A 144,179-nucleotide genomic window follows, 5' to 3' on the forward strand; every position below is an offset into this window, starting at 1 on the left:
TTCCAATTACTCCTTTTTTTTTTTTTTTTTTTTTTTTTTTGAGATACAGTCTCACTCTGTCACCCAGGCTGGATTGAAGTGGCATGACCTCAGCTCACTCCAACCTCTGCCTCCAGGTTCTAGTGATTCTTATGTTTCAGCCTCCTGAGTAGCTGGGATTACAGTCATGCACCACCATAGCCGGCTCATTTTTCACTGTTGTTGTTTTGTATCTTTAGCAGGAATGGGGTTTCACCATTTTGGCCAGGCTGATCTCAAACTTCTGACCTCAAAAGATCCACCCACCTTGGCCTCCCACAGTACTGGGATTATAGGCATGAGTCACCGTGCCTGGCCTCCAACTACTTTATTTATATGCATGTAGGATTTTCCTGGTGGTTACTATGATTTAATTTTTGTGATAACTTAATGAAATGTATGCTGTTTTCCATAAAGCACTCACAGAATTTTCATTGTACAGGAGGCCCAATGCACAACCTACTGTGATCAATAAACAGAGAAATATTTTTCCTAAGCTAAATTTTACAAAACCGTTTAATTTCTGGTTTAATGGTCAAAAGAAAAGACTCATAAGCTAGAATACCCAAGTTCTAATCTATTGTGTTATTTACTCTCTGTGTAACTTTGGGCAAGTTACTGAACCTAAATAAGCCTCAGTTTTTTCATTTGTAAAATGTAAATAATAATAATAAATACTTCAGTAAAATACTGAATGAAAAACATGAGCACCACTTACATCAGTGAAAATTTATCAGGAGTTTAAAAATTAAGTTCATTAGGAGTAAAAAAATCAGCATAAAATCTTTCAGAAAAGAAAAAAATGCAGTACAAATACAAATGATTAGACATCAGAATAATTTTGAGCTTTTCAGTAATGACACTGGAAACTAGAATGCAAATGAAACATTGCCTTAAAAATTTTGAGATAAAAGAATTTTCAAGTTGGAATTCTAAACCTGCTTCAACCATAAACCGTATGTGGGAGAATAAACAAAGACATTTTCAGAGATGCAAAGTCTCAAAAATTCCATACCAATTACCCCTTTTTGCAAGAAGCTACAGGAAGATCTGCTTACCAAAATGAGACCATAAAGCCAGAAAAAAAAAGGAATAAGATTCAGTAAACAAGAGTTTTACCTTGGAAGAGAAAGAGAGAAAATTTCTAGAAAGAAGGTAAAAGAAAACCCTAAGCAAGTGTCTCTGAAGCTATTCTATTACAGAGCAAACAGTCCAGAGTGGTAGAGAATGTCAGCGATATCAGGAAGTTTATTTTTTTTTTTTTGGTGGTGGGGAAGTGTACCTGTAGATTATTGCAGGTGTTTTATCCCATCAGGAAAGCCTTCCTTTCTTCAGGAAGCCACCTATTCAGACAGCTTTTTAACCAATTAGTGATAGTTATAAGAAAAACCTCCTCAATTAAAAAATTACAGCCATCAAAAAAATTACAGCTAACTATAAAATAATTTAAAAAAATATTGGGATTACAAACATGAGTCACAGTGCCTGACTGCAAATACTGGGAAATTTTTAAATAATGCTTTATCCACAATTCTCTTTTCAATATAATAATTTTTTAAACTGATGCATGAAGACTTCATTAGTGGCCATTAGCACATTAGCACTGTCTTACTGAACAAGAAAAAGAAATTTTTTGTGCTTCCACTTGCATTTTTATTCCTCAGAATAATTACTGATTTTGGTTGTTATGGTCCTGAGAATAAAAAGTTAAATGATCAGTTTATTATATCAGACTCTACACATTAGTATAGACACAATTATAAAAGCTATTTATGAATAATAATTTAAGAACATATACATGTTTAAAATATATATTTTTACATATTATACATAATATATTTATGTCTATATATATATGTATTTGTCTCAATAATGTACTAATCCAATCCCTCTTGAGCATACTTATACAAAGCTGATTTATTGTTTTTTTTTTCTGGTTTTAGTAAGATAATTCTTGCTCCTTTTATGGAATAACAAATGGGATGGCTGAAACTTCAAGGTACAGGAAGAGTAAAGACAGATACAATTAACATTCTTATATATTTCACCATAGAGTAAATGGAAAATTGCCTCAGAGTGTTCATACACAATGATCACAATATATGCAAATGATTGGCATTTGGAATATAGTAGTCAACTCAAAACAACAAAACCCAAATAATTCATCAACTGTAGAATTACCTACAATTACCTGTAAGACTCCATGGGATGTGTTTCTAATGAAATACATCTATTTCCCCGAGTAAACCAAACCACCAGCAAAAAACAGATTGCTTAATTACATTGGTATTCCAAACAACAGTCCTCTACATGTCTCCTTTTTCTCACATAGCCAAACAGCTGAATTTTAACTAAGCTTATTTAAATGTTTCTTTGCAAGACAAAAGGAAAAAAGAAAATGTAACTTCAGATTTTAGAAAAAAAGACTCTATTCTTGACACTTAATCATTACTCATCTCAGGTCAGCATTTGACCACCAAATATTATTGATATAAACAGTGGTTTAAAAAATCCCAAAGACAAATAGGGATTTTGTGAGAGGGGTATTTAATTTGGAAATCCACTCTTCATTAGAACTGATAGTTGTTTGGACATTTCTACTGGTATCTGACCTTTATTAGCTCTCTCCTGAGTGAAGAGTGGACCAGTGACTACCCATTGCATGCATAAAACATGTGGAGCCAGGATTATTATAGATCAGAAGCTAGATCTAGAGAAATAAATGACTTTACCAGGCTTACATTGTAGCTGTCTTGACCCGACTCAGAAAAATTTTTAAGCAGTCAGTTGAGTCCAGTGACAATCATTTCCTGTAAGACTTTACATACACTTAGAACAGCAGGTCTTGACCCTGGCTGTGCATTAGAATCATATGAACTATAGAGATGCCCTAGGCTCTGGCCCAGCCTAATCGATCAGAATCTCTGGGGGTGAAGCTCTGGGCCCTTTTTAAAAGATTAACTCCCCATGTTAGTCGCATGAGCAGCCAGTTTGAGAATGCTGATTTAGAAAAAAATGTTTAATTAATAATGATATTTTGAATAGAATGTATTAATTTAAGGCAAGATGTTATATTTTCACAGAGTTAGTAAAGGATTTTAATTTTAACTAAATTTATATTTTCACATTTGTTATAGGAGTATTTTAGCAAAATAAAATAGCTTAGATTTGTAAAACTTGCCATTAAAAACCAGGGAAAGGACATTGAATTTTTAGAATCCTGGCCCTAACCTACCTGTATCCATCAAGATAAACTAGATTTTGTGGAGGTAACAGATAATCCAACATTCCAGTGACTTACAACAGCAGTTTATTTCTTACCGAGGCTACCTGTTTATTGTTGGTTAGCAAGGGGCTTCTTTTCAATAGGTCACTCAGTGACCAGGGTTGACAGAGGATCATTGAAACAAGCGTCCTATGATCACAGAAGCTGAGAAAAGAGTGTGGCTTCAGTGGCTCTCAAGTAATTGACAGGAAGTGACCAACGTATCTTACATTTCCTTAGGCATTCTTACATTACACTGGACAAAGCAAGTTACTGGGTTGCAGTTGGTTTAAAGCAGATGAAGGATTGAAGTCCCACCACTAATCAGAATGAGAGAATTGACATTTACGAACAGTCCTGATGATTACCACACTAGTCTGACTAGTCCTACAACCCCAAGAGGGTAGCTACCGGAAATGGAGAGTACAACTTTCAGAGGGAATACCATTTAAGACATAGTCAATAAGCAGCTCCTGTGCACCAGTCATAGAGGATAGAAATGCATGGGAGCCCAGGGGATATAAAACAGAAGGTATGGTAAGTGTAAAAGCCCTTGGGAGATGTACACTATATTGAGGAGTTACCTTATTCAGGGACAATGAATAAGATGGAGAGGTTGTCAGAGGCCCAGGACTTTGTAAGTTATTTTAGGGATTTGTATTTCATAATTATCATAGTTAATATGTATTGAGCACATACCAGGTACCACTAAGAATTTTATGTTTAACTTATATAATTCTAACAATGATCCTATGAGGTGTGTGTAATTGTCATTTCCTTTTTTATAGACAATGATACTGAGATATTGTGGCAAAATATCTTCTCAACATAGTGATCTCATAAATGGCAAAGGTGGGAATGATCCCAAGTGGTCTGGGCCCTGAGTCCTAATGTTTAACCATAGACTGTGTGCTAAATAATGGTAGGATGCCAGATATGGAAATGGCCTAAGAGTTACTCAATTCAAGATTTTCTCATCACAAGTTGACACTATTAAGTAAAAACTAAGCTGGACACAGAACCAAAGGCAACTGACATTTACCCCAATGTTTATTCATTGCATATTCAGCTCCCTTACCAGTGAAGTAATAGTACTTCTTTGAAGCTATTGAAAAACGAATATCTGTCTACAATAAATCTAGCGTGCACGAGGGCAATAAGAGTCAGGCTCAGTGCACTTCTACAAGGCTGCCAGTTGTGCCCCATACCTGTGTGGTTAAACATGTGTGTTGAAACAAAACCCAGCCTGGACTCTCCTTGTCAAGACCTGTGGCCTGGGTTATTAAAGACATAGGAAGGAGTGGTTTTTTTTTTCTAATTTTAACAGAACAGGTTTTTAAAACTCAGTACTATTAACATTTTAAGCCTGATTATTATTTTTTATAGATGGCTACCCTACATATTAATAGCATCTCTGAACTCTATCTACTAGCTCTTGGTAACATTGCCCTCCTCTTGCCCTCTTCCCGGTAGCAACAAGAAAAATGTCTCCAGGCATTGCCAGATGTCCCTGAAGTGAAGGTGATAGGAAGGCAAAAATAGCCCAGTTGAAATCCACTCTAATAGAGGCTTGTTCTGCACAAAAATCTGTGTGCCCCTGGGGCTATCTCTCTCTGCAGAAATGGTCCCTATTTCTGAATCATGTGAGGTTTAAATGTTGGCAGAGAAATTAAATTCCTTTGAGTTTCTGTTGGCTTCTTCTGAACCCTATTAGCAGCAGCATTACCAATATTTATCTCCTCAAAAAAAGGTGTTTAGAAGATTAAATAAGTTCAAAGAGAACACTCTCTTAATCCAAATGATGAATGTTAAAAGATACAGCATATCATTCCTTAAGAATACTAGCACAGATACAGGTATATGTGCATCTGAGAGCTTCACCAAACGGTCCTCCCCCATGACAATGCTCCTGCTCATTCCTCTCATTCAACAAGAGCTATTTTGTGAAAGTTTTGATGGCAAATCCTTAGCAGCCACCTTTCAATCCTGGTTGGGCTCCTTCTGACTTCTCTTTGTTTCCTAATCTTAAAAAAATGTGTGAAAGGCACCCATTTCTCTTCACTTAATAATGTATAAAAGACTTCATTAACATGGTTAAATTCTCACAGCTCTCAGTTCTTTAAGGATGGACAAAGTGTCTTATATCATGGCTTACAAAAGTATCTCAAAATTGACCTATCTTATGTTAAAAAAGAAAGTTTATATTTTTTATTTTTATCTTTTAATTCCATCTTTCCACATTTTTTGAAGTTCTTTCATATGTAATCTGATTCCATTTACATTTGAAATTTTCTTTATGCTAATGAACATTGGAATACAGAGGGAACATTCTGTGAAGGGAAGCGAGATTGGGAGAGAATGAAAGGGTGTGTGTGTGCGTGTGTGTGTGTGTGTGTGTGTAGACACATTAGATTGCTCAATTTTTATATTTAAAAGTAATACAATAACAAACTTCATTAAACATGGTAAATGACATATTTGTGGGCTAGAATGCAAATGGATCTGTAGGTGATTTAGAAGGGTCCTATTTGGATGTATGGAATTATTATTTAAGTCTAATAAAAGAAAAGAATTAAACTTTTTCCACTTCTTAAAGTAAATGGACATTCAATCATTACAAATAAGCAAAGGCTGTTTATTAGAGTTCTAGTTTTCAAAAACAATCTTTCACAGAGTGATATTTCTCTTTTCTTTTGATAATAAAAATGTACTTTTCTTGCCAATATTTTAGAAAATAAGAATTTGTATTTTATTTTATTTCAATTCCAGATGTTTTAAAATATCATCCAGACAAATATAGGAGGTTGGGTTTCTCAGTGAAAAGATGATTAAAGTGACCAGTATAGTGTACATGGTCTTCAATACTAGACAAAGAAGATTTGAATTAGGTTTAAAAATATAATTGAGAGGGGACTCAAGATGGCGCTGTGAGAACAACCCAGGATTGGAGCCCGTGTTGAATTCGCAAACGGTGAGTCAGTGCTGCATTTCCAGACTGATCTTTGTTGCCCACAGAACGGGGAAACTCCCAAGTATAAAAAGACACGGGACGCCAGGCAGTAGGTCTGCCTGGCGAAGCCGGCAGCCGGGGCGGCGGCGGCCGGCCCTACCCAGCAATCCCCACAGGGCGCGCTTGTCCGGGTGCCTTGTTGAACCGGCAACCTGAGACTTGAGAGGGCTGGACTTGAGACTGAACGAGACTTGCACAGTAGCCCAGCCCAGGGGATTGCAGGGACAGATCGTTTGGGATACCTAGTGGGACGAACAAAACCGCGATTTCAAACTATCCCGGGCAGACGGTCCTAGACGCTCTGTGGGGGAGGGGCGTCCACCACTACGGAGGCAACCTGCCCCAACTGAGATACACGCCCACTGCTGACGCAGCCAGCCGTTGCCGAGGCAACCTGCCCCAACTGAGATACACGCCCACTGCTGACGCAGCCAGCCGTTGCCAAGGCAACCCGTCCCTACTGAGATACATGCCCACTGCTGACGCAGCCAGCCGTTGCCAAGGCAACCCGTCCCTACTGAGATACACGCCCACTGCTGACGCAGCCTGCCGTTGCTGAGGCAACACGCTACAACGAAGAGACTCCGCCGCAGGGTGTGGCGGAGACCACAGCAGAGCCAGCAGGAACAGCGCGAATCACACAACAGCAGGGCGGAGCCTCGGCAGCCAAACAGTGGCTAGTCTGCCTTTGAGCTGGGCAGGACACCTGATCCGACATCCAAAAATAAAGCCCAAACCCCTCAACACAGAGCATTTGAGAAAAAAAAAAGGGTTGTTTAATGAGCTGTGTTGCAGCAGAATCAAACATAGCAGCCTAACAGCCCTGAATGAACAACAGAGTGCACAGCTCAGCAATTAAACCCCTATAAAGTACAAACTGTCTCCTCAAGCAGCGCCCTGACACCTCTATATCCAAAAGACTGTCATTAGGCAGGCAACATCCTGGGACAAAGAGAGCAGAAAAAGAAACTGGTAGCATCCCTCGCTGTGCCACGGCTACTAGAGGTGCACCCCAGACAAGCAGGGTCTGGAGCGGACCTCAACAGTCGTACAGCGAAGGGGCTAGACTGGTAGAAGGAAAACCAAGCAACAGAAATACTTCATCATCAACATTCTGGGTGTCCACTCAGAGACCCAAACGAAAAGTCAGCAACTACGCAGACGACCAGCGGACAAATCCACAATGATGGGAAGAAACCAGCGCAAAAAGGAGGAAAACACCCGAAACCAGAACACATCGCCTCCTAGAAAGGACCAAGACTCCTCACCAGCAAGGGAACAAAGCTGGACGGAGAATGACTGTGACGAAATGACGGAATTAGACTTCAGAAGATGGATAATGAGAAACTTTTGTGAGCTAAAAGATCATGTATTAAATCAATGCAAAGAAACTAAGAACCTTGAAAAAAGATTTGAAAAAAGATTCGAGGAAATGATAACAAGAATGGATACCTTAGAGAGGAATATGAATGAATTAAAGGAGCTGAAAAACACAATATGAGAACTTCGCGAAGCAAACGCAAGTTTCAATAGCCGAATTGACCAAGCAGAAGAAAGAATATCTGAAGTCGAAGACCAACTCAATGAAATAAAACGAGAAACCAAGATCAGAGAAAAAAAGCGCAAAAAGGAATGAACAAAGTCTCCAAGAAATGTGGGACTATGTGAAAAGACCTAACCTACGTTTAATAGGGGTACCAGAAGGGGACGAAGAGAATGAATCCCAGCTGGAAAATACTCTTCAGGACATCATCCAGGAAAATTTCCCCCACCTAGCAAGACAAGCCAACACTCAATTGCAGGAAATACAGAGAACACCACAAAGATATTCCGCAAGAAGAGCAACCCCAAGGCACATAATAGTCAGATTCAACAGGGTTGAAATAAAGGAGAGAATACTAAGGGCAGCCAGAGAGAAAGGTCGGGTCACCCACAAAGGGAAGCCCATCAGACTCACAGCAGATCTCTCGGCAGAAACACTACAAGCCAGAAGAGAGTGGGGGCCAATATTCAACATTCTTAAAGAAAAGAACTTTCAACCCAGAATTTCATATCCAGCCAAACTGAGCTTCAGAAGTGAAGAAAGAATAAAATCCTTTGCGAACAAGCAAGTACTCAGAGATTTTGTCACCACCAGGTCTGCTTTACAAGAGCTCCTAAAAGAGGCACTACACATAGAAAGGATCAACCAATACCAGCCATTCCAAAATCACACTGAATGCTAAAGAGCTTCAACATAATGAAGAATCTACAACAACTAACAGGCAAAACAGCCACTTAACATCAAAATGGCAGTATCAAATTCACACATAACAATATTAACCCTAAATGTAAATGGACTAAATGCACCAATCAAAAGACACAGACTGGCAAATTGGATAAAAATCCAAAACCCATCAGTGTGCTGTATCCAGGAAACCCATCTCACATGCAAGGATACACAAAGGCTCAAAATAAAGGGATGGAGGAAGATTTACCAAGCTAATGGAAAGCAAAAAAAAGCAGGAGTTGCAATTCTCATCTCTGATAAAATAGACTTTAAAGCAACAAAGATCAAAAGAGACAAAGAAGGCCATTACATAATGGTAAAAGGATCGATACAACAAGAAGAGCTAACGATCCTAAACATATATGGACCCAACACAGGAGCACCCAGATACATAAGGCAAGTTCTTAATGACTTACAGAAGGACTTAGACTCCCACACAATAATAGTGGGAGACTTTAACACTCCACTGTCAATACTAGACAGATCAACCAGACAGAAAATCAACAAGGATACCCAGGGCTTGAACTCAGACCTGGAGCAAGCAAACCTGGTGGACATTTACAGAACTCTCCACCCCAAATCCACAGAATACACATTCTTCTCAGCACCACATCACACCTACTCAAAAATTGACCACATAATTGGAAGTAAAGCACTGCTCAACAAATGCAAAACAACTGAAATCATAACAAACAGCCTCTCAGACCATAGTGCAATCAAGTTAGAACTCAGAATTCAGAAACAGACCCAGAACCGCACAGCTTCATGGAAACTGAACAACTGGCTCTTGAATGTTGACTGGGTAAACAACGAAATGAAGGCAGAAATAAAGAAGTTCTTCAAAACCAATGAGAATGGAGACACAACGTGCCAGAACCTCTGGGACACATTTAAAGCAGTCTCTAGAGGAAAGTATATAGCAATAAGTGCCCATATGAGGAGAATGGAGAGATCCAAAATTGACACCCTATCATCAAAATTGAAAGAGCTAGAGGAGCAAGATCAAAAGAACTCAAAACCCAGCAGAAGACAAGAAATTACTAAGATCAGAGCTGAGCTGAAGGAGATTGAGACACGAAAAACCCTTCAAAAAATCAATAAATCCAAGAGCTGGTTTTTTGAAAAGATCAACAAAATAGACAGACCACTAGCCAGATTGATTAAAAAGAAAAGAGAGAACAACCAAATAGATGCAATAAAAAATGATAAAGGGGAAATCACCACAGATTCCACAGAAATTCAAACCATCATCAGAGAATATTACAAACAACTCTATGCACATAAACTAGTAAACCTGGAAGAAATGGATAAATTCCTGGACTCCTGTGTCCTCCCAAGCCTAAACCAGGAGGAAGCTGAAACTATGAATAGACCAATAACAAGGTCTGAAGTTGAGGCAGCAATTAAGAGCCTACCTCACAAAAAAAGCCCAGGTCCAGATGGGTTCACAGCCGAATTCTACCAGACACACAAGGAGGAGCTGGTACCATTCCTTCTAAAACTATTTCAAACAATCCAAAAAGAGGGAATCCTTCCCAAATCATTTTATGAGACCAACATCATCCTGATACCAAAACCCGGCAGAGACTCAACGAGAAAAGAAAACTTCAGGCCAATATCCATGATGAACATAGATGCAAAAATCTTCAATAAAATATTGGCAAGCCGATTGCAACACCAAATCAAAAAACTTATTCATCATGATCAAGTAGGATTCATCCCAGGGATGCAAGGCTGGTTCAACATACGCAAGTCTATCAACGTAATTCACCACATAAACAGAACCAAAAACAAAAACCACATGATTATCTCAATTGACGCAGAGAAGGCATTTGACAAAATTCAACAGCCCTTTATGCTAAAAACCCTCAATAAACTCGGTATCGATGGAACGTATCTCAAAGTGATAAAAGCTATTTATGACAAACCAACAGCCAATATCATACTGAATGGGCAAAAACTGGAAGCATTCCCTTTGAAATCTGGTACTAGACAAGGATGCCCTCTCTCACCACTCCTATTCAATATAGTACTGGAAGTTCTAGCCAGAGCAATCAGGTAAGAAAAAGAAATAAAGGGTATTCAAATAGGAAAGGAGGAAGCCAAATTGTCTCTATTTGCAGACGACATGATAGTATACCTAGAAGACCCCATCGCCTCAGCCCAAAAACTCCTGAAACTGATAAACAACTTCAGCAAAGTCTCAGGATATAAAATCAATGTGCAAAAATCACAAGCATTCGTCTACACCAATAAAAGACTTAAAGAAAGCCAAATCAAGAGCGAACTGCCATTCGCAATTGCTACAAAAAGAATAAAATACCTTGGAATACAACTCACAAGGAACGTAAGGGACCTCTTCAAGGAGAACTACAAACCACTGCTCAACGAAATCAGAGAGGACACAAACAGATGGAGAAACATTCCATGTTCATGGTTAGGAAGAATTAATATCGTGAAAATGGCTATACTGCCCAAAGTAATTTACAGAATCAACGCTATCCCCATCAAGCTACCATTGACTTTCTTCACAGAACTGAAAAAAACTACCATGAACTTCATATGGAACCAAAGGGAGCCCGCATAGCCAAGTCAATTCTAAGCAAAAAGAACACAGCGGGGGGCATCACACTACCGGATTTCAAACTATACTACAAGGCTACAGTAATCAAAACAGCATGGTACTGGTACCAAAACAGAGATATAGACCAATGGAACAAAACAGAGGCACCGGAGGCAACACAACATACATACAACTATACAATCTTTGATAAACCTGACAAAAACAAGCAATGGGGCAAGGATTCCATGTTTAACAAATGGTGTTGGGAAAACTGGCTAGCCATGTGCAGAAAGCAGAAACTGGACCCCTTCCTGACACCTTACACTAAAATGAACTCCAGATGGATTAAAGACTTAAACATAAGACCTGGCACCATAAAAACCCTAGAAGGAAATCTAGGCAAAACTATCCAGGACATAGGAGTAGGCAAGGACTTCATGAACAAAACACCAAGAGCATTGGCAACAAAAGCCAAAATAGACAAATGGGACCTAATGAAACTCCACAGCTTCTGCACGGCAAAAGAAACAGTCACTAGAGTGGATCGGCAACCAACAGAATGGGAAAAAATTTTCACAGTCTACCCATCTGACAAAGGGCTGATATCCAGAATTTACAAACAACTCAAGCAGATTTACAGGAAAAAAACAAACAAGCCCATTCAAAAGTGGGCAAAGGATATGAACAGATACTTTACGAAAGAAGACATACATGAGGCCAACAATCATATGAAAAAGTGCTCATCGTCACTGGTCATCAGAGAGATGCAAATCAAAACCACATTGAGATACCATCTCACGCCAGTTAGAATGGCGATCATTAAAAAATCTGGAGACAACAGATGCTGGAGAGGATGTGGAGAAAAAGGAACACTTTTACACTGTTGGTGGGAGTGTAAATTAGTTCAACCATTGTGGAAGACAGTGTGGCGATTCCTCAAGGCCTTAGAAATAGAAATTCCATTTGACCCAGCAATCCCATTACTGGGTATATATCCAAAAGACTATAAATCGTTCTACTATAAGGACACATGTACACGAATGTTCATTGCAGCACTGTTTACAATAGCAAAGACCTGGAATCAACCCAAATGCCCATTGATAATAGACTGGATTGGAAAAATGTGGCACATATACACCATGGAATATTATGCAGCAATCAGAAATGATGAGTTCGTGTCGTTTGTAGGGACATGGATGAATCTGGAAAACATCATCCTCAGCAAACTGACACAAGAACAGAAAATGAAACACCGCATATTCTCACTCATAGGTGGGTGATGAAAAATGAGAACACATGGACACAGAAAGGGGAGTACTAAACACTGGGGTCTATTGGGGGGAAAAGGGGAGGGCCAGTGGGAGGGGGAGGTGGGGAGGGATAGCCTGGGGAGAAATGCCAAATGTGGGTGAAGGGGAGAAGAAAAGCAAAGCACACTGCCATGTGTGTACCTACGCAACTGTCTTGCATGCTCTGCTCATGTACCCCAAAACCTATAATCCAATAAAAAATTAAAAAAAATATATATAATTAAAAATATTTATTAAACAAAATGGATATATAATTTAGATTTTAATAAACTATCATTGCCTAGGAACAGGGTATTAATAAACTATAAAAATGTCTTCTAATTCTGTTATTATAATTTTTAAAGCTTTAGAATAATTGATTCCACAATGCTTAGATGAATGAGTATTTTTAAAATAATAAGGAATCTCAATAGTAAAACTCTTTCAAGGTTAAATTTTTGAAAGCCGAGGAAAAACACTTCTTTTTTTGTGTATGTTTGAGTTTAAACTTGAACAAACCAGCTAATCATTTTCTATTCCAACATCTTTACATTGGATGGGCACAGAATGGTTTTATTCACCTGGGCTTTCTCTGCACTTGGTAGTCTGCTGAGTCATTTCGCTTCTTCCTACTCATGGAAGGCTGGTTTCTCTTGTTAGCTTTATTCACCTTGAAAATGCAGTGCAACTATGGCTACGCCTATGTTGGTCTTCCCGGATAACTCAAGCATACAAAGCATACAATTGGGAAAACAAAAAGTTCACACATTCTATTTCTACTTCAATTAATAACTATATTATAAACTGACAGATAACTAATGAAATATAATGGTTATGGAAACATAATAGCTCCATTGAATGGATTGCAATTAAAAGCTTATCAACGCCCACTTTTGTTATTCTGTGGTGCTCTGAAACCTCTAGAATGTAATTAATATTTCATACAATTCATAGCTTCTAAATGAATTTTTACATTACATCAATGGGCCAAAATTAATTAACAATCATCAACAGACTGCATAGGAATGTCTTGTTTACACAAAGATTATTGTCCAACTCAACTTTAGACAAATAATTACCTGCTACACACTAGGGAGAATTTGCATTATTATGGAGACCTCCACATGGATGACTTTTTGAGTGAATTATTGTTAAACAAACTGTTAGAGAGTTGAAAACCCTTGTCCTACATGCAATAGCAGTTAGAAGAGTTAATAAATAGTCTATGTAGAATACTGGTGAGGGATATAGTATACAAGGTACTACCTCTGCTATGAAAGATGTGTAGAAGTATGCCATAGCCCAGTATATCATCACTGTCTTTAGTCAAAAGTAGGATTTCCTTCTAGAATCTAGAATTAAGATCAAAAATTCATTATTACTATTTATTGTTTTTAAACCTCTTAATCACTCAATATTATGCAACCTGGTGTTTTTTTCTTTTCTTTTTTTTCTTTCTTTCTTTTTTTTTTTTTTTACAAAAACTTATTACCTCCTTAAATTGGAACTATTTTTATGATAGGCAGATATAACTCAATGCACATTTATAGGCTGCTGGATTTTGTATAATATTTTTCTAATATGCATCAAAGAACCAAGATAAATCCTTTCTGAAATATGGCAGGGAGTAGATGGATGGATAGGAAGATAGATGAATAGCTGATAGATGACAGATTATTAGGATACTGGCTAGGTAGTTGATAGCCACTTTCTACTTGCTTCAAGAAAGCATTCCAGACTGGAGAAGCAGAACTGAAGATGCAATCACAGAAAAAAAAATCATAGGTTTCTAATTGTACAATTATATAACTCCTTCTGCTATACATAGAGAAATAAAATTTATTAAGCATTGTGACATCGGCATTTGCATGAAAAAGAACATACTATATGGCACTAAATCCTTTAGTAATTTTAATACTTTTAATCTGGTTCTTAAACATTTGGCAATTGAATCTCTCTGAATTTATGAACTTAATCTGCTATGGCTAATATCCCCAGTAGAAACTTTAAAACTGAAAAACAATACCTACATTTTTTGTAAGCATTGATCTTTGAAATAGTTAAGTGTAAACCTGATCCCCCTGTGAATTTGCTGTATGGTATGCTAGGGACTTAGAATAACTCAACAGTGTATGTGCTCTTTTTTGAACATCATTATAGAATCCTCTAAGACTTTACCTTTGAACTTGCAAGATTTGTGTTCGATGTGTATCTCACAAATGACTCCCAGAGTTCTAGTCAGAGTTAGTAAAGTCTATCCCCTGAGCCTTGGCATATGTGGAAATAGTTGTATAGGGCCAACAACATCATTCAAACCTTGTCTAGACCCTCTACAGCAGAAACATTAGAAAATAATTCTGACCTTCAGTCCAACCAGCCACAGCTAATTTACATGACAGTGTAATTATAGGCATGTAGAAGAATTAGTTGTTTCAATTACAATACCATGTAGATGAGTCAAGGCTGACTAGTTTGATCAAAAAATAGAGAAAAATATTGGAAAATTTCTCCTCTAACCAGAAGACTCAGCTTCAGTCACATAACTACCCTTTAGCTGTTTGTCCTAAACTGAATTCTCACACCTAATATGTAATTTTATCACAGATAATATGATCAAGACCTTTGTTAAAGAAAACAAAAAATGTAGCTAGCACTTTTTTTCTTTTTTCTTTATATATCTATTATTGCATTTTAGGTATTGGGGTACATGTGAAGAACATGCAAGATTGTTGCATAGGTACATACATGGCAATGTGGTTTGCTGCCTTCCTCCCCAACACCTATATCTGGCATTTCTCCCCATGTTATTCCTCCCCAACTCCCAACCCCACACTGTGCCTCTCCTAGTTTCCCCCCACAGATCCCAGTGACTGATGCTCCCCTCTCTGTGTCCATGTGTTCTCATTGTTTAACACCCACCTATGAGTGAGAACATGTAGTGTTTTATTTTCTCTTCTTGTGTCAGTTTGCTGAGAATGATGGTTTCCAGGTTCATCCATGTCCCTAAAAAGGATACAAACTCATCGTTTTTTATGACAGCATCGTATTCCATGGTGTATATGTACCACATTTTCCCTGTCCAGTCTATCATCAATGGATCATTTGGGTTGGTTCCAGGTCTTTGCTATTGTAAACAGTGCTGCAATGAACATTCGTGTGCATGTGTCCTTATAATAGAACAATTTATAATTCTTTGGGTATATATCCAGTAATGGGATTTCTGGGTCAAATGGAATTTCTATTTCTATGTCCTCGAGGAATTGCCACACGTCTTCCACAGTAGTTGAACTAATTTACACTCCCACCAACAGTGTAAAAGTGTTCCTATTTCTCCACATCCTCTCCAGCATCTGTTGTCTCCAGATTTTTTAATGATCACCATTCTAACTGGTGTGAGATGGTATCTCAATGAAGTTTTGATTTGCATTTCTCTAATGACCAATGATGATGAGCATTTTTTCATATGTTTGTTGGCCTCATATATGTCTTCTTTTGTAAAGTATCTGTTCATATCCTTCACCCACTTTTGAATGGGCTTGTTTGTTTTTTTTCTTGTAAATAGGTTTTAGTTCTTTGTAGATTCTGGATATTAGCCCCTTGTCAGATGGATAGATTACAAAAATATTTTCCTATTTTGTTGGTTGTGGCTCACTATAATGATTGTTTCTTTTGCTCTGCAGAAGCTCTGGAGTTTCATTAGGTCCCATTTGTCTATTTTGGCTTTTGTTGCCAGTGCTTTTGGTGTTTTAGTTATGAAGTCCTTGCCTACTCCTATGTCCTGAATGGTTTTACCTAGATTTTCTTTTAGGGTTTTTACAGTGTTAGGTCTTATGTTTAAGTCTTTAATCCATCTGGAGTTAATTTTAGTGTAAGGTGTCAGGAAAGGGTCCAGATTCTGTTTTCTGCACATGGCTATCCACTTTTCCCAATACCATTTATTAAACAGGGACTCCTTTCCCCATTGCTTGTTTTTGTGAGGTTTGTCAAAGATCAGATGGTTGTAGATGTGTGGCAAGATTGACTCTGTTCTCTAAAAAATCATGCTCATTTTAACCAGGAGCTTACATCGTCAAGATATTCCTCAATGGATTTTATAATGTATTGCTCCCATTTGTTCTTGTTTTCATGGTGAGTTGAGCCCACAGACCTCTCTGTCTCTCTAGTTGTATTCTTTTCTCTCTCTCTCTTTCTTTATCTCTCTTAAATTATATCCTTCTGTGTCTTTCAAAATAGGCCATTTAGTTATAACAAATGATGAATATGGTCAAATCCATTTCTAGGTATAGATTTAACTGTAATATATATTAAGGCCTTGTTTATCCCTAATTGAAACTAGAAAAATTCTCATTTGGCAAGAATCTAGAGGTTTAACTTTCACCATTAACAACAACCAAGTGTTTATTGAGCATTTACTGAGTAATGATTATATACAAGAAACAGGTTAACAAAGTTTTCTTGAGGGACTTACAATCTAGACAGAAAAATTGTACAAACTTGCTTGGAACAATTAGTACATAATATGGCCATATTTAAAAGTAATTCAAAAAATAAATTTTAAAACATCTGTAGGCCACTATAGAAATTTTCTGCTTTCCAGAAAATTAATTCTAACTTTATTTTAATCTGAATCCTCTCTGTCATTTGGTACCAACAGTAACAGCCTTCTAGAGGCATCAGATAATGGCTGGGGTGGTAGAGAACATAGATTTTGTACCTTGTTCGTAATTATAAGGAGACCAACAAATCTAACTTTCTCTAGGTACCATAGCCATGGAACTATAAGAACTATATTTTTTCATGTGGTTTTTGTAAACAGAAGTTCTATATTGCGACATTTCTGCCGAGTTGTCCTTAAGGGACTCATATGTTTCATTGGTTGAATTCTTATTTTTTGATGTGGAGATTTTCAAACCTCAGAGTATATACACATCCTTGAACAGTTTGTTAAATGTGGTAATTGACAGCCTTTACCCATAAAGATTGAACTATAAGTTGAGGGAGCAGGAATATGCATTTTAAACAAGTAGTTCCTAGGATTCTTATGTAGGTGACTTTCAGACCATGTTCTGAAATTCCGGGCTTTAGTAACTTTGATACTGCATTTTAAATGTGATGTTTCTAATTAGAGGAGCCATCTTTGACTGACTGCCTCTGCATCCATGGCTTCTACAAGCCGCACCTCAAATCCCATTACATGCTTGTGTAACTGCATTTATCTGTGCTGTCAGATTAGGAACTCAAGTGGCACTTAGACTGAATGACCAGGGGTGCAGAGGACCCAAGGATCTACCAGAGATGAGGAGGACAAATCCATAAAGATGGACTCAATGGCAAGTGCTGAGAGATAATGTGGATATTCAAACAGAGTCCAGGAGACTAGAAGGTGAATGCACCCATCTCCACAGGGAGAGGTCAGCACCTGTGACATTAACATAATTACAAAGAGTGACATGGAGGCTTTCAATGGGAAAAGAACCTCCTACTTTCTATTTCTTCCTATTATATATTCCTTATTGTTAATCTGTATTCACCCACTCCTTCCAAACAGGGTAACCTTCAAGGGAGCCTCTACTTTCTTGTTTACTGCTGTAGCTCTCAATGCTCAAAAGTGCATGCAGCATCTAGTGTTTGATTAAAAGGAAATTGGTCAATGGAATAATATTTAAAAGTAGTAAGGACTTTGGAATGCTTGTCAAAATGACAGGTGCTTAGTATTCTAGTGGATGTTATAACCACTTACTAGAGCTATACACCCACAATTGAGTCATCTTCTACCAATCCCTTTTCCTATTGACATTTCTCCAAAGACAATGGCTCTAAGAGCCATTATTTGCTGGTGAAGTGTGTTTCATATTTGGAGCTTCTCACTATTAGTTAGGTCTTTCTTCTAGTTACTAAAAACCTACCTCCCTGTCCCTTGTGTACTTTGGCCCTAGATCTGCCTCTCAGATCAGCATTCTCACACCAGACCTCTCTTCTATGTGGTATCTGTTCATGTCTTGACACCTGGGTCACTCTTATCCAAAAGCTTCTTCTCAAAATTGAACCTCCTCAGTTATTTTGATCATTCTTTGTAAAACATGACTAACATTATATAATCATTTTTGTGACTTGCCTTTAGAGCTTCTCCTTTGTCAACATTTGTCTAAAATCTAGACAGTTAGAATTTAAATCAATGATGCTGGCATGATCTGAGAAATATGCTGAGAGGAATAGTTCTTGAACAACTGACTTAAGCAATTCTCCTTCTGTTAATTCATCTTACAGTAGCATCAGCTTTAGTTACTTATTTTTCTCCATCCAAGTTATAGTATAGAATCATACTGAGCTAATTGTTAATTAAAGGCTATTTACTCTCCCACTGCATTGATGGTTACTCTAAGCACTTGTGAGAAAATACACAATATATATTTAAAATATATAAATCTCTGTCTGCAAAAGCTATCAACATTTTTAAGAAAAACAATACTTAAAATATTTTTGTAAAGGCTATTCACCTCATCCATTATTTCAGATACTCAAAAGGCTATCCCCAGATTGCTGCTGGTCTTCAGTAAGCTGCATACATGAACTGCAATGAACTCGGTCCACATGTATTTTTTTTCAGGTTTTATGAATTTATTTTTTGTTTAATGTGGCTTAAACATGTATTTTTTAAAAGAATGGGGGTCAGCTCTGGCTGATACTCAGCTATAGGGCTAATATAGCTAAATAGATTGTTGATAGCCAGCATCCTTTCTCCTTGCTCAGTGCCCAGACAGAATCAGCTGAAGTAGTGCAAATAGCATATTTAGGGCATATAGTAAAGTTATACTTGCTTTATTTGATATAATATTTACTGCAACATGTTTTGGTCACAGATATAAGAGTAGCACACTTCAGTTTCACATGATGCATTATTTACTTCAGATAGAAAAAATGGTGCTTGCTTTTTTTAACTTTTATTGTAAGCTCAGGGGTACATGTACAGATTTGTTACCTAAGTTAACCTGTGTTATAGGGGTTTATTATATAGATTATTCCATCACTCAGGTATCAAGCCTAGTACCCATTAGTTATTTTTCCTAATCCTCTTCCTCCCTCCCATGCTCTATCCTCTGATAGGCACCAGTGTGTGATGTTTCCCTCTGTGTCTATGTGTTCTCATCATTTAGCCCCCACTTAGAAGTGAGAACATGGTTCCACATAGACTTCTTATCCTGAGCTGAATGTTAGTGCAGTGCTGTTGTCTAGTGCAAGAAACACTGTATGTAACCTACGAACTGATTTTTAAAAACATTTATTACATTGCAGAGCCCTCTTTTTTAAGATAGATTTTGAGTTTATTTGGCCACAAGGGCAGGTTAATATATAGAATAGTTATTCTTTTAATTAATTGTCCTTATTTTACCTTATGATTGATTTCTGGTCATTGTAGAACTGATAATGTTTCCATTTTCCCATTTGTTGTTAAAAAACTTATGAACAAATTTATAGCTCACTTTTAGCAAATGAAGAAAAATTTCATGATATGCATTTGTGATGTTGGCCTAATTCCTGGTTTCATTTCCTGTTATTATAAATTTTCCCCAATTCTCTTCCATTATTTATAAAACCTTTCTTTGAAAGCTCTGTCCCATCACCTCTGCCAACCTCTGGTTTTAGCTGAAGCTTCATAGGAACACAGAATCTCTTGGTGCTACACATTTTTCTTGCTGCTTTGGAGCCTTCCTGAACCTTGGGAAACAGAGATTGATTCAGAGGTATATATAATTGACCCAAAGTCAGTTCAATCAAAGAGAATTTCAGGTGAATCCTAATAAATATATTGTCTTACAGAGTTCTGTAATTTTATCACTACAGTGTGTAGCCCAGAGTAAGTACTCAATGAATATCAATTATCTAAATTAGTATCAAATAGTCTCATTACTTGAAACATTTTGTATGGATTCATAATATTCAAACTGACCTCAGTCCAAGATTCTTTTCTGAATTGCTGATATACATATTTAACTAGTTCGTATTTCTACTTAGAGAAAAATTACAAGATGTTAAACTTAAGCTGTCTAAAACCACTAAGTTTCCCCCACCTTTATAATTAGCTATCTCAGTAAAAAAACACCAATGTATATCCATTTGCCAGAGACAAAAGTTTAGTAGGATCATCATTTCCTCACCAACATCCAAATGTATAGCAGATTCTTATAGTTCTACAACCCAAATCTACCTCAATATTCACTTTTATTCATCTTCCTAGCCATTTTCCTACACCAAGTGACCATAATATTGCACCCAGATTTTGGCAATAGCAACCTATATGGTCTTTTCAAGCAGCTAAGATCAAGGAATCTAAGAATGCGATCTCATGGCACCAACTGCTTAAAATGCTGTCAAAAGCTTTCTACAAGTGGAAGTTCAAACAGTTTACCAGGACAAACAGCCTCCATTATCTGATTCAACTTAATCTTTCCCCAAAGTTAGCAATGCTCACTAAGACCTAGCACATTGGCTCACTAGAGAATCCTAGGACAATTCATTTTATTTTCTAGAAAATCTGCATAAAACTTCCTTTTCCAGGCTCTATAAATGCATGCCTTTACGTTTTATAGATGTAATTAATGTTACCTGCCCCTTCTCTTCTTCTTGTTATATATGCCTACAGAGCAGTATAAACTTCCTCTATAGCACTTATTTTATATAATATAATTTTATTTATTTGTTTTCAAATTGTTAGTCTTCTCGCTGTAAATTTAAGGTTCATGGAGGGACCATGATATCCCTAGTGACAAGCCTAGTGGCTGTTTCACAATAAACCTTCAATAAATTTTACGTGAATAAATAAATAATCTGCTCATTGACCATTTTCCACAAAGATAGTTTCACATAAATTAAACATATTTAATTTTACATACTATATACTTTATTCAACTAACCTTGAAGAAGATAGATAACCTGCTTTTCACAGAATTATTAATATCTCAATTATATTATATAGCTTTTGCTTTGTATATGAGAAGGAAAAGTTCATTAGTCCTACAAAGGTCTAGAGATAAACTTCAGTTTGCAATTTCATGTGGCAGATAAAATTCCAAAGCATACGCCTAGCATTTTTAAGTAACAAATTCTATAAAGTAGATAACATTAATGACATTTAAGGAAAAGAAGAGGTCATTGTTGCTAAAGATCTCAGAAAAAATGTTCTATTATTAAAAAAAGGTTAAACAAGCTTGTAACAGAACTAGAATTTAGATAGATGGAAGAAAAAATAAAGGTTTTCACAGGCTAGGGAAGCACTATAAAAATAGTCATGATGAGTATTGTATTTTCTGTTGAAAATTGATTCCTACTAAATATACATCATAAATAAAAATAAAATACATTTCATATTGATTCATTATGTATATCAAGTAAAATATAGTTTTTGGTTCATACAGTGTTATCTCATCTTTCAAAAGCTGTATGAGCATAGTACATGGTACTATTCAATTTTTCACTTGATGAAAGTTAACTTTATTTTAAAATGTTTCTCCTTATAAGCCATATTTTTACATGCAATAACTGAACTTACCAAGTCTGATAGTTTTCTTCAGTAGAGACTTTAATTATAAGAAAAAATAAAGCAACATGCCAAACAAAGGCATTTTAAAAAAATAAGAACAGACTAAGATGTGATATTACAAAATTATATAAGAAATCAAAATAAATGGAAAGAGAACTGTTGTTCACTTATTCTGTTATAAAATCTCTTGCTTTCACATTTTCTTATACGAAATCAGATCTCCCTATTAGAGGATGGATAGTATTTTATTCTGAGTCCTATGTATACTAACATAAGGAAATAAAACATTTTTTGCTATTCACAGTAAATCACAGGGGGGAATATTTTCCTTTTGAATATATTACCTTAAAAACAATTTTATGTGTATATGTGTGGGGGTGAGTTTGAGTGGGTGGGTATGATTTAGGAAACAGTTTGCCAATTAATTTTAATATTAAGGAGCAAAATGACAATTTCGTATAAGGCAAAGTTTCTTCTACTCATCTCATAAGTCTTAAAGTTTAGTTATAGAGTTGTATGTGTATTGAATTGCATTGCATGTGTATATATTTATATATCCCATAATATATCATACCTTATTTGGAGGCAGTGTAACTGAAACACAGGTTCAGTCACACACTGCTTGCAGAGTCCAATTAATAAGAGTAAGGTTTGATATAAAGAAAATGACTTTTCATTTCAAAGCTGTTTAGGGAAAGTACTGGGTTCCTGCCTTAATGGTACCACTTTGCTTTTGGAGCAAAAAGTGAAAGCTATTAAAAGGGGGCCTGGCATGAATGACACATGGGAAGAATTGAGCAATGAGGGTATGCCTAACTTGCTTCAGTGCCTTAACTATTGGGTGGTTCAGTTGGTGACTACGGGTGCTTTTGTAGTCAGGACTAGGTTATAAAAATGGCTGGGAAAGAGTTTTGTAGTGGGCATACTTTGGGTTGAGGCCCTCCTGGTGGGAGAGAGTTTTACCCTGGAGCTTCTAAGCACATAGTTAGATGAACACGCCCTATAGGTAGTACCCAGTGAATGGGAGGTAAAAAGTTATAATTGCATTTTACACTTTATTTTAACCAAAAGGCAAAGAAATTATATAATTGCATGTCTAAAGAGCTAAGTAGAAAGTAGGGAAACGGAGGAAAGAGAAGAGAGAAAAAAGTAATTAAACCACCTCTTAGACCATGGATTCAGCAGGGTGCTGAAAGCATAATTAGTTAATATGAGGTCACACAGGATTGGAGTGGGTGGGTCACAGTCCAATAACTGAAGTCTATAAGAAGAGAACCCAGAGACACAAGTATACACAGAGGAGAAGGCCATGTGTAAACAAAGGTAGAAATTACAGTGATTTGTCTAAAAGTAACCACCAAGGATTGCCAAAAACGACTGAACAATATGGCTTTAATATTCCCCTCACCTTGACTTAATGTTAAATTTCTTTCTAAGTATAGGGCCCTGACATCATTTTTCTTAGAGCATTTACTTTAGAAAACTTGCAGTTGAAAGTTATTTCTTTGACCCTTTGAGATATAAATCTTCTTCCAGCTTAAGGCCAGTTTTACGACTCAGGGATATCTTTCTCAAGGAACTGGAAACTATCCCTTTGTAATGTAATTTGATAATGTCCCTATATACTAGTCTTCCTGGGAGGGTCGGAGCCTAACTTTGATAAGCACCAATTAGCAACATAGATGGGGCCTAATCACATTGACCATCTTCCCACCTAATATCCTTTAGAACTATTCTACCACCTCACCCCAGGGCTTAAAAATTCTTAGGCTTTTTGTTTCGGCAGAATTGAGTTCAATCTTTTTTTTCCCATTGCAATTTTTGACTCCTATTCCATAGTACTGAATAAGATATTCCTTGCTTGTTTAACTGGTTCCAGTGCAATTTTTCTTTGCACACCACCAGAAGGTAGAAAGAGACAAAAGTATCCTCACTTTGTGCCTTTAGAGAGAATGTGACCCTGATAACTTCTTGATTTCAGACTTCTAGCTTCCAGAATCATGGACAGTACATCTCTGTTGTTTTAAGCAATCCATTTTTTGCTACTTTCTTATGACAGCCCTACGTGACAAATACATGTAAATCAGTAGATCTTTTCAAACAATAAGGTAATTTCAAGTTATTTATATGAAGCTTCATACCACCTTATACTGATGAAATAAATATTTCCTGTTTTCATCAATTTCAAATACATAACATTTAAAATTTCAAAGAATGTGTGTTAAGTAAACTTTATGCTTCTATTTGAAATGATACATAAAAATACATTAAAAATTCAAGAGAACATCTGAATACTTGACAGTTTTCTCTTGGTTTTAGAGATGGGGTCTTGCTCTGTAATCCATGCTATATATGACTCACTGCAACCTTGAACTCCTAGACTCAAGTAATCCTCTTGCCTCAGCCTTTGTAAATCTGGGACTACAGGTGTGCACCACTACATCTGACTGCTTTTTTAAAATTATTTATAGAGATAGGGTTGTGCTATGTTGCCCAGGCTGGTCCTGAATTCCTGGCCTCAAGCAATTCTCCTGCCTCAGCCTCCCAAATTTTTGGAATTACAGGCATGAAACACTGCACCCAGAACTGATGCTTTTTAAATTCTGAAATGAGAGTGTCCTCACCAGCTTTCTACAAAAACAAAATTTCTTTTAATGAAAACTATTCATTAAAGTTCACTGATGATTAATGGCAGAGATAAATTTGAATTGTGCATTAATTGAAGCCCAAACTGAAGTCCATGAGAAACATCCCACTTTCGATTTTTTTCAATAAATAAGTTATAATATATTATGCAATCATTGGGGGATATTGTTCATTTATCTTGCTCACAGCCTAGAATCTAAGATACTATACCCAAAGGACAAATCACTCTGTTATAAATACACATTAACATAGTTTATTGTGGCACTGTTCACAATGGCAAAGACTTGGAACCAACCCAAATGCCCATCAATGATAGACTGGATAAAGAAAATGTGGCACATATATACCATAGAATACTATGCAGCCATAAAAATGGATGACTTCATGTCCTTTGCAGAGACATAGATGAAACTGGAAACCATCATTCTCAGCAAACTGACACAATAACAGAAAACCAAGAACCACACTGCATGTTCTCACTCATAAGTGGGTGTTGAACAATGAGAACACATGGACGCAGCAAAGGAAATATCACATACTGGGGCCTGGTGGGTGGGGGGATTAGGGAGAAATAGCATTAGGAGAAATACCTACTGTAGATGACGTGGCAGTGGATGCTGCAAACCACCACCATGGCACTTGTATACCTATGTAACAAACCTGCACGATCTACACACGTACCCCAGAACTTAAAGCATAATAAATAAATTTAAATATAAAAATAATAATATAAATAAACATTTTTTTAATTGTTGTGATTTCCATTGGAAAAGTGGTAAATTGGCCTCTAATTATCATTACTTCATAGATGACCTTGACATCTTCATGGTACAAGCTTAAAATATTCTCTTCCCCTGTAGTGTTTGTCTACATCTCTGCAACAAATGATATGTCCTCTGCCTTTTCCTTTGATACTATCACAAACTCTTTCATAGGTCATAACATAGTCCCTGACAAGCTTAAGACCTTTCACCCTCTTTCCAGTTTCTCAGAATCACTTCTTTCTCATTCCGTTGAAATGTACCCTTCTCTCACTTTCTTTTCTTAAACATTGTAATGTTGTATTTTTAGTTTCTTTATGCTTTAGAAAGCAAAAAGCCAAGAAAGGAAAGGTCTATATACAAATTTTTACTTTGGCCTTACATGGAAGAAAAATTTCCCAAAAGTCCTGGCTACCATCTTAAAGTGGGAGAGGTAATGAGAAAAAAGAGACAGAGAGATAGAAATTATAATGTCATAATAATTATACTACTTCAAAGTTCCAATGAGGAGTAACACATCCAAGGATAGAATGAAGAAAGGACAACATATGATAAGAGCCTTTGGAAAAGAGAAAACAATGTTATAGTGAATAAAAAAAGATTATGGACCAAAACCTCATAATGTCCTCCATATTCTTGATATATGTCATAGATATTTACTGCGTTTAGATGTTGATATGGTTAGGCTTTGTGTCCCCAACAAAATCCCATCTAGAATTGTAATCTCCATAATCCTCACATGTCATAAGAGAGACCAGGTGGAGGTATTAGATCATGGGGACAGTTTCCCCCATGTTGTTATCAAGATAGTGAGTTCTCATGAGATCTAATGGTTTTACAAGGGGATCTTCTCCCTTTGCTCGGCAATCCTCCTTCCTGCTGTCTTGTGAAGGTGCCTTGCTTCCGCTTCCACCGTGATTGTTGGTATCCTGAGGCCTCACAAGCTATACTGAACTGTGACTCAATTAAACTTCTTTCGTTTATAAATTACCATTCTTGGGCAGTTTTTTATAGCAGTATCAAAACCAATTAATACAGTACATTGGTACTGCAGAGAGTGGGGTGCTGCTATAAAGATACCTGAAAATGTGAAAGCAATTTTGGAACTGGGTAATAGGCAAAAGATGGAATAGTTTGGAGGGGTTAGAAGAAGATAAATGTGGGAAAGTTTGGAACTTCCTCAAAACTTGTTGAATGGCTTGAGCAAAATGCTGATAGTTATATGGACAGTGAAGTTCAGGCTGAGGTGGTCTCAGATAGAATGAGGAGGAATTTGTTGGGAACTGGAACAAAGGCAACTCTTGCTATGTTTTAACAAAGAGACTGACAGCATTTTACCCCTGCCCCAGAGATTTGTGGAACTTTGAACTTGAGTGTAATGATGTAGGGTATTGGGCTGAAGAAATTTCTAAGCAGCAAGGGATTCAAGATGTGACTTAGGTGCTCTCAAAAGCATTCAATTTTATACAGTCACAAATGGATAATTTGGAATTGGAGAGTATGTTTAAAAGGAAAGCAGAGAATAAAAGTTTAGAAAATTTACAGTTAGACAATGCAATAGAAAAGAAAACTCATTGTCTGAGAAGAAATTCAAGCCAGCCACAAAAATTTGCATAAATAAAGAGGAACCAAATGTTAGTTGCAAAGACAATGGGGAAAATGTCTTTAGGGCATATCAGAGATCTTTAATCACAGGCCTTCCATCACAGGTGGAGAGGCTTAGAAGGTTTTGTGGCTGGGCCCAAGGCCTTTCTGCTTTGTGCAGTCTCAGGACTTGGTGCCCTGCTTCCCAGCCAGGACTAAAAGGAGCCAACATACAGCTCAGGTCATTGGTTCAGTGGGTGCAAGCCCCAAGGCTTAGTGGCTTACACAGACTGTTGGGCCTCTGGGTGCACAGAAGGCAAGAATTGAGGTTTTGGAACCTCTGCATAGATTTCAGAGGATATATGGAAATACCTGGATGTTCAGGCAGAAGCTTGATGCAGGGTGGGGTCCTCATATAGAATCTCTGCTATGGCGGTGTGGAAGGGAAATGTGGGTTTGGAGCCCCATGCAGGGTCTCCACTGGGACACCACCACTGGAGCTGTGAGAAGAGGGCTACCATCCTCCAGGCCCCAGAACGATAGATCCACTGACAGCTTGCACTGACAGCATGTGCCTGGAAAAGCCACAGACTCTCAATGCCAGGCCATGAAGGCAGCAGGAGGAGGGCTGCACCCTGCAAAGTAATAGAGGTAGAACTTTCCAAGGACATGGGAGCCTACCTGTTGTATCAGCACAACCTGGATATTAGACATGGAGTCAAAGGAGATCATTTTGAAACTTTAAGGATACGAACAGACACTTTACAAAAGAAGACATACATGAGGCCAACTAACATATGAAAAAATGCTCATCATCACTGGTCATTAGAGAGATGCAAATCAAAACCACATTGAGATACCATCTCACGCCAGTGAGAATGGTGATCATTAAAAATCTGTAGACAACAGATGCTGGAGAGGATGTGGAGAAATAGGAACACTTTTACACTGTTGGTGGGAGTGTAAATTAGTTCAACCATTGTGAAAGACAGTGTGACGATTCCTCAAGGCCTTAGAAATAGAAATTCCATTTGACCCAGCAATCCCATTACTGGGTATATATCCAAAGGACTATAAATCGTTCTACTATAAGAACACATGCACATGAATGTTCATTGCAGCACTGTTTACAATAGCAAAGACCTGGAACCAACCCAAATGCCCATCGATGATAGACTGGATTGGGAAAATGTGGCACATATACACCGTGGAATATTATGCAGCAATCAAAAATGATGAGTTCGTGTCCTTTGTAGGGACATGGATGAATCTGAAGAACATCATTCTCAGCAAACTGACACAAGAACAGAAAGTGAAATACCGCATATTCTCACTCATAGGCAGGTGAGAAAAAATGAGACCACATGGACACAGGGAAGGGAGTACTACACACTGGGGTCTATTGGGGGGAATAGGGGAGGGACAGCAGGGGGGAAGCTGGGGAGGGATAGCCTGGGAAGAAATACCAAATGTCGGTGAAGGGGAGGAAGGCAGCAAAACACACTGCCATCTGTGTACCTATGCAACTATCTTGCATGTTCTGCACATGTACCCCAAAACCTAAAATTTAATAAATAAAAAAAAGATTTGACTGCCCTGCTGAATTTCAGAATTGCATGGGGCCTGTAGGCCCTTCATTCTGGCCAATTCCTCCTATTTGAAATGGGTGTATTTACCCAATGCCTGTACTTTCATTTTATCTAGGAAGTAACTAACTTGCTTTTCATTTTACAGGCTCATAGATGAAAAGGACTTGCCTTGTCTCAAATGAGACTTTGGATTTGAACTTTCGGGTTAATTCTGTAATACACTGAGACTTTGGAGTATTGTTGGAAAGAAATGATTTGTTTTGAAATGTGAAAGAGAGATGAGATTTGGGAAGGGCCACGGGCAGAATAATATGGTTAGGATTTGTGTCCCCACCCAAATCTCATCTTAAATTGTAATACCCATAATCTCCATAATTCCTACATGTCAAGGAAGAGACAGGGTGAAGGTAATTGAATCATATTGGTAGTTTCTCGCATGCTATTCTCATAATAGTAATTGAGTTTTCATGTGATTTGGTGGTTTTATAAGGGGCTCTTCCTCTTTTGCTTGGCAATTCTAATTCCTGCAACCTTATGAAGAAGGTGCCTTGCTTCCCCTTCGCTTTCCGCCATAATTGTAAGTTTCCTTGCAATGTAGGGCTGTGAGTCAATTAAATCTCTTTCCTTCACAAATTACACAGTCTTGGGCAGTTCTTTACATCAATGTGAAAATGGACTAATGTAGATGCTTAGAATAGATAGTGTTAAAAGACCTGATAATTGAGACACCTATATATGTATGCATGAGCATATACACAGAACAGACAGGTATGCACACTCCATTAAATCTTATTTTCATTATTTGTATAATTGGAGAATAATTTTATAATAAACATTTTTAAAAGTTATGTTTGGCTGGAGATTGTAGATCTGACTGTTCTAAACTATAATAGCAAACTTACCCTAAGCTAATTTTCAAACACTCATGTTTTTATTCAACCAATATTCCACTTTAATTTGACTATCTTCAAAACACTATAAGTTGTACAGATTTTTTTCTAATCAAAAGAGCTTATAAATATTATGTTGTTTCATTTGCTCCAAGATGGCAATATTATATGGACTAATTTTCTTTGATTTGATAAAGCATATTATCTAATTTTGTCAAAAATTTTACTAGTATAATTACTATGATTAGAAGATTTCTGGAGGTTATTAACTCTTGAGCACAAAATGTAGAAAGTAGGAAATGAGCTTGACCAGGTCAAGGGATTTATAACTCAGAAACTATCACTTTATAATGAGCAATGAGACAGTTTGGTTTTATAGATAGAGTATTAGATATAAAGGGAGTCAAGAGTGATAATTCTGGCTGCTGTTTTACACACCATAATAATTTAATAAGTTCACAATTTTATAGTCACTGCCTTTGAGTGGCAATTGCTTTAAATTCTTTGGGGACTGGGATTTTGACACAAACACATGTAGATAATAGTTGTTACCTAAGTTTTCTGTAACATGAACATATCACTAAGTATAAAAGTCTACCCCTCAATAGTTTTTTCACCCCCTTTAACTCCTGCTACTGAATGTGGATCCATTTAAGCTGTCTCTAGAGCAGGATCCTGGAGAACAGAGAAGTGTTACTTTGCTAAGTTAATGGCACTTGATTTTTTCTAAATGACTTTTTTCTCTGAAAGGTAAATGGATAGTAGATTACATCCCAGCTAGCCAATAACTAATACCTTAGTGGGGATGCCTCCTACCACACCTCAGAGTTTTCCAGAAAAATGCTGCCAGGGCCTTAATGCTTATGTTTTGGAAGTATTGTGAGGCTTTGGATTTAAAGAGCAAAATAAAATCAAAATATAAAGATCTTTCAGGTGTGCCAGCCAAATGTGGCAGCTCCATGGCTTTATGTAGGCAATTCTCACCTCTCTAGGGTGTAGGGAAATAGTGTCAAGGTAAATCTTTAGGTCACAGTATTTGATCTTCATTCTTCCCAAATCCACACTTCCAGTGTTGTAAAAGTCTTTCCCTCAGCAAGGGCTAAACTACAGAGCAATATCCTGCCCTGTGTGCATTTGCGAATTTCCATTCTGCTATATTTTTGCGTTTGAGTGTTGAGAATAAAAATCATGGTCTGAATGGAACTCTGAGTTCAAGGTCCCACTTTATGAAGGTTTCTACCAGAATCCATTAAATCCCCCAATGTTCCAGGGTAGAGCAAAATTGTTTTTAAGTTTCCTCTAGTTTTTCCCTGCCAGTGGCCCTGCCTTTCAGTTATTTAAGTAACAAAATCTGGGCCATTTCTTATCCCTAAAAATGGTCACTAATTATATACACTCATCTATAATATCTAACGCTCTCAACTGTTTAGGGCATTACCAGAAAAAGTTCAGTAATTTCTGAGTTAATTTTTGGTACATTCTGTTATACTGATCCCATTATCACAAGGCACGTTATGAGTCTTGAAATATATTTTAGAAATTTATTGTTGTCATATAGGCATTTTTTTTGTCTGCATTATCTGTTAAAGGGAAGTCAGGGATACTAGCAAAAACAAGAAATGCAGATTAAGAGAAGTTACAGGACAGAAGTCTATTCTAGTATGTATACAAATTTAATATGATCCAGGAATTACCAATCATAGGTAGGATTACTGAAGTAGAAATGATAAAATTGTTTTTTAACAAAGAAAACAATAGAATTCTCACCTCATATTAAAGAAGGAAACACACACTGTCTAACTAAAAAAGACAAATGTTATATCTCAAATTATGAAGGTATATGGCAATATACACAAACATTAATTGTTACATAAGAAAAAACTTCTATTAGATTTCTGAAGGCAAAATCAATAGCTTAAATTTGTTACAAATTTAAATTTTCTGCATATGCAAACAACAAAAAGGCAGCCAACATGTTGGAAATATCTATTGTCCCTGACTATGTGATTAGGTGCTAATAATACTTGCTTTGAACTTTGACCATTTTAATGAAGTTTATTAAATTTTGTCAGTATCTGGCTCTTCCTCTGATATTTAAGGAATTCCTCACTCTAATGAGTCATGCTGTGGAAGCCAAATACTTAATTTTTCCCTTTCTACCAACTAGTTCACAATACAACTCAGGCTTGTCCCTTGTCCTATCATTCACACCCATGTGAGATACTGATTTAGGAGTTGATTACTCAGCAAAGTGAGGAAGAATATTACTTAGTGGATTATGGTAACCCCAATCTTGAAAGGGTGTTCCTATTTCCATCATGTAGGTGAATGTTGTTCAACTCAATAAACCATCAGTCATACTTACTTGTCATATCAACAGAGTCTCTTTGGGCTGCTCACTGCTCTCTCAGACAATGACCACACTTCTTTTACTCACCACTGTGAGTCATAATCTAACCTTCTTCCCTTTCTAAGATTCAATTTTATTTTACAGGGTTCAATATGCACCTTCTGCTTGAGTTTAGTTCCTTTTATTAATATAAATAGACTAAAAATATAATGCATCTTATCTACCAAGTACCCTTAATGATTTGTTGGCCAAACCTATCAAGAAGTCAAATGACAAATGAGTCTGAAAAATGTAGGTTTTAGAGTCCCAGCACCATGATCATAGAGTATAGAGGAGAAGAGAAATTGATAAGCAATGGGAAAAATAATCACATTACCTCATGCATTTGTTTTGATGATTCAGTTAGTCCTTAGAAGATTCTTACAAAATAAGTGCTAAATAATGCTTTTCTTTCTTAGGAGTAGCATCTCTGGGGGTGTTATGTGTTGAACTGTGTGTCCCTAAACTTGCCACATTCATATTTTGAATCTAAACTTCTGGTACCTTTGAATGTGACTTCGTTTGGAAAAAGGCTGTTACGGATGAAATTAGTAAACAGATCATACTACAGTGGATAGATCAGTAATCCACTATATAGCTGTGTCTTTATAAAAAGAGGAAACTTGGATGCAGACAGACACACAGAGATAGCTCTGTGTGAAATTAAAGGTGGAGATTGGGGTGATGTTCTTACAAACCAAAGAATTCCAATGACTATCAGAAAACTATTAGAAGCTAGAGGAAAGTCATAAAAGAGATCCTTCCTCAAAGCCTTCTTAAGAAATAACCACTGACACCTTGATCTGGGACTTCTAGCCTCCAGAACTGTGAGAAAATACATTTTTGTTGTTTAAGTCACCCAGTGTGTGATACTTTATTAAGAAAGATCTAGCAAAATAATACAAATGAGAGTCATCCTGACTATTGAGCTCAGAGATGTGTACCTGATATGAAATTAGATTGGCTATAATATGTCCAATATTCAGTTATTAAGAACCTGAAAATCAGTTCCTATGACAATTGATCACAGGGATATTTGAATGAAAGACAGTGATATGGAACAACTAATTGGTGGTTAGATCCAAAGCTAAGAGATGCTAATAAAGAAGGCTGTGGACAGAAATTGTGAATAAGTGAAAATCACATATTAGAAGGGAAATTACAAAGTAGTTTGTAGTAAGGACAAAAATAAACTAAAGACAGAGATTTTACAGTAGTAATCAAAATGACAAAGGAATGAAGTTGTATGATGCAGCTAAAGCAGAATATAGAGGACAATTTATATTCTTAATTCAGGTATTGGAAAAGGAGAAAAGTTGAAAATGAGTCATTTGAGTTTCAATATCAAGAATATAGAAAGAAGAACATCTGATTAAACTCAAAATTAATTTGATGTATCTAATCAAATTAGATACATAATCAAAATAAAACAAAAATAAGTTAAATAGAAAACATATCTATAAAAGAGAAAAAATCCATAAAGGCAGAGGCTGGTTCTTTACAAAATTAATAAAATATATTATACCTTAGTAAGGCATAGGAAAAAAGAAAACACAAATAATCAATTAACAAAATTAAAAACAAAAAAGGGTTATTAGTTCTGATTTTTCAGACATAAAATTTTAGCAATTGTATGCCAATACATTTAAAGGCTAAGATCAAACTTGTCCAACCTGCAGTCCATGGCCAGCATGTGGCCCAGCTTTGAATGTAGTACAATACAAATTTATAAACTTCCTTAAAACATTATGAGTTTTTATTTTTTTAAGCTCATCAGCTATGATTAGTGTTAGTGTATTTTATGTGTGGCCAAGAGAATTCTTCTTCTTCCAAATGTAGCCCAGAGAAGCTGAAAGATTGAACAACCTGCCTTAGACAAAATAGATATATGAAAATACAATATAACTAACACAAGAAAAAAATGACTATTTCTCTATATATTAGAGAAATTTAATAAACACAAAGTATTTTTTTCTTGAAACCAATATTGTGTACATTTTTTAGAGACTAGTAAAAGAATGATTTTTCAATTTGATTCATGAGATCAAATAACCTTGATACAAAAACCTGACAAGTACATTAGAAGAAAAGAAATTATAGAACAATATTTATTAACCTAAACACAAAATTCTAACAAACAGAAATCAATGATATATGAAAAGTATAATATATCATAACCAAATGAGATCAATTTCAAAAATTTAAATTTGATGTAATATCCAAAATTTATCAATGTAATTCAATATATTAATTAAAATTAAATTATTATTTTTAATGAATAATAATAATTAGAATTAATACCCATTCATGATTAAAGCTATGGGCAAATTAGAAATAGAAAAGAATTTCTTTACCTGGCATAAGATATCTACAAAAAATCCTAAAAGATATATAGCTAATTGTGAAATATTTAACACACACAGAGATGGAGAACAAATCAAGAATATTCACTGTTAGCACTATATTTGTCATTCCATTAGAGGCCCCAAGCAGTACTGTAGTTAGAAAAAAGTAATAAAAAATACAAATATTTGAAAAAATAAGTTTTTACTACATCCTCTTGACATATGGAGAAAATCCAAAATAACTTATAAGAATTAATATGTAAATTTATTAACACTATCAAATACATAATTTAGTAAAAATTCCTCCTAATAAAAAGATAAAAATAAATCATTATTACAAATTACCAAAAACCATTCCATTCTTGAGAGTAAACCTAATGAAAAATGTACCAGAACTCCGCACTGAAAACTGCAAAATATTAAAGAAAGAAATTAAATAAAATTGAGAGATATGGCATACTAATGGATTAGAACACTAAATATCACTAAGTCATTAATCCTATCTAAAGTGTTCTAATGATTCAACATGTTGTCTATAAAAATCTTGATAGTTTTTCTGTTTGTTTACTGTTTTGTGTTTTATTTTTCGTTATACTTTAAGTTCTGAGGTACATGTGCAGATCTTGCAGGATTGTTACAGAGGTGTACACATACCATGGTGATTTGCTGCCTCCACCCCACAAACACCTAGGTATTTCTCCTAATGTTATCCCTCCCCAATCTCCCCATCCCCTGCTATCCCTCCTCTAGCACCCCACCCACCAACAGACCCCAGTGTGTGATGTTTCTTTCCCTGTATCCACGTGTTCTCATTTTCAACACATACTTCTGAGTGAGAACATGTATTTGCTCTTCTTTTCCTGTGTCACTTTGCTGAGAATGATGGTTTCCAGATTCATCATGTCCCTGCAAAGGACATAAACTCATCATTTTTTATGGCTGCATAGTATTCCATGGTGTACATGTGCCACATTTTCTTTATCCAGTCTATCATTGATGGAAATTTGGGTTGGTTCCAAGTCTTTGCTATTGTAAGCAGTGTCACAATGAACATATGTGTACATGTATCTTTATAACAGAACAATTTGTAATCCTTTGGGTATATACCTAGCAATGGGATAGCTGGGTCAAATGGTGTTTCTATTCTAGATCCTTGAGGAATTGCCACACTGTCTTCCACAATGGTTGCACCAATTTATACTCCCACCAACAGTGTAAAAACGTTCCTATTTCTCCACATCCTCTTCTGCATCTGTTGTCTCCAGATTTTTTAATGATCGCCACTCTAACTGGCCTGAGATGGTATCTCAATGTGGTTTGATTTGTATTTCTCTAATGATCAGTGATGATGAGCTGTTTTTCATATGAAGACATAAATGTCTTCTTTTGAAAAGTGTCTGTTCATATCCTTTGCCCACTTTTTGATGGGGTTATTTTTTTTTTTCTTGTAAACTTGTTTTAGTTCATTATAGATTCTGGATGTTAGCCCTTTGTCAGATGGATAGATTGCTAAAAATTTTCCAATTCTGATAGTTGCTGGTTAACTCTAATGATTGTTTCTTTGGCTGTGCAGAATCTCTTTAGTTTTATTAGATCCCATTTTTCTATTTTGGCTTTTGTTGCCATTGCTTTCGGTGTTTTAGTCATGAAGTCCTTGCCTATGCCTATGTCCTGAATGGTATTGCCTAGATTTTCTTCTAGGGTTTTTACAATGTTAGGTCTTATGTTTAAATCTTTAATCCATTTGTAGTTAATTTTTGTATAAGGTATAAGGAATGGGTCCAGTTTTAGCTTTCTGCACATGGCTAGCCAGCTTTTCCAACACCATTTATTACACAGGGAATCCTTTCAGCATTGCTTGTTTTTGTCAAGTTTGTCAAAGATCAGACAGTTGTAGATGTGTGGCATTGCTTCTGAGGTCTCTGTTCTGTTCCTTTGGTCTATATCTCTGTTTTGGTACCAGTACTATGCTGTTTTGATTACTGTAGCCTTGTAGTATAGGTTGAAGTCAGGTAGCGTGATGCCTTAATCTTTGTTCTTTTTTGCTCAGAATTGTATTGGCTATGCAGGCTCTTTTTTGGTTCCATATGAAGTTTAAGGTGGTTTTTTTCCAGTTCTGTGAAGAAGGTCCATGGTAGCTTGATGGTGATAGCATTGAATCTATAAATTACTTTGGGCATTATGGCCATTTTCACGATATTAATTCTTTCTAACCATAAGCATGGAATGTTTTTCCATCTATTTGTGTCATCTCTTATTTTCTTGAGCAGTGATTTATAGTCCTCCTTGAAGAGGTTCTTCATGTCCTTTGTTAGTTGTATTCCTAGGTATTTTATTCTGTCTGTAGCAATTGCAAATGGGAATTCACTCATGGTTTGCTCTCTGTTTGTCTGTTATTGGTGTATAGGAATGCTTATGATTTTTGCATATTGATTTTATATCCTGAGACTCTGCTGAAGTTGTTTATCATCTTAAGGAGATTTGGGGCTGAGATGATGGGGTCTTCTAGATATACAATCATGTCATTTACAAATAGAGACAATTTGACTTCGTTGTCTCCTAATTGAATACCCTTTATTTCTTTTTCTTGCCTGATTGCTCTGGCTAGAACTTCCAATACTATGTTGAATAGGAATGGTGAGACAGCCACCCTTCTTTAGAGTGAGTTTTCAAAGGGAATCCTTTCAGTTTTTGCCCATATTGTCTGAGGGTTTATTGTAAATAACTTCTATTATTTTGAGATACATTCCATCAATACCTAGTTTATTGAGAGTTTTTAGCATAAAGAACTGTTGAATGTTTTTTCTAATTGTACTTTAGGTTCTGGGGTACATGTGCAGATCATGCAGGATTGTTGCATAGGTACATACATGGCAATGCAGTTTGCTGCCTCCATTTCCCTGTCACCTACATCTGGCATTTCTCCCCATGTTATCCCTCCCCAACCACCCCACCCTGCCCCCCACTGTCCCTCCCTTTCTACCCCAACAGACCCCAGTATGTGATGTTCCCCTCCCCATGTCCATGTGTTCTCATTGTTCAACACCCACCTGTGAGTGAGAACATGCAGTGTTTCTTTTTCTGTTCTTTTGTCAGTTTGCTGAGAATGATGGCATCCAGTTTCATCCATGTCCCTACAAAGGACACAAACTCATCATTTTTTACGGCTGCATAGTATTCCATGGTGTATATGTACCACATTTTCCTTGTCCAGTCTATCGTTGATGGGCATTTGTGTTGGTTCCAGGTTTTGCTATTGTAAATAGTGCCACTATGAACATACGTGTCCATGCATCTTTATAATATTTTCAAAGAACTTCTCTGCATCTTTGAGATAATCATGTGGTTTTTGTCTTTGGTTCTGTTTGTGTGATGGATTATGTTTATAGATTTGCATATGTTGAACCAGCTTTGCATCGCCAGGATGAAATCTACTTGATCGTGATGAGTAAGCTTTTTGATGTGCTGTTGCATTTAGTTTGCCAGTATTTTATTGAAGATTTTTGCATTGATGTTCATTATAGATACTGGCTGAAATTTTTCTTTTTTAGTTGTGTCTCTGCCAGGTTTTGGTATAAGAATAATGTTGGTCTCATAAAATTAGTTAGGGAGGATTCCCTATTTTTGGATTGTTTAGAATAGTTTCAGAGGAATGGTACTGGTTCCTCTTTGTATGTCTGGTAGAATTCAGCTGTGAACCCATCTGGACCTGGACTATTTTTGGATGGTAGGCTGTCAATTGTTGCCTCAACCTCAGACCTTGTTATTGGTCTATTCAGGGATTCAACTTCTTTCTGGTTTAGTATTGTGAGGGTGTAAGTGCCCAGGAATTTATCCATTTCTTCTAGATTTACTGGTTTATGTGCGTAGAGTTGTTTGTAGTAATCTCTGATAGTAGTTTATATTTCTGTGGAATTGGTGGTGATATCCCCTTTATCATTTTTTATTGCATCTATTTGATTCTTCTCTCTTTTCTTTGTTATTAGTCTGGCCAGTGGTCTATTTATTTTGTTGATCTTTTCAAAAAAAAAAAAAAAAAACAGCTCTTGGATTTGTTGATTTTTCTTTTTGAAGAGTTTTTTTTTTTTATGTGTCTCTATCTTCTTTAGTTCTGCTCTGATTTTAGTTATTTCTTATCTTCTGCTAGTTTTTAAATTTGTTTGATCTTGCTCCTCTAGTTCTTTTAACTGTGATGATAGGGTGTTGATTTTAGATCTTTTCTCACTTCATGTGGGCATTTAGTGCTATAAATTTCCCTCTAGAAACTGTTTTAAATGTGTCCCAGAGATTCAGGTACATTGTGTCTTCTTTCTCATTGGTTTAAAAAAACATTTTTATTTCTGCTTTTATTTCATTATTTATCCAGTAGTCATTCAGGAGCAGGTTGTTCAGTTTTCAGGTAGTTGTGCAGTTTTGAGTGTGTTTCTTTATCCTGAGATATAATTTGATTGCTCGGTGGTCTGAGAGACTGTTATGATTTCCATTCTTTGGCATTTGCTGAGTAGTTATTTACTGCCAGTTATGTGATCAATTTTAGAGTAAGTGTGATGTGCTTAGAAGAATGTATATTCTGTTGATTTGGAGTGGAGAGTTCTGTAGATATCTATTGGGTTCACTTGGTCAAGATCTGAGTTCAAGTCCTGAATATTCTTGTTAATTTTCTGTCTCATTGATCTGTCTAATATTGACAGTGGAGTGTTAAAGTCTCCCAGTATTATTGTGTGGGAGTCCAAGTCTCTTTGTAGGTCATTAAGAGCTTGCTTTATGTATCTGGGTGCTTCTGTATTCAGTGTATACATATTTGGGACAGTTTAGATCTTCCTGTTGCATTGATTCTTTTACCATTATGTAATGCCCTTCTTTGTCTGTTTTGATCTTTTCAAATTGAAGTTAATTTTATCAGAGACAAGGGTTACAAACCCTGCTTTCTGTTTGCTCTCCATTTGCTTGGTGAATCTTCCTCCATCCCTTAATTTTGAGTCTGTGTGTGTCTTTGCACATGAAATGGGTCTCCTGGAATACAGCAAACTGATGGTTCTTGACTTTTTATCCAATTTGCCAGTCTATGTCTTTTGACAGCGGCATTTAGCCCATTTACATTGAAGGTTAATATTGTTATGTGTGAATTTGATCCTGCCATTTTGATAGTAGGTTCTCCTGGATAATATCCTGAAGAGTGCTTTCCAACTTGGATTCATCTCACCACATCACATTAAGGTATACCAACCAAGTATAGATTAGGTCTTTTGACATAATCCCATATTTCTGAAAGGCTTTGTTCATTTTTCACTTTTTCTCTAATCTTGCCTTCTCATTTTATTTCATTGAGTTGATCTTCAATCTTTGATGTCCTTTCTTCTGCTTGATCAATACAGCTATTCAAACTTGTGTACACTTTGTGAAGTTCTCGTGCTATGTTTTTCAGCTCCATCAAGTTGTTTATGTTCTCTAAGCTGGTTATTCTAGTTAACATTTTATCTAACCTTGTTTTCAACATCTTAGTTTCTTTGCATTGGTTTAGAACATGTTTCTTTAGCACAGAGAAGTTTGTTATTACCCACCTTCTGAATCCTGCTTCTGTCAATTCATCCAAGTCATTCTCCATCCAGCTTTGTTCCTTTTTGGTAAGGAGTTGTGATCCCTTGGAGGAGGAGAGGTGTTCTGGTTTTTGGTGATTTCATCATTTTGTGCTATTTTTTTTCTTTCTTTGTGGATCTACCTTTGGTCTTTGAAGTTGGTGGCTTTCGGATGGGGTCTCTGAGTGGACATTCTTTCTGTTGATGCTAAAGCTATTTCTTTCTGTTTTTTAGTTTTCCTTCTAACAGTCAGGCACCTCTGCTGCAGGACTGCTGGAGGTCCACTCCAGACCCTGCTTGCCTGATTCTAAAATTTATGTGAAAATTCCAAGGAACTAGAATAGCTGAGGCATTTAAAAAAAACATAGCTGTAGGATTTTAAATACTGGCTACAAAGCCTTGATGTAAAGCTACAGTTTTGGCAAAAAGTATTAGATTAAGAGAAAAAAAATAGAGAGACCAGAAACAAACCTTGACCAATAGTGTCACCTGGTCTATGACAATGCCATCCCTCTAATTTGTTTTTTACAAAAGTTGTTTGGTTTGGGATTAATTTGACTTCCATATTGAAAAATGTACCTTAAATCTTATCTCACCCCACACACAAATGTGAAATTCAAGATGGATTGTAACAATAAAATATAAAAGCTGAAACCACAAAACTTTTAGAAGGAAATGAGAGAATATCTTTGTGGCCTTGAGATCAATAAATATTTCTTAAACAGGAAAAAAAAATATTAACCATAGAAGAAAAGATAAAAAACTAAACATCATTTAAATTGAGAATTTCAACTTGTTCTGTCAAAGTAGCCATAGTCATAATATAAAAGTAATCCTTATAAGTTAAAAAGAAAAATCCATACACCCTAGTAAAGGAATAACTAAAGACCCAAGCAGGCACTCCGCAAAAGAAGATATCAAAATAATTGTTAAATATATGCGAAGGTGCTCAGCATTAGTTTTCATCAGAGGAACACAAACTAAAACCACAGTGAGATACCAGTACAGACTCAACAGAATCACTAAAATTAAATAGATGTACAATATGGAGAAAGTGTAATAGTTGGAGGGAGGTTTTGGTAGGAGGTTACATTTATACAACCATCTTGGAAAACTAGCAATATCTACTAAAACCAAATAATTGTTAAACGTTTGATCCCTATTTCCATTCCTTGGCATATGTTCAACAGAATTTACAGTTTATGTTTGTCAAGACTTGGATGAGGATGTTCATCATAGCATATCTATAATAAACTAAACTTTGATACAATCCAAATGATTTTTTATAATAAATGGTATAAACTGTTATATTTTTGCAATGGAACAGTGTATAGCACTAAAAGTACAAAATAAAATAAAAATATAGGACAACAGGACAAATCCTACATACATTATGCTGTACAAAACAAACAGACTCTGAAGAGTATATATTGCACGGTTGCATTTATACAGACTTTCAGAACAGGCAAAGTGGCTTAATTTGGGATATAATGTGGATCAGTATAAATTAGGAGAAACATGATAGAGCTTTGGGTGATGCTGGAAATATTCTACAGCCTGATTTGAATAGTGATGTTATAGAAGTGTACATAAATAAACATTTACTAAGCTGTACACTTTGAAATTTTTATATTTCAAAAAAATAGCATAGCATTGGAGGGAGCAGAGATCCAAAAAATATTCAGCATTGAAGAGGGACAAGTAAGCTATGTTATATGATTCCTACCTGTTCCACTCTCCTTGAATTCTTGTCACTTAGCTGTTACTGCTTTCTCACCAAGTGAGCCTGAGGCTCCACTCTTCCTCCTCTACTCATTCTATGCGTTTTTGGTCTGTAGCTAGGCTTCTTATCAATTAGTTTTCCTTGTATAATTTTACCAATTCCATGATCACTGAGGGAACCTCTGTGGAGACTAAGCTTACATCTCACCCAATGAAGCTTATCCAGTGAAGCTTACCTAATGAAGTTTACATCTCCCTCTAGATTTCTCTAGGTTTGTTCTTTTTTTTTTTTTAGGCTTTAGAATATTTTTTTTTATTGCATTTTAGGTTTTGGGGTACATGTGCGGAACATGCAAGACATTTGCATAGGTACACACATGGCAGTGTGTTTTGCTGCCTTCCTCCCCTTCACCCACATTTGGCATTTCTCCCCAGGCTATCCCTCCCCAGCTCCCCCCCCCGCTGTCCCTCCCCTCTTCCCCCCAATAGACTCCAGTGTTTGGTACTCCCTTCCCTGTGTCCATGTGTTCTCATTTTTCATCACCCACCTATGAGTGAGAATATGCAGTATTTCATTTTCTGTTCTTGGGTTTGTTCTTCTTATCTGAAAAGTTAGCTCTTTTCCTCTTCATTTTTCTATCACTTATTACTTGTAGCATCCTCTGAAATATCACTGTTCAAAGGGTACTCTTACAACTCTCATATCTGTTGCAACATATTCATACCGTATAATAAATTTGATATCCCAGACATTCCTTTGACTTTCTTTCATCTTATTCAAATTTTTACTCACTTGTTGGCCCTTTCCTAAAATCTTACTTAAAATTTGTGACACTAAACTTCTGTTCTTACATTGCTTTATTTTTCTCTCTAGCATCTTGCACCATGCATTTTCCCAAACAAACAAAAATATTCCTCTAAACCAAAGATAATACCAAGTACCTAATAATTATTCAGAAAACATTTAATAAATGAATGAATGAATATTAAAAATTCTTGATTTTGTGCACTGCAAAACATAATTTACCATTTGTGTGTTTTCATTGCTAATGTTTTTATTTGTGTATGTGTTATAGTTAAACTATTATTAATTCATTTATTGGGTGTGTTTCTGTGTTATTTGACTATTTCCACATATTGCTGTTTTTGGTCATCTTTTCTTCAAAGTATATTTAATAATACATCTATGAATTATATGCTAGTAATTATATAATCTATAATTTACTTTTTTTCAATTTGTTAAATACAGTGAAGACTATAACAATGAAAAGCATTCTTTGCCTACATGGGAATAAAGGTGATTTGAAGAAAATCCAAAAACAATGATATGCTTAAAATCATAAGGGCAAAATAATTCAGAAAAAGCTAACATTAATGTAATATATAATTATATAATCAGGGGTGGAATATTAGAGAACTTACAGATGGTCTACAAGGGAAGATATATGTGATATAATGTTGAAAATAATAAAACCATAATCACATAATTTTCCCATGAGCTATTTTTTAGCCTCATTGTTATTTTTTGTTTCTCTTCCTCAAATTTTGCTGGAAAATTTACTTTTGTTGTTTCACTAAGTGTCTTCTTGATTATATATTTACTGCCTAAAACCATTTAAATAATGCTCTTTATGACATAATTAAAATTCCTACTTTTCAATGGAAAGGAAGATTAAACTTTAAGAATTCCAAACAGTATAATTCAGACAACTTGGGGTGTGTCTAGTCACACAAATGCTGGAAAAAAAATAGTTGAAATTTAAGAATTGCTTAGTTTATTAGAGATCTCAAAATTCTTATATAAATAAACAGTTTAGTGTAGAAAAAATAGAGTTAAAATTCTCAGCATGATCACAAGTATTTCTATAGGCTTCCTGAAAGAAAAGTATGCATTGATATATGCTATCATGGCAAATACTCTTAGTAGCACTGGTATCTTTAAATTGCACTGATAGTTTTAATTTAAATTAAACTCATTGTTATCAGTCCCGGCAGATGTGTGAAAAGTTTACTAAGTGTCATCATAAAGTGAAACTGAATAATACAACAATAAAAATGAAGGCAGGTTAATTAAAATGAAAGCCACGAACGTTTCTCTAGGAAAGACATCTTATTTCATATTGTAAGTCAAATCCTCCCCTTTCCTTCTTTCTTTACATGTCCAAATTCTAATGCTTACAATTTGAAGTAAAATTTTACAATAAATTAAGTAAAGACTTGTATGTCAAAACATACGAATGTATGTGGGAATTAATAAATACGCTTTCTATCTTTTCTTGGTCTGTTTTAAGAAAGTGCATTTAAATCATTTCGAATAGTACATTATGAAGACAAGCAATCAGCCCAGCCAAGCTGTAAGGAGGAATGCATTTGCCTGAAAATAAAAGAAGAATAACAGATAAAATAAAATATTTTGGGCTATTTAAATTGCAAATGCCGTTGTATTTTGTCAATGTCTCCAATGCCATTTTGGCAGCTTCAAATAAGTGATGAACATGGCATCTTTTTCTCCTCACTGTTATCAATAGTTTAGACAGTACAATTAATTTCTCTTTGGTATATGAAGAATTTTTTTTCTCTTCAAAATTTTGGCAGTTTTTGTTGTTGTTGTTGTTCTTCAGAGTTTCTATATAATTGGCGATAAATCTGATAATTTCATAAAACCATAATCCATAGGGGAAAAAAGGGGAGATTAGGACCATAATAATTATTTTTGTAGAGAATTCATAAACATTTTTTCTTTTTTTTCCTACCGTTTCCTTCATTTTATGCTGTAAAGTTTGAGCTTGTATTTAGAATTTTAGCTTCTTGAAAAACGATTTGAAAACACCATTTTTTTAAAATGACCTCTAATTCAGTTATTCTGAAGCATAATATGTCATAATTATGTCCTGTGTTGTAATTTGAACTTACGAACCGGTATATTCCTGGAGAGAGTTTCGCCAAACCTATTTCTAGATGTCCACTAGGTAAATAAAATTATTATTAATGTCTTGGCCACATAAGAGGCTGATACTTTTCATTGTTGCTTCACTGTCTGTCGTCTTGGTAGAGCAAGATACTCCTTGGAGAAAGCCCCTCTACTCCATCCCCTCCACTTCACAGTCCCTTGGGAGAAATCCCAACAAGCACTGCTCAATCCCTAGAACTCTGTTGGCCCTGGTGTCTGGGGAAACGTTTTCAGGGAGAGAAAGACTTCTATTTCCTTCCATAAAATTGCAACATTACAAACGTATACTAGAAGATAACTTTCTTTCTCCTTGTGACTCCCCATATAGGAGCAGCTGGAGCTGGATTACTGAGGTCTAAGAAAGCCCACAGCAAGCGGCTTGTGCTGGTTAATCCACAGATGGCAGAATAGATGTTTTCTGTCTGGCTCTGACTGAGAGGCCTTTGTCCTCTAGCTCTGGAGGACTGTGACCTCCAAGATTTAAGATGGGGCTTCTGAGCAAAAAGTGCAATTTAATAGATTCCACTAATAATGAAGTGTCACCTTGTTTTCCTTTGTCTCTGTGTGTGTCCCTAAGAGAACTTCTGGGGTGGCTGGGTGGCAGACCCCTACCAAGAATCTAATATGTGTAGGGGCTCCACAGGAAATGCCTCCCAACATTAGATACTCCATGGAAAAAATTACAATTGACTTATTTTGTAAAAGCTTATCAAGAATATTTGTCTAGGGTGTATTTTCACTGCTCTTTTGATATATGCTCCTTTCTACACATATAATTGTCCCAATATTTTTGGGACAAGGCAAAATATAAGCTAAAATATAATTATAAACAATCAAATGTTTTTCAGAAATTTTTAACTGAAGACGAGATCAGCACTTTTTACTAATTTTGCAAGCCTCAGTCAAAATTTATCTTCTTCATGAAAATCTTCTATGACTGCCTTGCCTTGGGTAGTCTCTATTCTCTATTCTTTTATAATAATATTTAAAAGATCAACTCCTTTGGCAATGAATCATGTGTGCCTTGTGACAGTTCTTCATTTTATGTGTTAACTCTTGTTTTGAAATTATCATTTTCCATGTGTTTCTTAAATTTACCAATATATTGTGAGACTTTAGAGGGCACAGATTTTAAAAAGTTTCACAATAGTAATAATAATAAAGTATATTATACTCTGACTACATGATAGATACTGCTTTGACTGTTTTAAACATGGGTCCTTACCACAAATTTGAGGTTAGTACCATTATTTTCACCTTTTCATGGATGTGAAACTAGTAAATTTTTGAGCTGTATTAGCCTCAGCCTCTAGTATTTTGCCCAGAAAAAAATAAGCATTTTTATACAAAGGAAGTAATAAATTTGAACCCTTTGAAAAAATGATGACTCCCACCATCTCCCCAAAACATAACATTATTTAGTTTGCAATCCAAAGAAAAATAAAACCATGTGTGTCTAAACCAGACATAAATACCAGAACTTGAGAGCTGAAAGAAATAGTCATTTTCTAGTTATTAGCTCCATTTCATTTTCCCCACATCACAGAACCATTGGAAGGAGAGGCAGGATGCTGGTCCAGAACCGTTTCAATTTAGTCTAAGTTGAATTCCCAAGAAATATTTTTATTGTGTTTTCCTACTAGGACAGGTCGTTAGTAAATGAATTTGTGGAAAAAAGTTTCCCTCACAATACACTTAGTAGCAAGGCTTTAACAAGAGTTGCTGAGTACTCCATGTAAAATAGATGTAAGAAGGTCAAAATAACAGACTTTTTATTGCGTACTATGCAGTATGCTATTTTATCAATTCTTTGGTCTCCATGTGGCAACCTTTCTAAAACTTTTTACAGCAATTTCTTTACACCATTTATTGAATTTAGAGTCAATGGAATCTCACGGAGCCTTGTACTATTTTTTCTTTATGATGAAATCCAAGATCCTCTCCGGTTAGCATGGTTTTCTAAAGCATAATTCAAATAAAGGTAGGGTATGGAGTTCTTGACATTTTAGTATTTTTTTCTTCATTTTCCTGTCATTTATCAAAAATACTTTCAATTTTAATTATATTCTTTCAATATACATTTGATTTTGTGATTACACATACTGATGAGTCTAAAAGTAAACTGTTTTCAGGCACTATTGAGTATACATTGAACTCTTTTTTTGACCCTATTACCTCTAACTGGCCATTCATTCATTCATTCATTCATTTAATTGGCAAATATTCATTACAAGAATCTTATAAAATCTTATATAATCATAGTACCAGGATGTAAAGATACTTTGCTGAGTAAAACAAACAAGTACCTTGCTGTAAGTCTAGTGAGCATGCCAGACATTAATGGAGAAATTACAATAGATAAAGCAAATAAACCAAAATATCTGGGTAATTATAAATTCTCATAGAAGGTGTGCATCACCTTTCTGTTGGCATATCTAATAGGAATTTAGAAATACCACATTATTCAAGTATTAAAAATGGATATAAAATGAATTTGATTATTGCCATTTTAGATGTTTATTCAGATAAATTAATATCAAGGAGCTAATGTCATGTATGACTTTCCTCAGAATTTTGCATGAACATCAACTCATTAATCTGTTTAGGGTTTAAAAAATGTCTTTAAAATACCTTTACTGAATTCACTTGTATGAATATACCATAAAAATGCATTTGAATGCTGTTAACTTTCTAAAATAAATGTACCTATTTTTAAATTAAGATGGCAAAAATATCTGAACACTAAATTTCACTATAATATTGCAATGAAGTTAAATTTACATAATATTAAATTATGTTTATAGAAAGAAGACAATGATCAAATAATTTAGAATATTTTCTGTAATACTATATAAAACATTTCTTGAATATTCAAAAATGTGTTTAATGTTATCAACAAATTAAGAAATAGTCAATTACATAAATAAAAGTGAGAAAATTGAAATAATTTATTTTACAAACTCAAATATAAAGGTTGCTTATAATATTTATATTTTCAGAATATTTATGAATGTGTAACTGAAAACCAGCTAATAGCCAGGTTAATCACATCACATTGTTTTAGTATATTTTTCTCAAGCAGGAGTGATGTTAAAAAGAATGACAGGCTGGGCACGGTGGCTCAAGCCTGTAATCCCAGCACTTTGGGAGGCCGAGGCGGGTGGATCACGAGGTCAACAGATCGAGACCATCCTGGTCAACATGGTGAAACCCCATCTCTACTAAAAATACAAAAAATTGGCTGGGCATGGTGGCGTGTGCCTGTAATCCCAGCTACTCGGGAGGCTGAGGCAGGAGAATTGCCTGAACCCAGGAGGCGGAGGTTGCAGTGAGCCGAGATCGCACCATTGCACTCCAGCCTGGGGAACAAGAGCGAAATTCCGTCGCAAAAAAAAAAAAAAAAGAAAAAATTAGTGTAGAGTCCACTGTTCAAACACAAATAATACAGAGCTATTCAAATTGTAGGAAATGTTCAATGTAGATTTGAATTAGAAAATTGAAGTGGATGTCTTTTTACAAAAGTCCATTAATGCTAATAAGGAAAGAAGCACAGAGTACTGGGTCCTCACTATTCAGACATTGTCAATGTTGGGTCAAAAGAACTAAGTGATAAAGGCAAATTTTATACACTTAGTAATAAGTAGGAGATTATTATGTATGATTTTATCTTAATTGGTTTTGAGAATTAATTGGGTGGTAACAAAAGCTGGCATTTTCATTTGCTTTTCATTTGAGTAGAACAATTAAAAATCCCAAAAGGCTTGGAGTTGATGATAACCACTCTACTGGATTAACTCCTAGCTATAAAATCAGAAGAGATTTATTATTTATCTGAAAACTGAGTTAATGTTAATGATTAATGTATATTAGTTGAGTACCTTTCAACTTTTAAAAGCATGTTTCTTTGCATAAGGTCAAGTCTGTATAAGTAACTGATATAATAGTATGCAATTTCTATGACTACATTTTTCTCATTTAAATCAAAATTGGAAAATACATAATTAAAGTAACAAGACATAGTATTTATTACCCTCTAAGAGCTAAACTGGTGTTTTGTTGTGTTTTTTTTTTTGGTTTTTATTTTTGAATTTCTGTTGTTTTTGTTTCTGTTTGGTTTATTGGTCTGATTTCCCACGCTAAAAATAATACTGGGCTCAATTTACAAATAAGGAAAAAATACCAGCCAGATGCAATAACATGAATGAACCTGGAGGACATTATGTTACATGAAATAAGCCAGGCACAGAAAGACAAATACTGCATAGTCTCACTCACATGTGGGATCTAAAAATATAAAACACAAAAATGGAGGATAGAATGGTGATACCCAAGAACTGGAGGAGTAGCAAAGTAGGGAGGACAGAGGAGACATTAGTCAAAGTATACAAAATTTCAGTTAGGAGGAAAAAGTTCAAGAGCTCTAGCATACAATATGGTGACTATCATTAATAATTCATACTTGAAAACTGCTAAAAGATTATGTGTTCTCATTGCAAATAAATCTATGAGGCAATGCATATATTAATTAGCTTTATTTAGCCATTTCCACACTGTGTACATCATGTTGTACACCATAAATACATACTTTTTTGTCAATAAGAAAGGAAAAAAGAAAGAGAAGCAGGGAGGGAGAAAGAGAGGAAGGCAAGGAAAGAAAAGTCATCATTTCTAGATTTCTGTGTCTTCATAAGGTCAAAATTATCTCAACCTTTCTTAAGATTAATTTTTTAAAATTTCAACTTATCTTTTAGTGTAGTGGTTAAAACTAAGAAAGATGAATCTAGCTTTGATATCTATTGTAAGTAAATATTTTGAAATAAACCCTAGTTTTTAGCAGCTAAGGGGATTGAGTTCACTGTCAAGCAAATATACATTAACACTTATCATTTATTTTTAGAATCCTAGAATGCTAAATTAAATTACGGCTGAAGAAAAATATTTAGTCACAAATGACACACATGTATTTTTAATACTCCTGTGATGATATTATTTCCTAGTGTTATGCTTAATTGGTTAATATTCATCAGGAACCATTTATTTTTCTCCTAGTTTTTATTAACTAATTTCTTATTAGATATCACAAATTCAATTTGCCTACATTTTATCTTCATATGTTTAAAAAGGAGTGGCAGTGTTTTTGTATGACACCAGATTGTTAAGCAGATTATTTAGAACAAATGTCAAGTACTTTGGGTACATATGTAAATTAAATGAGAGATTAGTCCACAATTTTTTGTTAATACCCAATGTGGATTCCATTTCCTATAAAGATATGGAATAAAAGCAATAAGATATTTTAAAGTGAAAAATGTATGCTTTAAATTGAATGTAGACTTGTCCCCTTTAAAATAGGTTTCCAAAATTGTTTTATACATGATTAACATCCTTAATTATATTTGTAACAAAGTAATTATTCAGGTAAGTAAACTTATACCCACACTAACCATATGTTAAGATCCAATGAAAATTTAGAGTATATCTAACCAGATGGAAATAAAGGCAGAGAAAAAGTGAATAGAATAAAATGGCAGAAAGTATATTATCTCAATAAGAATTGCTGGGTTTTGTGTTTTGAAACCTGTTCCAAAATGGTTATTTTTCTTTGTATTCACCAAGCATGTTTGTTTTCACATTTTCATAGTTGTTCAGCAGTCTTTGACAAGCTCTTTGTGGCTAAGGAAATTTAAAACTACTGCGTTGAAATGCTCTGAACAACTCACAGATACTATCAAAATATACTGCTTTAGTATCAAGCAATGCTGAAGAATTATGCCTTTAAAATTTTGCCAAGAAACCTAGCAAGTGTCTTTCTTTCATTCATTATGGAGCAGAGTTCTGTACTGCCTGCCTTTGGGCTAGGCAGTTCCAAAGATATTTTTCACATAACAGCTTACTGCAAAAGTTTTAGACCAGAAAAAGACATTTCTCTCACTCAGGGGAGCAACATGATATAAACAGAAAAAAACAATATGCAAAAGCAGAAGAACTGTCTCAGCAAATCATGAAAACTTTCTAGAATTTGGTCTTTATATTCAGAAAATGATGGGATGACATTGCTGGTATCTCATTGATATGACTTTTCTGTGTCCCCACCCAAAATCTTATCTCTAATTGTAATCTAAATTATAATCCCCACGTGTTGGAGGAGGGGCCTCATAGGAAGTGATTAGGTGATGGCGGTTGTTCCCTCCCACCTCCATGCTGTTCTCATGATAATGAGTGAGTTCTCATGAAATATGATGGTTTTGTAAGCTCTTCACTCAGCACTTCTCGCTCCTGCTGCTATGTGAGGAAGGACATGTTTACTTCCCCTTCCACCATGATTGTAAGTTTCCTGAGGCTTACTCAGCCATGTAGAACTGTGAGTCAATTAAACTCCCTGCCTTTTAATTTTTAATAAATTACTCAGTCTCTGGTAGTTCTTTATAGCAGCATGAGAATGGACGAATACACTCATTTAGCACTCAAATATGAGTTGGCTGTGCTTCCAGTTAGTTAATTGTCCAGCTCTTAAAACAAGTGTAACCAAAATTGAATTACATTTCACATTACATGACTTTAAGCTGAAGATTCTCCTAAAAATAATACATTATATGGAAATAAGGGAAGGAAGAGAGGAAGGTCAATGGAGAAAAGAGTGGGAAGAAAGAAGCAGAGAGGTGTTTTATTTCTTTTGTTTGTTTTTGATGTTGTTGGACTGTTTCTTTAAAGGCAGGTGTTGAAATTCTTTTATTTTTTTTAGCTCTCTTAGAGATTCATTTAAGGGCAGTGGGTAATATCTAGCTGCTTCTTGACATCTCCAGTTGCTCAGGTACCTCAAACAAAGCATTCCTCAATATAGATATGGTCCCATTCCTGTGTTTTTCCTGCTAATGACACCATCACCCAGAAACATTGAAAGCCAAAAACTTCTCCTTTGGTTTGCAAGTTTCATCCACACTAAGTATTGACTGTTTTATCTGCTAAAGTCACGCAACTCTGTTCACTGATGTCATTTCCAACTACTAATAATTTCTTTGTTGGAGTCTATAATGGCCGCTTAAGTGGCATACTTATATGAAGTTTGCCTTTCTTCTACAAACTAGTCTATGTTGTATAGCCATGAAGTTCTTTTCAAAATGCGTATCAATCATATCACTCTTCACCTCAACATTGAAAAAACCATGACTTCTCACTGCTCTTAGGATAAAAGCAAATCCCAAACACATTTCATGAGTGCTTGCTTTGGCATCACATACATAAAACACAATTCACTAGAACTTTCTGCAATAATGAAAATGTTCTGGACTCTCGAATGTGGTAGGCACTAGCCAAATGTGGATCATAAGCATTTGAAATGTGGCCAGTTTAACCAAGGAATTAAATACTTAAATCTGCTTAAATTCAAATTTAAATAACCACCTGGGCCAGTGGCTGCTTTGTTAGTGTAGAGCAAACTAAGGCCCACTAGATCCCACATAGTCTCTCTCTACTTACCCCACATCGTCTTCCTCTACTTACTATAAAGTCTCTACTTACTTTTTTCTCTCTGTTTCATTCCTGTAGGTTTCACAAACTCATTTTGGTTCCAGCTGCCTCAAGAAATCTTTGTATATAATATGCCCTCTGATGGAATATCTAGTCTAACCCCTTTTTTTTTCCTAGTTAACACCCACTCATCCTTCAGAGAGACCAATAAAAAAGTTATTTCCTTAGGGAAGCCTTCCTTGACCACCTGATGATTTACATTTCAAATGATTTTTTAAGCACTGTCTACCTCTTGTTCATTGTCCTTGCCACAGATACAGTATTACATTTATGTATGGGCTTATTTGATAAAATTAGATTGTGAGATCAATAAGGGCATAAATGATTGTTGCCTAGCAATTACTCAAGTGTTTAGCATATAGTAAGTACTCCATAAATATTAACTGCATGAAGGAGTGATTCTTTATCTTTTATTATTCTGCCATTCAGTAGTCTCAATTTAATTTGAATTTTTTCTGGTAATATATTTTGTCAAATCTTTGTGTAAGTATTAAGATGCAAACAGCAACTAAAGAAAGCTTATCCAATTGCCAGTCTCCTCTCAGATCAACAAGGGAATGGAACTGGAAAGCTTCCTTGGTACTTAGTGATAGGGCAATCATTCACTAACATCCAAGCTAAAAGCTCAAACTGATTATTATTAGTATCCAAATTGCCCGTAACATCCTAAGCTACATTCAAGCTGACGAATTAGTGAAAAAGTCTTTCATAACTTTCAGCAACAACCTGAGGTCCACAAATCCCTCTATGCTTTATATATTAACCTAATCCCCTGTCAAGTAATTTTCCCTGTAACTGGCATTTTAACCTCCTTTTGTGCTTCCACTTGTCCCATTTCACACTTGTGATCGGCATATTCTTCTGCAGCTTAATGGCTTCAGAGTTATGCATAGTGTTATTGTAACTTAGATTTTTAAACTTCTTTTTAAGGGTCTTTAAGATTCAATTTTTTTGCCATAGCAACTGGCTCAATCCTAATTCTGTGACTGTATTTTGCAGTTTTGAGGGGACAGATTTATAGGGCAATCTGTGAATTCAGCCAGCTTGTCCTCACCTCTTGAAGACAAGAAAAACTATCTCTTTGAATACTCTAAGGGCATGTAACACTGAAGAGTATACTCTGCATCTAAATTTCTATCCACACAAAATTCCTCAACAATCTATGCATTTTTACTGCGCAAAACACTAAACACTGTTCAATTTACTTCACATCAATTCCCTTTAGTCAATGACATGTATGTGAGAGTATTCTGAGAATGTTCACCTTTGACCCCTCTTAATGTAATATGGACTATAGGTGCATCATAGTATGAGGATAGAACTATAGATTTCAAAACCATAGTACACTGAGCCTCACATAATATCTTTGCTACTATCTAACACTATGAACCTCATTCCATCAATTATAGGAAAATAATAACAATACCTATTTACTGCTTACTAATATGAAATGAATGAATGTAGCATGAGTGCCTATGGTACATTTGGTAAACATTCTATTTTTTCCCTTCCTATTCTCATTTACTGCAAATATTTGACAAGTCCTTTCCTCCAGGAATTCTTGAGGCTATCCACACAGGCTCAGGTCCATCACACCAAAGTGAAAATGATTACTTAGTTCTTTAGTATCTTCAGCACCCAACTCTTACTCATAATTATTATTGCTGGATTAAATCCAAGTACCCAGCATGGCTGGACCTCTTACTTCAGCTATTCTTGAGTTTGATCATATAGTCTTTAGAGTGTTTATAAAAGATTAACTGTAACTATTCTGCTTTACTTTGTCTATCATTCCAATTCTCTGTTGCTATCAGAGCACCAACACTGATATGACCAGAACCAAAGCCAGCTCTTCCTGTCCCTTTGTCTAACTTCTTTATCTCCAAACACGGTCTTATTGCTAGTGGATGAGTGGCTTGGTCCTCCACTCCATTTAATTTGAAGACTGGAGTGCCATTTTTAATTCTTCCACCATGTAACATCTTTGTGAATACCAACACCGGATGAATCACATCTAAATTTGCCACTCTGAACTAGAGTATCTGGCCACCATAGCTGGTTCATAAACTTCTCTTTCAGTCTCCTTTTCTCCTCTGTTGAAAGGCTCATATTTCTAGTGTCAGTGCCTGTTTCTTCAGCCTAATAGAAGTATCCTGTTAGGATACAATATTTTATGCAACCATGACTAAAAGACATTTGGAAAACTAAATTCTAGTTGAAAAAATCTGAGAAGCTGTTTTCTCAGTAAAATGATAAACATTGGCCATCATTTAGATGAATCACAATAAAAACAGAAGAAAGATGTTCTAGCAATAATTATTGATATTTACCTTTTAAAACTAAGAAAAATAAATTAACTTGGTTGCTAATCTTTTAAAAGAAACTAAAATTGCATGGTCCCCACCCACCTACAAACCTTACACTCAGCTGACTAATTCTCTGGAGTCAATGGCAAAGTTTCTTATATTCTGTGTTAATCTAATGACATTTGAACAATTGACCTGGAAAATTGAAGAACATAAGTCTAATAGCTTTTCCAGGTAAAATGTCTGTTCTCTGTGGTGGTGGGCAACACACATTTGACAGCAGGTTTCTGTCAGCTTGGCTGACTCCAGAATTCTTGAAGTGCTATGGGAAAAGCTCAAAATATAAGATGGAAGCTCCCAATCAGGTCTGTGTTCCCTGGATTTATTCAGTTCTCTATTTTAATTTTTAAAACAAAACATTTCAAAATTTGTTCTAGCTTCTACCTGCACTCAAATGTTCATTTTTCAGACCATCACTTTCAGGGGGTTAAAAGAAAAAAAAAGAGTTAGTCTCCATTTGTAGACTCCAAGAAGTGCCTAGTATTTTTGGTCCTTTTCAGTCAACTCAGAACCAAAAGATAAATGCTGATGTTTATCTGCTTCTAGTTGATTTGATGAATTCTCATTAGAATCTCAAAACAGGTGTAATATACTTATCTTTAGGTCAAGTTTCATGGCAATAATTACAACAATAAGTAATCCAAAGGTAAATATACTATTCAATGTAACCAAACAACCTAATTAGAAATAACAATGCGGCCGGGCGCCGTGGCTCACGCCTGTAATCCCAGTACTTTGGGAGGCCAAGGTGGGTGGATCACGGGTCAAGAGATCGAGACCATCCTGGTCAACATAGTGAAACCCTGTCTCTACTAAAGATACAAAAAATTAGCTGGGCACAGTGGCACGTACCTATAATCCCAGCTACTCAGGAGGCTGAGGCAGGAGAATTGCCTCAACCCAGGAGGCGGAGGTTGTGGTGAGCCGAGATTGCGCCATTGCACTCCAGCCTGGGTAACAAGAGCAAAACTCCATCTCAAGGAAGAAAGAAAGAAATAACAATGCTTCAGAAATTATAGTAAAAGACATTTTACTCTATATATTTTCCTCATCAAAGTTTAAATTTGAAAAAAAAAAAGTCCTAAGAAAAAACATTTTGGGGTACAATGTCAATTCTATTCATTTTAGGGAATAAATAAGCCAATGCTAGTTATTATTAAAGTACCCCAATTTATTCTCATAAATTCAACTCCATCTTTGAATAAACAACTATGATTAAATAATTTCAAATAAATAAAAACCCAGAAGTAAACATTTTAACCAGTTATTTTTTCCTCTATGTATGTATGTATGCATTTTCCTCAAAATACAGATTGTACAGAGTGTTGCTGAGTTCTTTTTTTTCATTATCTGCTTTATTTCATGTTAAATAATTCTCCATGATGTAAAGAATTTTTTAAAACTCTCTATAATGAATGGATTATATTTTCTTATATGGCGGTGGCACCGTATGCATTTCTTCTTATTTATACTTAGGTTATTTTTTATATGTAGTCTTCACTCTAAGAAAGAAGATTAAGTGAAAATCCTATGTATAATTTTCTTCCAAATTGCTAATTATTTCCCTGAGGTAGAATTTCCAATTAGAAATACTGATGCAAATGGTGTTAATACTGTCAATTTCTTTTTTATTTTCATTTTTGACACATTTTATTCAAATAGCAATCTAATCACATATGGAGCAAGAGCATTCAAATAACAAATCAAGTATAATAAGATGTTAAAGATTTGGCTTCAAGTACTATAGCCAGTAATACCATGTTTGTCTATCAGCTCAGTGAGATAAAACTGTATCCACACTTTGGTGGCCCCCAAACCATGCAGCACAGCTTCCTTACCTGTGAGCTGTCTGAAGCTACCAGTTTGAGCACGATTGGCTGTTGGTTTTGTTTTGTTTTCAGGCTCTGAATAACGGGAGGGATCTCAGCAGAGGTTGGAGAAACCGGCTCAACCTTGATGTAGTGCCAGGTGTGTCCAATTGATACTTCAATTGGGAGCACAGGCTAGAGGAACACATGTGCCTGGGAGGTTGAGGCTGCAGAGTCATGACTGAACCACTCCACTCCACCTGACAAAGCCAGATGCTCTCCCTCAAAAAAAAAAGAGAGAGAAAAAGAAAAAAAAGGATATAAAGACAAGCTTCATCAGAATTCACAAGCCTGACACCATACTGAACCAGAAGCTCCAGTGTTGATTTAATATCGTATTCTCAGACTTATTTTTCATTTGCTTTTGTTTTTAAAACTAAATGGGCTTTCACATCTTTTCAATAGGTGTATTGACAATAAACCTAAGAGCTAAAGACTGTCATTTATTTAACCTTGTTATGTGTACAAGACCCTTTCCTAAGCTTTTAAAGTATATTTCTAATGGTTTAAACATCATAAAAATATTGTTAAGTGCAAACCCATTTTAATTTACAGAAAATATGGCTCAGAGAGATTTAGTAAGTTTCCCAAAGTTACTGTAGTACCTAAAGAAGCAAGAATTTGAGACTAACTCCTTTTAACTATAAGATTATTTTTATTAAAGTATTTATTCACATATATATGATTTAAGGATGAAATAATAAATACTATAGTAAAGTCTGATTGAAAATTTTTTTAAAAACTATTCTTGTTTATAAGAGAAATAGCAATAGAAAGTTTTCCATAAGTAAAACACAAAAATAAAACCTTTGGTTTCTTTGTAAGCCGCAGGTGTATATAAAATCGAAGATTATGTTTTCCTGTATTAGAGTCAAAGATTTTGTTAAGTGACTTGTGATTTTATCACTATTTTGGGAATGCAAAGAAAGGAGAATACTGGGAAATGAAATATGTGTTCATAAAACACTTTTTATTCTCTGAATTTTATACCTACTTGCTTTGTAATTGGGTAACTGTGATAGTCAAAGCCTCCAGTGCCAATAAAACCTTCCAGAAGCAAATCTTTTTGTGGTACATATTGATCATGTTTCTCATTATGTTGCCTTATTTAAAGTGAATATTTACTCCCCTAATGTTTACATTAATGACTTCCGTAAATACTAACAACCACAAACTACAACTGTGTATAATGTTCTATGGACAGTAAAGTTTATTTACACTGGTATCTCATTTTGTTAATCTAAAATTATTTTCCTTAAATAAATTCACTACATGAAAAGCCTTATATCACCTTCTTAATAAGACATTAAAACTCATTCATAGAATCTTCACATAGAATTTTCTCAAAGACAACATAAAAGGATTTTTGTCAAAATTGCCAAAAAGGCAATTTGCATTTTGGCATCTAACTGAAATATCTGGAAATATATTTCATTTTAAACGTTTTGATTGCTCTAATTTAAATACATATGAAACTATATTAATAATTTAAAGTTTTTTTTTATTGCATTTTTGGTTTTGGGGTACATGTGCAGAGCATGCAATACAGTTGCATAGGTACACACATGGCAGTGTGTTTTGTTTGCTTTCTCCCCTTCACCCACATTTGGTATTTCTCCCCAGGCAATCCCTCCCCACCTCCCCCTCCCACTGGTCCTCCCCTTTCCCCCCTATAGACCCCAGTGTTTAGTACTCCCCTCTCTGTGTCCATGTGTTCTCATTTTTCATCACCTGCCTATGAGTGAGAATATGCGGTGTTTCATTTTCTGTTCTTGTGTCAGTTTGCTGAGAATGATGTTCTCCAGATTCATCCATGTCCCTACAAACAACACGAACTCATCATTTCTGATTGCTGCATAATATTCCATGGTGTATATGTGCCACATTTTCCCAATCCAGTCTAGAATGTTCATTGCAGCACTGTTTACAATAGCAAAGACCTGGAATCAACCCTAATAATTTAAAGTTAATGCCTGATATTGGATACTGAATTTAAGTAAATTCAATTTAATTATAAAAATTACTCCTAGACATATATAGACTTTTTTCTCTATTTCTTGGTGAAGGCATACCAGATATACATAGTAGAATAAAGAATTCAGGGGGAGAAATAGGTGACTTATGATTTAAGAGTAGGAGCTGAGAAGCACTATTCCTACTATACTGTAAACTTCATAATAGCGGGTGCCTTGTTTCCCTTTCCTATGACTTTATCTTCATAATCCTGCTCTCAAGAAATATCTGTTGAATAAGCAACTCACCAAATAAATGACATGTGGCTTAAGTCTACTCCTAACTTAATTTAAACTTAAGTTTAAATTAATGAAAATTTCAAATACATCTTACATTTTCAAAGGATAATTCTTTAATTTGCTTATTTACTTTCACTTATTTACTTTTGTTAACCATCACCCATTCCCCCTGCCTCAAGTATGATTCTCTTCTCTATCCCTCCCTTATCCCTGATACCTGCTTCCTGATCTTGTGCTTGCTACTTACTAAGATGTGCTCTCCTTGGGTGTCTTGTAGATACCTCTACACTTTGGATTATACTGCTAACGGTATTTATCCTTAGCACTTTAGTGTCTGAGATTATCTGCTTACACATGCCACACATGCACACACTCACACACAGATGCACCCCTCAATCTCTATGGAAATAATAAATGTTATTAACAATAATTATTGTTTACTATTATTTAAAAGGTATACTTATATAATAAGTATACATACTTGCATTACATAGTACGTTTGTAAAGTACATATAAAAGTGTTATATAGTAAGCATTTACTGAGTGATTAAGACTTGCAAGATGTATAAACTAATGAGTAAGGTCTCACAACCTTATGAGGTAAAAGCTATTTACAGACTGCAGTCAACACACCTGAGGTCCAGAGCAGCTGAGTAATTATTTGAGATAACACAGCTGGCGAGTGGTTGAACTGTGCTTGAAACACAGGCAGTGCAATTTCAAAACTAATGTGCTTATCCCTGACTTAGGCTATCTACTGTCAGAAAGAATTTCTGTGCCAAAATTGGACTCTGCTTCTTTGAGAGTTGGTTATCTTTGCATAATAAGTCTTTTGTATTTTCCATATCAGATTACAAATTTTATAAACATTAAAAATTCTTACAAACATTAAATAATTGTTTATTATTTGAGTAAATAAATAAATATTAAAATTGTCTCTTTGATACAGACAGATAGCTTTGGATATGGATTAAGTTTGTTGAGTAAATGTATGTATTTTTGGAATAGAAAAGAAAGTAAGGAGAGATGAACAATCTAAAGTTAGATACTGTAAAGTCATTCTTCTTTATTTCTTGAAACATTATTTTGGGTACATTATTATTTGTATAGCAGTGAGGAAACTAGGGCTCAAAGAACTTAAGTAGGTTACCATATAGCATATCTAGTAAGTGGCTAGGCCAACATTGAAAAGCAAGTCTGCCTGGCTCCAAAATCAGTGCTCTTAATTCAATTTAACATATAAATGTTACCAGGAGTCCTGGCATCCTCTCTTCAGGTTTCAACTCTATCCATGAGTAATTAAGATAATGTGGTTTGTGTCTTGATTTATTTTTCATGGATTTCATAATTCTGAATGGTCATTTCAAACCATTGCAGTGACTTATTTACTGAGAAAATGAAGAAGTTAGCAATAAAGATATCTAAAATCCATACTTAGCTAAAGGACCACTAATCTGAAATTTAACAACTCTTTTGTACAATTATAATTTATTCCAACTGGAATATCTTTAGTTTAGAATGCATAATATACTATACAAACTGTCTAAAACCATTAGTTGTTGTCACGACTGCAAATTCTATAAAACAGATCAATAAACAAAAGAGATACTAACTTACAGAGAAAGTTACCAACTATTAATAGCTCACCTGGGTGTACAAATGAAAACTCAGATTTGCATGATACAACCTTGAAGAAAAACTGAGTGTGCTAGTTGAATTATCTCCCTTATGACTATATTTTTCCAATATGTAAATTATCCTTCAAAGGGATTCTATATCTTCTATTTTTTAGAACCTAACCTCTCAAGCACAATGGCCAAGAATTGATGCATGGTCCCTTAGAGAATTCCATGGTATTTAGCTCTTCTGAAGAGAGATGACATTTCAGGTTCAGGATGATTCATCTCATGGTTGATATGCCAAGTTTTCCTTTGGGATGTTAGTTGTTGCAAGGCACATGATGGAGTTATCACTGATGAGTCTGGAGTTGGGTTAGAGTCAGCCTGCTCCTTTAGAGTTGCTAAGTGAAAGAATTGGCATGTGTCCAAACACCCTATTAGGCAAAATCTTCTGAATTTTAGATACATGCTGCTTTCAAACATTCTGATACACTGCTTGTGCAGAGTCAATGATCCCCTGCTGGCATAGAGAGGCTTACCATCCTGGTAATTAGTGAAACCATTAGGGTTTTTACTGATCAACAAACCAATGGGAATACCAAAAACTTGTCCTCAATCCCAGCCATTTGTCAGAATTCACTCTTGCTCTTTGTAGGATACATTGGTCCACTTGTGTGCTGCCCATCTATTTAGCTGTTTAACAGAGGTTAATAAATATTAGAAAGGATCTTTGCACTTAAGAATTTATTCACCTATTTGGTGAAGACTCAGCCACATGGGAGGCCACTAGCAGTGAACTTAGGTAACATGATAGTCATTGCTCAGAAAAAAGGCTGGGTTCCGTATTCATTATTATTAGATGCCCACCACAGCCAGCTGTAGGAAATCAAATTAAGGAACAATAAAATGCTAAAAAATGAGCACAGACTAGATTCTGAATTCTGGTTATGATTGACGAATCATATTAATTTCTCAAAAGTTTGTCTGCGATTTAGTTTCACATAAAATATCTTCCCTTTGTAAAGCTAAACCCATGGCTTTTCAGGGCTTAAAAAATCCTCCAAGAGGAGACTGTCCAGAGAAAAAATGTTGCCATTACCCCAGTGGCCTTGACACTGCCTTGAGTTTCAGTTCCCCTATAAACATCTCACTTCCTTTCCAATAGCCATGCTAGGCCTGGCCCTGGTAAGGATGCTTATACCTCAGGCCCAATTTCCAACCCAATTCCTTAGCAGAGCTGAAACTGCATAAATTTTCAAAAAGGATTTCAATTAGAAATCAGAAGAAAAAAAAATTTAAATAAAAAAATGTAACAGCATAAAACAGTCCAGTTAACGAAAAACATGTTTTTTCAACATTATCACTGTCTCAAATTACTTATTTGTTTTGAAACTAAGTACAGGGCTTCTTCAAATAATTCAGATTATTTCTCAAGATGTGAGTCTAATAATGAACTATTTTGAGGAGATGGCATTTGTTTTTTATGTTATTACTTGAGGCAGCCTACTGATAATTCTAATTTATAATTTGTTCATGGCTATTTCAGTTATGTAGTTATGTTTTTTCTTCTATAGGGTGATTCTGTATAAAAGCAGAGTGATTAGAAGCCTCAGACCTACAGTTGAGGAGTACTGCTAACAAGATAGATCTCTATCACTGGCTATGTACAGTGCCTAGTATTTCTCAACTTTTTACTTAGGATAAGGTATTTAAGTCTTTTGATGAAATATAATATATAATTTTTTATTGCTCAGTTAGCCCTTAGTGAAAGTGAATATTAGAATGAATAAATTTGCAAGCACTTAGAAAATGTTCTTGACTGTTAGATACCAAATTAAGCCATTTTAGTTGTGCCATAAACTCAAAATGGAAAACCAAATAAAAAAAATAAAATCTAGACATACCGAGAAAATAAATTAAAAGTATGTGCTCTAGAAATTTAGATTTCAGAACTGATTGTGCAATTTTAGTACAGAAGGTCATGAATTGTTAGTAATCTCATAGACAGCTGTAAATATGTATAGGTTCAGCATGAGTCAACAGTATGAAGCAAGTCTAAGAAAGAAAGAAAATATATCAGGGTAGTGATCACCCCACTAAGTTCTGCACCAGGCAGGCCACACCTAAGTGCTTGATTTTGAGAGCCACATTATTAGAAGGTGAGAGTGTTAGATGACACCTGCAGAATGATGACAAAATTTGCAAAGGGTTCAGAAACTGCAGTGTTGCAGATTAACAGAACTCCAGAAGTAGAGTCAGAAGTATTAGGTTTGAAATCCTGTTATTTTATATTAGAGTTAAGCAGTTTGGGGGAAGTTATTTTGTCCCATACAGGCCCAGTTTCCTCAGTTACAAAAAAGACACAATAATACTACATCCTCCATGAGGTCATTGTGTTAGTTAAATAAGATCATTTATGCTAATGCATTTATGTAAGTTGTAGCATGCTACACAAATTTCATATGAGAAATAGTTGACCTGGTTCTGAATATCTAAAAAGATACTGTGGAAGAGAGAGAAGCTCATTACTTATTATTTGATAGGATAGAAGAAGGAGTAAAAGTAAAAGTGGAGTAGATTAGGCTTAAGGATTAAAAGAACATAATAATGACTATTATGCCAACAATATTGTTGGTTTCCTTAAGAAGTAGTAAGCTTCCTATCTTAGGAGAAATTGACGAAGAAACTAGACAAACACCTTCATGGGGTAGTTGTAAAAGAATTTGCCAAATGGCTGTTACATACTCTTCGTGGTGAAAGACTTCACCAAACCAAGAAGGTTTCGCTGGAATTCCAATATGCATTTCCATATCACTCAGTAGTTGACAATAACTGTAAACATTTTCTTTTTGAGACAGGGTCTCACTCTTGCACTCAGACTGGAGTGCAGTGGCATATTCTCAACTCACTGCAACCTCCACTTCCCAGGTTCAAGCCATTATTGTGCCTCAGCCTCCTGAGTAACTGGAATTACAGGCATGTGCCACCACACCCAGCTAATTTTTGTATTTTTTAGTAGAGATGGGGTTTTACCATGTTGGCTAGGCTGGTCTCAAACTCCTAACCTCAAGTGATCTACCTGTCTTGGCCTACAAAGTGCTGGCGACACCACACCCAGCTGAAAACTGTAAATTTAATAACTAATTATAGCTCCACTGATATGGTTTGGATCTGTCTCCATTCAAATCTCATCTTGAATTACTATCTGTTGTGGGAGGTACCTGGTGGGAGGCAAGTGAATCATGGGGTCAGGTCTTTCCTGTGCTGTTCTCGTGATTGTGAATAATGAATAAGTCTCACGAGAGCTAATGGTTTTATAAGGTAAAGTTTCCATGCACAAATGCTTTCTCTTTACTGCCATCTATGTAAGATGTGACTTGCTGCTGCTTGCCTTCTGCCATGATTGTGAGGCCTCCCCATCCACCTGGACCTGAAAGCCCATCAAACCTCTTTCATTTGTAAATTGTCCAGTCTTGGGATCACTTGATCCCAAGTTTGGAGCACTCAGTAGAAGACAGGAAAATATGGAAAAATGTGGAACTCCCTAGAGACTTGTTGAAAGGCTTTGACCAAAATGCTGATAATGATATGAACAATAAAATCCAGGCTGAGCTGGGCTCAGATGGAGGTGGGAACCAGATCAAAGGTGACTTGTTATGGTTTAGCAAAGAGACTAGCAGCATTTTTCCCCTCCCCTAGAGATCTGAGGAACTTTGAATTTGAGAAAGATGATTTGGGTTATCTGGTAGAAGAAATTTGTAAGTGGCAAAGCATTCAAAATGTGACTTAAGTGCCGTTAAAGGCATTCAGTTTTATAAGGGAAGTAAACAAAAGTTCAAAAAATTTGCAGCCTGATAATGTGATAGAAGAGGAAATCTCATTTTCTGAAAAGAAATTCAAGCCAGCTGCAGAAATTTACATGAGTAATGAAGAACCAAATCTTAATCCCCAAGACAATGAGAAAATATGCCCAGGGTATATCTAAGGAATTCATGATAACCCCTCCCATCACAGGCCTGGAGACCTAAGAGGAAAAGTTGGTTATATGGGCCAGGCCCAGGGTGCAGCTTAGCGACTTGATGCTCAGTGTCTCAGCAGCTCCAGCCATGGCTGAAAGGGACCAATGTAGTGCTCAGATAGATCATGGCTTCAGAGGGTGCAAGCCCCAAGTCTTTGAATCTTCCACATGGTGTTGAGCCTGTAGGTGCACAGATGTCAAGAATTAAGGTTTGGAAGCCTCCACCTGCATTTCAGAAGATGTATAGAAACTCCTGGATGCCCATGCAGAAGTTTGCTGCAGGGGTGGGGCCCTCATGGGGAACCTCTGCTAGGGCAGTGTGGAAGGGAAATGTGGGGTCAGAGCCCCCACACAGAGTCCCTACTGGGGCACTGCCTGGTGGAGCTATTAAAGAGGGCCACTGTCCTCCAGACCCCAGAATGATAGATCCACTTACAGCTTGTGCCATGTGCCTGGAAAAGCTGCAGACAACACCAGCCTGTGAAAGCAGCTGGAAGGGAGGCTGTACTCTCCAAAGATACAGGGGTGGATCTGATTAACACTAAAGGAACCCACCTCTTGCATCAGCATAACCTGAATGTAAGACATGGAATCAAAAAAGATCATTTTGGAGTTTTAAGATTTGACTCCCCTGCTGGATTTTTAGACTAGCATGAAGCCTATAACCCTTTTTTTTGGGCCAATTTCTTCCATTTTGAATGGCTGCATTTACCCAATGCCAATATTTCCATTGTATCTAGCAAGTAACTAATTTGCTTTTGATTTTACAGGCTCACAGGCAGAAGAAACTTGCTTTGTCTCAGATGAGACTTTTGACTATGGATTTTTGAGTTAATGCTGAAATGAGTTATTACTTTGGGGGACTGTTGGGAAGGCATGATTGGTTTTAAAATGTGAAGACATGAAATTTGGAGTGGCCGGAGCTGGAATAATATGGTTTGTCCTTATGTCCCCACCAAAATCTCATCTTGAATTCTCATATGTTGTGGGCAGTACCTGGTGGGAGGTAATTGAATCATGGGAGAAGGCCTTTCTCATGCTGTTCTTGTGATATTCAATAAGTCTCACAAGATCTGATGGTTTTATAAGGGGGAGTTTCCTTGTGCAAGCTCTTTCTCTTTCCATGTTAGTTGCATACTTTTCATGTTAAACCATGATGGGGCAAGAAGAAACAACATTTTTCAAAAGACAGCTCTCTCCCACTCCCAATATAATATAGATAATCCTAAAACAACAAGTCCAAAAATGTTGTCTGAAATGCTGCTCTATATTTTTCACGCATGCACAACACATTCTAATTTCAGCCCTGTGATAGTGCTTAGCAAAACAGGATTATACAAACTCGTACTATAAGAGGAAAGTCAGTCAATATATGCAACAGCAAGCAGAGTAGGTGGGAAGAAAGTTTTATGCCAACCAGCAAATTATTACCCTGGGAAATTCACAGCTTTAAAAATTTTACCTGGCACTTTAAAGATAAAAATAGCCCAATCCCCCTTCTGACAAACTGTATCAGTGATTTTACTTGAAGACAGAAGAGGAATAAAATTTCATACTTTAGAAAACAAATATAGTACTGGAAGTTCTAGCCAGAGCAATCAGGCAAAAAAGAAAAAAAAAGAAAAAAGAAAGAAAGGGTATTCAAATAGGAAAGGTGGAAGCCAAATTGTCTCTATTTGCAGATGACATGATACTATACCTAGAAGAGCCCATCGCCTCAGCCCAAAAACTCCTGAAACTGATAAGCAACTTCAGCAAAGTCTCAGGATATAAAATCAATGTGCAAAAATCACAAGCCTTACTCTACACCAATAACAGAATTAAAGAGAGCCAAATCAAGAACGAACTGCCATTCACAGTTGCTACAAAAAGAATAAAATACCTAGGAGTACAACTTACAAGGAACATAAGGGACATCTTCAAGGAAAACTACAAACCACTGCTCAGTGAAATAAGAGAGGACACAAACAGATGGAGAAACATTCCATGTTCATGGTTAGGAAGAATCAATATCGTGAAAATGGCTATACTGCCCAAAGTAATTTACAGAATCAATGCTATCCCCATCAAGCTACCATTGACTTTCTTCACAGAACTGGAAAAAACCACCATGAACTTCATATGGAACCAAAAGAGAGCCCACATAGCCAAGTCAATTCTAAGCAAAAAGAACACAGCGGGAGGCATCACACTACCAGACTTCAAACTATACTACAAGGCTACAGTAATCAAAACAGCATGGTACGGGTACCAAAACAGAGATATAGACCAATGGAACAGAACAGAGGCATCAGAGGCAACACAACATATCTACAACCATACAATCTTTGATAAACCTGACAAAAATAAGCAATGGGGAAAGGATTCCCTGTTTAATAAATGGTGTTGGGAAAACTTGTTAGACGTGCAGAAAGCAGAAACTGGACCCCTTCCTGACACCTTACACTAAAATTAACTCCAGATGGATTAAAGACTTAAACATAAGACCTGGCACCATAAAAACCCTAGAAGAAAATCTAGGCAAAACCATTCAGGACATAGGAGTTGGCAAGGACTTCATGAACAAAACACCAAAAGCATTGGCAACAAAAGCCAAAATAGACAAATGGGACCTAATCAAACTCCACAGCTTCTGCACGGCAAAAGAAACGGTCACTAGAGTGAATAGGCAACGAACAGAATTGGAAAAAATTTTTGCAGTTTACCTATCTGACAAAGGGCTGATATCCAGAATTTACAAAGAACTCAAACAGATTTACAGGAAAAAAACAAACAAGCCCATTCAAAAATGGGCAAAGGATATGAACAGACACTTTACAAAAGAAGACATATATGAGGCCAACAAACATATGAAAAAATGCTCATCATCACTGGTCATTAGAGATGCAAATCAAAACCACATTGAGATAGCATCTCACACCAGTTAGAATGGCGATCATTAAAAAATCTGGAGACAACAGATGCTGGAGAGGATGTGGAGAAATAGGAACACTTTTACACTGTTGGTTGGAGTGTAAATTAGTTCAACCATTGTGGAAGACAGTGTGGCGATTCCTCAAGGCCTTAGAAATAGAAATTCCATTTGACCCAGCAATCCCATTACTGGGTATATATCCAAAGGACTGTAAATCATTCTACTTTAGGGACACATGCACACGAATGTTCATTGCACCACTGTTTACAATAGCAAAGACCTGGAACCAACCCAAATGCCCATCAATGATAGACTGGACTGGGAAAATGTGGCACATATGCACCATGGAATATTATCCAGCAATCAATAATGATGAGTTTATGTCCTTTGTAGGGACATGGATGAATCTGGAGAACATCATTCTCAGAAAACTGACACAAGAACAGAAAATGAAATACCGCATATTCTCACTCATAGGTGGGTGATGAAAAATGAGAACACATGGACACAGGGAAGGGAGTACTACACACTGGGGTCTATTGGGGGGAATAGGGGAGGGACAGCAGGTGGGGAGCTGGGGAGGGATAGTCTGGGGAGAAATGCCAAATGTGGGTGAAGGGGAGGAAGGCAGCAAAACACACTGCCACATGTGTACCTATGCAACTTTCTTGCATGTTCTGCACATGTACCCCAAAACCTCAAATGCAATTAAAAAAAAAAAAGAAAACAAAACAAAATTAACACTGTAGGGGTTAAGAAGATTTTTTTTTCCTTTTTTCACCCAGTAGCACTTGACAATTGGCTAAAAGCAGAGAAGGTGGGACTTGGGGCTCTTTGCTTTCTTTTTGGCACATCAATCATAGTTTGATAATGGCTGAGATAGACAAGGGACCTAAGGAGGAAGAACAAACACCAACTTCCTTAATCTGAAGGTGTTAAGCAAGGTACAGACAGCTTATAGTCCTCAGTTACTGGAATTCTTACTTTTAGAATATGTGAACATATATAAATGCATTTTTTATATTCTCTAAATAACAAATGGATCATCATTTGGGGCAAAGAAGGTTATTTCTTTATATGCACACACACACACACACACACACACACACACACACACACAACCTATTTATTTTACTTGCCAGCTTTCTCTTTCTGTCAACTCATTTCTAGTTTGGTTGAGCAATGAGAAGAATTTGATAAAGGAGAAACCTTTAATCATCTTTAAGTCGATTTAGAAGCCAATCTGTGAGCTCTCTAATAGCAAAATTGTTGAGGTGAGAACAATCTATTCTCTAACTCAGTGATAACTTGTAGTGGATAACGTGCTGAAGGGGAAATCCATGCATCCTTGTGAGTTTGTTTCTGTTTTTAATAGTGCAGGGTAATGAAATAGCAACAGATTCCTATTGTAAATACTTCTGCTTTTCAGATTCAGCTTCCAAAGAGTGAAACTAATCATATAATTTAAAGCTCAAGTGAGAGAGGTCACCATTTTGCAAACCCTATCTTGTACAAGAAAATGGTGATCTTCTAGAAACCCTGGTGAGTAGCCAGCACAACCAAATAGACTGTCACAGAGACATAAGTTTTCCAAGTTGCCAACGTAGATCTGCAAGATTGTTTGCCAGTGTATTTCTTGAGGAAACCAAGGCTTGTTAAATAGGCATACATTGAAATGCATTAAGAACAATTTAGGGGACAAGGAAGGAATGGGTGAAAGGTTTAAAAACATCTTTTCTAATAGCTGCTACAGAACCAGATATCCCTTAATGATAGGCATAGTCAGCAAGACTCACATGGGCACAAGTGGAACTGTCCGTGGAAACTAGAGGCTGTATTATGCTTATCTCTCTGTTTGTGTCTGTGTGTCATTCAGAATACTATAAATGGAGGCTGTCCTCCTGACTAGATAAAAGTGGAGAAAGCATTCAGGCAACCTCTCTGTACACTGACTTATTGATGAAATAAAAAATTATTACACTAGGTAAAAGAAATACTCCAAGAATGAAGTAGGTATAGTGAAAAAAACGCTTCTGAGGAGGCAGAGGGTAGTTTAATTAAAAAAAAAAAGCATTAGAAGGTAGGCATGAAACAGAGGAGAAATAAAAAGAGTAGAAGCAATCTCCCAGATACATAATAAGTGTAAGGACCTTTTCCTAGAGGGTTAAGTAGAGTGTTCTACAAAATAGCATAAACAATAAAAAATCCATGAGCATTAATAGTTGCACAAACACAGCTACAATTCCAGCAAGAAATGATGGTGTATTTGTGTCTGGAAACTTTCTGCTGGGGCATATGGTGACAGCCATATGTGGAGACTGCCTGGCTAATTGGCTCTTCTGCTGTCTTTCTGGAGTGTGAATCCAAAACATGACAGAAATCTTGCCCAGAGTCATCAACCTCGCTCCTCTCTGCTTCTACTGATCCATGTTTGAATGAAGGATCGGATCACAAACAAAAGCACATTTATCTTTTAAACGTATATTTATTGAGTGACATAGTGCTAGTTGAGGAAACAGCACACATAGCACAGCTTTGTTCTCATGCGTCTACACTCTTGTAGTTAGACAAGTATTTAGTCAATAACCACCAGTGCTGTTATTGCTGAGATACAGTAGTAAAAGGATCCATAAGGAGGTGTGTCTTTCCCTGAAAAGGGAGTACCATGAACTGAAGTCTGTAGATAACAAAGAGGTGATTAGAAATAGTCAACCAAAAATGGTACATCTCTAATAATTTTGACAACCTTGTCTTAAAAATCACTTTAACATTTCAAGGAAAATATGAAACAGAAGCAAGTTCATCCTCAAAAAAAATGTGGAAACAAATAAAAACAAAACACAATACATAATGATGGAAAACATTATGATTATAATTGTTTAAAAAGAGAAAGTCAAACCTCGGGGTCCACAGAGGAAGAATCAAATGAGCTGCCAGATAAGTAACTCTAAAGAACTCTGCCAGAAGTATGAGATGTCTAGGAACATGAGGTGTAGTGGGGTGATTGAAAATGGGATTCATCCATAGGAATGGGATTCTGTATAAGAATCATTTAAGCCTCCTGAGTACACAACTTATTCTCCGCCATGGTGCATGTTTTAAAGAAAACCTACCAGAGAAACTCCCAACTACCAAGTGGTATAATAAAAACTAGAGAAAGAAAAAAATATAAATAAATAAAATAGAATAAATAAGCAGAATAAATGTTTGCAGGATAGCAAACATTTGACTGACAGGAGTTTCATAAAGACAGCATCAGAGGTTGAAGGTAGCGGTATTATCAAAAAGAAGAGAAAATTCCCTGGCCTGGGAAATAGAAGTTTCCTGATTGAATGGACTCACTGAATGCCCAGTACAATGAACAAAAAATAACTCACAGAAAATCATATCTTATGGAAATCTTGACATACCCAGGCTATAGAAACAATCCTAAAACTTTGAGAACAAAATTCATAATTCAGGACATTGCCAAATATTTATTTCAAAGTAAATTTCAAAGTAATCCTAGAATAAGAGCCTCTTAAAAGGAAACATGGCTCAACATGACAGAAAGCATTACATTTTTGATTATACAATTCACTGTGTGGAAATAAATAAAATAAATAGTGTGAATTCACCATAAGTTTACATGAGTTAGTATTATAAAAGGCAATAAATCATATAAAAAAGAAATGCCATAATTAGGGAAAAAATAGAAGCAAGGGACTTCACAAAATATTAAGAACATCAGGAAAGGTTGGCCACAAATTAGGTAAGGCTTGTTTAAAAATTGTTAAGAAAAAGTGAAAGTGCAGAGTAACCTGTGATGGGAGCAAGCAGAAAGGATATGCATATACACTCCTGATTTTGGAAATAATCCTTGCTGTCTGAAAATAAATAAGCTTTGATAGAAGCAAACAAAGAAGTCTAGTTTTCAAAAGGAGAAACCTACTCTATATGTCAGTTAATTTCCTCATTTGTAAAACAAGGGTAATTCTTATGGTAGTTGTGGAAATTAAATGAATTAATGCATATAAAACATTTATAAAAATATCTGGCATACAGTAAGCAATTAATGAGGTCAGTAATCACTTAATTTTAATTTTGATTATTGCTTTATGTATTTTTCCTGTGAATTCCTAAATATATACATATCTTACATGGAAAAACACCATATGATGTAGAGTGGTTTAGTGGTGGCCCAGTAGGAAATGGGAAAATCAATAGAGTACAGATTAAGGCAAAGTTATTTGGCAGAGAATAGAAAAGATTGAATGGCAGTACTTCAACTTACTATATCCAGCAGAATCTGAAAAAGGGAGGTTTCATTAATTACATGACTATATCTATGAGTACTTCAGTGAATGTGTTAATGATCCATAGGGCCAAACGAAGACCCTCTTTTCTTATTTAGAGCTTGGTGTCAGGCATGTAGTTGTTGTTGAGAAGTAGGGCAGACTTTCTGTGTGATTTTGGTTATAGTATCTAGGTAAGATCTTCAGGAGCCACTGCATCCAATAGAAGTAGGAAAGAAAAACACCAAGTCCTGGCACATGGACCAGATTCACAATGAAGCATTAGGGGAAAGGAAGGAGTGTGATCAGGTTTTAGTTGCCTGGGTTCTCACTCTAAGCACACAAAACACATGTTTTAGAAAAAGGAGGTTAATTTTCAAAACTACCCACATGTGAGGATGGTGTTGTTACTGCATACTGCCAAAATGTAGAGTATACTTAGAAATTGGTAGAAGAGAGCTTGTGGGAAACTTGACTCAAGGCCTGAAGTTGAAAAAGACAAGAGAAAGATTGTAGCCCTCAAAACACAGCATTGATTCTACCCAGTTATCTCCTGAGCAAACTTTGCCAAAAAATTTATTCACTTCTCATTTAGTAAAAATAGCATATTATATATGATGCGGGTTTCAATAAGACATTTAAGGTTTATTTCAGTGGCTCATTCCTGTAATCCTAGCACTTCAGAATGCTGAAGTGGGAGGACCTCTTTAGCCCAAGAGTTCAAGTGAGAACCTGTCTTAAAAAAAAAAAAATTAGCCCATTCAAAAGTGGGCAAAGGATATGAACAGACACTTTACAAAAGAAGACATACATGAGGCCAAAAAACAGATGAAAAAATGCTCATCATCACTGGTCATTAGAGAAATGCAAATCAAAACTACATTGAGATATCATCTCATGCCACTTAGAATGACGATCATTAAAAAATCTGGAGACAACAGATGCTGGAGAGGATGTGGAGAAATAGGAACAGTTTTACACTGTCGGTGGGAGTGTAAATTAGTTCAACCATTGTGGAAGACAGTGTGACAATTCCTCAAGGACCTAGAAATAGAAATTTCATTTGACCCAGCAATCCCATTACTGGGTATATATCCAAAGGATTATAAATCATTCTACTATAAGGACACATTCACACGAATGTTCATTGCAGCACTGTTTACAATAGCAAAGACCTGGAACCAACCCAAATGCCCATCAATGATAGACTGGACAGGGAATATGTGGCACATATACACCATGGAATATTATGCAGCAATCAAAAATGATGAGTTCGTGTCCTTTGTAGGGACATGGATGAACCTGGAGAACATCATTCTCAGCAAACTGACACAAGAACAGAAAATCAAATACTGCATGTTCTCACTCATAGGTGGGTGAGAAACAATGAGAACACATGAACACAGAGAGGAGAGCACTACACTCTGGGGTCTATTGGGGGAAAGCAGGGGAGGGACAATGATGGCTGGGGTTTGGGGAGAGATAACATGGGGAGAAATGCCAGGTATAGGTGATGGGGAGGAAGGCAGCAAATTACACTCGATGTGTGTGCCTATGCAACAATCTTGTATGTTCTTCACTTGTACCCCCAAACCTAAAATGCAATAAAAAAAGGAAATGAAATTAAAATAATCAACAAAAACACTTGGAATTAGAAAATACACTTCAAGTCTTTTTTTTAAATCAAAAGAGAAAATTCAGGAGACTACTAAAAGTATTGGAAATTATTATGAAAGTATGAAAGGCAGATTTATAGAAAATAAATCTGAGTAATAATCAGCTAAAAATTAAAACAGAACTTTTCAATTCACAATAGCAATGAAAATTAAAAAGTTCTTAGGCACAAATTTAACAAGAAAAGCATAGAATGCATATAAAGAAAATCATGAAATCATATTGAAGAACATAAAAGAAAAATTTCATAAATAGAAGCATGTTTCTTTTTCTTAGGTAACACACTTTGTATCAGAAATGTCAATGACCTTAAAACTAATATATAAATTTAGAAGTAATTCCAATTAAAATTCTAGCTAAAACTTTTTAATTATAAAACTATCTTAAAGATTAAGAAAGCATAATTATCTGATAATAACCAAGGCAATTACCTTGGGATGGGACATTGTATTACCTTAATGCATACATGATTCCACATAGTCAAAATATTTTAGAATTAAATTTAAAAAGATAAATATATAAGCAGATATGGAATCCAGAAATAGTACTCAGTGTTATGGTAGTTTAATATATGAAAAAGTTATTATTTCAATTCAAAAAGCAAAAAATTTCTTTTAACAATATGGGTATAAGTTGCTATCCATGAAGCAGGATGTATCTTTGAATCTTTTCTTCACACAACAAACAAAAGAGAATTCAAGCCTTATGAAAGCTTTTTACATAAAAGTATAAAGTAATAAATTTTAAACTTAGGAAAATATATGTATAACCTTGAGTTAGGCAGCTTTTCTTAAGACTGGAAATTCAGAAGCTACAACATGAAAGAGGTCCATGACTGTTTTATTAAAATTAATAATACTATTAGTATAAGGTAAAATATAACACAAATCAAATAAAGATAAATTATAGTCTTAAGGAAATATATACCAGGCACTTGACAAATTTAAAATGTAATTTCAAAAATAACTCAATAAAAATAGCCAGAATGTTTTAATAATCCATAGATGATTAAATTCAAACAGCCAATATATTTATGAAAATACCCTTTTTCTCTCTAGTATTTAAGGGAAAGTAAATTTTAAATCCATAATGAAGTTCAATTTATTTAAGATTAAATTGGAAAATATTAAAAGAGTGACAGCAAATATGGCTGGTTGATATGCAAGGACAATAGTATTTTTAAACATTGCTGCTGGAAATATGAATTGTTACTTATGTTTGGAAAGCAATCTGTCAATAATTATTTAAAGTAAAAGCAGGCATACTATTTGATCCAGCAACTTTACTTTTGAAAGCCAATCCCATGGAAATAAAGGCACTAGTAGGTAAGGATATGAAAAATAATCTAACAATCTTTGTTTATATCATTGGTTATAAGTGGACAAAGGCAGATAACAAAAGAGAAGTCTGTTAATAATGGTACAGTTAAATAAAGTATGTTACATTTATATCAGGGAATTACAAAGAGCCTTTTTTTAGAAAATAGATTTTTTGAACACAGATCAGCCATCGGGATTACAGAAATAGGATTTTAAGTGAGAAAAGCCAGGTACAGAGAAGAGCATGTGATAGGACTCCATTTGAGTAAAATCAATAATCTTTTGAAAACTCTCCAAATAACCATTCTTGTGACTATTCTGTGTTATTACCATGTGACCTAAAGTCTCAGGACTGGCATCATTTTTCCTTTGGGCCTTCAGATACCTTGCTTTTCCTACATTCCTACTACTTATGATGGATGCTCTACTGATAGATATTTGTATAACTCATCATTGGTTTTGATATCTTCCCATAAGGAAGTTACCTCAATGAGAATGTAAGAAAAAATGATTAAGAACATGATAATATCCTTGATGGGTATGTAAAAATGAGGTGTGTAGCTAAATGAAATCAGTATCTAGACTTAAGCAAATTATATACAATAAAACTATTGAAATATATGATAGTATGTCATTGGTAGATAATATTCAAGAACTGCATCTGTCATAAAAATTTTAAATTAGATTAAAAAAAACAAATTTTTAAAAACAAACATAAGCTACATAAAGAAATATATCTAGAAAATATATACAAGTAAATATAACATCCATTCTAGAAAATTTTCAAATGGGTGATTTAAACATGGCAGAAGAATAAATGTTTATTGCATTGAAATATCAGAAGACAGTAAGGATTCCCTGAGAACAAGTGATGTAAAACTAAGCTAATTTCCTGACATGGGTATGTCAGAAGAATCCTAAAGACAGAGTGTACTCATTTTCTCCAAGAATTGGACAGGGCCTATCATGTTATTCTGTGGTCAAGGTGGAGAAATGTCACAGAATATAAATTCTGCTAAATTAATTTAGAATTACTGAAATAACTATTCCAAAATTGTTGAAGTGGATTAACAAAAACTCAGTTATGTTTTTGTGTTTTCCCGTAGAAACATTCTTGTTACTACATTTCCCTGACACTAATCAATGTTGTACCTGAATATAAAACATGGAATACATGTTTATCAATTTTCTGAAAAACATAAAACCAGAAGTGATAAATCAATGTATATTAGTTGAAAAGATAAGAAAGAAAAGAATTTCTATTGTTCAGTTATGGAAGTCATGAGGGTTAGATATAAAGCTATACATATTGTCTGATAGAATTAATTTCATATGTCTAAGAGAAAAGAAATCTAGACTAAACACAGTTAAGGGGAAAAACAAACTCAGATCTTTAATTGATAGCTGGAATACAAGAACCTTTACTTCACTGGCATGTCATCCAATAAAAATAGTACTAGTTAAGGATGAAGTTTCAAATTGTATACTGCTCTCTTGATTCTCAAACAACTCTTATTTGCTTGTATTATTCATACCTAACTCATATGTTTTAGATCAACCTCAGTAGCCCTGTATATTTATGGCTTGATAGTACCTTATTACTTCATTTGCCAAGTCTTCTCAGATCCTGAATCTCTATATGTAGATATGAAGACTGGAAAACTTTATGTGGGAGGCTTAAAAACACAAATATAGTAAAAATACTGACTCATTTCTTCCATAGGCTAAAACCACCTCAATAAGTAGGGAATGTCCCATGACCAAAATAATTCATGTGACATTTGGGTGGCCATTATCCAAAATGCAGAATAAACCCTTAGTTCTGGGTGGAAGATTGGACTCTGTTCTAGTTCAATAGAACTATTTTCTTCTATTTTCTCTTTGATATGACTACCAAGGACTTGAATTAACTTCTAGTGATTTTCACAGAGTTCTTAATAGTATATTTAATGGGGTAATGATAATTTGTCAAAATGTCTTTCCAAGACTTAAGCCAGGTTATTATATACCTGGCTGGGTTATCTTATTATAGGGATTTCTGTTGTAAAAACAAATGTTGCTGAAGCCTTCACTGTGGCCTCTAAAAATGTATGTGTATATCACCCATCACACTGCCTGGCACATAGTAAGTGACAGAAACACAACTCAAACTTGAATTGAAAGAGAAAGAGAGAGAAAGTGTGTGTGAAAGAGAATTGTATTACTTGTATTAATAAAAAATTCCAGTGGCATTTTGGCTTCATACACATACACACCCAGGTATTCCAAAGAAGCATCATGTTTCTATCTCTTTTTCTTGGCTCTGCTGCAATCTGTTATGGCTTCAATTTCAGGCAGTTTTTTTTTTTTTCCATTTATGGCAAAGAAAGACACAGGCAAGTTTAGTACTCTTTTATCAATCTTTTCCACTTTTTATCTTTTACCTTTTACCAAACTCAGGGAAAGAAGCATCTCTTTTCTAACAGTTTGAGCAAAGGTGCTCTTGTTATTTTTGTTCTGCACATAATCGTCTCTCTAAACCATCACTGTGACTCTTACTAACTGAACAGAAGTCACAGCACACATTTGAAGCCCAGGTACTGATCAGCCTTGCTCACATGAAAACTGGATAGAAAAGAACCTATGTTGTGTTTTTAATATGATTATCTTCTGTGTTCCCTTAAGCTACAAGTTGAATCTAAAACCTTGATCACATTCAGGCTCATGATATTGTCTGATTGTATCTCTTTCTGATTATTGATTATTAGATTCAAATTTCTGATATGTCTGGCATAAGTTGCCTGACAGCTTTTCACCTAATGGTTTTAACAGCCTATTGATTATCATTTCTTTAATCTTCTACTTCATTGAGTGGCAAAATCGTGCATTTAATTCTGTTATATCCCTTCCTTTATCAGCTGCAATTTTTACATACAGAAAGAATTCTTTCAGTTTATTGGAAATCCTAAAGAACATTTGTACTGGAAAAGGCAGGTCAAATGCTTGATCTTTTATCTCTTTACCAGTTTCTAGAAAAATTTGTTGATTTCTTCCTATCCTATATAAATTACCAATGAGAGTTTTTTTAGTATTATAAACTCAAGATCTTTAACATATTTTGATAACTCAATCTACTGTAGTTGTTATTTTTGTTATGTTTAAACTATTTGTCTCATTCTACTTTGATGTTGTTTTTTAATTATATGTTGTTTTCTCATCGTGTTTTCAAAGTCAAACCTAAAATCAGACACTTTTCAGTGAAATCTGTATTAAGTTCTTGTCTCCTCCATTTTGAATATCCTTCCCCAACTATCATTTCCACTTATATTACTGGCCTCAACAACATGGATATTTTTTCTGCTTTTCTATCTCACGGTATGATCATCATCCTCAAGTTTTTTTTTCTTTATTTACTATTTTCTGTTTTTTTCAAGGGAGTTGTATCTTATTCTCCTTATTTCTCCTCATGAACCAAATCTTTTGATATTAGCATGTTTACTGAAGACTCCTTTTATCCTTCTGATTTCTCAGTCATCCACAGAGCATTTTTAGCATCTGTTAGTAAAGTAAATGCAAATGCCTGGAAGCTAGTTACATAGCTTGACATGTCATTCAGCCTAACAAATCATCCATAGAGTGGGAGATATGCCTGGCTCAACAGGATTCACCCATCCCAACAAGTAAAGAGAAATTGACTATCATTTATTTCAAGGAGTGCTATTTCTTCCTTCTACTTTATCAGATATATTCTTTTTACTTCTTTCAGTGTTCATGAATGCTTTCTATCTTTACAAATACTTCCCATCCTCCCCAGGACCTAACATTTTAAGGTGAAAGAAGTGATTGGAGTGTGATTTAAAATGATTATTTGGATTTTACTCTGATTGATGTCTCTCTGTTTTCTTTATTTTCTTTCTTCTTTCTTACACAGGCAGAAGAATTTTATTCGAAATTAAAACAAGTGACATAATAAATCAGGTTAAATAGCTATGAAAGTCTCAGCAACTCCTTCTCAATACATGTCCTTTCCTAACCGTGTGTGTTCTACAATAGTACTATAACATACCCTTATACCGAGGCTTAGAAATTCAAATCAGCTGCATTACAAATTGCCATATAAATCCATATAAATGTATTAATATACATAGGCTCATAATAGGTACTCTACACCCCTCTCACCACACACACACACACACACACACACACTCTTAGTCCCTACAAAATCAATATTATTGTTTCAGTTTAACAGATGATGAGACTGAGAATCAGAGAAATTGAATAGTTTGGACAAGTCTGTTAAGATATCAAACAGTAGAAACAGAATTCAAACTAATGTCTCTTAGGCTCCGAAACCAAAGCTATGGACTGAATGTTTGTATCCTCTACCCCAAAATCCATATGTTGAGATCCTAACTCCCAATGTTATGTTATTAGAGGTAGCCTTCAGGAGGTAATTAGGTCATGTGAGTAGAGCCCTCGTGGATGAGATTAGTGCCCTTTAATGAAGAAACACGAGAGCTTGTTCTCACTCTCTGCTCTCAGTCATGTGAGGAAACCATAAGAAAATGGCCGTCTATAAAGAGGGAAGAGTGCCCTTACCAGATACCAGATCTGCCAGCATTTCAGCCTCCAGAGCTGTGAGAAATAAATGTATGTTGTTTAACCTACCTAGTCTATGCGATTTGTCATAGCAGCCAGAACTAAGACAGCCAATGACTGTGCCACTTCATCAGGCTTTTCAGTTCAAATTTCTAATCCTCATATTCAGTTTATTTTACTTTAATAATGATTCTATAAAAAACACAACAGAAACTTTTCATCCATTCCCTATTGGAGGTATTTCAGTTCATTGATTAACAGTGCATACTCTGGAGCCAAATTGCTAGGTTTCAAATATCAGCTCTGAAAAATTTATTCAACCTTGATTAAATTACATATTTTCAATTCACTTAGCCTTCCCTTATACATAAGAAGGTTTTAATACATATTAATTGTTTTTTACTCAAACAATCATCTTTTTATGTTGTTTTTTTATTTTTCTCATGAATTACATCAAAAATTTTCTTCTGTTTTTTTTTTTTTTTTTGCCTCTAGTCTCAACCTGATAGCTCGACAGAGTAATCTTCCACAAAATACTGAGACAAAAATGTTAGTATTTACCTGGAATTGTATTCAAATCATTTTTGGACTTCTATTAACAGTCACTGTTGGAAATATATCTTTAATTCTTTACTCAAGGACAGGACAGAGGAATGAGTAATAGTTAAATTTGGTAAAAAAAAAAAGTGTGATATGAATTCAACTACTGATGTTTTCATTTTATTCATAAAGATACACCCTAACAAAGCCCTCACTCTCTTTTCCAGTGGAAGACTCTGACCATCTTGAGAACATTCTTACATCTTTTTCTTTTCCAATAGAAAGTAAATGAAAAAGACTCTCTTTACAGCATGTGATTTTTAATTACCATTTTTGATTATTATTATTATTATTATTTTTGGAGGGGGGAGGAAGGCAGGAAGGGAGGGAAGAAGGACGGTAGGGAGGAAGGAAGGAAGGGAGGAAGCGGAGAGGGAGGGAGGGAGGGAGGGAGGGAAGGGAAGGAGGGGAATCAAGCAATGAGAGAGACATTGCCGACCTGGATCTAGAGGTTTACAAGTTGATTTCTTTTTTTTTTGAGAGAAGGAAAGAAAAAAAAAATAAGTAAAGGAGAGGAAGAAAGAGGAAGAGAAAGAGGGAGAGTAAATGAAAATATTGCTTTATTTTGAAAAAATTGGGTATTAATAATGGCCAATCAATGTTTCATTTGATATATTAATATTTTAATGCTTCTCAGTACTTAAAACAAACTGCTCCCAGAAACAGAAAACGTACCTTAGATGGGTAAGTAAGTAAAACTTGTTTGCTGACCTAATTTTTTAAAGTGTTTTTATTTTAATGAAAAATACATTTTATATGTCTTTATATGACTATTAAGGGAGAATTATTTCTTCAAAAAAAATGTTTTTTTAATCCTTTAACTTCTCTACCAAGTCCCTGTGTGCTCTTGTCTTACCTGCGATATTAATTAGCCTCCTACTACTCTCCCTCTCTTCAACTCCCCACCCTAAGTTAAGCACTTCAGTTCACTCTCTCCCAGGATCTTTTTGCTTTCTTGCCATATATGGGCCTAAATTTGAGATGTAAGTACTTTTATATACTACCTTGTATTACTGGTATTTATATTGGTTGTCTTAACTGGATTACAAACTCCTTGGCAGACATATGTGGACACGCTTTCATATATTCATGGCACTGTGAACATAGTGAGCATGCAATTAATAGTTGTTTAATAATTGAATAAATTGGTAAATATGTCATGTATATGTTGAATGTATTCTATTTTCTTATCAGATACTGAGTATTTGCATGTATAATATAAGCCTTTGAATCCTCTCAAATTCTCTGTGTTCACAAGTATTTAACTGTTGTAGAAAGATAGTTGCATGCCAGAAATATGAGCCCCTCTATTGGCATAACACTGATAAAAACCCTCAGTGTGTAGCAAACTACTAAATTTTCTGATAGATTTCTAGCCTATTATTTTTTATTTGCTTCAAGCTAACAGAAATAATCCTTCATAATATGTTACTGAAACAGTCTTTTCAGCTTATTTTTTGTGAGTACATGATGTCTATATTCTGCCACTTTTTTCCACTTTCCTCCACACTCTCATGCACAGATACACTTGCCAGTTACAGTACTGCAACAGGTCTGTATCACACACACGCAAAAGGCAATCTGCATGATGACAGAGGCCCACTGCTAGTTCAATATCTCATTGCCTATATCCCCAAAATGCCAATGGCTATTCCAATGCCAAAGAACAAAGGGAAAGGATAGAGAGAAGGATACTCAGTATCCTAACAAATTGCCATTGCATAAATTCATTTGTATATTTTGCAAAAATGGTTGCCTCTAAAATCGTATTGCTAGTCTGCTACCCAGATCCCTGAGAGGGATTTATGCAAGTAAGGAGCCAAAGCTTAATCTTCTTTAGCTTTAAAATAAATGTGTTTTTGTGCCAGAGGTCAAGTGAGAGGTTCCGAGTGGAGATATAGATTTGGAAGTTATGATACACACATGGTAGGCATAACTACGAGTCAGGATAAGACAATAGGATGTGCATATAAGCTTTCATAGAGAACTGAGGGGAGCAAGTACTAAACACAGAGGGAGGGGAAGAAGGCTCCAAAATTAAGATATAAGAGATGAGAAGGAGTGGGCCAAGAAAAGTGAGAAGAAAATGAAACCAACCTGGAAGTCAAGCAAAGAAAAGGTTTTTTTTTTCTTTAAGTTCTGGATACAGGGAGGGGAATATCACACACCGGGCCTGTTGCAGGGGTGGGGAGGCTAGAGGAGGGATAGTAGGGGGTAGGGGATTGGGGAGGGATACCATTTGGAAAAATAACTAATGTAAGTGATGGGGGAATTGATGCAGCAAACCACCATTGCATGTGAAGAAGAGGTTTTAAGAAAAAGGGTCAGGTTATGCCAAATGCTGTGGATAGCTCCAGCAAAAGGAGATCTAAGAGCTACCAATAACCCATTTGATTCAGCAAAGCAAGGTCAATAGTGATGAGTGCAGTTTCAGTGGAATGGTTAGAAACCAGAGCCTGCTTGGGGTTTGTTGAGGAAACAGTAAACAGAGAGACACCAGAAAGAATGAATATAGATAACTTTTGAGGACTCTTGTTGCAAAGAAAAGAAATCAGGGTGTTTGGTAATGTGCTTCAAGAAAGGGTGCTGTTTGTAGGCAAGGGGAGAGGAGTAGAGAAATACCAAAAAGTTGTATGCTTCCAAGAATGACCCTATAGAGAGGGAAAAGTAGTAATGCAGAAAAGAGATGGATGAAAGCTACTAGAATAATGTGTTCTTTGATCTGAGAAGGGATGAGATCTAGTGCCCTGCAGAAAATTTAGTCCTAGGTAATTCGTTGACAAAAGTGGAGGGAATTGCTGAGCACATGGATACAGATGCTGTAGATGATGTGATATCATGATATTTTTGTTTTAAAGTGAATTATAAAGCAAGTTTATCATCTGCCAGATGAGGAGGGTTAGCAGATATTGGGAATTTGAGAAGAAAAGATGGTGAACCTGGTAACTAGGAGAGTGGGAGGAATATCAGTAGACTAAGGAAACATAGAGTCAACGATTCTTGTCCCTGTATCCTCATAGATCTTGGCACTTACCTTTATTTTAGCAATTTTCAAGTTGCTTGGCAATTGTGTTTTATTAATCTGTCATCCTCATCAAAATGTGAATTTCATCAGGGCAAGAAAAATCCTTGTGATAATTTTTTTTTCTGTGACATTTCTCAGCATTTTTCATATTCCCCAAAATAGTATTCATTTGCTCATGTGATTTGTTGAATATTTTATAATCTATGTGTATTGAGCTTCATAAAAGCCATAGCTTGAACCCTAACAGCAAACTATAGAACAGCTTTGTCCTAACAACTAGTTGATAGGTAATAGAGATTCTTAAATGCTTAAAATTGAAGTGAAATGTTAGTCAGGGAGCAGTATAACATCCTGCTATCCTGCTATTTTGTGAAACCATGCCTGGAATTCAGCGGCACCTACTAAATTTCCCTATTTTTGACATTGATGGCAATATATATATATAGATATATAAATATATATTTTTATATAAATGTATACTATTTATATAATACCATTATATATTATACATAATACTTATATAATACATAGTATACATTATAATACCTTAAAATATAGATTTTTCATATACATTTAGCAGAAATGTATTTGTATATTTTTATATATTCTATATAACATATATAACAGAAATGTATGTGTGTGTGAATATATATGTGTGTGTATATGTGTGTATACATATATATAAAACATTTCTGCTGAAAACACATGATAGAACTAAATTTTTACATTTTTCATAAGAATAGGGCAGAAAGTTAAAACCTTAACTTTCAGACCCACTAGGCAGTCCAGAATTAGAAAGAAAAAACCTTTTGGCTAAATTCTCATAATAGGGAAAATATCACTACAATCTGTTATCGGATGAGTGGCAGCTATGCAGTGGTTCAGAACACAGATTCTGAAAACAGACTTCCTGAGTTTAAATCCTGGTTCTGCCATTAGGCAGCTACAAATTTGTCCTGTCAATCTATTGTCTCAGGGTTAAAACTGATACCGATGTTATAGGATTAAATGAGGTTTAAACAAATTAGTATATGTAAAATTAATATATGCAAAGCACTTGAAACAGTGCCAAGCATTTAATAAGCACTATATAGGTGTTAAATACTGCTAGCTATCATACTAATTTTCAGTTTTCAAGGATTTAAGGTTGATACCCATAATTCAGCATAAGAAGTTGTCATTTCCTCAAATTGCGAGAATGCCTATAGTTTTGAACAGACATCCTTTTGAAAATGCCTGCAAACAATCTTTTTCTCAGTCAGCCACCCAGGTGACCTGGATCTCCTTCACTATCAAACTTTGAACTTATTTCCTGTCTTTCTTGTGTTGAATTCCCTGTTGGTGGATACTGTGTGTCTTCTTCTTTCTTGGTTTATGCTTCCTTAAAGAGGGCAATCATTCTGCACTGGCTTTTATAAGTAAACTTTTTAAAACATGCATGGAATCAAAAATGATTATTTGGATTAACATATTCTATATTTGTTACTGTATTCTATTTGTTGTCCTCATTCTTTGTTCTTATTTTAGTCTTCCATTCTTTTTCTGCCTTTTATGGTTTTAATTGAGCATTTTATATTATTTCAATCTCTCTCTTCTCTGTGAATCAATTAAACTTTAAGAATATTATTTTAGTGGTTGCCCTAGCACTGTCATATATATTTACTAATTCAAGTCCCCTTTCAAATAACACTATACTGCCACACAGGTACTGCAAATACCTTACAATAACAAAATATTCCCAATTCCTCCCTCCCATCCCTTGCATCTTTGGTATCATTTAGCCTACATAAGCATATGCATAGAGTAAAATATATTGTTGCAATTATTATTATTTTGAACAAACTGTTGTCTGTTAGATCATTAAGATAAAAAAGGTCTTATTTTAACTTGGATAATCCTGCTATGATGCTCTTCCTTTCTTTACATAGATATGATGCAGATATGTGTTTCTGACCTGTATCATTTTCCTTCTTTCTAAGAAATATTTGTGTTATATTTTGATTAGCAATTAGCTCCATCCATTAGACAGCTATAAAAAGGTATGACTCATGTTATTTTACTATATATTTATTTACTTATTTATCTTATTATCATTTCTCAGTACTAAGTATAGGGGCTGCAACAAGTTAAAATTTAGTACATGTTTCTTGGAAGTAAACCACAAATGAATCAAATAATTTGTGTGAAGGGAAATAAAAAGAGCAGTAACTTCAAAGTTGGAAGACCTGTGCTCAAATCCTAGCTTTATCCTTTTTAATTGTCACATTGGCAAAATACTTAAGCTCATTGAGTTTCCACTTTTTCATCTATAAATTGAATACAATATATCTGTCACAACGTATTAGAATGTTGTGAGAATACTTTCTGTGATGATGCTTAGTCTAATACTCAATTCATCATAAGGTCTTAACAAAACTGGCTGAATCTGTTGAATCATTAAGTCAATGAACCAATTTGTGAAATTTATTGCTGGAGTAACTTGGCCTAGGGCATTTTGATCAGATGATTAATAATCCTAAACAACATAATTTATATAAATTCATTAATATACATTCACAGCATAAGCTTAAGGAAGTAACAGGCTGTTAACTGCAAATTTGTTTGCAGACTTCCAGCCTTAAGAGTCTTCACATAGTGGCTTTGTCAAAATATTATTTGCTAGGAAGATCACAGAACTGGAGATTCCTACTATATAGTCTTGACTTTTCCTAGAAAAATGTAAAACAACAACAACAACAACAAAAACCAATTTTGGCTCCAAAGCAAGAAATGCATAACATGGAGAGATGTTTACATTAGCAAGCTCAGGATTTATTTTAAGCTTGTCCAAAGAAATACTTGAATAGACAATATTTTGTTTGGAATCATGTTAAGCATCCTGCCTACTAACAGCAAAATTCTGCTGCATAAGTGGAGTAAAAAGGTGGAGATAGAAGAATGATAATTTTTATCAAGTCCCAAGATAACTTGGAAAATGGACGTGTTTATCTCCAGCGAGAATTACGATAGAAATTATGGAATTGAAAGTGTATGAGAAAGACAAGAACAGAAATTTCTTTTAGAAAGGGTCAAATACAACAAGTAAAATCTTCAGTCTAAGCATAAATACATACATCTGAATCTGCCTATGTATATAAAATGATGGTAAAGAAATATAATATTACTAATGTACTATTTAAAACTATTATTTTTATAATACATTTAATTTTTTGTAATATTACATTTAATATTAAACATTACATTTTATTTTGACCCATAAAATTACTTCCAAAATAGAAATTTATATAAAAGGATGTTGATCAGTGCTATTTTAAGAAGGAAAATTGTGAAAACCCTAAATATTAAACATTGAGATTGGATTCTACACCCACAGAATATCATACTGTATAATCACTAAGTACCACATTGAACAATAATACTCATCGAGAACAGAAATTGTTCATGGTATTAAAAGGAAAAACAAAATAACATGTGCCATGTGGTAGTATATAAATGTAATCATAGATACATAAACAAACACGCTCAAAGGAAAAAGGAAGTTTATACACAAACAATAACACACATTGTTAATAAATTGTAAGATTCCTAGTGTTTTTAAATTTAGTAATAACAGTTTTATATTTTTAATTTTTTACAATGAGCAGGTGTTACTTTTGTAACTAGAAAAAAAGGTAATATGATGTATATACTATACTTATATTTGTTCAGCAGTATTTAAAAAAGAATTTAATCCTTATTTATATCTGTCACACAAAAATTTGTTACACAAGCTGGAATAACATCGATGGAAATGATAAGCTTGAGTAGAGGCCTCAAAGGCAGACAATAGAGAAGCAGTATCTGCCTGACTTAATAGGACTGGATCAATTTTATCACAAAATTCTGAGGGAGATTCAATTACAGATCAAGGCAATATGGTTCCTACAACAGAGATTTCTACTTATCAATTTCAGAATAATCGGAGGTTTGAATCCAAAACTCCTAAGTCCACAGAGAAAGAAAAAGAGAACATAGAAAATACACGTAAGAGTAGATCTCAATGTTATGTATGTAACAAGAACGTCATGATTTTGAGAATGAGACCACAAAAATAATGCAAAGTTTCACAAGTTACCAACATAGTAATAATCAACTGTGTGTCAGTTGTGATTTTACATTTAGAGACACAAAATAAATAACTGCAACATGCTTAATTGTATTCTCATTCTAGGATGTGAAGTAGAATATTCTAGGATGTGCTAGGCTATGAATTAGAAGCATATGTTTCTAAGGCAGGTAATTGATACAGAAAGTTATTTAGAAAAGACAAAATAGTTTTCAAAAACTTCCTAAAGATGAGTAATTTCATCAACATATTCATTGATTTATTCACAAATTTTCACCACCAGTGATGTTCCAAATACTATATGATATACAAAGGATAATAACAGTACTTAGTTTATAGGATTACTGTTTTACATGAAGTTATACATGTGTATATCTCAGTACTCAATAAATGCTAACTATTGGAAGAGATTTTCTATAAAAACAATAAAATTATGAAAATGTAATTCTTATGTAATATCCTCATCACAACACACTGCTTTGCTCATAGGGATTTGTTCTTAGAATGTTATTTCAAATGTTTCTGATCATTTTAAATAACTTATGAAATGGTGATTGATGGGCCTGCCTTTGTTTCTCAGACTAGTAGGCATACCTGATAGAAAAATGTTTCTGGACCTGCTTTGCTTAATTTATTCTATTTAGGAGATAATTTATAAATAATTAAATGCTTCAAAATGATCCAAGGTTATCTATACAATTTGTCAGATGTTTACAGAGCAATTAAAATTATGACAAAAATCTCCAAATATACCAATATAACATTGTTATGTCTGAAATTTGCCATAATACATTAAAACCTAGAGGAAGAAATAGCTAAAATAAGTATAGTAAAAATTTATCATTTTTTGACACTAGGTAAAAGATATGTTTTTCTATTATTAATTTGTTTAAGTTTCTTTTAGACTCTAGATATTAGACCTTTGTAAAATGGATAGATTGCAAAAATTATCTCCCATTCTGTAGGTTGCCTGTTCACTCTGATCATAGTTTCACTCCGATGATAGTTTCTTTTGCTGTGCAGAAGCTTTTTAGTTTAATTAGACCACATTTGTTAATTTTTGCTTTTGTTGCAATTGCTTTTGTCATTTTCGTCATGAAAATTTTGCCCATACCTATGCCCTGAATTATAGTACCTAGTTTTTCTTCTAGAGTTTTTATAGTTTTAGATTTTAAATATAAAGTCTTTAATCCATCTTAATTTTTGTATAAGGGTTAAAAAGGGGTCCAGTTTTAATTTTTTGCATATGGTTAGCCAGTTCTCCCAGCACTATTTATTAAATAGGGGATCTTTTCCCCATTGCTTGTTTTTGTCAGGTTTGCCAAAGATCCGATTGCTGTAGATGTGCAGTCTTATTTCTTAGTTCTCTTTTCTGTTGTGTTAAACTATGTGTCTGTTTTAGTATCAGTACCATGCTGTTTTGGTTACTGTGACTTGTAATATAGCTTGAAGTTCGGTAGCGTGATGCTTCCAGCTTTATTCTTTCTGCTTGGAATTGCCTTGACTATATGGGCTCCTTTTGGTTCAATATGAATTTTAAGATTGTTTTTCTAATTCTGTGAAGAATATCAAAGGTAGTTTGATGAAAATAGCATTGAATCTATAAGTTACTTTGGCAGTACGGCCATTTTCATAATATTGATTCCTCCCGTCCACGAGCATGGAATGTTTTTCCATTTGTTTGTCCTTTCTGATTTCCTTGAGTCATGGTTTGTAGTTTTCCTTGAAGAAGTCCTTTACGTCCCTTGGTAGTTGTATTCCTAGGCATTTTATTTTCTTTGTAGCAATGGAGCATGGGAGTTTATTCAGGATTTGGCTCTACTTGTCCGTTGTTGGTGTATAGGGATGCTTGTGATTTTCGCACATTGATTTTGTATCCTGAGACTTTGTTGAAGTTGCTTATCAGCTTAAGAAGCTTTTTGGCTTTTTGAGATAGAGAATGTACATTTATAACATACACATTCAAGTTACCTTTATTTTAAGAAAGTTTCCTGAATTATAGTTATAACTCTTTATTATATTTTATTGTCTTGCATTTCCTCTTTGGAGACACCATTAGGCATACATTGGATATCTTTGTGTGTTTTTTATGTCTATTACTTTTTCTCCAAACCCTCTTGACTCTATTTTTATTTTGTTATTTTTTCCATTTCATTCTTTTAATTCCCTCTCTGTAATTTATTTTATGTCTATTTGCTTTATAATTCCTGTTTAGGATTTGGTTTTGAATTTTGTTCTATTTTCTTTTTTTTTTTTTTTCTTCATTCTTCCCTTAGGTACTTTATTCCATGATTCTTATACTTCTATTATCTAGCCAAATCATTTCAAGCTTTTGTATTTGTGACTTCTAAAATCCACAGAGCAAATTTTCAAATATTAGATTAAAATGATCATCCTCAGGAACAATTTTGGGGAGTGCATTATTTAATTATTAGATTACTCATTTCATTTTTATCTTTTTTTAACTTTCATTTTAAGTTCATGGGTACATATGTACTGGTTTATTACACAGGTAAATGTTTGTCATGGGGATTTGTTGGACAGATTGTGTCATCACCCAGTTATTAGGCCTAGTATCCGCTACTTATCTTTCCCAATCCCCTTCTTCTTCCCACCCTCCACCTCTGGTAGGCCCCCATGTGCACTTTTCCCCTCTACGTGTCCATGTGTTCTCATCATTTAGCTTCCACTTGTAAGTGAGAACATCCAGTATTTGGTTTTCTTTTCCTGCATTAGTTTGCTTAAGATAATCACCTCCAGCTCCATCCATATGCATACATGTACCTTTATAACAGAACCATTTATTTTTCTCTGGATATATACCCAGTAATGGGATTGTTGGGTCAAATGATATTTCTCTAGGTCTTTGAGGAATCACCACACTGTTTCCCATAAGTAATTTATATTCCCACCAACAATGTAAAAGCATTCCTTTTTCTCCACAACCTTTCCAGCATGGGTCATTTTAGACTTTAAATTTGCTTATGTTCCTATTAGATCTTTGTCAGATGCAGAGTTTGCAAAAATTTTCTCTTATTCTGTAGGTTGTTTATTCTATTGATAGTTTCTTTTGCTATGCAGCAGCCCTTTATTTACTTTTTTTAAAATTTATTTATTTTACTTTAGGTGCATACTATATCTGGCATTTCTCCCCATGTTATCCTTCCCCACCCTCCCCTCCCTGCCCACCCCCACTGCCTCTCCACTAACCGCCTCCCCCTCCAATTGCCCCCAGGGTGTGATGCTCCTCTCCCTGAGTCCACGTGTTCTTGTTTTTCAACACCCACCTATGAGTGAGAAGATATGGTGTTTGGCTTTCTGTTCTTGAGTCAGTTTGCTGAGAATGATGGTTTCCAGATGCAGACCATGGAATACTATATGCAGCTATAAAAATGATGAGTTCGCGTCCTTTGTAGAGACTTGGATGAAGCCCTTTACTTTAACTGGATCCCATTTGTCAATTTCTCCTTTTGTTGCAATTGCTTTTGGTAACTTTGTTATGAAATCTTCGTCCATGTCTATGTCTTGAATAGTTTTGCCTTGGTTTTCTTCTAGGGTTTTTATAGTTTTGGATTTCACATTTAAGTCTTTAATACATACTGAGTTGATTTTTGTATATGGTGTAAGAAAAGATATTTGTATATGATGTATATGGTATCCTGTTTCTATTTCCTGCATATGGCTAGCCAGCTATCCCAGCACCACTTATTAAAAAGGAAATCCTTTCCCCATTGCTTTTGTCAGGTTTGTTGAAGATCAAATAGTTGTAGGTGTGTGATCTTACTTCTGGGCTCTCTACTTTGTTCCATTGGTGTATATGTCTGTTCTTGTACCAGTGCCATGCTATTTTCATCTTTTTTCTTTCAAATTCTTAGTTTAGAGTTCAAAGAAAATCCCTTTTCCCTTTGAGCAAACAAACAAGCTAGGCTTCCCCTAAGATCTTATGAAGGGTTTCTGTGGGGATAAGAATGGGTAAGGGTATCTTTCCTGTTAGACAACTCAAGTCTTCCTTCTCTGTTAGAATTATTCAAAACTATGATGTTTTTGTGTAACTGTTTTTTAGGTATGGAGAGATAAGCTTGTCTCAAGAAAGCCCTCACCTCCATCTCCTTTTCTTTCAAAGCTTCATGGCTGCATTCTGTATTATTGGACTTTTTGAGGTTTGAGCTTTATTGTAAACATAATGGTGACCTGGATCTTCAATTTATTCCTATAGTTAATTCTTAGTTTACCTCTTGGTCCTTAAAACTCATTACTTCCAGAGTCCATATTTAAATCTAGATGTGACTTCTCCCAAGTCCTTACCCTTTAAGATTTATTAAACAACCCTATTGCAACCAGCACTACTAACATTTCAGAGTTGCTTCCTACCCCACTAACATGCATCCATTAGATTCTCTTCCTTTTTACAGCATCTAAGGCAAATTGAATGCAAACCACCTTCAAAACAATGTCAGAAAACAAGAGTGGAATTGATTAATTTTCTGACCACTCACTGTAGAACTGTATCTACCTCAATTTTTGAGCATGTTCTCATATATAGCAAAGTTTAATAAATGCTGATTTTTAGGCACAAGTCAGCATATCTTACTGTATTCCTGACCTTGCTTTTTTCTTTACTTATAATGACAAATATGGGACCTCCTTTTTATATTTTGCAAGTTATCAGTACTTCTCTGTGAATTCACAAGCAAGATGTTGGAGAATCTGCTTTATTTTTTAAATATTTATTTCTTGATGAATCTATAGTTGTGTAACTAATAAGGATAAGATGTTCATTCATTAATTTCTCTAGTTGCTTCACATCTGGTGTCCTTGTTATTCCACTTCAGTGAGATTCTTTCTAGTCTAAAGAATCTCTTTTTATTTCAGCTCATAAGGGTATACTATGATTTATAAGCTGAGCCTGATGAGATAAAGAATTTGCCACTTAATTGAGAAATAAAAAGTAGAATTTCCCAGTCTTTCTAATTTGTTGAGTTCTGATGTTTTTCTATCCTATTAGTCATATATATGGAATAGATAGAGTATCTTACATACAAACAGTGATGGAATATATGGAATACATATACTTATATATAGATGAAAGAAATAGAAAACATCATGATTTTGTCTGGTTATTTAATAAAGCATAAAGAGGATTTTATAATATTAACATTAAGATTTTAGCCCTGGCTGTAGAAGTGATAAGCTATATGATCTTGAATTTTACTTAATTTCTTTAATTCTATTTGTTTTTCTGCAAAACTCAGTTTAAAAATATTGATCTTACAAAATAGTTCTATGAATTGAGATTAATAGTAAACTTTTCAATCCACAGTATAGATGATCCCTGATTTACTATGATTCCATGTACCATTTTTCAACTTTACAATGGTGTGGAAGTAGAAAATGTACTTCAAATTTTGAATATTGATTTTTAACTTTTTTCCCAGACAAGCAATATGCAGCATGATACTCTCTTGTGCTGCTGGGCAATATCAGTGAGCTGTAGCTCCCGGTCAGCTAAGCAATACTAAGGGTTAAAAATATATATATTCTACAGTGTACTGTGTTGCCAGATAATTTTGCCTAACTGTAGCCTAACATAAGTGTGCCAAGCACATTTTAGGTAAGTTAGGTTAAGCTATGTTTAGTAGGTTAGGTGTATTAAATGCATTCTCAGCTTAACGATATTTTCAATTTATGATGGGTTTATCTGATGTAAACCCACTATAAGTTGAGGAGAATCTAAATTACTGAAGAAATATTTGTTTCATTTCAATTTCTGTAGTCTTTACCATCGTAGCATTGCTGTCATCATGTACCTTGAGATGGTTCTCAACCACTTCTGCTTGAATATTTGGTCTGTAAAACCCAATGACTCCCTCTATTTTCTAGTATGTGATGGGGCCATAGAAGTGGAGATTGCAGATGGGGACAGTAATTTACTGACTGGAGAAGTTTACTGATCACTACTCCAGTTAAGGCTCTGCTAATAAGAAAGAAAAGGAAAATAAATAATAAGTAAGATGCCAGCAGTCTCTGAATCATATTGTATGCTGATCACCACCCCAGTTAACATTCTGCTAATAAGAAAAGGAAAATAAATAATGAGTGAGATGCCAGAAGTCTCTGTAACATATTATTTTAGCTTTAATTATCTTATCCTCACTGCCAGAAGGTGGAATAAGAGCAGAATATGAGAAAGTGGTGTATGATAGCATGTCCTTTGGTGGGAACATACCAAGGTCAGGGAGCCACACCTAAAAGAGGTCATAGCTGAGATGGTGCTGTCTAGACACAAGCAACATAACATCTAAACAGATTATGAATCATTATAATATAAAGACACATGCACATGTATGTTTATTGCGGCACTGTTCACAATAGCAAAGACTTGAAACCAACCCAAATGCCCATCAATGATAGCATGGATAAAGAAAATGTGGAACATATACACCATAGAATACTATGCAGCCATTAAAAAGGATGAGTTCTTGTCCTTTGCAGGGACATGGATGAAGCTGGAAACTATCATTCTCAGCAAACTGATACAAAAACAGAGAACCAAACACCACATGTTCTCACTCATAAGTGGGAGTTGAACAATGAGAACTCATTAACACAGGGAGGGAACATCACACACTAGGGCCTGTTAGGGGCTGGTGGGCCAAGGTAGGGATAACATTGGGAGAAATAAATACCATGGCACATGTATAACTATGTAACAAACCTGTACCTGTGCGTGTACCTCAGAAATTAAAGTATAATAATTTAAAAAAAAATGATGGAGGAAACAGCATCAGGAAGAACCAAACTTGGGGTGAAACTACAATATTAAATAACAATGTTTAAACTTTCAGGAAGCAGAAAACTCATGCTTAAATCTTGCTTTTGTTAAGTTGTACAAAAAATCTCTAAATTACTAGTAAGGAGATAAGATTTTTTCTCGAAAGTGCATTGTAGAACTTTCTTATTGTCTCTTTATTCTCTCTCCTTTGTAATAGTCTAAGTACTGCTGTGCCACTAATTCAGCAGTAGGTCCAAAAGACAAAGCCAAATAGAAGACAAGATACTACTAGGAAAAATCTCTGGGCATGTAAGAAGCATTGAAAAAAGTAGGTTAGGGTTGTAGGGATTTGTATTAATCTTATTAAACAGTGCAAATATCTTTTAAAAACATTTACTTCAGGAAAAAGACAGTGGAGGTACATGTAATTCAAGGTTATGTGGATAGAAAAATATATTTTCTTAAAAAAATCAATTGATGGTTTCATAGGTAATTATAATGAAAATTTTATTACAGCAGAGAAGCTATGGACTTTTTAAGGTGCTCAAAAACATTGTTTTTAATTTTTCAGAGAGCTCAGTGTCAAGTTTTCAAAGATTTAAGTATTGCAGCCCAAATGCCAGGCAGTAAAATTTCATCTGAATTAATACACACAATGATGTTGACTCCATGGTGGTTTATGACTAGGCTTAAAGAGAAGGAAAGAGACTGTTTCAATTCCTATTAGCTATAAAACAATAGATGATGTGTCTGCATTCTAGAGAAATAGCAGAGAAACATTTGATACCATTTCTTAGGAAATGAAAGATAATATATTTAGCGAGTACAGCCCAAATGTCTCTTTTATCACTACATATTTTGTCAATTGTGACCCTGGCAAGCATCACTCCAGTTTTTAAGGACATTTAAAACTGTGCTTCAATCATTTTCAGTTAATTACAACACTAACATGTTAAATAATGGCCTCCAACCTGATGCCAAATTATAGATAGAAAATGGAAATGTGGTAGCATGTGTTGAAATACTGAGTGTTAACAAGTATAGCCATTCTGAAGATTACAGCTGGATAGGGAACTGCTAGAGTCAAGGGTGTGAGCTTGTACAGAAAGAGAGTAAATTAAGTCAGTCATTTTCTAAATATGGGACTTTTACTGGAGACATATTGTTTAAACCATTGGAAATGGAAAATGAAGCACACTACTCAGAAGTCAACGCTAATGACAGGCCATGCAGCTTAGACGCTTCCTAGACTCAGGGCCTTTGCATAAGATGTTCCTGCTTTCTGGAACACTTGCTTTTCACCCCTCCTCACTAACCCTTTTTCAACTTAAAAAGGACAAGTAGGATATCCAGTCTTTTGCTCCCACAGTGCCTACTCTGACCTTTATCCCATGATTATATTTATTATATTACATAGTATCATATCACATGCCATCTCCAGTAAACTACAGACCCTTAAGAGTAGTGATAATGTGTCGTTATTTTATTTCCGCATCTATCCTAATGTCTGGTACCATTGAAGAAACCCTTAATTAATGAATGAATGAAAATAAAATATACATCAGAGACAGTTAAACACAGAAGCCTTTATACTTCAATTCAAGCCCCCTCCCAATTTCATCTCTTCAAAATCCTTTCCTGGGAAGGATTGTACCAATTTTGTATTTTATTTGGAAATCATTGTCCCTTGTCACAAAAGATTCATTTTAGAGAAATTTTAGTTTTGATGATAACAAGTTTTCTATATCTCTTGCCTCAGAAGGATTCAAAATATTTTCTCTAAAGAAAAAAAATATGGCCCCAAGCCATTTGTTTTTCTTTAGAGGAAAAACCCTGCCAAGTCTTGCACATATGCCACAATTTGAGGATTTTGATGTATCTGACAGCCTAGAGGATTTGCAAATAGATGTTCTAGTGTGTTGGCATTTTTTCGTTTTGAAGCAAACTCATGGGTGGTGCAGGGCAGATTATGTTCAATCCTGGGGAATGTGGTCATCTGCATTAGTACATCTAAAGGATGCAATAAGTAGGATGATAAAGAAAAGCACCTTTATTAGAACTGATTACATAGATACCAAAAACTAGAAGACAGTAAGGGAACAAACATTTTTACTGATCACAACTTCTGTCCTGGGCATAGTGTTGGACACTTTATATAGTGTAGTGGGGAATAATATAAATTGTGCACTCAGCCTGGCAAGTTTCAAATTTATCTTGGACACTTATCAGATATATGACTTTGGAAAAACTATTCACTATTACATATCTGGGTCTTTACCTCAATGTATTCATCTATAAAATGGAGAGAGTTATAGCTCCCAGTTTATAGAATTCTGGGGAGAATTAATAATATATGATTAATGGTAAATCATAGAAAAGTGTCTGACACATAGAAAGTGTTATGTATGGATTTGCTTCAATAATTATCATATTTGAGTCCATATCAATTTTCCCCTAATGTTTATACACTTGAAAGTTTAGATTTTCTGTCTAACAGCCTGAGTAAAATGACAGATATTTTCCTTTTAAAAAATCAGCAGAATCCAGATGATTGATTTGAAGAAAGGAACCAAAAGCTTTATTACTGTTTCTAAAAACAGGCCATTTGTATAGGCACTTATTACTGACAAAAGAATGTGGGTACTTCCTATATCTTAGCTGATAGTTATATGTGTAAACTGAAAAGCACCAACAACTTTTTGAGTGAGATTTGTATCCAAATTGAGTTTTGAAAAATATTGAATAGAAAATGAAAGTGAGAACCATTGAGGAGCTGCAATATAACTCAATCAATAGTCAAGTAGGAGGACAAACAACCAGATATGCCCTTTGTGAAAACTGTAATCAAGGAAATATGCTTCTGCCATCTAAATTTATCCATCCAAGTGTAGAGTACTTTTGACAGTGATGAAAATAAGGATTACTACCTGGAATAAATCTATTTAAGAAGCTACAATAAAAGAATATCAAGACAAGGAAGGCAATTTCTGATGTAATCAAAACAAAATTACTATTGGTGATTGGCAAGAATAATTGAAAAGCCTGCTTTCCTGATATTTTTAGCTAAACAAGTTTTAAATCTATACTTCCTGCTCCCTTTTCTTAAAAGGCCATAAATTAAAATTGTCCATTTCGTCACCATCTGGGCACAGATTTACAAGGTTCACTGTAAAGTTAGAAAAAATATCTAAACACTGAGTATGTCCAGCCCAAGTTCACAATTTTTGAAATTAGATTAATAATTTGTTGTTCTGATAGTTTTAAGATGACCTACCAGGCACTAAAATTAAAACCCATGATAACAGCTAAGAAAAATAAATGAAATCTTATAATTGTTTAAATAGGTTACAATAGGAGTTTTTTTTGCTGTTGTTGTTTCATCTTTGTTAGAGACAAGGTCTCACTAGGTCAGAAGGGCAGAGCTGGTCTCAAACTCCTGCCCTCAAGCAATTTTCCTGCTTGGCCTTTCAAAATGCTGGGATTAGAGGCATGAGCCACTGCACCAGGCCAAATGTTTTTAAAGGGAAATTTTTACTGATGTAAATGATCTGATTCTAGCCAAACGTCATAAAGTTTCTGGTAGCCCAGTAGGTGTTAATCATCTTTAGCTCATTTTGAAAATTTTAGCATATAAAAACCATTCCATTTCTTTGGTGAACGGAGACTCTGATTTTTTAAAACAAGTTGGATTCTACCTCGAGATACAAAATTTTACCAAAAGAAAAAATAATCAACCTAAAAATTATGAAGATTTCAGTAAATTGTATGAATATTAATACTCAGCAGTACAGTGGGCCATGATTCAGTTTTCTGACTTTCCATCAATGTTAGAGGCAGAGTGAGACAGTGGACCTTCAAGTACAGGGCACAGTGCCTGACACTAAAAAGTTACTGTGAACCAAAAAGTATCTGAAACCAGTCTCAATCAGTTTAGAAGTTTATTGTGCCAAAATTAAGAATCATGACCCTAACAAAGCCTCAGGAGGTCTTAAGAACATATGCTCAAGGCATTTGGGTTACAGCTTGATTTTATAAATGTGAGACATCTGCAGTGGGGTGGGGGTTGTGATTCCAAGCCATGAGTGGGTTTAAAGATTTCCTGATAGGCAACTTGTTGGAAGAGTTAAACTCTGCTGAAGAGTTTCAGTCAGCTTGAGTTAAGGTAAGGTGGTGGGGGACAGCGGGTGGAAGTCAAGGTTCCTGTGTAGATGTAGCAGGCTTCAGAGGAATAGATGTGATTGTCTCTTATGGATCCTAAAAGGCTTCAGACCTAATAAGCAGAGATTCTCTACAGAATGCAAATTTCTCCTTCAAGAGACAGCTTTGCAGGGCCATTTTAAAATATGTAAAATAAATATATTTTGGAGTAAAATACTCTGATTTCCTTCAGAGCCTGTTATGTGTCAGGTGATGTTATACTAGAGTCACGCTGGAATTTGGTATCTCATCTGTTACAGGGAGTCTTTTTTGTGAGTCTCAAGATCTACGTTTTAATGTTAATGCCAGTAGCTGTGTCTAAACTCCAAAGGGAGAGTATAATGAGGCATTTCTGATACTCCCTCTTCTCATGATCTGAGCCCATTTCTGAAGTTTGTTTGTGCCCCCTTGGCCAAGAGAAGGGTCCATTCAGTCAGTTAAGGGACTGAGAATTTTATTTTTGGTTTACAGTACTAATGTTTTGCTTCTGAATATGTCATCTCTATATCAACATGTCCTCTGAAAAGATATTTATCTAGAGCTCTGTGTTCATAATCTATTCATACTTAAAGCATTTTTTGAGCAAGTGTGGCAATTATCTAGGTTTTTAGTTTACAGAGGGGAAGTTTTTATTACACATTGATGCAAATATAATTTTTTTTCTGGTGTTTATAGATGAGGGTGGAAACCTTATTATTGTCAGAGGTGAGTGAACCAGAGCAATTCCATCTTAAACAAGAGCTGTGTAAAATGAGGCTGTGAAACCTACTGGGCTGCAGTCCCAGATAGTTAAGGCATTGTAAGTTACAGGATGAGACAGGAGGTCAGTGCAAAATATAGCTCATAAAGACCTTGCTAATAAAACAAGTTGCTGTAAAGGAGCCAGCCAATACCCACCAAAACCAAAATGGCGATGAGAGTTACCGCTGGTCATCCTCACTGCTACACTTCCACCAGTGCCATGACAGTTTACAAATGCCATAGCAACATCAGGAAGTTACTCTGTATTATCTAAAAAGACAAGGCATGAATAAGCCACCCCTTGTTTAGCATATCATCAAGAAATAACCATAAAAATGGACAACCAGCAGCCCTCAGAGCTACTCTGTCTATGGAGTAGACATTCTTTTATCCCTTTACTTTCTTAACAAACTTGCTTTCACTTTGCCCTGCAGCCTTTCCCTGAATTCTTCTTACACAAGATCCAAGAACTCTTTCTTGGGGTCTGGATTGGGACCCCTTCCTGTAACACTATGATGCAATGAGTTACTCCTCCTTTGATCTACTGATGGTGAAAGAAACTTTCATCTTTTCATTCTGACTTAGTCAGTTTTCAATAGGATCTTTATACAATAATATATCATGAATTATTATGGTTGTGGTAGTGGCAGCAAATCCATACAGTTCTGCAGCAACCTCAGTTCTTGCCTGCTCAGAAGACAGAATTTTACTGAGGGGGCATAAGGCTTGGTGAGAGACTGAGGCAAATTTTAGAGCAGGAGTGAAAGTTTATTAAGAAAGTTTTTGAGCAGGACTGAAAGGAAGTAAAGTACACTTGGAAGAGGGCCAAACTGGCAACTTCAAAGATTCAAGTGCATGACTTGAGCTTTGACTTGGGGTTCTATATGACGGCATGCGTCTGGTGGGGTTGCATCCCTTCTTCCCTGATTCTTCCCTTGAAGTCTGCTGTCTGTATAAAAAGCGGCCTGCCAGCCCTTGGGAGGGGTCGCATGCGCAATGTGTTAACTGAAGTTGTACGTATGCTAACTTGAGGTGTTCTTCCCTTATCAGCTGAGTGTTCCTAGAAAAAGGTCATATACCAGTTAAACTCTGCCACTTTGCCTCTGAGTGTGCATGTTTGAGCCCATGTACCTAACTCTTGAATATGTTATCAGGAACCTATTAATCACTAGTTTCAGGTTTTTTCTGTCTATTGGGGGATTGCCTTTCTCTGGTGCCAGCTGCGACCAATTATTGTTTTAGAGAGACAAACACTGACCATCAACTGATGGTCACTTGTCATTTGTGGCATGGGGTCCTCTCCTGTCCTGCTCATGTCTAACTACTATAACAGTTATACACTTTTGAATTTAGCATGAAAATATATTTGCCTGAAGGAATGTTAAAATCACTTTGCCTTATCACTAAGAACAAGCCCAGGACTACAAACATGGTGTATGTATCATTTTGAGGGAGAGCCTTGATCTGAGTTCAGCTGTTTTTATTTAGTAAGACATTTATAATTTATCTTGTGCAAATTTTTACGTTACTGAGTACTGAGGTGATAGCAGAGAAGATAAGTAACGAAAATAAGTAGCAAAACTAAAATAATCACTATATGTTTTCTTTTTAAAACACACAAAAAAACTTTTAATAAAACCCAATAGAGCTATTTTTTCCAAAGTTTCTTCCAAAGTAATATTAATCTTCTGAAAGAAAATGTGTTTCTCTTTGGGAATCATGATGTTTATTAATGCAACAAATGCTATAAGACCATATTCTGTATTGAATATGGTTAATTTAATTACACATAATAGCCAAGACATTTTTGTAAATCATAGAACTATTTTCTTATTCAACAGATAATATCACTTTGGTGGGTACTGATGAATACATTATTTTAATGTTTTTAAATGAAAATAAAATAATTAACTCCTTTCATGTGTTATGAGCACAGACACAGAACCCTGAGATTTAATTCAAAGGAGACCTCACAGATTCTCAAGTCTGTGTAGGTGGGGCATGGGTAAACATGACAAGTGAAAAGAAAGACAAAGGATCACCTTATTTTATCATTAAACTATATTTTAAAGATTGATCAAATACACCAATTAGAAGATTTCTTAGAGCACCAAAAATATGTGCCCTATGAAAATAATACTCTTCATTCCAACTCAGCAATAACTCCACATTTTTCTTGGAAATAATTTGTTTACTACAAACTGTGAGTTAATCATTTATCTAAGAGATACTTTTAAATTCTGTCTTTTCCTGAAATAGTTTCCCTAACATGATAGCATTGGCACAGAAACTTTCTATTTTTCTTGTTATATGTTTAGTTACAGTGAAAATTGAAATTATACTAAAAGCTCTCTAAACTCTTTGTCTTCTCAGTTGTAAAATGATTTATACTGTAAATCTTACCACCTGTCAGACTACAAGCAAAATCAGTTACCTCAGTGCCAAAATGTGTGTGTGTTGTTGGGGGGGGGGGGCGCGTGCGTATGTATGTATAAAATTCACTGATTGTGGAGGGGAACAGAATGGGGAGGCAACATCCTTTCAACTATGTATTTTTTATTTTCTTGATAAGTACACATATGATCATCCAAAGAATTTTCTTAATCTGTGCTTATTTTGAAATCGAAATAAATTTTCATTTCTTGATGACAAATATATCACATGTGATTTCAAAGAATATTTATCGGCATGCCTCAAGTGTAATGCTTGCCAAATACTCTATTTCAAAAATTCAATCAATAAGTTGAGGCTATAAAGTTCCACATATGTGGTTCCCAAAACTCATGAGTATTTAACTTACACATGCCTTGACCTGTGTCTAAACTCAGATTGTTAGAAATAATCTGCTTATAAGTTAATGATTCCTACTACTTTAGCCTTTTGACTCTTTTTATATAACTTCCACAGAAGACAATCTCAGCGTACAAGGCACTTTATATGATTATTATGTGAGATAAAAATTTTATACAGTGAAATGTGCAGATCCAACAGGGTTGAGTGGCTCATGCCTATAATCGCAGTGCTTTGGGAAGCTAAGCTAAGGCAGGCAGATTACCTGAGTTCAAGACTTGGAGACCAGCCTGGGCAACATGGCAAAACCTCATCTCCACCAAAACCAAACCAAAACAAAAAACTCCAAAATTAGCTGGGTGTGGTGGCATGTACTACTTGTAGTCCCAGCTACCTGGGAGGTTGAGGTGGGAAGATGGGAAGATCGCTTGAGCCTGGAAGGTGGAGGCTGCAGTGGGTGGAGGTCGTCCCATTGCATACCAGCCTGGATGACAGACCTACACACACACACACAAACACGGAGAAGAAGAAATGAGCAGATCTTCAATGTATAAAGCTATGTGTTTTGATAAATGACCTATATATCTCCAGTAAAGATATTTCATTTCTGTCAATTTAGGTACTTTATTCACGCCTTCTTCCAATCAATCCTCATATTCATCACCAATTGCATCAAACCTGAATTCTATCATCAAAGATTGGTTTTAGGTAATCTTGATGTTCACATAAATAGGATCATAAATTGTATATTATTTTCTGTCTAGTTTCTTATGTTCAACAGAGTATTTTTGAGCCTCATCCACATTGACTGTATATTTCAGGAGCTCATTCTTTTCACTGCCAAGTATTCAATTGTATATCTATATCATAATCTGTTATTCCATTTTCTTGTTGATGCTCACTTGGATCATTTTCAACTTTGGGATTTTATAAAAATAAGCCTGCTACACACCTGTGGAGACATATGTAGACATCACTGCAGGTTTTCCTAGATCCTCTTTATCAGTCAAAAAGATACTTCTTTCTAATCCTAGTTTTCTCAGAGTGTTTATGATGAATGGGTGTTGAATTGTTTACAAGTGCCTTTTCTACACTATTGATATGATCTTATGGCTTTATCTTTTTTCATAGTCACATGATAAATTTCATTAATATTCAAAATTTAGCTAACTTTGTATTCCCCTAAGTGAATCTTCTCTTGGCATTATGTATTACCCTTTTCAAAAAATACATAATTGGACTTTATTTATTTCCTAATACTTAAATATTTTTGCATCAGTTTCATGAGTGATATGAATCATTAATATTTATCTTACATTTGTGAGATTATGGTATCACAGTTATGCCAGTTCCATAAAACAAGTGTTACTCCTTTATTTTCTAAAAAAAAAAAAAAAGAGAGAGTTTCTATAAGGTTTACATTTACATTACCTCTTTGAATGTTTAAAAAGAAATTCACCAAAAAGTGCCTTTTTTGTAAAACTGCTTCTATAATAAATTTAATCTCTTTAAATGATATTTAGCTATTTAGATTTTCTATATCTGCTATAATTATTTTGGTATTTATTTTATTGAATTTGTAAATTTTATCGAAGATGTTGAATCTATTGCCATAAATGTATTACATTATCTCATTATCTTTATAATGCCTCGAGATCTAGAGTGATATCTCCTCCTCCCATTTCTGTTATTACTAATTTGTGTTTTCCTTTTCTTTGATGTATCTAGCCAGAGCTTTATCAGTTTTATTTTTTTTTTAATTGGGGATTTTAAAAAACTTTTTCTACTGTATGCCTATGGGATGCTATTGCTTTCTGTTCTCTTTAGCATTCTCTTTTCATTCCATTTCATTTGTTAGTTTTGTTTTTGTTTTTTGTTTGTTTCGTTTGTTTGTTGTTGTTGTTGTTGTTGTTTTTGAAATGGAGTTTCGCTGTTGTTACCCAGACTGGAGTGCAATGGCACGATCTCAGCTCACCGCAACCTTCGCCTTCTGGGTTCAAGCAATTCTCCTGCCTCAGCCTCCCGAGTAGCTGGGACTACAGGTGTGTACCACCATGCCCAGCTAATTTTTGTATTTTTAGTAGAGACAGGGTTTCACCTTATTGACCAGGAATGGTCTCTATCTCTTGACCTTGTGATCCACCCGCCTCGGCCTCGCAGAGTGCTGAGATTATAGGTGTGAGCCACCACGCCCAGCCTGTTTGTTTGTTTTTTATTGACATGGTCTTCCTCCATTGCTCAGGCTGGAGTACAGTAGTGCGCGATCGTGGCTCACTGCAGCTTTGATGTCCTGGGTTCAAATGATCCTCCCACCTCAGCCTCTCAAGTAGCTTGGACTACAGGTGTGTGCTACCACATCAAGCTAATTCTTTTTTTTTTTTTTTTTTTGGAAGAGAATTGATCTCCCTATGTTGCTCAGGCTGATCTCGAACTCCTGGGCTCAAGTTATCAGCCAGCCTCAGCCTCCCAAAGTGCTGAGATTACCGGCATGAGCTACCACACCTGGCCTATACTTCCTAACATTAGAAATTAAAGAATAAATTTGCCTTTAAAGGACAGTGCTAGCAGTCTTTCACAAAATTTGATATAATGTATTTTCATTATTTTTCAGGGATAAAGCAAAATATATGTTTTATTTCCCATATAGTAATTTCTTTGACTATGTGTTACTTACAGACTTTTTAATTCCAAAATAGTTAAGACTCTTAAATCTTATAATACAATGTCATAATTTTGCTTCAACCAGTTAATTGTCTTTTTAAAATAAGAAGAGAAGTGACAAATGATAATCCTTTGCTTTTAGTTTTTATAGTTAACATTTCTAATGCTCATAATTTTTCCAAGTCTTATTGGTATAATTTCCTTTTCACCTGAAGTACTTCATTTCCCTTTTACATTTCTTGTAGTACAGGTCTGCTAGAGATAAATTCATTTATCTTCTATCTTTCACTTTTCACCTCATATGTATCTGAAGATGTCTGACATTTTGAACTCTAAAAGCTCTTTTGAATCTGCCTGTATCTGTTGATTACCTGATCACTGCCTTTACATGGCCCTCATCCTGTGTTTGTGTGTCCTCTCTTCTTATAAAGACAACAGCTATTGGATTTAGGACTCACTTTAATCCAGTATAACCTCATCTTAATCACAACTGCAAAGATTCTACTTCCAAGTCAGATCACATTCTGAAATTATAGATAGATGTGTATTTTGGGGAAATATTATTAAATCCATTAAACATATATTTTCTTATTTTGGAATGCAATAATTACTATTTTCATAGAAACCATACCACATTGTAATGATTTATATATTCTCTTTTTGCAAATTGTACATAGACTAAAGAGTGGTGTTGGTCAATTCATCTCATCCAATGATAGTTAATAGAATGAAGTTTTCCTAGCCAACATTTTTATATTATTTATATGCTATCTATTTTTGGTGGTGGCATTTCTATTGTGCTGTTTTATATTCACCAAATGATACAAAAGACTCAAAATTGTGTCAGTGAAGTAAAAGATAGGAAGTTATTAATGGATGTGTTGAAACTCAGAGTAGCATCATAGATACAAAAATGTAGTCAAAAAGAGTCTGGCCTTATTATAGGATGTTATTCTATTGGTGTTAGGTCAAGTAAATCTAAAAATATGATTATTTTTCAACAAAGCCAAAGACAAAATTGCAAATTGGAAATAACAAGATGAATATCTGAAAATTGGATTTCTTGTCCTAGTGATACATTTTTTCCTAGTCTCTCATCAATAAAAGTAACATTGAAAAAGTTTTACTTAAGAAAATATATAAAAAGATCATAAAACTAAATATAATGCTAATGGTACATATTAAAAAAACAGAAAAGCTCTTTGCAAAATTCATCTATGAAATAGCACTGTAGAATTAGCATCACACAGTTGGGGAAGCAATAGCTCTTCCTTGTGCTAGTCAGCGTGTTGTTTACTTCTCAAGGTCACATGTGTGTAAAGGTAGAATTCTTTCTTGGCATTTTGGCATGGATTCAGAGTATAGATACATGATTATAATGCTTCTGTATGTTACTGAAAAGCTAGTCTACAAGAGACGAAGTGTTTTTAATAATTTTTTCACTTATAATGTACTCTGAAAAAGTATGTTGGCATCAATATAGATGCATTCTTATTCATCTATAAGAACTGGGACTAATTCTTATAGATGAGATTAATAAATGTATTTTTTAAATTGCACTCTTCATACAGCTTTATTCAGTGAAAACAGTAGCTGCTCAACAATGTGACTTCTGACTTTGATTAAGTATGGAATAAAACAGTGAAAATTGGGAGTCTAATTAAATTGTAGTCACCAAGGATGCATTATTTCTATGTACTATGTAAAGAAATGGTAACAAGCATAGATTTATAAACTCAGTGTAGAATATAAGCAGTCAAGTGAAAGATGCTCATATGAGTTTTCAAAATAAGGAGTAGATTTTAAAACATGTATTTATGATCCTAATAATGCCAAGGAAAGGATCATTTATAAGATTTTGGGTTGCTTTTCTAAGTGATGTGTTCCAGTGTTTGGAATAGTATGAAAAAAAATGTGTTTTTTAAGGCTGAGTCGAGGAAGCCTATTTTTTAAATACCCAATTATGGTGCAACTTGCTGAGACATTGCTTTTCTCCCCAAAGTTGATGAAATTTTCACTGTTAGAGAAATTAATTAATGATATATTACTCCTGAGAATATTTAAATCATATACAAGTGATACAGTAGAACAATAGAACACTTTCTATAGCTGAATGAATCAGGGCTTGACTTACTTCTATCATCCAAATCAAACATGCAAATTCTAATTATTGCATCTGACATTACTATTCCTGTCCACGTAGTTACCAGTGGTTTGTAGTGTAAAATCTCTTCTTGGTTTCTAGATATTCAGATTAAATATCTAGGACTATCTGTCAGAACCATGAAACCCTGGTCATCAAGTGAATAAATTAGAAGTATATGGAATTGATCAGTTGAAAAATGTATTTACTTCATTAAAATTTACTTTTTCAGAGTGGCCATGGGAAATCTTCAATTCTGTTTTGTCTGTATCCAGAGGTGATTCTTCCCTGATAAGCCTGTTACAAGTATAATACATTTCAAACAGTTAAAATGCCTTTGTCAACTCCTCAGATTTCTCAGAGAGGTGTCTTCGATTCCTACTTTCTTGACATCTAGATATTGCTGTTCTAGCTGACAACTCCTTCAGAGGCAAAACTCTGTTCTGTCATAAAAGGGAGGAGCCTTCAATTTTGACCCTATGACACATCTTGTTTTTTGTTTGTTTGTTTCTTAGTACTTTATCTGTATATTTCAGAGATGTTTGTTTTGTTTTCCTTATATTTTCTATGGAGTTTATCACTTTTTATGAAAACTTGTTTTTTTAAAAAAGTTAATAGTAGAATATCATTGTTTTCATAAAATTGTGTTGAACATAAATGAGACTCGCATTTATTACATTCTGGTGCCTCTGTAGATCGATTCAGAGAATACATACTCAAATATACTTTAGTATTTTTTAGCTCCATTTTTTAAAAATTTATTTTTCAACAAAAAGAGAAAGCCGGAAAACAAAATTTACTTAAACTAAAGTACTCATTATTACAGACTGATAAATCAGGAAGTCTATTAGGAAGGATTTGGAGGGATATAAATTCTAAATATTCTCAAAGAAACTAGATGAAAAATTGGGAGAGTTGAAGTGAGCACTACAGGTTGATGAAGAAGCATACAAGAAATTATAGAATAAAACAGAAAAACAACAATGCCGGGGTAAGAATTGTTCTGTGTGGTAGGGGAGGAATATATCAATTGCAAGAGACACAGGAGGTGTGATTTGTCCTTAAGCCTCTTATTTGATTCTATCAGACTGATTTCTCTAATTAAAGCTTACATTGTAAGTCGAATGGGATACTTTGGGACTATGTGTGATATATCCATGATATAAAATTAAATTATGAGTAGAAATAATTCTAAATGAGTACTATCATGATTGTGGAGGTTCTGTATTTTTGTTTCTATAAATTAGGTATATTAGTCTGCTGTTATCTTTGCTTGTGGTGTTTTTATCTGATTTTGTTATTAGGGTAATGCTTATCTCTCAGAATGATTTAGGAAATCCTGACTTCCTTTTTTTTTAAAAAAAAAAGATTCTGTGTAAAATTAGTATAATTTCTTCTTTGGATGACTGACAAATACATGAGGTAAATTGTCTGGTCCTGGTGTTTTCTTTATAGAAGGTTATTAATTATTGATGAAATTTCTTTAATAGATACAAGCTGATTCAGATTATCTATTTGTACTTGTGTGAGTTTGGGAACAATGTGGCCATTAAGAAATTGGTCCACTTTATTGATTATTTTGATTACATGTAATCTTGTTATATATATGTATACTTATGCATTATGTTTTTGTTTTGCTCAGTGTTATACTCTTAAAGTCTAGTAATGTGTCTGACATTTACTTATTCTACTTAAGCATTTAATTCGCATGCTGGTATAATACAGAACCCAACTTAAATTGGCCTATCCTGTGATGATTTTGTGTGTTTTATTGTTGGTGGTGGTGACTACTTTTTAACCTATTAGGGTAAAGCCTATGATTGGCTAGTAATAGGTTATTAAGCCACAAGTTTAGTTCATGTTATGTTGACACTGACAACATAATCTTTGCCTTATGAATCTTATGAGATTTGCATTTTAATAATGCAATCATAAGTATTTAAACATGCAGTGAATTTTGATATTAACCCCAAAATCAGTTAGAAGAAATACGCATGACTATTTGCAATAAGATATTTACTGTTTGATTTTATTGTTGATGTAAGATGGTGAAGAAAATAACATTTTTCTAAGTGCATAATGTACGTAATTTCCTTCAGAAAAGTACATTTGACCAAAAGATAGTTCTTTAATTAAAGGTCATTGTGAAATTATTTCTGAAAATGAAATGTAATTTTCCTAAAGAAGATATACAGACGGCCAACGGGTATAGGAAAAGCTGTCAACATCATTAAACATAGTAAAATGTAAATCAAAACAAAAGTGAGATATCACATCATATCTGTTAGAATGGCTATTATGAAAAACTGATAATGTGTTGGCAAAAGTGTGGAGAAACAGAAAACCTGTACAATGTTGGTGAAAGTAAAAAGTGGTACAACCATTATGGAAACAATAGGGAGGTTCATAAAAAAATAAAAATAGAACTACCATACAATCCAGCAATCCCACTTTAGGGTATATATCTGAAGGAAATAAAATTAGTATGTTGGAGAGATATCTGCACCCTCATGTTCATTACAGAAATGATTCAAAGTAGCCAGGTCATAGGAACAACCTAAGTATCTATTGATGAATGAACAAAGGAAATGTGATATATGTAGGCATACTTCAGAGATATTGTGGGTTCAGTTCCACACTACCACAATAAAGTAAATATCACAATAAAGTGAGTCACGTGACTTTTTTGGTTTTCCAGAGCATATAAAAGATATGCATATACATTATTGTCTATTAAATGCAACAATATTATGTTTTGAAAAGCAACAAACATATCTTAATTAAAAATACTTGAGAGCTAAAAAATGCTAATGATCATCTGAGCCTCCCTCCAGTCCTAACCTTTTTGCTGGTGACGGATCGTACCTTGATGTTGATGGCTGCTGAATAATCAGGGTAGTGGCAGCTCCATGTTGGGGTATTTGTGGCAATTTCTAAAAATAAGAAAACAGTGAAGTTTGCCACATTGATTGACTCTTCCATCATAAATAAGTTCTCTGTAGCATGTAATGCTGATTTATAGCATTTGATCCACAGTAGAACTTCTTTCAGAATTGGAGTCAATCATCTCAAACCCTGCCACTGCTCCGTCCACTAAGTTTATGTAATATTCTAAATTATTGTTGTCATTTCAACAATGTTCCTTACATCTTCACCAAGTGTAGATTTTATTTCAAGAAACCACTTTTGTCGCTCATTCACAAGAAGCAACTCCTCATCCATTCAAGCTTTATCATAGATTGCAGCAATTTAGTCACATCTTCAGATTCCAATTCTATTTGTCATTCTATTTCCACCACATCTTCAGTTGCTTCTTCCCCTGAAATCTCAAACCCCTCAAAGTCGTCCATTAGGGTTAAAATAAACTGTTTCTAACCTTCTTTTAACACTGGTATTATGACCTCTTTTCATGAATCATGAATGCCCTTAATGGCATCTAGAGTTGTGGATCCTTCCAGGAGGTTTTTAATTTACTTTCCCCAGACCCATCAGAGAAATCAATGTCTATGGCAGCTATAGCCTTGTGAAAGATATTTTTTAAATAATAAGACTTTTAAGTAAAAATTATTCCTTGATCCATGGGCTACAGAATGGATGTTGTGTTAGCAGAGAGGGAAGCAACATTAATCTCTTTGTACAATTCCAACAGAGCTGGGTGACTAGGTACATTGCCAAAGAGCAGTAATCTTTTGAAAGAAATCTTTGTGTGTGTGGGTGGGGGGGTGTGGGTGTGTAGTACCTGTCAACAGTGGGCTTAAATATTCAGTAAATCTTTCTGTAAACAGATGTGCTGTCAACCAAGTTTTGGTATTCTGCTTATGGAGCACAGGCAGAAGAGACTTGACATAATTCTTAAGGCCCCAATAGGATTTTTGAAATAGTAAATGAGCATTGGCTGCAACTTAAAGTCAGCAACTACACTATCCCCTAACAGCAGAGTCATCCTGTCGTTTGAAGTTTTAAAGCCAAGCATTGACTTCTCTCTAGTTAGGAAAGTTCAAGATGTCATCTGCTTCCAATAGAAGGCGGTTGTGTCTATATTAAAAATCTATTGTTTACTGTAGCCATCTTCATTAGCAATCTTAGCTAGATCTTCTGGATAACTTAAAGCCGTTTCTACAACAGTACTTGCTGTTTCACCTTGTACTTTTATGTTAGGGAAAGGTTTTTGTTTGTCCTTAAACCTCATGAATTAGCCTCTATTAGCTTCCAACTTTTCCCCCGCAGCTCCTTACCTCTCTCACCTTTCATAGAATTAAAGAGTCAAGATCTTGCTTTGGATTAGGCTTTGAGTTCAGGGAGTGTTGTGGCATCTTTCATATTTTACTAAGGTCACACAAACTTTCTCCATATCAGCAATAAGGCTGTTTTACTTTTTTTATCATTTGTGTGTTCACTAGAACAGTACTTTTAGTTTCCTTCAAGAACTTACCTTTGCATTCACAACTTGGCTGTTCAGTATAAGAGGCCAAGTTTTGGGCCTATGTTTGCTTTTGATATGCCTTCTTCCCTAAGCTTACTCATCTCTAGGCTTTTGATTTAAAGTAAGAGACATGTAACTCCTCCTTTCACTTAAACACTTAGAGGCCACTGTAGGATTATTAATTGGCCTAATTTCAATATTGCTGTTTCTCAGGGAATACAGAGGCCCAAGGAGAGAAAGTTGTGATATGAGAACGGCCAGTACATGGAGCAAATCAGAACAAATACAACATTTATTAAATTCTCCATCTTATATGAGTGCAGCTTGTGGCATCTCAAAGCAATTGAAATAGTAACATCAAAGACTGATGATCACAGATTGCCAAAACAGATAAAATAACAACAAAAATGTTTGAAATATTGCAGGAATTATCAGAAAGTAACACAGAGACACAAAGAGAGTACGTCCAGTTTTTAAAATAATTTTGACGGACTTGCTTGATGCAAGATTGTCACAAAACTTCCATTTTTAAAAATGCACTATTTGTGAAGCACAATAAATCAAAGTAGTATAAAATGAGGAATGCCCTTATACATACAGTGTAATATTATTGGCCACAAAAAAGTGATGCTTCCATTTGTGACAATATGGGTGAAACTGGAGGAAATTATGCTAACTGAAATAGTCCAGGCACAGAAAGCCTAATATTATATGATTTCACTTATATGCAGAATTGTAAAGAATTAAACTCATAGAAGCTGATAACAAAATAGTGGTTACCTGGTGTTCAGGGATAGGAGAAATGCGGAGAAGTTGGTTAAAGGGTACAAATGTTAAGTTATAAGATGAAAAAATTCAGGAGATCTAATGTACAGCATGGGTGGTGAAGAATGTGTCAATTGATTTATAATAATCATTAAACAATATATACCTGTATTAAGTTATCACATTATACACCTTGCATATAAATTGTCTTTGTCAATTAAAGATTTTAAAATATGAAAAAGTAATAAAGTAATGATGGTGGAAAACACTAATGAATGGCCATGTATAACACAGTCACGGAATCAAGAACAAAACCACTACTATTCTGCTATTAAAGTGCAATATGCACAGATAACTTTCTCTTTAATCTCAACAGATGCAGAGCTATGTACTTAATGGCTGTCATCAAGTTTTAAAAATTGTGTATTAGACTGAATTAGCAAAAGTATTATTACCTTCAGATATGTGCGACCCAGACAGTTGACAATGCCAATATAATCTACTACCAGACACTATGTATTTTTAGTTTCTATATTAAGACTTTTTTTTCTTAAACAATGTTATTTTCTTTTATTTGGAGTCTAAAATAACATGGACTTTCTAAATATTACCTTTTTTCCTGACTTCATTAATTCTGTTGCTGACATCTCTGTATTCCACGTCACCTGTGTTTAAACTCTAAAGGCTAAAATTTAAAGCTTTATACATAACTACTCACATCTATATCTTTTAATCACATTCTCTAATTTTTTCTTCTCATTTTGAGTGTAGTTTTTGCTTTTAATTATTCTTTTTTTCTGTTCATTTGCATTGTAATTACCACTCTGTCATTAACCTTAGTAAGACCTTTATTTCTTATGTCTAAACTACAATTACTGCCACAAACTAGTCTTGTGGCCTGTAGATTTTCCCCAATTCAAATCAATCTTTATATTATTTTCAGTTCAGTCTCTAAAAAAAAAAGTGTGTTTTGTATTATTTTGATTAACAATAAATCTAAGAAATGCCAGTTAACTTAATTTGGGTGAAACCGATCTTTTTTAGTTGACATCCTACTAATTTTCTTCAAGATATGGAATGGCTTAGCATGGTATGTGTTTGGATATCGATCATCCTAAAATTACCAAAGATCCAATACTGAACAGCACTTTATCAGAAATAACTTTTTTCTTGAAAATTTTCTATTAAATTTTGAAAGATTTTTTTGTATTAATGAATAGATATACATACATTTTAATATTTATGAAAGATATACATAACTGTACTAATCCAGCATTAAATAATGGAATCTCACCAGTGCTATTCATGAACCCTATCCCTTAATCCAACCCCTTGATTTCCCACCCCTGGAGGCAATCAGTAATGAATATAGTCAGTCATGTTCTTCTCTTTATCAGTTCAATACTTACATATATATATCTAAAGTTAACACTATTCCAAATGTAGGGTCTGAAAGTAAAACTTACTCTATCTTTTCTTATTCTTTTCTTTTCTTTTTGAGATGGAGTCTTGCTCCTGTCACGCAGGCTGGAGTGGAGCGGTGCGATCTCTGCCCACTGCAACCTCTGCCCCCTGGGTTGAAGCAATTCTCCTGCCTCAGACTCCCGAATAGCTGGGACTACAGGTGTAGGCCACCACATCCAGCTAATTTTTTTGTATTTTTAGTAGAGACGGTGTATTATCATGTTCCCCAGGCTGGTCTCAAACTCCTGAGCTCAGGCAATCCACCCGCCTCAGCCTTTCAAAGTGCTGAAATTACAGGCATGAGCCACTGCTTCCAGCCATCCTTTACTTTTTATGTTCAATGTTATCTTTCTTCATATTCATCTTTTTGGAAGCCTGTATTTGCGATTTGTTAATTTTACTTCTGTGTAGCATTTTATTGTTTAAATATACTATATTATACATTGTACTAAGGTTTTCAGATTTTTCACTGCTCTGAACATTTGTATAAATATTCGGATAAAGGGAATTGTTATGTTAGAAGTTATATACATTTCCAAATTTTATAATGCCAGATTATTTTCTGAGTGGCTGTAAAAATTTGTCTTACTACTATTCTGTATTGGTAGGATAAATATAATTAATTAATTATTCTGGTTTCTCAATATTGTCAATGTTTTATTTTGTGAAATTTAAACAATTTTGCTAGGGTGATACATCTAAATTCTTGTTCTCATTGTAGTTTCAATTAGGTTTTCCTATGAAGAATATTTTTGAAAATTCAGTTTTATTTTAAATATATTTTCTGTAAAAATAGTAGAAAGAACTAAAACCACTGATAGGTATTCAAATACCTGGATGCTATTTTAGGCATGTATTTGTATTTTTGAGGCAAATGATCTAATCCTAAAGAGCCTTCGTATATTCTTCTATACAATGAGAATATTGGGAGTGGGGACTCTTATAGCAAGAAAGTTTGGAAAACTTGTAAAGATTTTGCCTTAAGGATCAAAACAACTACAATGAATCTATTTCCTAAATTTAAGTAATCATACAACAGCTAGTATACAAAGAAACAATTTTTAAAGGAAGAATGTGTTTTTAAATTAGGAGCAGTTTATCTTATGATTGAAATAGTATAGTCATACCAATATTTTCTCTTTAGCAGTTCAAGTAAGCAAATTATAATAAGGAAATAAACAGGATTCTCCTCCAAGTGATGTCAAGGAAATATTAATGGTTGTTGTTCTTTTCAATGCAGAACATGGATTTCTTCAAAAAATGTAGCATGTTTGTGGTCTTGATGCCAAACCTTTTATGCTAGTGGCACAGAAAATATTGGACACAGCTCTTTATGTACTACCAACATAAATATATGGAGAAATACATTTTTTAAATGGGCTAAATGCCATGGTTGGCAAAAAATTGGCATACTTTCTGTTTTGTCTAATATTTCACCTTAAAATGATAATATAATACAAAGCAACTAATACAAAACATTTTCAATGGAAGAAAATTGGCCAAGAGAAATTAGAAACCATTTATTTTTCAGTGTATAAATCAAATAGTTGCTATCCTTTCTTTATATCTTTTTATCAATCACTCTCAACTATACTAGTTAATTAAATTATGATTTTAATTATACATTGTACTAAGGTTTTCAGATTTTTCACTGCTCTGAACGTTTGTATAACCTGTTGTAAAATGGACTCCAGATAAAACACACAAACAAAGAGCAAAACATTTGTTTCAGATCCTAGGGCAGTGGTCCCCAATGATTTTAGCAGCAGGGACTGGTTTCATAGAAGACAATTTTACACAGACAGCAGGTGTGTAGGGCATGGTTTGGGGATAATTCACATGCATTACAGTTACTGTGTATTTTATTTCTATTATTATACATTGTAATAGATAATGAAATAATTATTCAACTCACCATAATGTAGAATCAGTGGGAATCCTGAGCTTGTTTTCCTTCAACTAGACGGTCCCATCTGGGGGTGAAGAGAGATTGACAGATCATCAGCCTTTAGTCTTATAAAAGGCACGCAACCTAAATCTTTTGCATGTGCATTTCCCCACAGGGTTCGGGCTCCTATGACAATATATTGTGACCACTGATCTGTCAGGAGACAAAACTCAGGCAGTAATGCTGCCTGGTCCACAGCACACCTCCTGCTATGCGGCCTGTTTTTAACAAGCCGAGAACTGGTAGCCGTCTATGGCCACGGTTTGGGGCCCCTTGTCTGAGATAAATGTAAAACCAACTTTACCATGGTGGGTCCTGAGGACCCATTTAAACACATCATAAATGGTATCTGAACAAATGGACAAGATGGACTTTATCAAAGCACACCTACTGATTCTGGTATTTCAAAGCCTGATTCAATACATACAAGTCTATTCTATGGACTTTTAGTTTTCATTTTGAGTTCAATGCTGTTACTTGTTGAAATACTACTTCAGAAACGTTCTTCTAAATTCTTCTCCAGATCAGATTTATTCATCAAGCATTTCAAATTTTATTATGTCTTTCACCAGAGGAAGAGAAGAATCTACAAAATGACGAAATGAGATTTCAAAGAACACCCAACCTTGACCCTTGACATTTAAAAACTTGATGTTAAATCCTTGCCAAACAAATAAGCTTAGTTTCAAGTAATACAAAGCAGAGTTTGGATAAGAAAAGACAGCTAAAGAGATTCCCATATTAGCCACTATAGCAAGTCACTGAGCATCTTTTTAAAATTCATTTTAAATTATGTATATTTTGGTTCTTCTCATTTGAGGTTTCTGAATACTATAATTTACTATCCTTATCCTTTTATTCTTTTTCTATTTTCAGTTTTTGTGCTTACTTTTGTTTCTCTTATGGGCTGTCCTATTTTTACAAAAAGAATTGATTTCATATTAACCTTGTCATTTACATGTTCAGAACTAGGCTCTTTTTGTTGTGGCTTTTCTGTTTCTACCTCATCTGAAGTTGAACAAGTTCTTTACTTAACTTCATTTATCTCAAACCTAATGTAATCATAATTTTCACTCTATGTAGCTCATAAGACTTGTTTTGTACATTATACCAGATAAAATAAAAGGCCTTTTATAAAATGTATGAAGTATTATATAAAAGAAAAGTAATATTCACTTATTTCTAGATTTATCCCATTCTATCAAAAACCTAGGGTGAGTAGAGAAGATAATATTGAAAATCTTACAATGAAGTAATGATAAAATATCAAGGCCAAGATTAGAGATTTTATCTGGAAATCCATATAAGTAAAATTTTTTCCTTTTTACAAAGTTTCTGAGTTATATCACCTAAAATTGATTCAACAGTTATGAACAGCACATATTAAAAACAGAATTTTCTAATTTAAATGGTCCTCAGAGATCATGTAATCAAGCTCCTTCATTTTATAAATGAGCAACGGGAAGTCCAGAAGCATTAACTAATGCACTCACCATCCAGTGTCATTGCTAGAACCCACTTTTCTTAGCTTTCATTTTAGTACTCCTTTTACTATATCAACCGGCTATTTGATTGAAAGCCTGAGAAAGCCACATTGAAAGTCAGAAGGCAATAAATCTAGCTCATCCCTACACTTTTGAAAGTCAACATTTAATTCATTGTCAAATTCTTGAGCTAAAATTTCCTAAATGTAATGTATAGAAATGCTATCCTAAGATGCATAAACAATCAAAATGGATTGAAACCTTTAAGCAAATTTGAGGTTATGTTAAAAATCCTAACATTAATTCCGTGCATCTTCATGCTAAATAATTCGTGTCATATAATGCTTTCCTACTGGCATCATTACATGTAGAAAAATATTGAAAAATTGTAGGGTAGTAAGTTTTATGAGTAAGAGAATTTTTAAAAATTTATCTACAACATTGACCTGAAGTTACAGAACTCTTCTGAGAAGTTGTATATGGCCTTTTAAAATCTCCTTGATTATGTTTAAAATTTTATCATGCAAATTTGTGCTGTTCTCTTTTGTTTCAGAAAGTCTCCACCGTTCAAGCACACTACTAGAGATTTATTAATCTGACACTTGGTTTTCAGATAATGAAAATAAGGAAAACACTACAAAGCTCATGCTACCATTATTGATCTTAGGCTTTTGGGGATAACAACCAAAGCTCAGAGGTAGATAATGTTGCAGACACTTTTTCCCATGACATCTAGCCAAGATCCAGACCAGAATTTTCATCAGTAAAGAATGCTGACCTGCGAAGTATATGGACGGGGACATGGAACACTTAAAATATCAAGGGCCCACTTACCCTTTATTTTAGCAGTAGCTGAACTAATAAATGTCAAGGGTTATTGAAAATATATCTTTCTATCACTAGTATTTTTCTGTAGCAGTTATCACCACTGGGCCTAAGGGTTTTGACAAAGGAGATTTTTAACAGGAAAACAGCAAGAAGCAAGCCCCAGAGCTGAGTTGGTTGGAAGCCCAAATGGTGCTTTTTAAAAGCCATCTCGGAGAGCATTAAGCATCTCTGAGCAGGCTCCCCTATCCCCTCAGGATCACAGATGCTATGTTTTTAGTCTATTTTCTCATTCCTAAGGATCTGTGGGAAATTTGGCCAAATGAGATAACTCTGTAAACTGCCATTCTGAACCCCTGAAAAGTCCTAGTTTTTGTAAGAATGACTCTCAAAGGAAATGAAGGAGAAGTAAACAGACTCAGAAGAGGAAATTAGAAGTGCAATAAAGTAAAGTTGAGGTAGTAATGAGACATGGATATTCAACTCCAAATTTAAAACCTAGTATTTTCAATGTGTTTCTCAAAAATTCTACTTGCAGTTATAAAGAAAAATCAAGTTATCAATATTTCAATTTGTTTTAATATTTCATTAAATATATATTGGCAGTGGAGGATGATTGGATTCAGAAAATCAGTGGGGTCAGGATTAGTATAAACAACAACCAGGCCTGGCTGTTAATTAGCAAGGTTACAAGAAAACATGTCTTCTGCATGAGGTGTTGCCATTTGCATACAGCAGTGGCTCTTGATTTTTAATAAAAAAAATTCAAATTATAGGTAGGTGTTGAAAAATGAGAACACATGGACAAAGGAAGGGGAGCATCATACACTGGGGTCTGTTGAGGGGGACTAAGGGAGGGACAGTGGGGGTTAGGGATGTTGGGGAGGGATGACATGGGGAGAAATGCCAGATATAGGTAACAGGGGGATGGAGGCAGCAAACCACATTGCCATGCATGTACCTATGCAACAATCCTGCATGATCTGCACATGTACCCCAGAATCTAAAGTACAATTTAAAAAATATGTTAAAAAATTCAAATTAATGGAGCAGAGTTTCTTGGGAAAGTTTCACATGCTATGTATTTATTTTGTGAACAGATGACTGTTGTTGTGGACTTCTCTAGGAACTTTGTAGAATGACTAAAGCCACAATTATTTTTCTTCTTTCTAATTTTACTATGTTTATATATTCAACATATTTCTGAAAAAAAAAATTTATTAAATGCCCACCATGTTCCAGGTCTGTGCCCACATGCCCTTGAAGTCAGGAAAAACACAGAGAAGAAATAGTAGTTGCACACCAAATTTAGGAAGGTGGGCTTATCTATCAAATAAAATCTTTGCCTCTCAATAGGATCAAATTTAGTCTTTCAAGCAATTACCTTTCCCAAAACCAAATAAATAATCTTCTTTATTCCATAATCTGTGTCAATACTCCACACATTTATTAGTATAAGCAGTCTGCAATGTTGAATTAAAACATCTCAACAGGAGGGACATAAGGAGTTCCCTTTCTGACAGAACTCGTTGGTTGTTAGGAATTCCTATTATTGCCTTTTTATGCATTATAGCTACATCAACCTCCCACTGATATTAATGCAATTCATAGAATTAAAGATAAAGACGCTTTTAATTTGAGAAACAAATCCTTCATTATTTAAATAACACCACAGGTTACTATTAAGCATTTTAACAAAACAGAATTACCTACATAAAATCAGAGTAATAAACATCAAACTAGAGTACAAATAATTTCATCTTCATATTTCTATGGAAGACTAGCATATGAAAAACCTTAGGCCTTCCTTTCCATAGGCTGTGTGTCACATAAATATACTTACTTTAAGGAAAAAATAATATATATTGATTACACTTAATGTGCTAGGCTTTATGGAAAATATATCTCATATAATTATCTCATTTAATTCCTGCAATTTCTGAACGAGGCTGATAGTATCTTTTTTTTTTTTCAGAGAAAGGTAATAAACCTAAAAAAAATTTATGTAACTTGTCCAAGGTCGTAGAGATTCAGGCTCAAGGCAAATTTAAACCCTAGGACTACGGGCAAAACTTCGTGATGTTTGCTCTATATCACGCTGGCTATAGTATTTCTTCACCAATTAACATAATGAGTGATATAATGGCTAAACCACTTTTTCCAGTTTTCATAAAGATGAACTGTTGTGTTTGTATAAATTAAAGAAATTACATATTTTATATGCAAGAAGCATTGATAGTTTATCTCCGAATATTTTCATTTGTTTTATTTTTCTAAATATTTTCTTCTGGCAATTACCTGATTTTAAATGACTCATATACTTCATTACAGGAATTATATCTTAAGGCATTAATTATTTGATTTAATAATTCCACATGACACTTTAGAAAGTTGAAAAACAAAAATTGTGAAATGGGACTATTTATTAGCATGTAAGTAGTAAATATTTTTTATGATAATACATTTCTCTTACACACAGGAATTACTTAGTAGCTATACCTTCATTTGTGCAAATTAGGAGTTGTAAATTCATATTTGAAGAGTAGACTAATTAGAAAATGATTATTAACATTATAAATGATTATTGGTTTATTAAAATGTTATTTATTTAAAATTTATTGTTCAATAAGTTTTCTGGGTCTTTTTTAACAAGTTTATTACATTTAAATATCAGTTTATTTAGAAAACTTCTTTCCAAAAATTTCTTTCCTCTGAAACACCCATTTTAATTTGCCCTCTAAGAACATAAAGTCATTAAAAAGCTATTTTATTAAATGAAAGGATGAAAAAGAATAATAATGTGATTGGCAATGTGGGAGTAAATAGGTATATTTATGCAGGGATAGTTGGTAACCCAAACAGAGGGAATTAGTTAATATTTATCAAAAGTTTTAAGAATGGGTAGGCCTCATTCATCAATCTTACTTCCAAAGGGCATAATTCAGAAAAGCATGCATTAGATGCATGCATATGAATGTTTATTGCAAGATTGCTAATAATACTGAAAAAAAGACACATCTAAATATCTTTTAGTAGTCAGTGAGAAAAAAACTTTTTGTCCATCAAAAGACACTATCAAGACAGTCAAAAGACTACTTCAGAAGGGAAGAAAATATATCTGATAAGGGTTTAAATCCAGAATATACAAAGAATTCTTAGAACTCAAAACTAAAAAGACAAGCAAGCCAAATCAAAAGTGAGTAAAGGACTTGAGTGGACATTTCTCGAAAGAAATTCAAATGGCAAAAAAGCACAGAAAAAGATGCTCAGCGCCCTTAGTCTTTATGGAAACGCAAATCAAAGTCACAATAAAATACCACTTTATACCAATTAAGGAGGCTATAATTTTTTTTTTCAAAAAGAGAAATAAGTAGTGTTGATGAAGATGTGGAGAAATTGGGACCTTTATGCATTGCTGGTGGGAATGTAAAATACTGCAGTCATTGTAAAAACTGTTTCAAGAAAGTTAAACATGGAATTATCATGTTACCCAGAAATTTCACTCTTTGATGTATACCTCCCCCCAAAATTGAGGGCAAGGACTCAAACAGACACATGTAAACCAATGTTCATAGTAGTGTTATGCAGAATCGCACAAATGTAGAAACAACCCAAGGGTCCATCAACAGATGAATGGATAAACAAAATATGGTATGTGCATAAACAGTGGAATATTACTCAGTCTTAAAAAGTAATAAAGTTTTTATATATGATACAAAATGTTTGAACCTTGAAAAAATTATGCTAGTGCAATAGGATTGACACAAAAGAACAAGCATTGTATGATTCCACTATATACATTATATAGGACAGACAAATTCATAGATTCAGAAAATTAGAAATTACTAGGAACTGGAGAAAGAGGAGAATGAGAATGTATTGTTTATTGAGTATAGGTTTCTATTTAGGGTAATTAAAAAGTTCTAGAAATAGATAGTGATGGTTATACAACACTATGAATGCAATTAATGCCACTAAACTATACACTTAAAAATAGTTAAAATGGTGACCTCTGTCATATCCATTTTACCACAATAAAAAAGAAGGCAATGGGCTAAATATTCTGAATTAATTCACTATGTTAATATCAAAATGTTGATGTGTATTTAAATTGATTGATAAAGAAAGTTGCACAAAATATACTGTGAAGGAAAAAACCCACAGATAGTTCACATAGTATAATTACATTTGAATAAATAAATATATGTGGTGTGCTTTCATGTATGTGAATGAATGTGAGTGTGTATATGTTTACATGTATGTGAAAAAGAAAAAAATGATATTGATAAAACTGTATACATAATGCGATTTCTGCAAATTTTGTCTTCTGAACTCTGATGTTATGCTCTGAATTTATTTTTATATATGGAACTGTTTTTAAAATGGAGGCATTATTTTTAAGAAGAGAAGAGAAGAAAATGAAGAACAGTGTATAGGAAAGTAGAAGAGGTTAAAAAAAGAAGGAAATGGGGCCAGAACAAAAAGAAGAAAAAGGAGAAGATAAACACTGAGGCCGGCTTATTGCTCTAAACTTATCTTAGAGATCATCTCTCTTTAGGGAAAAAAAAAAAAAAAAAAAAAAAAAAACCTTAGCACTCTGAAACACAGAGAAGGAAACGCAAGACCAACTTTGGCAGATGCATCTGTTTTTCTTCTATTGAGTACTTTCCACTCAATCTTTTCTCCAGGACACTTGCAGTGAGTATTTCTGTCTAAATGTCCCCATATTTTAATGTGGGGACAACAAACAGTAAACATAATAAATATTTTATGCTCTTCTAGAAGATGCTAGTACTACTGAAAAGTGGGATGGGTTTGCATTTTAGGTAGGGTGTTTAGACTATGCTCCATTGAAAAAATAACATTTGTGCACAAACTTGGAAAAGAGCACATTAACTTAAAGTGACTTAAGATGAGCTAAGGCTGGTGCGGGTGGGGACAGTTAATCAGTCATAAAGCTTACGCAGAATAAAAAAATAAAATAGAATGTCATTGGAGGAGAACCTCAATAGACACTGCATTGCTCTGTAAATTGCACCCGGTCACATTTTTTTTTTTTGTAATATAAAGCTATATCCTTAACTGAACTAAAAATAGAGTCCATATGCTTAAATGTAGTAAGTATAATCCAGAATATTTTCATCTCATTATTGCTTCTTCTGGGCCATAAATTGGAGAGGGGTACAGAAATCCTAGAGGGTTCAAAGGACTCACATAAATGATTGAAAAATAGTATTCACAGTGAAATACTAAGAGGATTGATAATCACTTACATCACTATGTATGTATATGAATATTTGCATATAATGCATATGTATAGACCGGTCACATGTACGTGTATTTATTGTTCATATATGTATATATTTGAATATTCTTTATGTCACTTGAGACATAATTACTTGGCTATACACAAGCAAAGTGTCAAGTTGCAATTGGTTATGTCTATAGTTATCTGAGATTTCCATCTAGAATTTCTGAATGTAAGCATGGTCAATTTTATGATGAAAAACTAAATTGCATTGTTTGGCTGACCCTATGGATATTATAGAAGAATGTCCTAAGAAATATGTAAACCATTTGTTACTCTAAATTGCTAACTCTACCAATTAGACACCACATACTAATATATGAGAAAAAAATGTAGAAATATCTCAGTAGAACTATGACCTAAGATTCTGCTATGGGCATAACTAGCTCTATGTACTGAAAGAGGGACAAAATAACTGTGCAATTTTGGAATCACAAACATTCCCAACTATTCAGAAATGCAAATCATAGCTCAGGGACTTGAGTCAAAACATCTTTCTTTACAAGTAAAGGGTCAGAAAATAAGAACAGAAAGAGTAGAAACGGAAGGACCACACATCAACAGATTATTCTTTTCCTTTTTCATACAAATTCAGACGGGGTTGAATGCAGGGTTCAAGGACTGCCCTGAATTAAATTTTTGTCCATCTAAAGTTGGTGAGGGATCATCTAGGGATATTCAATAAAATTTTATTCATTCTATGTTACACTCTGCTGATGAATGCCTGCTCTTAGAGACCAAAAACTAAAAATCACGATACCTAACAACTGGGTTAATAATACCATAGTATCAGAATTACCAGCAAAAGAGTATTTTGATTATAAACTAGGACATCATTATACCTCTTTGAATTTGAATAACTCAGTTAAACTTATTTTTTTATTTCAGATGTATTTCCATGGATAAACTAGAAAGGGAAGTTTAAAGGGGAAAAGAACCATGGTACTGAAGCTTTGTCCTTGGCTTTTCATTGCTCAACTGGGAGAAAGCAGCTACCAGAGAGGTCTGTAACCTTACTCTGCCATATCGTTCAGAATGTCAGTCATAGATCACCTGTGACAAGTATTTAATTCTTTGTCTCACCAGGGACAATGTGCAACCTTCTGCTGGCTGTAAGGTGTTTTGTTTCATTTTAAAGCTGCCAGCAATAGTTGTCTTTTTGGCCTTGCAGTAAGTTCTCTTTCGATTTACTATTCCCAACTTCTTCCTCTAAAAGCTGTGAAAATCATTTGTTTTCTACAGATTTACATGCTAAATCCTTTCAAAAGTTTATGACACGTGACTCTTCCGGTCATAACAGTGCCTTTTCTTGTTTTACCACAGAAAGCCACATTGAACTTTTTGCCTTTGTTTTTGCCAGCTGAACAGAATAAAATATTAGAATACAATGATTAAAGGGGCGGGGCAAATGTTTTTAGTTACTGTGCTTCTGCTGAGAAAGATATATAGATTAGAGTCAACACAGGCAAGCAGTTTTCTAGGTGATGTGCTGAAAAACATAAATTATATTCTAGTAATACTGATTTGTACCATAATTAGAAGATTCATTCTACCACTAAGAAGAGAATATATCCAGTCAAATATTGCCTCACATGCCATTTTCCAAATCATTGACAGCTCGGCATGGCTCTATACCTGGACCATGACAGAGTCACAGAGCAGTAGGATGGATCCTCCAACTCTAAATGGTGTCCATCTTGACTGAATTTGAATTGTCACTGTAATGCTTATTAAAAATCAGAAATACCTAAAGGTTTCTCAATTTTATTTCAACTTTAAAATATTAATACATAAAAGTGAAATACATGCCATGTTTTCTCGTATCAAAAATGTAATGAAAGTATTTTTTGAATGTGTGAAAATAACAATGTTGTAGCTCTATATATTTTATTGTGATATGAATTCAGCCTTTGGGGGCACAGAAAAAAAAAATTAGTATTTAGTTTCTCTCCCAAACAGGTTCTCATTGTTGCAGAGATAGTGAATATAAAAAAGACTAAAAACTGTTATTTAAAATATAAAAGAATATGGATTTGTAGGTATTTAGATAATTTTTTAAAAACTTGGTCTTAAAAGTTGTAAAATCCCTATCTGTCCAAACAATTAAAAATAAATGGGAAAACCTTTTTTTTTTTTTTCTTTTGCTGTTGGGGTAAGCTATCTATACAAATGCAAAATAACAATGCTTATAAAATAAATATTTTTCAACTCATCACAGTAATTCCAGTGTAGATATTCACCACCTGAATGGGGTCAAATTTATTCAAATTTTTCAAATATTCTAAAGTCACTGCCATTTATCAAATGAGGGGCTTTAGCTATAAACTCTTGTTTGTATGTGAATGTATGAATGTATCACCTACCCTGGTTTTTTAAATAATATCTTAAAAGTAATGTGAATTTTAAAAAATAAATATAGGAAGCATAGTTTTTTTTAACATCAGCGTTTGTACTTACAGAGTTAGAAGTATTGCTTCTTTAATTTCCATGCGCATTTTTGGTCATGTATTATGTTTATTCCTTGCATACTGAATTGCTTGTGGGCATACGGAAAGCTTCAATAAACTGCATATAATAAGCTAGCTGGAAATTTGCCATAATCCCAGTGACTGTCATTTTCAAATGTACTTTCTCTGTTAAAAATTTCACAAGTGTGAAGAGACATATTTTCTGTTTGTTAGGCTCTGACTGCATTCCTGACCCAGCCATGCCAGTAAAATATATGCTGGAAAATATTATGGCATTTGTAATAATGTTTTCAAGTGGAACATATCCCTGTGGGACATATTTTACGTGTGCTGTAGATATTGCGAAGATAAGCATTCAGGAGGGATGTTACTCAAAGCGAAGCTGTCGCTGGGTAATAGAGTACTACAGTACTTGGGTGAAATGATACAGATAGACTTATTTCATTTTCCAGTGGGAACATTTTAAACTGACTTGCTGTTAAGAATCTGTAAATTGTCTAACCAGGGGACAAAAGCAGCAAGGCTGATAAAATCATAAATAGCTTTTCCATCATTGCTGAAACTCTAATTTTCTTGCTTATTGCTTGAGTTGATAAAACAAATAAAAGAGGGAATCTCAGAGAGAGATTTCTTTAATATGCAAAATGAATTTCAATGTACTCCCCTGCTGGTATTTTTATGGAAAACCTGACTACGTGGTACACATGGAATGTAGAAATCTGCATTTAGATAGAAATATTATAAAATGCATAGTATGGTACAGTCAGTCTTTTAATGGAGATGGCAAAGTCTGCATTATGCGGTTGAGTGGAAAGACAGCACGCATACAGGTTTTCACATCTTCAGGAACCAAGTGCCCATTCTGCCCAAGAGAGGCCTACATTATTTTGAACCTTTGACAAATATTTATGAAGCAAAACATACCAGATAGATATATTTCTCCAAGTGATTTTTTTGGTGCTATCTATAGGATATGCTTGCAATGTATAAATTTTCTTAGTTTTTTCTCAAATGCTTTTGGGAAACAATGAAGATTGATTCTATTAGAAGATATTTCATTGTATTAGCTGAATTAGACTGTAAAGAACTGAGTGGTGCCTAATAGTTAGAGTAAAACAATAGAGGTTCCGAAATACTTGATTCTATTCCCGTAACTGTGTTGTGGGTGACCCCAGAAATTTCACAGTGTCTCATAGCTCAGATTATCTATCTGTAAATGTAAGGATAAGGTATCCTCTCACCAACGATTCCACAGGGCTAAAGGGAGAACTAATTAGTTGACATTTGTCTAGCCATTTGAGAACATCAAATGAGAATTTCTTTATGCTGTTAGTAAAATTCAGTGTTATTATTGAGCATGTTAAGAATAGCTATCACATAAGTGAGAAAGGGACTTGTGATATGGAGATATATAAATTATTAAAATAAAGATAATCAATTTTAAATACAAGCAGAAGAGGTCATAAAAATTTAAGCTATTTCATATAATCCTTTTTTGTGACAATACTACCTTTGGATAAAGTATGTCTAATGAGTTTAGAGCAGAAAAGAAAAAGTGACACAAATGTGGTAGAATGCACACTCGTGTATACCTATGTTCTCTTCTAAAACCTCATTCAGATAAGGAAAATGTAAGGCATAATTCCACCAAAGAACAAAGAGAACAGGATAAGAGCTAGCAGTGACAACATTTTGGAAACTGGAAAGCCTGTGTACAAATGATGTCTGATTCAGCAGCCTGACAAAAGCTGAAACCAAAGTCTAGAGGGCCTAGAGCCAGGGAGTTAAGCTGACTGTTACCAGAAAACCCTAAACGTACTCAGAAATTACCCCCACTGATGTAAGGGTACAAGTTGGGCAGGAAATGAAAAAGCCTGCATGATAAGCAGTTCGATGCTCAGAGCCTCTTCCTCACCATGACAAACGCATGGTAGTTGGCTGTCATAGGGGTGGCCCCTTAGGAACCCGAGATCTGAAACACAAAGTTTACTGAAGGTAGAAAGGGTCTTATGAAAACTGCAAGTAAGTGAAAGTCTACAAGTGGTAAAATCTTCATTGAACTAAATCTTATTTTTTATAGTAAAAATTCAGTAATAAGTGCAAAAACTGAAAAATTTAAAAACACGTTATATAATTCTTATTTGGAATATGTAAGCAACTACCAGGGGGGACAAGTAACTAAAATGGCTAAAAGAAGTAAGAGCCCATGTTGTATAGAACTGCAGAGAGGAATGGATGGGAGCAGTGACTGAATCTATTTATAAGCTTGTAGAATTATTTGACTTTAAAAAACACCTGCAAGCATAATTTTAAAAATTAAAATGAAGAACTGATGACAATGTTTAATAAAAAAGAATGTACACACACTAAGCCAAGAATAAATGGAAGAACAGCATGTAGATATATTCATAATGAACTTTGTTTATTTATACACAAAATATGAAGGATCTGGCAAAATATTATAGTAACATGTATATAAATCACTTGAGAGTTGGAAAGTATATCTTTCTTACTAACCATTATTTTTGCCCACTCTAGAGAGTGTATTTAATTATTTTTTAAATGCCTCCTCCAAGCCCATTTTTATAACTGAATGTAGTGAATGCTTTGACTTAACTTTGGGTTTGCCCCTTTACTCAGCTTTAAAACAAAAAAAAAGACAATTTTAGCACAAGTACAACACATTGTCAAGTTTATATTCATCATATAAACAAATATATTGCTGTAACAATACAGTACGCTACAGTTATGTACTAAAAAGAAAAAGGAATCCAAGGATTTCCATAATTAAATATAAGAGATAGAGGTTGTTTGCACTGACTCTTTTATAGAGTTTAAAACAAATGGGATAATATAATACAGCAGCTTAAAAGTGACTCATGTTTTCTAAACTTCAGTCTCTGGATATATGGCATAGTCCTAGATCATTTTGACTAAAGAGGGAAATATTATAGAAGTATTACAATCTTCTTTGAGTAAATGTAGAAAATGCTCTCTATAGACAGCCAAATGCAGTTTTGCTACACCTCATTTTATTATAATGTTTTATATTTAATTAACTCAAGAGTCTTCAAATATTCCAGATAGGTTTCTTTTGCAAAAATCACTGGAAGTGCTTCAGGACACATTCACGTTCATTACATTACAGTCTCTTACCACTAAAAGTAATAGAGATATTGCATAAGGTGTGTCTTGGGCTTGCCATGGACAACTCCTTCTCTAGAGGTTAATGGATGACTATACTCCAGATGAATTATCAAATATAATATCTTACCATAGGTGCCATCACCTGGGAGGCACATCTAGGTGTATAAGCTAATGGCTATTACTTTACCATGCTTTTGACTTTAAATATGATTTTCAAGCATTACATATTGTACTAATGCTGGATGTTATTGAAGTGAAGAACAGCTTTTTTTTCTGCTGCTTTCATCCTCTAACTAATCTTCTGATTTCATTCTCTAATCAGGAAAAACAAATGAAGTCTTTTCTTCTTCTACTGAAATGCTACCATTATAAAAACAATAGCAATAAAATTGTGTATGACACATTCATAATGTGCAAAAGAAAATTGAAAAGAATCACTAATATTAAAACATATAGTATGAAAACAATCTTAATTAGCTGGTTTTATTCTTTACATATCAATGATTTGACACATGTTCAGAATATAAAATGCACAGCAAGGATTTTGTAGTTATTTAAATAAAAATACAAATCGTTATAGATGTATGAAACATATTATAAAATTAAATGATATAGCACCCTCACAAATCTTTCACTCTGTACATATTCCTAGGCATAATTCAAGGAGTAAAGCAAAACATAATCCATATATCTACCCAGAGAAAATGAAGGATGAAAATGAGAGATAGACTGGGTTTAACGTTACAGGCATTTGCAACTGAACAGCCTGGCTTTCTGTTTAAACTACTCAGGCTTTACTCTCAGAGTTTATTACATCATATGGATTCTTCAACTAAACTGCTGATTGTGTTAAGGCCAAACACTGCCTTAGTCTATTATGAGAATCTTGTTTATCCTGTCATTGGTTTTTATTTTATTAAGAAAAGCAGAGTAAGCATCTATTTCTCCACTGTTCATACTTAAACAATAATAGAAACATGCTCTGGAATTTTCTACATTAACTTTAAGATATAAACATTACAGTAACAAGGCATCTGTTTTTAGGGAATGAATAGATCTTAGAATGCTTAATTTCTTCTATGGACATTATATCTTTCATACCCCACCACAGGATTCATTTTAAATGTCTACATTCATTAGTATTAGGATGTGTCTTTAGATGTGATGTAATAAGATTTTTTTAAAAAAAACCAAGGCTCTATAACCTATTTCATTAAATTTCCTTTCCTGTTAATGTAGATGTTCAGCAATAATTAGGACTGTGATGCATTAATGATTGATAATTTTCCAAGTTACTATTGGCACTCTGTAGTCAGAAACCTGCATTATTGCACTTCATTCTTGCTCTCTGGCATATTGAATGTAAGCAGACTAACTTTCCTTCCCTCTGTTTAATGGGCTGGAAGGGATTGACCTCTGGACCTGCAGTCTGCTCATTTCCATGATTGATATATTTTCACTTAAATAGCATAGATTTGTTTTGCAGTTTGTGTTGCTGTTGAGAATAGATTTAAAGAAAACCTGACATATCATTAATCTTCCACTCATATTTTAGATTATATGAACATAGCAAAAATCACTATAATGAAGAGAAATAACATTTCTTTATCTAATATAATGCTGTAGTCAAGAGGAATTCTAAATAGGTTAATAGTTTTAAAATTAGATGCCTATTATTTTATTATAAAATGAGTCAACTAACATATTTCGGATATCTATGAGTAATCAATGGAAATTAAGAATTTTAATATAAATCTTAATACAGATTTTTACCACCATTTGGACTTTGTCTAGCAAGCAACAGGGAATCATAAATATTTTGTTTTTATTTTATTTTTAGCATGGCAGTTATACTAATAAATCTATTTTTAAAATTATGATACTGCTTTCTCTGAGAATGATGGATTGAGTATAAGAGACTCTGATGGCAGAGAGACTGGCTAAGAAGCTATTACAGTGTTCCAGGTGAGAGGTGGAGAGTGATGCTGAAAAATGGGAGGTATTGACTTATGCCAGCAGCTGTGGAAAAGCAGAGAAGGAATTGGGTGAAAGGGAATCTGGAATCATAGAAATAGTACTTAGAAGCCAAATGCTTATTTGCCTGTGAGTTTATATGTATGGGAGAGAGGTCAGTGGTTGGAGGGGAAAGACTGAGAACAGAAAAGAGGGTGTTAAGCATAATTATGATCACACTATTTTAGGCAGCTGAAAGAAGGATGATACACAACAGACATCACACCAAATGTCACAATGTCTGTCTGTTCTTAAAAAAGAGATGTATACTTTTTTTCTGTTCTGCACGCTAACACAAGTGCCTAAGATAAATAAACATTCATGGATACAACTCTTTGGCAGACATTGTGCAAACCTGAGTTGTTTACACTATGCATATTTTTTTGTCCCTACCAAAAATCTGTACTGACATCAAAGAGACAGATACATAAAAAAGATAATCTTAAAATAATTTCTCTATGATGCATATTTTTTTCATCAGGTTGTTAGTTGCAAATAGTACAAGAAAGCCACTCAATCTGAGTAAATATCAGGAAAACAGAGGTATAAAATTAAAATGGCTTTTTTTTTTCTGATCTCTCTACCTCTCTCCAGTATCATTAATATTTGGCTTTCATGCTGCTAAAAGTTTTTTTGTGCCAAGCTGATTCTTTAAAACCCAGGAGAAATTTTGAGGCTAATCATGAACAATACATCCAGAAACCTTCCTAACTCATTTAATAACTCCACCTGAATTTCAAGGTAGTCATTTTATTTTAGTAGTCATTTGGTTTACATTACATATGACTATATTACTAACTTCTTGTGAGTAGCCACCTAAACTTCTTATTTAATGAAATTATCAAAGCAGAACATTTTTAATGCCCTTTAACCATTTATTAGGCATCAGTAATATATCTGATTTTATTACAAAGACAGTCTGCCCAACCAAAACCCAAGTATGAACTACCAGGCTCTCTAGGATATTTATTTGTGGACCTTCACCATTTGGATTAATGCATCTGTGCATTGTAATAGAAAACAGCATCAGATCCTATACCTCGACAAGATAAACTATATGATATTCTTTTTGTACAGTTTGATACTTAGGAATGTTTGCCCCCCACATAGCACTTTTCAGCAGAAAATACCACTTAATTACAGTTTAACATACTTCAAATATTTACAAGTGAAACCGTGCAACTAAGTTTTTTAAAGTGAATAATATTCTTAAGTATAAAGAAAACAAAATAAAATTCCTAAATTCTAACACTCTATGTTTTTTTATTTTTTCCTTTTTAATTGTACTTTAGGTTCTAGGGTACATGTACAGATCATGCAGGGTTGTTGCATAGGTACATATATAACAAGGGGCTTGCTGCCTCCATTTCCCCTTCATCTATATCTGGCATTTCTCCCACATTATCCCTCCCCAGCCTCCCCACCCCACCCGCCAGTGTCCTTCCCCTAGTCCCCTGCAACTGACCCCAGTGTGTGATGCTCCTCTCCCTGTGTCCATGTTTTCTCATTGTTCAACACTCACCTATGAGTGAGAATATGTGGTGTTTGGTTTTCTGTTCTTGTGTCAGTTTGCTGAGAATGATGGTTTCCAGATTCATCCAAGTCCCTACAAAGGACATGAACTCATCATTTAGAGAGAACATTTCTTTCTTTGCACAAGACAAATAGCATCAATAGTTATTCATAAACAGATCCCAGTATGTGCAAATCTCTAAGGATGTACCTACAAAAGGCACAAAAGTTAACCTTTCTAAAGACCTCATCTCCAAACACAACCAAGTGTTTGCAATTTTTTTTTGAGATGGAGTTTCGCCCTTGTTACCCAGGTGGGAGTGCAATGGCGCGATCTCGGCTAACCGCAATCTCTGCCTCCTGGGTTCAGGCAATTCTCCTGCCTCAGCCTCCTGAGTAGCTGGGATTATAGGCACGTGCCACCGTGCCCAGCTAATTTTTTGTATTTTTAGTAGAGACGGGGTTTCACCATGTTGACCAGGATGGTCTCGATCTCTTGACCTCGTGATCCACTCATCTCGGCCTCCCAAAGTGCTGGGATTACAGGCATGAGCCACCGCGCCCGGCCCATGTTTGCAATTTTTAATTGCAGTACATAATTTTAAGAAATCTAAGAACCCTGCAACAGAAATATCAAGCTTATTTATTCGCATTCTTTCTTTCTGTATTGCCAATGCCATCAAATCCTGTTAATAATTTGAAAAGAGTTTTTGATAACATTTATAAGGGAAAAATAGTGTATTCAGGTAAAGTTTATAAGAGACAAATGTCATAAATAACCATGGGCAGAGATATTCTTTTATTTATTTATTTATTATTATACTTTAAGTTCTGGGGTACATGTGCATAACGTGCAGGTTTGTTACATAGGTATACATGTGCCATGGTGGTTTGCTGCATCCATCACCCAGTTGTCTACTTTAGGTATTTCTCCTAATGCTATCCCTTCCCTAGGTGGGGGACTAGGGAAGGGATAGCATTAGGAGAAATACCTAATACCCTCCGACACACACAGGCTCCAGTGTGTGATGTTCTCCTCCCTGTGTCCATATGTTCTAATTGCTCAACACCCATTATGAGAAAATGTGGTGTTTGACTTTCTGTTCTTGTGTCAGTTTGCTCAGAATTATGGTTTCCAGATTCATCTATGTCCCTGCAAAGAACATGAACTCATCCTTTTTTATGGCTGCATAATATTCCATGGTGTATACATGCCACATTTTCTTTATCTAGTCTATCATTGATGAGCATTTGGGTTGGTGCCAAGACTTTGCTATTGTGAACAGTGCTGCAATAAACATACATGTGCATATGTCTTTATAATAGACTGATTTATAATCCTTTGGGTATATACCCCATAATGGGATTACTGGGTCAAATGGTATTTCTAGTTCTAGATCCTTGAGGAATTGCCACACTGTCTTCCACAATGATTCAACTAATTTATCCTCCCACCGACAGTGTAAAAGCATGCCTATTTCTCCACATCCTCTCCAGAATCTGTTGTCTCCAGATTTTTTAACGATCACCATTCTAACTGGTATGAGACGGTATCCCAATGTGGTTTTGATTTGCATTTCTCTAATGACCAGTGATGATGAGCTTTTTTCTTCATATGTTTGTTGGCTGCATACATGTCTTCTTTTGAGAAGTGTCTGTTCATATCCTTTGCCCACTTTTTGATGGTGTTGTTTGATTTTTTGTGTAACTTCAATTCCTTTGTAGATTCTGCATACTAGCCCTTTGTCATTGCAAAAATTTTTTCTGTTGATTTCCAGTTCACTCTAATGATAGTTTCTTTTGCTGTGCAGATGCTTTTTAGTTTAATTAGATCCCATTTGTCAATTTGGGTTTTTGTTGCCATTACTTTTGGTGTTTTAATCATGAAGTCCTTGCCTATGCCTATGTCCTGAATGGTATTGCCTAGGTTTTCTTCTAAGGTTTTTATGGTGTTAGGTCTTACATTTAATTCTTTAATCAATCTTGAGTTAATTTTTACATAAGGTGTAAGGAAGGAATCCAGTTTCAGCTTTCTGCATATGGCTAGCCAGTTTGCCCAACACCATTTATTAAATAGGGAATCCTTTCCCCATTGCTTGCTTTTGTCAGGTTTGTCAAAGATTGAATGGTGGTAGAAAGTTTGTATTATTTCTGAGTCCCCTGTTCTGTTCCATTGGTCTATATCTCTGTTATGGGAACCAGTACAAAGTTATTTTGATTACTGTAGCCTTGTAATATAGATTGAAGTCTGGTAGCATGATGCCTCCACCTTTTTTTTTTTTTTTTTGCTTATGATTGTGTTGGCTTTGTAGGCTCTTTTTTTGGTTCCATATGAAATTAAAAGTGTTCTTTTTTTTTCCAATTCTATGAAGAAAGTCAATGGTAGCTTGATGGCACAGCAGTGAATCTATTAATTACTTTGGGCAGTATGACCACTTTTGCAATATTGATTCTTCCTATCCATGAGCATGGAATGTTTTTCATCTGTTTGTGTTCGTCCTCTCTTATTTCCTTGAGCAGTGGTTTGTAGTTCTCCTTGATAAGTCCTTTACATCCTTTGTTAGTTGTACTCCTAGGTATTTTATTCTTTTTGTAGCAGTTGTGAATGGAAATTCACTCATGACTTGGCTCTGTTTGTCTGTTATTAGTATACAGGGATGCTTGAGATATTTGCACATTGTGTATCCTAAGACTTTGCTGAAGTTTCTTATCATCTTAAGGAGATTTGGGGATGTGACTGGGGTTTTCTAAATATATAATCATGTCATCTGCAAACAGAGACAATTTGACTTCTTCTTTTCCTAATTGAACACTTTATTTCTTTTTCTTGCCTGATTGCCCTGGTCAGAACTTTCAATACTATGTTCAATAGGAGGGGTGAGAGAGGGCATCCGTGTCTACTTCCACTTTTCAAAGGGAATGCTTCCAGTTTTTGCCCATTCAGTATTAAACTGAATCTGTTATTAGTCATAAATAGCTCTGATTATATTGAGATATATTCCATCGGTACCTAGTTTATTGATAGTTTTTTAGCATAAAGCACTGTTGTATTTTGTTGAATGCCTTCTCTACATCTTTAGAGATAATGATTTGTTTTTTGTCTTTCATTCTTTTTATGTTATGGATTATATTTATTGATTTGCATATGTTGAAACAGCTTTGCATCCCAGAGATGAAGCTAACTTCATCATGATGGATAAGTTTTTCGATGTGCTGTTGGATTCAGTTTTCCAGTATTTTATTGAAGATTTTCACATCAATATTTATCATGTATATTGGCCTGAAATTTTCTTTTTTAGTTGTGTCTCTTCCAGGTTTTGGTATCAGGTTGATGTTGGTCACATAAAATGAGTTAAGGAGGATTCCCTCTTTTTCTATGGTTTGGAATAGTTTCAGAAAGAATGGTACCAGCTCCTCTTTGTACCTCTGTTTGAATTCGATTGTAAACCCATCTTGTCCTGGACTTTTTTTGGTTGGTAGGCTATTAATTTCTGCTTCAACTTCAGATCTTGTTATTGGTCTATTCACGGATTTGACTTCTTCCTGATTTAGTCTTGGGAAGGTATAAGTGTCCAGGAATTTATCCATTTCTTCTAGATTTTCTGGTTTATTTGCATAGAGAAGTTTATAGTATTCTCGGATAGTAGTTCATATTTCTGTGGGATTGGTATTGATACCCCCTTTATCATTTTTTATTGCATCTATTCGATTCTTCTCTCTTTTCTTCTTTATTAGTCTGGTTAGCAGTCTATGTATTTTGTTGATCTTTTCAAAAAACCAGCTCCTAGATTCATTGATTTTTTGAAGATATTTTTGTGTCTCTCTCTCATTCAGTACTGCTCTGATCTTATTTACTTCCTGTCTTCTGCTAGCTTTTGAATTTGTTTATTCTTGCTCCTCTAGTTCTTTTAATCGTGATGTTAGGATGTCTATTTCAGATCTTTCCTCCTTTCTCTTGCAGGCATTTAGTGATATGAATTTTCCTCTACTCACTGCTTTAAATGTGTCCCAGAGATTCTGGTACGTTGTGTCTTCATTTCCATTGGTTTCAAATAACATCCTTATTTCTGCCTTCATTTCATTATTTATTGAGTAGGCATTTAGGAGCAGGTTGTTCAATTTCCATGTAGTTATGCAGTTTTGAGTGAGTTTCTTAATCCTGAGGTTTAATTTGATTGCACTGTGGTCTGAAAGACTTTGTTATTATTTCCATTATTTGCATTTGCTGAACAGTGTTTTGCTTCAAATTATGTGGTCAATTGTAGAATAAGTATGATGTGGTGTTGAGAATAGTGTATATTCTGTGGATTTGGTGTGGAGAGTTCTATAGCTGTCTATTAGGTCTGCTTAGTCCAGACCTGAGTTCAAGTTCTGGATATCCCTTGTTAATTTTCTGTCTCCATGATCTGTCTAATATTGACAGTGTGGTATTAAAGTCTCCCACTATTATTGTGTGGGAGGCTAAGTCTCTTTGTAGGCCTTTAAGAACTTGCTGTATGTTTCTGGGTGCTCCTGTGTTGGGTGCATATATATTTAGGATTGTTAGCTCTTCTTGTTACATTGATCCCTTTACAATTATATAATGCATGTGCAGAAATATTCTAAATTATTATAGCCCAGTTAATAAATTATACACCAAAAATATCAAATACTCCAGGTATAATCTATTCTGTTCTTTGTTGTACTATTTCTCCTAATTATAATTTATTTATTGGTCTCCTAAAATTATTAATGTTTCCATAGACAAAAATGGTGTATCTTGTTACAATGCTTACACTAAGAACGTACCTAAAAGAAATGTGTAAGAAACTATGTAATTAATAATATGAAAACTCTACACTTCAATCAAAAGGGATTTTATACCAACAACATGTTGTAGTCTTAACTCTCAACATTCTGGTGGGTTGAGTTGTTCTACTCTACTGTTTTAAGTGTTCCATGTATTAGGCATGGCTTTTAAATATTTTAATAACTCAGTATAATCAAAAGTATAGAAATGATATTTTTAATTTAAAAGAAAGAAATATGGATTGCCGATATCTCTAATGCAATACCTTTTTCAAAAAATAATTGTTTCAACATTATTTTAAGATTATAGCTAATTATACTATTCTTTTTTCTTCCTCATTAAGTTTGCCACCTTAGAAATCTGCTAATTATGTTTTTATTAAAGAAATGATTGTTATTTTGTTTTAGCACATTTTATTTTACTTTACTTTCAAATGTTTCTATGATGATAATTTTTCGATCAGAAGTATTCTGGTTCAATCATTTTATTAAATAAATATTTGGGTTTTATATTAATGAGAGAAGGCTTATTAAAACAGGCACATGTAATCGGGTATTAAGGAAAATGACTGCCTTGAAAACAACTTTTATAGAAAAGCAGACAGAAATTTAAAATTTTAAACCTAAACCAAAGCTGTGTTTTTCTATAAACTAAAATACTCACTCTTTCCTATATGGCAAAAATTAGAGTCTAACACCCTGTGGAAATGCAATTTGTGTTCAGTATCCCAATAGATATCATCTGTTTCCTAATATCTTGAACACTAAAGGACTTTTACCAGCCAAATATTATACATATTATATTGATTTTTTTTTGCATGCAGTAATTTATATGCAGGAATCCAAATATATTTAGTAAATGGTCTTGTGATTTTGAAAAGTTAATATGCCCATGCAATCTAAATTCCTACCAAGACATAGAACATCTTTATCATGCCAGAGAGATCCTTCATGGTAACTTCAAATGCCTATAAGTAACAAACTAAAAAAATACTTGTCAAATTTCAATGTTAAGAGACAAATATATTTTTCACTATAAAAAATGTATCTGTGTAATCTAGAGGTATGAAATAATCAAACTGGCAAATATATAGAGCAGAAAATAAAACAGAGTATCCAATATTAACACTATTTAACTTAAATATCAGGTTTTAACATCTAGTGACTACTGAACATGCTTCCTTCTAAACATCCTACAATGCACAGGACGCTCTTACCCTCAACCCCGAGTCAAGAATTATCTGGCCTAAAATATCAATAGTAGTAAAAATGAAAAGACATGATCCATATCAAATCTCATACCTAATAAAAGAAATTACGCAAAGAAAATTTTAATAAATTTCTAAACTTTAAAATATATATATTATTTAAATAAAGTTCAGTTTCAAACTCTGTAAAAATTTAATACCTGTCCTGTAAATGATTATTCTGTTCATAAGAGTCAAACTAGAAACTATAGGACAATTAGAAAAAGTGTTTTAAGAACACTCTGTATATCAGCAGAAGAAACAAACACTTAAATGTTCAGAAAATAAAGAATGCAAAAAAGCTCTTAGGTACCAAAAATGAAACAAGAAAAGGAACAAAAATAAATATTCCTAAGGTGGCTAGAATAGTGTAACTCACAAAGTAAACATAGAAATTAATGATTTAAACAATATTTAAAAAGTCAAATACAAATCAAATAACAATTCTTTAAAAAGGAAGCCACATAAAATTAAAAACCACCAGCTAATATAATTTGTAAAAAAAAATAGTGAATATAAAAACACACAATATAGAATCTGTTTGCAAAGAATTACAGATTTCAGAAAAGACAAGAGCAACCTGAGACTCTTGTCTTTATCTCTACAAAAATAAATGCAGAAACTAGATGGAATGGTTTTCTGGTGTATAGAAATCAATTCAACATTCATTCTTTTTAAAAAATGTACTAATAAATAGCATTACAATTAATAATTCTAAAAAGTAGTACTTCCATTAAAGTCAAGAAAAAGACAAGTATGTTTAATATTACTATTATGGGAAGTTATCAAATGAAAGAAACGTACTATGTTGTGCAGAATTTTCAAATATTAGATACTTGGAAATTCTAAGAATCAACTAAAATAATAGTAAAGATAATAGATTTCAGTATCAGTACAGCCATTGATTGCAACAGTAATAAAATATTACCAACATGACAATATTCAAATATGTTAAATTTAAAAATACAATGGAAGTAATAATATCTGCTAAAAACAGTTTTACTAAAAATGTATAGAACAGAATCTGCACGTTAAAAGCTGTTTTGAGGTACAAAGGAGTCAAATAATAAATTTGTTTTAAAACCACATTCTTAGTGTCAATATTATAAAGATATTGTTTTCACCAAACTAATCTATAAATGTAACTGAGGCAATGTAAACAATTAATAAGTTTTATTTGCATTGTAACAAATTTATTTCAATACATGTGGGAAAATAAGCACAACATAACCTGCAAAAATTTCAGAAATAGAAATAATGTGAGGGCATTGACCTAGCAGATATTAAGACATAATGGAATAGAGTAATTAAAACAATTTGGTAAAGCTGTAGGAAGAGAAAGACAAATCAGTGAAATTGAATAGTCACAAAGGCCTTAACAATTTGGTAAAGATAAAGAATAATTTTTTTTGTTGTTAGATCTCATTTTTTTTTTCATTTTCTTTAACTTTTAGTTTAAGTTCTAAGGTACATGTCCAGGCTATGTGGATTTATTACATACGTAAACATATGCCATTTTGAGGCAGTGTGGAAATAAGGAAATATTCCCATGACATTGGGATAATGGACTAGCCAATTTCCAAAAAAAAAAAAAAAAAAAAAAAAAAATTAAACATTGTGCCACACTTTATACCAAAGTAATTTTTAAGAGGACAAATATTTAAATGCAAAATAGATGGTTAAAGTATGCATATAATAAACCCATAAAGAAAGTATGTAAAGAAAATATTTGTTAAATATTTGCATGGGAAAAATGTCTGAATCCAAATTATAAAAATCAAATTATAAGATATTTGTATAACATACAGCAGACAAAGGATTATATTTCCTATTACAAAATGAACTTTACCAATTAATAAACAATTATAAAATTTAAGTAAAAAGCCAGCAAATTTATGAAGACAATTTGAATGAGGAGATACCAACAACAGCATAAAATATAGCTCGTAAGTTTAAGAATTAAACTTTTCCCCTGAACAGACCTAGAGCCACCTGGAACAGTGAGTGACTTTGTATCTATCATATGTACCCTGAGTATGACTCAAAGATTCACACCCTTTGAATCTTCTGAGCTAAGATAAATATGGAATATGAAATAATAAGAGCCACTTTTGACTAATTTATGGATTCCACTTAGATTTAAAATGTTATGATTTCATATGGATGTCTTGGGCTTGCATGATTATAACATAAAATGTGGTGAAAAACTCAATAATGCAATTTCTCTATGTCAAGGCAAACCACTTTTATCCCATCTCCCAAAGATGAATACCCCATGTGTGAAAGAGGAGTTGGGTTTGAAGGGAAAAGGGAGTTGCCTACAGGGTCTGTATTATGGGGGCTCTATTAAGGAGGCTGTGGATGGGGCTCTGTATGGAAGGTCCAGGATCTCTAACTGAAATAGTAATAATGCTATGTATGTAGAATTTTCCACCCAGAATCTATCTATAATAGCTATACTAGCATAGTATTAAAGTTATTCTGCCTTGTCAGTTTGACTGCTAATCTGAACTTGTGTTTAGTATTAGAACATATGTACATTAAGTACTCTCAACTTAAAATGCAAGTTAAAAGAAGAATGAGAAATCATTTTTGCTTATTATCATGTTGGGTTTTCATATTATTGGTGAAGATGTAGAAATATAAATATTCTTATATTTTAAAAGGTATTTTGTTAATATCTATAAAAATCAGAAATGCACACACCATTTTCACCAGATGTTTCACTTGTTGGAGTTAATCCCACAGAATAACTATTACATGCATGTACAAAATCTATGAACAGACATGTTTTTAGCATTGTTTATAATTGAAAACTCTCCATTTAAAATATTTGAAATTAATTAACTTTAATATTAATTACTAGAGTACTTTTTAAAAATTATGATATGTGTATTTAACAAAATATCAAGCAAACATTTAAAATAATGAGAAAAATATTGGAACATACACATATAGAAAAGAATAAGAGTTATTTTATATGACAAAAGCAAAATAAAAAACAGTATATATTTTTAATTTATTTTTTAAAATATGCACTTATGCCTGTTTTGCTTTGGAAAATTTATTTTTGAACATCCCAAGTCTATTGACTATTTTGAGACATCGGGCTGAGTTTCCAGAGTGGCAAGTGTATTCCTTTATTAATCTAAAATCCTTTGATATTGCTTGGCAAGTACCACATGCACGAGCTACTTGAAAAATAATACATATGCATTAAATGTATCCTTAAAATTTTTCTCAGAGTAGAGATTATTTTCAGAATTAGAAATAAAATACTACATTTGAAAAATACAAGTTCATTGAGACTAGTTTGTAATATACCCAATCATCTGTATTATGTAAGTGGTAAATCAATTACATTAATGGCTTCCATTGTTTACCCCTCCCTGCATTAATGACCTTCACCATATGACTTAAAGCTCTTCTCTTCTTCTCTCTAAAAGGCAAGGATTTATTTCCCTATACTTCAATCCTAGCTTATTTGGTGGCTTGTTTTGGTCAATGAAATGTGGCAGATAGTATGGTGTACAAGCCTAATCACCAAGAAGTCTTGCATATTTTGGCTTGCTTGTTCTTGCCCTCTACCTTCACCAGGAAGATATTCTCAAGGTAATCTGCTGCATAAGAGACACAGAGACATGTGGAAGAGAGCTAAATTCCCTCCATTTTCCCTGCTGAGGCCATTCGAATTTCACGACAGTCAATTGATCCATTGAACTGTAATACCACCAAGATCAGCAGAACCAAATATGTTATTGACCTACAACTAATGGCAAATACATGTGAGCATAGTGCTTATTTGCCCAAATCAACTTCACATAGTGTTACACTATGAACTAAGTAACTATTGTGATGTGCCACTGAAGTTCTGTGGTTGTTTCGTAGCATTATAACTGATGCCATTTACACAAAGAAATATCGGACTCTTAAGGTGATTCAAGTAATTGTTTTTGTTTTTCAGGAAAATGGCTTAAATTTTTGGAATAAGAAACATTGTACAATTAAATACCGTAATCTAAGTAAGATGCCCCCCTTTATTCTCATTTGGAATCCTGGTGAGAATTTCCTGGCTTTGTTGTTGCTTTTCTAAAGTTTTTATAACAGAAATGTTACAAAATGTAAGCTAAAAATGACTTGAATCAGAATTAACTGGAATGTTTCAAATAAAAAGTCAGCTTTTTTGTTATCAGCCCACAGAAAGTGAACCAGCTGATTATTTTGCACACTTAATTTGACAAAGATTTCAGAATATCTGCCCTGGGACATCAGACAAAGATTCATCACTTACTTTTTTTTTCTCAAAACAGCAATGGCAAAAAAGATTCTTATGAGACAATCTGAAGAAGCACTTAAAGATGTTTACAGTTAATTTAGAAATAGTTCCTGTTGCTCTACATTAACACTGAGTAATGACACAACTACAAAAATTAGAAGGAATTAGGAATTTCTGCATTAGAAAAAATCCAAATATAGTAATTTATCTTATCTATAGTAGGTACAAAGGAACTTTGACTGCATGTTTATTTAAGATTCCTCGTATCAAGAAGCATAACTAAGCAGAAAAATCATTTACGGTTTATCATTTATTTCTACAAAAAAGACAATGTGTCATTAACATCCCTAGCAAGTTACCAGAGGAATTCTCATTCCAATTACTTAGTAAAGAAAACAAACAAAATAACTGCACTTCAACAAACTCATTGTGCTTTTTAGAACAGCAGATATAATGCTTCAGATGACTGTTGTAGTGAATATAAAATTTCTGAATTATTCCCCTTTTGAGAATGTTCCACAACAAATTTCAGTTTCCCAAATGTTTGCTCAGAAGTTAACTAAAAGCTAATATTAATCCTCACTCTCCTTGATATAAAAATGAATGAAATATTAAGTACAAACTATCAACTTCTAATAAATTTATTGCATCTAGTCTCTCTGCAAATATTATATATAATGTCTACAATGTATTTTATGTATTATTTGTAATCTGTTGCATCAAAAATAAAACACTTCTGAGAACCTAACAATTAAAGATGCTAGGTGTGTATGATGGATCATACTTTTTGTGAGTATTTGGTCCTGTTATTGAGAATAAAGAAACCTCTATAGTCTGGGTCTTCATTTTATTCTGTTTTCTGCTCCAAAGGCCAATATTGCACTTAGTTTGTAGTAGACCCTCAATTCGTGCCAGTAGAGTGAATGAATAACATTTGTTCTATTGGGGAAGTAAAGGAGGTTCTTTTATACGCATTCTATTGCAAAATTGACAGACTCCAAATGGGAGACAATTGCTGAGGTGATTAGATGCTGGTGGCAATATTGGTATAAATCCACTAAACATACAAGGAAAGCAAGACCTAGTCAGCACAAGCATAGTTGATTATCTGAGCACTCCAATTCTTACTGTTACTCTAGCTTTCTCCCTATACACTATGCTATTTTACTTTTATTAGAATTCTTATAACTGTATTTTCAAACATATGAGTATAAAAACAAATAGTTTGAGTATAAAAAACAGGCAAAACCTGATATTTATAACTTATACTACTTTTTTTCCAAGTAGGCATTATAAATATTAAGATAGAGCACTTCATAGTCAGAAATAGTGAAATCCTTTACAGAATAGAAAGATAAAGCATTTTGTAGAAAGGCTAAAAGTTATAATTATTCACATGTTTGTATTTGCCAAGCCCTTTAAATCTATTTGTATTGGGAGATATAAATCCTACAACTAGGATGGTGGCAACTTCCTTGCCTGGGAAACCACTTTTAATCTTGACCACACCCTGAGTTATACTGTTTGTTTTCTGACTTTTTGAAATTTATTTAAACTGATTTTAATGTTTTTTTCTATTCAAAGCATGTTTAATAGAAATTCATATCACCTTAACTATTTCCAAAAATAGTTAAGTGGTAAAGAAACAAATACTGCAAACAACATTAACTTTGGAATATATATTTTAAAGTGAAATAATAGTAAAGACAAGTTTTTCAGCAATAATTTTTTTTCCATTTGAAAATTCCATTTCTTATTTTCCAGGATTCTTCTAAGGAGTTTTATTAATAAGTATTACAGAATTTCAGCTTCATATTATTGTTAAGCTCACCTCAGTAAAATCTACTGAGAATGGCCTTCATTTTATCAATGACTTAAGATAAAAATTCATTTTTCTTTAGAATACAGAGTAAGCTAACATACAGTTGGAGATTTTTGTCCCCAACAACAACTTTAATTTGGTGGTGGTATTGAATCTAATTTGCTTCTGTTACATGGAAGTGGGGTCTTCAAGAGTATAACAACCTCATGAGGAAATTAATTTCAGGACTGTTTTGGAATAATCAGGCAACTGGGAGCTGTGTGGCCTGATAATGCCTCTGTGGACTGTCTCTTACCATGACATCTGACAATGTGGCATCTTGCTGTGATGGTCTGAAACATGAGTGCTGATTGGGAGGGAAAAAATAAGGTAGGTTGATAAATGTTTGGAAGATAATTTTTCCCATAGTTTAATCTCAAAGTGATCTAAGCCAAAATCACTTTATTATGTTCAATGTTTCAACAGGGCAAATTTAGCCAACATTCAGTAGATAGTTGAATTTATGGGTTTGTTGAAAGAAGCACCCCTGGACTCTAACTTTGAAAACACTATGATGATTGCCAATAATAGTAAATGTGTTGTGCCATCAGGGTGCATAAGCACCCTGAAAATTGTTTCCTGTCCAGATGTTCAGTATGAAAGTTGTTTTATTAATTGATGAGTCTCAGGATAGCTTAACATGAATGGAGACTGAGTGAAATTAGTATTTTAATGTTAGATGTGCAACTGGGTCTTTTTACATTGTCACTAAATCCTACTTATTTTCTCATATATCTAACCACTAACCAGATTTTGTTAATTTTTTCCTGAAATGTAGCACAAATTTATCCTTTTATTCTCCA

The sequence above is a fragment of the Callithrix jacchus genome, chromosome 4, assembly GCF_049354715.1.
Source record: "Callithrix jacchus isolate 240 chromosome 4, calJac240_pri, whole genome shotgun sequence".
NCBI lineage: Eukaryota > Metazoa > Chordata > Mammalia > Primates > Cebidae > Callithrix > Callithrix jacchus.